This window comes from Seriola aureovittata, chromosome 18 (genome assembly GCF_021018895.1).
Source record: "Seriola aureovittata isolate HTS-2021-v1 ecotype China chromosome 18, ASM2101889v1, whole genome shotgun sequence".
Taxonomy (NCBI): Eukaryota; Metazoa; Chordata; class Actinopteri; order Carangiformes; family Carangidae; genus Seriola; species Seriola aureovittata.
In genome coordinates, this window is record NC_079381.1 from 4,673,387 (window position 1) to 4,813,487 (window position 140,101).

Genomic DNA, 140,101 nt, shown 5'->3' on the forward strand with positions numbered 1-140,101 from the left:
AATTTCCTCATCAGCTCCCAGAACTGCTCCTTAGCCATTGTTCCCTGGCAGCTGTCGTGCTCTCTTGTGCCTGCCTGCCTGCCTGCCCTGTTATGACCAGTTCCTGCCTTTCTGGATGTCTTACACTGCTTCTACTGACTGTTGCCAAACCCTATTTTCATCAGTGACACAGCACATTTTGTTTTTTCCTCACCTGCCTTGTTCGAGTCATGCATTTGAGTCATCAACCTGTTTTCTTGAGTCATTACACACTTGAACACACTTTTCCTACATGTTGCAGATTGTTGCAAGGAATGTGGAGGAAATGGAGTCAACACCACAGAGTTCTCTAAATAAATATTACGCTTTTTTTTTTTTTTTTTGATGACTGCACAGCATTTTGGATTTAAACACCCATGTCTGAACACACACACACTCCACATTTGCTCCTCATTCTCCACCAACAGTGAAGGCTCCACCCTGAGCAGGGGGCACTGCCCTGCGCCCGTCATCAGCCCCTGTGGGCACCATGAGATCGTGTGACAGCACTGTACGACCAGCGCATACATGCATGCGTGCCGGCCTCACTGCTCTGTGCGGTCTCACTCTGCCCACACAGCTGAAACACACACACACACACACACACACTCAAACATATACACACACAAATGGATATATTCATCAGGATATACACATGTAAGCATGGCTTTATGCATGAACACACAGGATATTTATGTGCTGACGTTCTGGCCAAACTGCAGCAGCATTCATGCGTAAGTGTATATGCTTCTTCGAAAGAGTCACAAATTGAGCAACACTTCCTGTGTGGCCGACCCACTAATTTAATCCACTTCCTGTGCTCTAATCGTGTAATCATGGAATCAAGGGGTTAAAGTTCACATCCAGCGAGGGACGTCTGTAAACAGATCATCATCACTGCTGCATGTCAGCACCAGAGATTGTAAATAAAGATGGAAGACGCATCTGAACTTCCTCCCACTCTATAAAAATGAAGCCAAAATATCCCAGATATGAGAGCTGCCATCTTGGTGACGTCATTTGGAGCCAGAGTCTGTATTGCCGCAGTGTCGGGGGGGAGGGCAAGAGTATCGAGGTCCTTCCCACACACCCAACCAACTCCGTTGCAAGTCAGTCACAGATGTCAATAAATCTTATAGCATCAAATACCTAATTAAAGCCAAACTTATTCATGATTATTTAGTTTGGCTCATGTCTCTATCTAATGTCTCTAATATTGAGGGGGCGGGGTTTATTATCACGCAACCAGCCAAAAGGGGACAATCAAGATGTTTTGGCTTCACCTTTAGGGAGCTGTCATGTCGTCCATTTTCATATACAGTCATCAGTCAGCACCTGTGTCTTTTCTGCCATTGTTCCGGCTGCTCAAACCTACTAATGTGAAGCAGCATCACTTGACCAATATTAGGCTCAGTAGCTGCTAAATGCTCCACTTTCTTCACTAGATAGTTGCTAACTTTGCACGTTAGCTGTTTGGTGCTGGGCAGTAGTGTCAAGTTGGTTTATCAGTTTGCTTTCTAAAACAGCTGCCGGCTCCTGCTGACCATGAGGTTGATGAGAGCACTGAGACTGAAGCAAAAAATCAAAACTCTAAGCTACAACATAATAAAATGCTCCATAGGACTGCAGATTTGGTGATAACTCTCTGTGGATTCACAACTACAAGTGACACCTGTCACATCACACAGTCACTGCTAATGCCATCTCATGCGGTTGCCGCTTTTTTTTTCCAAGTTGTTTTGCTCGTGAGGATGGCCAGAATGACAGAAGTACTTCAGCAAACATGCAAGGACAAAGAAACAACAGCAACAACAAAAAACTGTCTTTGTTTCAAGTCATTTTCACTTGCTGCAGCACTTCAGTCACAGTCTCCAGATGTTGTCCTTCATACTCTACACTGCTCCTCCCTAATGACTCACCACTGACTCAGAGAGGCTAAAAAGCTATAGTTCAACACACATCATGTCATGTTTAACAACACATTTTGAAAGAGCATACATTTGTATAATGGCCTTGTTCATAGTAGACTAAAGACTTGCCATAGTAGGAGAAGCCCAAGTGTCACTGAATAAAATTATCAATGGCTCTGTTCTATTCAGCTGCCATGACAGTGTGACGCTGAGACGGCCTGCATGCAAGTGTGCAATGATCCTTTCTCTCCAGCTCCCTTTGGATCATTCTTCACACGCTTACATCACTTTTCATGTGTACAATGACCTGACACTCCACATGGATTGTTACACCGAGGAAAGGCGTAGGCACGTTCAAAAGAAAAATACTTGGCAGTTGATTGGATGAACCATCTGCGTATAATATGATGTAGTAGGAGAGCGCCGAATAGGAAACACAAAACAACAACAACCTAGTTAGCATGTCGTTAGACGAATCTTGCCATCTTTGCAAGGAAAGGTTGCGCATAAAAGATGAATACCAAAACAGTCACTTCTCCATAGCTGCCAGTAGTTCCTTTTTCAGCCACAAGTGAATACCTTGGAGCCTGGCTGGATGGATTCTCGCTCCAGCTGCCTCACAAGATTATGTGTACAACAGAGTGCCGTGTGCGTTATTACCCACATTTGTCCAACTGATCGTATCTCAATTCTCTTCTCACTTCTCACCCTGCATCTCACTATTATCGAAACATGTGTAGACACGTTTGCCTTTAGAGTCCGTTGGACAAGACGTTGTGTGAACTGGTTTGTTTGACACATACCAACAGTTTTTGCTGGGGGCGGGGCATAAACGTGATGATGTCAGCTGTAGTCCACCTGCCCACCTGAGAATCACTTCAACCAGACTGACATGAAATTTGCTGTAGATGTTGGTGGTCCGGTTTGGTTAACCTTACTCCGTCATCACTCCTCTAGTGCCAGTTTCAGATCAAAATATCGACTTTGTACTCAATACAAGTGAATTTGGTGAGAAGATGTGACTCGTATGTACAGAGCTGAAGTCGGGAGGAAATTAGCCATGCTTACATTTCTGTTTGTGTACGGAAACAGCACTTTTATACATGAGCTGTAGAGGTGATACAGAGAGGCACATGGTATCCCCTTTGACAGATCCAGACTATTTGTTTCCCACTGTTTCCAGTCTTTATGCTAAGCTAGGCTAATCACATCAAGTCCTCCAACCTGAACGACCATATAGGTTGTCAGCAGGAGCAGATATGCCACAGATTAGCTTCATATCTTTCATAGTTGAAAGATAAATAATCAGCCCTCCTTTGGTTTGGTTAAGTTTAGGCATAGAAACAACTTAGTTAGGTTTGGGGAAACATCATGGCTTGGCTTTAAACATTTTCTTTGTTAATGTAAGAGGACGTCCATCATCATGGTTGAAATAATAAACTCATGGTCAAGGTTATAGAACGATCGTGGTCGTGGTTAAAAGAGACAGAGATGACACTTGGTTGAAAACAGGAAATGAAAAACAGTCTCCGGTTCAATGTTTATGTCGACCCAACCATCCACCCGACCTCTTCTGCATGTGGACTTCATTGCTCTTTATACAACGTAGCCTGACTTCCTCCTTTGCAACCATCATAACTATTACAGCCACTAAAGGGTTTTGTCACTTAAATGTAAAACTGATGTTTTAGGGCGTCTGCAGAAAGACTGATGCTGTCTACTATGAATATAGATATTGCTTAGTGATAAAACATATATGAGTCATAATAAGCTGCTGACAAAAAGAACTTATCGGGTTATTTCTTGTTAGAGGACAGTCTCACTAATCACCTACCCCTGCATCAATTTTCTCATTGAACTCTAGAAAAGGAAGAAATAACTGCATTTCCCAAATTATTGAACCATTACTTTTAAATTAAGAAGTGATATTTTGTAAAAATGTACTGACGATTAGTGCATCTTAAGACTTACCACTTTCTGTGTTTCTGTTTTCTTATTTTTCATCAAGTGATCTTAGTTTTAGTCTTACATTTAAATTGAGTTAAAAGGTTAAAAAAATTGTAGTTGTAGGCATTCAAAAATTAAGTTTTTTAAAAGTCTATTTAAGTTTTTGAAAAGGTAATATTTTGGAGATACACTTAAGAACAATGACTTGATTATCTTTAAACAATTGTTATTAAACTCTCTTCCATGAATTGCTCTACTACTTTTAATCCTTATCAGAAACGATTCAAACATCTGTTAAAATGACAAAAACCTTGTTGACTTACTGTGTAACATGCTCCGTCCCCTGTCTCCTGCAGTGACCCAGTGACACTGCCTTCCTGCAGCTTTCTTGTGTATCTTGAATGCCAGGAGGAAGGAGTGGGCTGAGACTGACGCCTTTCTCTCCTTTATAAATCAGGCTTTATGAGTTCACATAGTGTCGCTTGTGCATTGGGCCGGCCCCAACTCCAAAACAATTCAAAGAACAGTTTGTTGGTCTGTCCCTCAATGGCACAAAGCCGCTCATTCAGCCTGAGTCTGAGTGTAGGAAGTCATTTACCCCAATTCTCTCAATTCATTTCGATTCAACAAAGCTTTATTGGCACAATATTCACAACAACAAAAATGTTTGGAAATAGAAAATAAATACAATGAATACATAAAAAGTAGGCTACAAAGACAAATAATTACTCTTAATGAATGTAGACAGGGTGCGAACAACCACTGATTCATAAAAATATAGATGAAAAATTCTGTGTATAATAGATTTTAACTAGACAAGGTCAAAACCTGATATTTGGCTGGACCGTTTATGGCCAACGTGCAAAATAAGGACGTAGTTTAAAACTGTTGTGGAGCCGCTGTAAACAACTGACATCATTGTGTCATATTTGCATTCCGCCTAGTGTCAGCTGGTTTCAGCTCTTTATCTGTTTGCTTCTCTCCTCCCCTCTGTGCTCACATAAAAATTATTTCAATTGTGTATCAAATAATTGACATTGTGAGTGAAACGTGGCCCATTAAGTCTACATGTTAACACTTCCAAGCCATTTCCAAGCTGCTGCAAGCTGCTGGAAACTCTGGTCTGTTGTCAAGAAATGAAGTAGTACATCCAGCCATGAAACATGTAAACTATAGAGAAAAATAATAATAATAATAGGCTTGGCTTGGAAGGATGGCTGAATTTAAGAAATCTTTTACACCTTCAGAACAAGAAGGAAGCTTATTGCAGCTCCTCACACAGCCAGCAGATGTCCCTCTTGCTTCACTCTATTGTTCTATGTAACACATTTGCCTGAGGAGAAAGTGTCCAAGTGTTGACAGCAAAGTGTTGACTTCTGTAAATCTGCAGCTTTCACTTTAAATTATACAATTTATCAGAATTTTAGCAGCAGAGAATTTTATTGAACCGTTCTACAGTTAATCATTCAATAATGTTTTATGTGCACACAGTATGTGTGCAAGATTGTAGCCTATTAGTCTATTAATTAGATAAAAGCAATAAAATTGCAGTGTTTAATAGAATAGAATCACAATCCTGGTTTTGATTTTAACTTATATAGTCAGAGCTCTGGTTAACTTTTCCTTTTTTATAATTCATACGTCAGTCTGGGAACTCCCCCCTTGTCTCCGTTTGCCTCTCCTCTTTCTCCTCATCCCCCTTTCCTTCACCATTCTGAGCCCCAGACCTCAGGGAACATCTGAGCCACATCAGGACTCCAGAAGCCTGGCAGATGTGGATTCATCTCTACTTGACTCTTGAGCAATTAAGCAGCCACTGTCTGAAGAGACAGACCTGGTATGCGATCAGATCTGGTTCTTGGACTCTCAAAATTTAGGATCTAGATCTTTACACCCGAGAGTCTCTACCCGATGAAATCCTGGAGTATGAGGGTGAGCCCGGTGTTGCAGCTGTCTGTTTTGCTGATGGGATTCTGTCAGGCCCATCGTGCCCTGGCAACAGATGACGCCTCCACATCACAGGAGTCAGGTGAGGTTCCAGTGTCCCAGCTGAGGATGCTCTCACTGGGACTGGCTCACCTGCTGCAGGGGGTGGAGAAGAACACCGAGCAGCTGGAGCAGCAGGGAGAGCAGGTGGCGGCAGAGCTGGACGGGGCCACCAGGAGTCTGGAGAGCCTTCATAAGCAGAGTTTAAAGTCAGGACGGACTCGCAGGCAGGTGAGGAGGAATCGCATTTTCCAAAGGAAATACACTTTTCAGCGCCAGTCATGCAGATGAAATCTTTGCCCTGTTTTATGACTCACAGGCTCAAACGCTTTTGTTTTGAAATCAGACTGCTTTGTAGTTTGAAAGAGGGACATATATATTAAATTGTATATTGGGAATGAAAAGTGCAAGACTAATGTCAATGAGAGTCCTCTGAAGACCAAGTATACTATGAGTCAAGGTCTAAAAACCATTAAAAAAAAAGTCTAGAACCCACCAAGAGAATATTGGGTGTAATGCACATCTGTTATAATGTGTTGTCCTTCAGGTGAGGAGGGACCTGCAGATACTGAGTGCCCGGGGGGACAGGGTGTGGACGGCGGTCAAAGATCTGCAGAAGGGGCTGGAGGATCTGGAGACAGAGCAGAGAGCCATGCAGCACCGGATGAACCAGATCCTCCAAAGAGTGAAGAGCCTCACTCAGCCGAGGTCAGGAGGTCAGACTCAGCTCGGCGTTGGCTTCATGAGGGTGAGAAAAAAAAATGAAGAACTAATCCTGTAGACCACCAGGAAGTTGTTCTGGTGACACAGATACACGGGTATGGTCATATTAAAAGAGAAAAGATCCTTCCCCAAACGGTTACCACAAAGTTGGACGTAGACTGTTGAAAATGTTGCTGTCGTATTACTTCCCTTCACTGGAAATAGATCCAGGCCTGAGTTAGACAGGTGTCCACATACTTTCTGCCATGAAGTGGACTTGCTTTTTGCTCAGTTTTGTTTTTTAGTAAATAACACAATCAAACATAAAATACCAGTGAATTCTTCTGTCTATTATAACAGACAATTGTCAGTGTCAGAAATAACAGATTTGACCTTTGATTTCTTTGTTGTGTTGTAGGTTATCATGGATAAACAGGCCCAACAGCTTGCCAGTCTGAGCTCAGTGGTTTCAGCCCAGGACAGGCTGATCGACAGACGCCTGCAGCGCATTCAACATCTGGAGAAACAGGTACGTAACCCTGGGGTTGAAAACTTGTATCTTATTCTTATTAAAGTGCATAATCTATAAGGGAAACAAGGTCAAGGAAAAGAGGAAAGTCTTGCAAAGTCCCATTTTTATTACTGCTGCTATTATAAGACATTTGGATGTATTTTAGTCCTAAGTATCTTTACAGTCCATTTTAAAAACTTGTTCAAAATTACTAATAGTTGCATTTGTCATTTGAGAAATTAGAGGACCTAACTAAATTGTTAGTAATCATTTTAGTAATAGTTATGTGATAACAATATATATATAATATTATATCTATGTTATATTATTATGTTTATATAGCAAATTTCACCTGAAACAACAACGTGCGTTATGTAAAAAACATGCAAATGTGTGTGTGTGTGTGTGTGTGTGTGTGTGTGTGTGTGTGTGTGTTTTAGGTGTCTGACAGCGCCCCAGCAGCACTGAGGGCAGATTCTGACTCCAACTGTGTCTGATGAGGACAGCTGCATCAACACACACACACTTGAAACAAATTCCCTCACAAGCAGCAGTGAAAATGAGTTTGTAAAGAATGAACTGTACTACAGTGCAGGTGGAGATGAAAACTATTGGGACTACAATCAGCCTGTCCTCAACCAGATACAGCTCTGTTCACAAAGGGTTCAGAAATAAAACGCTCCTGTACTTGAGTCATCATGTTGTGCCTCTGACTTCCACAATACTGTGGTTGACGACGGTGTTGAAATGTCGTGTGAAGAGAGTTTGCTCATACACACCCGAATAAACAGACGCACACTAGAGGCAGAGAAACCTTCAAACTACAACACACAGTTTTTGTAACAATAAAAAAAAAAGTTAGAAGTCAGAATTTACAACCAACACATTTCCGGCCTTATATAAAATCTAATTGCGTTCAGAACCAAAACTGTAATTGAAGTTCTCTGCAGGATTATTAAGTATAAAAATGTAACGAAAAGCTAAATTTATGATTTAATGTGTAATGAATTCACACACAGGCCATTAGGTTCAGTCAGCAGCGGTGCAGAATGTAAGGTTTTTAGCCAAGCGTGGCTCAGTGTATGCTAATGCTGAGACTGCCCTCCTTTCATACAGCGCCAAGTCAATTAAGTCAAAATTTTATTTTGTCCAATACTTTTTGGTTATTGAGCAAAAACTAGGCTAATGAAATCCCCATCAGCTTCATCTACTTTGTGTCTAGTTAGGTAGTTAATTAGCAATATTAGCACGCTAATATGGGTCGTCACGCTAACATGTGAAACTTGGTGAACCTGATAAATATTATACCTGCTTAGCATCAGTATGTTAGCATTGTTGTTGTATTGACATTAACAACAGAGTAATGTTGTGCATCACTGAGCTTCTTGTCTGTAGAGCCTGTAGCCTGAATTTAAAGGGACAAGTCAACTCTTAAACCGTCTGGAAGTTTGTTCCACCTCTGCTGCATAAATGCTGCTTTTCCATGTTGAGCTTGGACTCTGAGAACAGTTTGCAGGCCGCTACCAGAAGACCTCAGAGGGTACATATGGTAAAAGACAGTCAGAGGTGTTTTCTGGTCCTAAAGCAGACTTACAGGCCAGCAGCAGTCATTTAAACTCTGGAAACCAGCACATCAGACCTGAGGACTGATGTAATGTGTTCAGTTTCTTTTGTCTTTGTTAGGAGTTACCAGAGGGTGTACACAATTCATTACTGGTTTTTGGCTGCAGATGTATGTTTACTATCTGCTCAGTGCACAGTCCACCAGTAACACATACTGAAAAATTAAAAAAAATATTGCATGCTCATTATTAAATGAAATGGATTGAAAATTGTTTCTGGGTGAACTTGTTTACCACTGTGTGCCTATATGTATTAAACCCTCCCTTTAGAGGTAAAGGATTCAAGATCCAGAGCTGTGGCCTTACATAAAGAGAAATGCTTACATTCCTTGATCTCTAGGGGATCTTCAGTAAGTACTTAACCTCAAACAGTCTTGGTGCCATTTTGTCACAAGAGAGAAACTGAGGTGGGGGGGGGGGGCAAACAGGAAATCTTATAGTATGAAATCCAAACCACCAGCTCTGCACCATCATAAGCCGTCTCACAGCCAAATGTGACAAAGGTTGTGTGCTGAATCTTGGAGGACTAAGCTGATATCTGATGGCCTCAAGTCACTGTCTTGACATTCGACTTGCAGGCAGTCTGTCCCCACTGGTGTTCCCAAACAAACCTCCAACAAGTTGAACTCTGGCCCACTTAGAGGACAAAAGAGCAAGAGCTGGGCAGAAAAAAAAGAGGAAGAAAGGTAGTGAGAGAGGGGGAGAAATAGAGAAATGTTCTCAAGAGTAAATAGTAATGATACAATAGCGGCTGCAAAAAAGAAAGAAAGGATCTAAAAGATCAAAGGGAGGAAAGAAAGACAAAAAAATATAAAATGTGACCATACAGAGAGGTGACAGGAACATGGTACAGGTCATTAACATACAGCAGTGTTACTGTATATGGGGGGGGGGGGGGGATACAATGATCCAGTAGGAATTCGAAGCTTTAGAAGGTGTGTCAGAGCTGCAACAGCACCCCCTAGAGGTCACACTGAAACACTGACATTTTCATCCTTAAATTCAATCTAATTTTTTATTTTATTTTATCACTATTAATTTCATTCTTTTTATATTTTTGCTTGTTTTGAATCTAATAAGACAAGACTAATATGGGCCTGTTTTTGAAAATGTACCTCAGTTTTTTCCTCTGACATCTGCGGATTTAAACTCATTATAGTAACAGAGATTATTTTATCTATTTAGCTTTTTGCATTTGAAAAATAGTAATTGTGATTATTAGGCCAAAAATGATTCAAATAAATCTCTGCTGCCACTGTTTTGGAAGAGAACAAGGGAGTTAATAAGTTGATACCTAAGATAATATATGTTTGTTGATTTGATTGTCGTGTATCTACCACCACTTTTCACAGACATGTGGCTGGAGCTGACAGTCACACTGATAGTCACATCATATTAACAGTTGTCTTATTGTAACCATGTTGTGGTTTGAGAACTACAGACTGTGGCTTTCTCAGTGTGGCTGTAGGCTGTGAAGAACCAGTAGAGATGCAACATCTCTGCACTTCAGCCGTTTTGTTTTTATGTCACACCTTTATTTTTGCTTTCACAATACATCCTGAACATTGGTGCAGCGGCCATTAACACTTGAGTCTGACACATTTATGGAATTGACCGATTATAGCGAAAGGTCACGTCGTTAGATGTGACAGAAAAGGATGTGCCATATTGAACAAGACTAGTCAGCTGGTTGCCACAAAGCTTGTGAATGGGCCAGTGATGGTGCAACAGCTTCAGTAAACGAGATAAATGACTGAGCAGCTGACCATCTTGTGTCAGTACAACAATATAAAAATACTCCAATAACAGTAAAAGTCCTGCATTCATAATCCCACTTAAATAAAGAATAAAAAAAGTACTTGGTCTCTGTGATTATATATCATTGTATAGATGACATTATTCAATAGTTTTTTGTTTTGTTTTGTTTTATTGGTGAAGTAACGGACCAAGTAGTGACATGGAAGACATGGTGACTTAGAAAACATAAAATAATATAAAACATAATGGAAAGACAGTTGACAGAACTAGGGGTGAAGATTGGATTATGTTAGGTAGGGTATGTTGTAGAAGGGTGTTTGCATGGAAAGATGTTTAGGAGTACAATAATAATAATAATAATAATAATAACATTATTAATACGGAATTTGTCATTATATGATGTACAAAATATAATATCTTGACATATTTGTGTGTATGTTTGTATATATACAGCGGACAATAAAAAATTATTATTATTCATTTTGATAATCATTACTATAATTAACATGAAACAGGGGCCCATTTGACACACTGCTTTTCTTTATGGAGTCACAATCCAGTCAGGCTGGGAACAACTGGGAACCTCTTTAATAACATGTTGGATTTTGTTGTCTTATTATATTTTTTTTCATTTAAAATCTAATCAGTAACTACAGCTGTCAGGGAGATGTCCATTCTTTGTGTTGCATAAAATGTAAAGAAAAAAATTTTATTTGAGTAAATGCACTTAGTTACATTACACCACTGGTTCAAATCCAGTTGGGTAATTTTGTTGATGTCATTTCCCATCTCTCTCTCTGTTGCCTCATTTCCTGTCATCTGTTGTCTTCTCTCCTATAAAGATATAAACTACCTTCCAAAGTAAGCAGCTATTAATTATAACATATGCTGCTCAACATCTAATAACTAATCAGTATCATCATCATCATCATCATCATCATCATCATCATCATCATCATCATCATCATCATCCCATTAAACATTTGCGTTATAGGAAATTGCTTTACATTATAGTCATCATCATCATCTTAATGATAAATCTCCACATAAAGACATGAAAATAAAACAACAAAACAAAATGAAAGTTCAATGAAAATAACTCTATAAAAAGTAAACCATAAAAACTTTGCAATACAAACAACTACAACTCAGTCTGATTCATGGGTCTGTGGAATAATACAACAGGTAGGCGGAGAGAGAGAGAGACAGAGAGAGAGAGAGAGAGAGAGAGAGAGGGAGGAAGTGGTGAGGATGCTCTACAGTCGCTGCAGCACTTCATCTCATCTCACCACATTCAGTCAGTCTGCCAGAGAGTTCATACCGCACAGCGTCTGCCTGTCATCGGTGCTTCACTGACCTCCATTCACCGCCATCTGCATACGACCATGTCTCTTCAGGTAAGAGGGCAGACAGGGTCCATGCCTGTTCAATAAACTATGTTGTTCTTCCACTCAACTTTGTTATTCAGGGAGGATGGAGCCAAGTTTTATTTGTGTTTGTGCATCAGTTGCTCTCAGCTACAGGTTTGTCGTTGTTTATCTCATGTAGTGAGGAATAATAGTGCTGTCACGAAGCCTCTAGGCCGTTTTTGTGTGTGTGTGTGTGTGTGTGTCGCTCAGGGGGAAGAAGAGCTGATGATGGTATCACAAGAGGAAATTAGCTGCACTTCCCTTCACCAGTCAGAGAAAGAAAGTAAAATGTCGGCAGTGAGCTGGATGGGGCTCTCATCGTTTACATGTATGCAAAGGAGGAGCTGGACTGTGCATGTCGTTTGGGAGTGTGCAGGTTTATTCACCTGAGCCTCAAGTACATACTGTCAGGTTGGAATACACCCAACTAATGCAGTCTAATACAACAGCCCTGCACTGAATCTTACTGAAACTCCGTGTTCACTTTGTGTTGAAAGTGTTTTAGAGAGCTGTTTAGCAGGTTTGTGTTGCTGTTGACTTGTATTGCATTATACTGACAGGTGTTTCTAATATCTATTCTAGTCTACGATCATAGACAGTGTTACTATTTTAAGTTTATATTAAAATAAAAGACTGCGGTTTCCACTTAGGGAGGACTACAGTGCAGTTTCTAAAAAGAGTCAGTTTTTTACTTGGTTTTCCACTTTGGTACAGATATTCACAGCGGTTATTTCTTTGATGATCCCCGAACCTTTCCTCTTGTACCACCAGCAAAAGCTCTAAATTTCGCACAAACACTCCCGGTCCTCAGATGTTGTGTCGTTTGTTGACCTCCTGACTTCTTATCAGGACGTCTCAACAACTATTGGATGGATCGATATGAACTTTGGTACAAATATTCATGCCCATCTTGGGATAAATTGTAAATGGTAACAACTTCACTTTTCATCTTGCATCATCAGATCAACATTTTATTTCATCTATTACTTCGGTTTACGACTAAACATCTCCAAAACTATAATGACATCCCCATCCCCCTCAGCTGTAGTGCTGATGAACGTTAGCATGCCAACACGCTAAACTATGATTGTGAACATGGAAAACATTTTACCTGCTGAACATCAACATATCAGCATGTGTCATTGTGAGCATGTTAGCATGTCAACACTAGCATTTAGCCCGAAAGCTAAAGAGCTGTGCCATAGAATATCCTGGCTGAAGGCTCTAAATAAAAGTACTGCATGTAAAAAGAAATGACTATTTTTATCTTTCGTTTTCATTTTAAACTTGTGTTTGCACTTTCATTTTAAACTAAATATAATAAAGAGCTTACTTGTGTAATACATGCACAGCTGAATATACAGCTGTCATTTGAAGAGCAGAAAACTCAGAAGTGCATTCTATGCCTGAGAGGACCTTGTAACTGTATCAAACACTTTGTAATCAATGCTTTCTATAGTGAAGTATCAAAGTATTAATCAGTGAGGCAATGATCTTTGTTTCCAAAGTGGCCACACACAGCTTCTGCTTTTCTGATGTAGACAAAGATTTGTATGATTGCTGTGAAAAATAATTGGTCATTAGATTTGAAAAGTAATGATTTAAAGTAGGATTCTGTGTGTATGAACACAGACCTTCAGTCTGTGTGTGGGCCTCAGGTTAATGGAGATAGTGACTGGACAGTCAAACCCTCCAGTCCCTCAGTGAGTCCCTCTCACTGATCAGCAGTTCAGCAGACTAAGAATTCATTTTTGTCATTGTTGTGAATGGAAAGCCGTGCATCTAATCTCTCTGAGTGTGCAGAACACAAACTGGTGTATTAGAAATACTTCATCTAACATGTTTTCACCCACGTCGTGCTGTTACGTCACTCAGTCTGTTTTCGCTAAACCGCTGCAGAGGGAACCTGAAATGAACCGTCGAAGACTGTGCAAATATAACTAACCCCATTCACCACTCAGTCCGCTAATCACTAAGTCTTGAAAAGGAATAATCTTTAGCGAGTTTTAGCAAGTTTGTTGATCTCTTGAGCCGCCTCTGATACAAATATGCCAACAAACTGCAAGGTAGATCCTTGACGAACAGTTTCATTCTCCATGAGTCAGACCACAAGACCACATCCTGAGGCAGTGCTTAAAATAAACAGGGGCTTGTCTGGTAGGATCTGTGCTTGATTTTGCAGGTTCTACTCAAGACACTAAGAGATGTTTTTATTCCCCAGATATTTTTTTCATTTACAGTCTCTAATAATTAAGAGAATCCAGGGGCACAGCTTGTGAACAGGAGAGGCAGGTGACAGCTTGAAGCCATAGGCTGCTGACAAAGTTAACTCCACAGCGATGTCAAAATGTGGCTCCCTCCACCTTAAACAACCAATGGTTAATTTGCAACAACGTCTCAGAAGCAGTGTTGCCAACTATTTTCAGTAGAGCCAGCACATATAATCACTAAATTTCCAACTTCCCTCATTAGGAAACCTCCCTTAATGATCACTGGCCTTATAATGTGGGCTATTTACAATGTGCCAATGTTGAAGTTATTTAGTTATTTATTTAGGTTTTTATGGTTCTCTATAATCTATATTTTGAAAATTATATGGTTTTTCACGTTCTTTATATCTATATTCAAAGAATTTTTTTTATCTTGTTTATATTTAAATTTTGAAGATTCTACCAATGTAAACATTTGGAATTATAAGAAATGCTTAGATTTTGTACATTTTTCGTTGCTGTCACATTATTTATTACATAATGTTGATGAACGCTGATTAGAGAGAATCTTTTGCCTAAGGCCCCAACGGACTCTAAAATCGCCACTGAACATATCCCTGATAGTTTCAACAATGCTGTTCCTTTGTGGACAACAATACAATATGTCTGATCAACATAATACATTTAGCAGTTTTATGGACCAGCAATCCACCAGCATTTTGTTCACTGCTTTGGCCTCTGTAGAGCCTTTGTATTATCAGAGTGCTGATTGCTAAACTTTTTGTAGGTGACAAATGCTGCAAATTACAACCCATCGTTGTAGCAGCTTGATTCATGGCATGTATTTAACACAATGTAAAAATACAGATGATGCTGATTGAATCACAACACAATTCCTATGAAGATTTCATTTTAAACAAATGTACCACAGTCATTTCTACATCACGCTCTGTCACCACACCACAATCAGCCAATCACCACACCTACTTCTAAGTAAGCTATTTGTTGTTTCCGTTTTGGTCATCGCTGTGTCCTTTTAGGGAGTGCAGGGCCACACATGTATGTGGGAGAGCAGTGAGTCTCCTCTGCGTACTGTTATAAAACAGGGGGATTTGGTACGTAATGGTTTTTCCAATCCCTCTTAATTGGGATCAAAGGTTTTGTTGTGCAGGATTCTGGCGTTAAAGACTCGAGCAAACACTGGTGGTCCTTCAGAACCTAGCAGCACCTCAGACAGACAGGTCTGCACATTGTACAGGTCTGTGAGTTATATCAGAGTTTTGGAAAAAGACAAACTGCTGAAGTTTTTGAGGTTTTTGAGATCGCTTTAAGTCCCGAGACACTAAAGCAACTTGAGTGATCGATCGTAGTTGTGCAGTTTTTCACCACCTCACGCGTACTTTGCATTGACATTCATGCAAATGCCACACACTGTGTAACTCCTCTTCCCTCTACTCATCTACAGGAGCAGTGTACCTGAAAAATGCAGTTTTGGTAAAAACCAATTCAAGGTAAATCACTGCGTCTGCTTGTTCATTATTGAGTGGGGGAAAAAGGAACTCACGTATGGCCGAGCTTCCCTCTAATCAAGTTCTCTCTGTCCAAAAGATGTCAACCGCAACCACCGACAGTGTAGAAGAAGGAACCAAAACCTCTAAAATGTCAAAGGATCATAAAAAGGTAAGTGGACATTTATTTTCAAACCTCAACCATCCTGTTTTTGGAAGACAGATGCAGATGACAGATGACTCCCACATGTCACATCATAATTTTTATGAATGAAACCTTTCAGCTGTAGCCTACCTTTGTTTCAGGAAAAAACACTGTTGTTTTCCAGGAACGTAAGAAACAAACAAACTAGATTTCCTTGTCTATCTGTCAGAAATGAAGGTGTTTCATGTGTCTGGACAAGTGTGTCAGCAATCACATATACTAATACCGTACATTTAACAAGCCTGCATGAAGGATCAGTTTTCAGGTACATTGTGTTGTCTGAGTTTTAACACCCAGAACCAAAAATGAGGAAGACATACTTTTATATGAAAGGCGTGTTTACTTCCTCCACCATGAAGGTCCTGTTTGCTGTTTGGTTTGTGTGTCTGGTTTGTGTTAGATGTGAGATAAGCTTGATGAAGTGTCTACAGCTGGGGTCAGCCCTATGTTCCCACATTTCTTAGAACTTTTTTTTCACAGGAATTGTTGAAAATTAGGGTTAGGGTTAATGCTGTGGGAACATAGACACGCTCCCCTACGGCTATGCTAGCAGCTCTGTGAGGCTGTTCCAAGGCACAGCAATTCTTTGAGCTAAATGCTAATGTCAGCATGCTAACTTTACTCATAGACCAAAATATCAAACAGACTGAAATTCTGACTTTCTATTGGCAATGGATGAAAAAATAAGGTCTCAGCAAATTCTCCTTTCTTTAACAAACTCCTCCTTTCTTCTTCCCGGTGTTGTTAGCCCACAGCATCCATCCTGAGAGGAGCCATCCAGCTGGGCATCGGTTACGCTGTGGGAAACCTCAGCTCCAAACCAGACAGAGATGTTCTCATGCAGGACTTCTCTGTGGTGGAGAGCGTCTTCCTGCCCAGGTACACACTCATTTAAATACACCTTTTTATTTTTGACATTTGGTTCATGCAGTTTGAGAGAGCTGAGCTTGTGATCCATTAATGTCTTACATTGACTTCACCTTGTTTCATGATGCATGTACTTGGTCTATTGTATACCCAAATGATTGAAAGACTATATATATATATATATATATATGCAGTAAGTGTGCAATTTCTCAGTCTTTTATGGAAGAGCAAACTGTACACACTTTCACAAAATGTATTACATATTTCCTAATGGCCACAACCCAAAACTACAGTTTACCTTAACAAAACCATACAACATTAGTAGAAAACTATGGCACCTGTAAAATAAAGTGTATATTCAACATAGTTTTAGTACTAAAAGATAAAGGTATGCCAGGATACATGTGCAAGAAAAATAGGGAAGTCACTTTAAGAAGTGTGCAACCTGAAAATTTCTGCTTGAGTAGAAAACCACACATTGCAGCAGTAGGCATTTTTCGCAGCAGAAATGATGACTTGTCATAGTAGGAAAAACAAAACTGATAACGGCCCTGTCGTATTCAAGCCCTGCCAGTGTGACAGTAAGCCAGCATCATCATTCATTTTGTTATTTGTGATTTTGTTGCTTTCCCTGTCAAAAAGTAACAGGCAGCTATTGTCTAACAATAACACCTTTTGTTTATCCTCTAGTGAGGGCAGCAACCTGACTCCAGCACATCACTACCCAGACTTCCGGCTGAAGACGTACGCCCCGCTGGCCTTCCGCTACTTCAGAGAGCTGTTCGGCATCAAACCAGACGACTATCTGGTGAGTGTGGGGGACTCTCAGAGACAGTCACATTCATATCATCGTCCTGATTCAGCTCAGTGTGGTGGAAGTTTCCACCGAGTTGACTGCAAAACTGAAAGTATCACATCGTTCTGAATTTCAGTACTCCATTTGCAACGAGCCTCTGATCGAGCTATCCAACCCCGGCGCCAGCAGTTCGTGGTTCTACCTCACCAGTGACGATGAGTTCATCATTAAGACGGTGCAGCATAAAGAGGCGGAGTTCCTGCAGAAGCTGCTGCCTGGTTACTACATGGTGAGCTGCTCCACTGACACAAACTCTCTCTTTTCACAAGCACACCGAAGCCCAGGTTTATCAAACTGCTAAACAAAAAGAGACATTTTTGACTTAAAGGTGCCCTGTGTGAACAAACAAAGTTATGTTTTTATCCAGTATTAAACATCTGTAACCTGAAGTTTACATCCTTGTTGTACTTGCTTGTGGTCTTCCTCCATCTGGGCCTTGGTTGACACATTACCATGTTCTTTGTGTGTTACTGTTGCCAATTGTTAATCAGCTGAACAGTATGAAAACTGGCAGTAGGAATAAGTCTCGCGTTGCTCACATGTTTGTCCTCGTGTGTCCTCGTGCGCATAACAAAACAAGATAACGGTTAACTCGGAAAACATTTCTCCACAGCAGTAGTAATATTTGAAAATAACATTTTTTTTTCAGCTTTCATTCTCATACGATGTTGATTGCTGCTTGTGATTTTTGCTCTGCTGTCAGTAGAGTCAGCATCTTGATAAACATCCAGTGAAAAACGTTTTTTTCCTCAGTTGGTTCTGAGTGTATTTCTCAGAAGTCTGATAATCATCATCATCATGTCCAACCTGCTGAGAAACATAAGGATGTGGTGATACATCCGAGAACATGTATAACATGTGCGGTGTACTCAGGGTTATCTCTTTTAGTTTCAGTCTCAAGGTTTGTCAGGCCTTGGATTTAGTCATTTTCTGGAAGTCTTTTTCATGGACCTACACACACATCTAAAAAACCATGTCAATAACACTGTTAGGTATGCAAAGAATTCAGGTTTCTCTTAACTTGATAACAAGTTTCTGAGACTCAGCTGTTTCTGTTCAACATTATACTCTAAATAATATTTGTCTTTGTTGTAGAATCTGAATCAAAACCGGAGGACGTTGCTGCCCAAGTTCTACGGTCTCTACTGCATCCAGTGCAGCGGTGCCACCATCCGCGTGGTGGTGATGAACAATGTGCTGCCGCGAGCCATGAAGATGCACTACAAGTACGACCTGAAGGGCTCCTCGTACAAACGGCGTGCCTCGCGCAAAGAGCGCGCCAAATCCTCGCCCACATTCAAAGACCTGGACTTCCAGGAGATGCACGAAGGCCTGCACTTTGACCTGGACAGATACAACGCCCTGATGAAGACTCTGCAGAGGGACTGTCGGGTGTGTTCACAGAACGATCTTGTATCTATTAACACAGCAGACCATGATGTTGGCATTCTGGGTAATATGAAGCTCAGGATGCCTGTTCTACTAAGCCAGTGGTTTCCAAACCCACTTGAAAATCTCAGAGATGTTGGCCGCCCGCATCTGACCCGATAACAATATGGAACCTAAATAATTCTGACCACTTGAACTGAAAGCAGAGGAAACATGTAGAAGGCTCCAGTCTCCACAGTGGCTCATCACAGTCATAGGAGCTTTTAAACATTTCTAATGTTTTTTAAGATCATTTCATTATAAAACATTAGAAACATTATTTATGTACAGTATATATATTTTATATATAATAATATGTTTTGCAAATGGTTTGTCAGCCCACTTGCAATAACTTCACAGTCCACCAACGGCCCACAGCCCCACAGCTTGGGAACCACTGTACTAAGCAAAAACAGTGTAGGGATTTTAACATTTAAGCAGAATTACAGATTTATGATTGCTGGAAAGAAGATTTTATCATTCTGACCTTATTTATTTCACAAGCAAAATCCTAGCAGATATATGAAAAATGTCGACACTGACAACGACTTAAACACGACCAAGTAGATAAAATAAACAACACAGCCTCATGGCTGATGATCTGGATGATTTCTTAGAGTGTTATTAGAAACTAAATATGTGGACTTTGTCCTGAGGGTAGTACTAAAGAAAAGATTCTCTTACTAAGATTGAAAGGGTTTAGAGCGCTGGAATTAAATGAAATACACTTTCTCATAATGTGAAACAATTCTTGCCAGCAGTTAAATGAGAAGATCATCACCCCTCTCAGGTCTGTACACTAAATATGAAGCTACAGCTAGCAGCTGGTTAAGATCATTTCAATGATATAAAACAGAGAAAAACTCACATTTAAGACATTGGAACCAGAGAATGTTTGGATTTTTCTTCTTTTTTTTTTTTTATCTTTTATCTAAATCGCTAATCAAAATTGTTGTTTGTCCGATTAAATATTGAACTTATCGTTTTAGCACTAAGACCACTCACAGTGGGTTTAAATCTTTCCTCGTCACAGCCTGAACTGAATTCCCTGCACAGCTCCACCCCTTGGATAACATTATGCAACCATGACAAGCCCCCTTCGTTCGGGCTTTAGCTGTTATGATGACCTCATTAGTGGCTGCCTGTTATTTCATTAATGTGAAACAATAGTGGCCACTTGATGGAGGATTAACCCCCAGCGAAGCGAAGCACCTGACTTCGTGTAATCAGGCTGAGCAGCTGGACTCTGCGGCACAAACTGGCCTGTCTGTGCGTAATGTGCTCTTATCGGGGCTCGGTATGCGACCTCCGTAAGTGTGTTATGTAACACAGTGGAAAGTAAAGGCCTCTTTGTTTACAGCAGCTACTTCAGGATATCAGAGCTTGGTCACAGGGATTGTACTGTACTTTTGGTTTGTAGATCCACGTTTAGTCCCTTTAACTGGAAGCAGTTTTGATGTCGGAGAGGTTGATTATTTTACCCTTTAAATGTCTTGTTTTATTGCATTAAGCAGATACTGATTATTAGTTTGCACAAATGCCTAGAAGATGATGATCTTACCCCCAAAATAATGACTGTTAGAAACCCCACGGGGAAAATTCTCTTTTGTCTTGCACTGTATTACATGGAGGTCAAAGGTCATGGTTGCAAAGCTGTGTCACAATTTAGGGACAGGATCCTTTAGAGGACATCTTCTGAAGGCCAGATTGTAGCACATATACACTGATTTGTCGCTCAAAATAAAAGCTGCATTTTTCCTCCGTATATGGAGGAAAGCCTCTAAACTGTAACAGTGTTGTCAGCAGTTTTACAACTTTAGCCTCCAGATGAGGATTCATCCTTGTCTTCCCGTGTAATACTTGAACATCCCTGCCTTTTTCAAATTGATCTTTCAGTTTAATTGCCTCTCATTTTGGTTGATCACATTCAGTTTCTGCCTCTGATCAGGTCTTAGAGAGCTTTAAGATCATGGACTACAGTCTTCTCCTGGGGATTCATGTTTTGGACCGGAAGCCTTTGAGCAGAGGAAGCCGATGTGACAGCAGGAAGGGACAGAAGGTCCTCTACTCCACCGCCCTCGAGTCCATCCAAGGGTCCGTGAAGGACCCCGAACCTGTGGCCGATGACGACACGTGAGGAAACCTCTTTGTGAACACTACCTATCTGTGCGGTGCTTGTACCACTTCTAATATCAACAAATACAGTTTTTTTCAGCTTGATTTCATATGAGTCAGTCAGTCATGTTTTATTCAGTGTGCAGGTGTTGCCTTTATTATATTAAAACAACTCTCACATTTCTTTACAGTTAAAGTGTGTATGAGGTCCGTCAGTGTTTCTCTTATCTGTCTACTCTGCTCTTTTCTCTTCTTTTCTTTCTTTTCTCTTCTTCTGTGTTTTCTTCTGTTTTCTTACACAAATTTCTTTCCCATATGAAATTTTGCACAAAAACTTGATCTGGTCCAAATGACAATAATCAAATATGGGAACGATTGTAGTGATGCTGTCGCTTTGGCAAGAGCTTCAAACTTTAACAAGTTTAAAAGTTTTACCAAACTGTAGGAAATCATAAAGTCGAGAACTCTTTTATTAAAAACTGTAAAAATCCATTGAAACTTTTTTTTCCTTTTCAGATTTGGTGGAATTCCTGCCAAACATAAAGATGAGAACCTGCTCATCTTTTTAGGGATCATCGACATCCTTCAGTCGTACAGGTGAGCTCGCAGTACAACCCACCCACCCCCCCTTCTTTCAGCACAAGCACAATGCATGATGGTATATGTTGCTTAGTTAATGAGCAGTGTACACTACTTCTCACAATGCATTGTGGGATACTACGTGTCCACTACATAGGGTATGATAATGTATTGTCATTATACGTTCAGACAGCGCAGAGGAGTATATAGTGAGTATGTGAGTGACTTTGAACACAGCCTTAATCTGTTTACTCACATTCATGTTTCGCCAGAGACGCAGCAGTGCGGAGGCTGTAGGTCATTTAGTGTTTGGTCTCATCTCTGAATGCTTAATTATAATCAGTTAAAAAACAGATAGACTGTATTTTAAAATTTTCATTTGAAAAAATGTGAATCTACTTTGTTTTCATTGATTTAGTATCTTTCTTCTTTCTTTGAATGATGAATGATAAATTAAAATTTCTAAAATGAATTAAAAATTTTATTTGAAAAAAGCTTTTAATTTTCACTTTTTATTATTACATTTACTCATGTGTCTGCCTGTCATATTCTATCTCACATGGTTTTTTCTCCTCCGGGTGCAGCGTTTACTATTTACCATTTCATGATCAATTAAGTTTTATTTTTTTAAATGTATTTTAACACTGAAAAAAATGTCTAGAATTATTCTGTTGGCCCACACCAGATTCTGTTGACATAATATATCAATAGAGTCTGTCCCGCACGACTCCATAGTCATACAGTATACTGTATTTATGATTACTGCCATTTTACATTGTACATTTGCAGGTTCATTAAGAAAGTGGAGCACTCTTGGAAAGCTCTAGTGCATGATGGGGTATGTAACTTCACTTCCTCTGTACGTGCACCTTTATATAGCTACATCAATACTGTATGTATCTCTTTGTGTTCGCGTGTGTGTGTGTGCGTGTGTGTGTGTGTGTGTGTGTGTATATCTAAGAGCTTTCTTTGTTTTTCAGGACACGGTGTCGGTTCACAGGCCCAGTTTTTATGCAGACAGGTTTCTGAAATTCATGGAATCGACTGTGTTTAAAAAGAGTCACCGTAAGCTCTTCCACCAACATAACTCCTGCGTCCTGTATTCTCTATACAGATCGGTTCAAGTTTTTCCTTTAATGCTCTCCTTCTCTGTCTCTCAGCTTTAAGAGGAGCATCTTCAAGGAGGAAGAGGAGTTCCCTCCACGCAGTAAAGTCAGCCTCTCAGGAGTTTCTGTCCCCACAGAAGGAGGAGAAGAAGGAGGAGAAGAAGGCCCAGAGCATGGACAACCTGGATGGAAACTGTAAGCTAAAATTACATTTTAGCAAACTTTTTTTTTTTTTTTTTTAGGAGAGGCTTTGATTCACTGATCGATGAACTGCTTGTTCCAACAGTTTATAGTTCCTCCAAACAACCAGATCTTCTTCCGAGGACTGCTGTTTCTTTTGAGTCAACCCGAAATGACGACGAGGACCTTGAAAACAGGTAGTGTATGTGTACAGCTCTCAGATCTAAGCCAAGTATCTTTAAGTGAGCTTATCTGGACTTCATAACAGTTTGATAACTTCACATGCACAGAAGCAGCCGTGCTCGCAGCTCAGTGGTGATTTCAGATAAAAGTTCAGCAATGTGTTTAACAGCATGAAACATAAAGCCTAAAGGGAAGGTTGTTGATAAAACTGGTGACCACAAGGCAAGGATACGAATGCACAAGTCAAAAACATGGTTTCAAAATACTCAAGATCTTTACTTGCAACACTTGGAAAGGCTGAAACGCTTGTCATGGAGAATGAAGACGAACTAGCTCAGAGGGAGAGGAGCGCAGAGACTGAGCCCTGAACCCTCGTAGTCGTAATGGACGTCACCTGCTAAGTGACTGAGTGTGAGAAGTGTAAGGGTTCAAAAAGGTAAAAAAAAAATAAAAATAGGAATGGGACTGCACCCATGTTGCTACGACAACACCAAAACATTGTGCGCACAATAGTGGGCTTGGGGCTTTTGATGTTACATTTTGTATTTCCTCCCTTTGTAAAAAAAAAAAAAAAATGTTGCATAAGACACAATCATAGCGGACTTGACGGTTTAACAGTGGGACAGCCCTCATGGACTTAGCAGGAAGGCACCTCAAAGTCTGTCGGTCTGTGAGGGTGGACATTGGGATTGGGCCTAAATACACTAGGAGAGGGGGAGACAATGAGACACAGGTGCAATAAATGAGGGGCGGGGCAGACAATCCCAGAGGTGGGAAACACAAAGGCAGGAAGTGGGGATCTGAAACGAGAGGAAAAGGTAAGTGACACAAAAATAAAACAGGAAATACTTCAAAACTCAAAAGAGAAAACATGAGCGGGGACACAGGGACTTGTTGTTAAGATATTACAGTCTGGACAGAAGTGGTGGACAGATTGATCAACAGAACGAAAATGCAACAAGTTTGAGGAGTCCCATTTTTCTTTTGTGCAGAATTTAGAAAAACCGGTATTTTGAAACTGAGGTTTAGCTTCGTGCTCGACATACAGTAGAGTCGAGGTGACTAATGTTGCAGCAGTTTGTGCAAACCCTTAAACATTATTACATTAACCTGTGTTTACGTTTTCCTGAGAAGTGACTTCTTTGGCTGTGTAATTGTGCGTCCCTCAGAAGCAAAGGGGGAAGTAGTGTGACTGTTACGTCATAGTGTCGTAGATCCTCTCAGAGAGGAGGTCGGGGTGGATAGTCTGACCATGAACCTGGAGACTGCTGTTAGCAACCGTCTCCAACCAACTGTTAACCTTGTTTTTATAAATTAACCACACCTTATCCATAGGCAAATAAAAAAACAATCGGCATGTGAATCCTTTTTTTGTCATACAGTAGGAAATGAGTCATTTTGGAGAAACAGGTTAAGTTTGGAGGTTGTGTTGAATTTGTGAGTAAAAGACAATTATGAATATCATCAAAATTTGAGCTACAAGCATAATGTTCAAATATACATCAGTACTATTTACTAGTATATTTTATATTCACTAGTATTTTTATGTTACAGTGAGGACCGACGAGCCTCAAGTTCAACAATCGCTCTGGACGATCCTCTGCCGTCCCTCAGCAGAAGCCAATCAGAGTCTGAACTGGACGTCTACTTGGTATGAAGTTTTTCATACCGATACAATCTGCAAAAAAATTCTGTAACAAGGTCTTAAAGGATGAGGCTGGTATTATCCTATATTCATTTCACTGTCAACAAATCCCAACCAGTCAAAGAACAATGACGAAGAAACAAAGTCCGACTTTTAATATTGTCCTTCCTACTTTGTCTGTGTCTCTCAGCTCCAAGAAAAATATAGAACATCACCAGCCTTATTCTTTACAATCCTACTGACCAGAACTCTGCTAACCATTAGTTTGTAGATAATTTTAGTATTAATATAATTGTCATCATCATTTTTGCCAAAACTGCAATGAAATCTAATTAGAGGAGCTCAATCTCCATTTGTATCGTCCTAAAACAGTGATTGTGAGGTATTTGTTGGTGAAACTTTTCACCCAAATATAACATCAGATCCTCCACATCCCTCATTTAGACGCATGAGCATGCAGACTGCCCTCACCTGTTTACTTATTCTACAGTTCTCAAATGGTTATTAATTGTAATAATATATATATATATATATATAATATAATTATTAATTATTAATTATTGGTTTTTCTCAACATATATATTAAACCTTTTCTAAAGTGTGAAGCCTATTTTGTAATATTACTTTTTGTTTTCTTGTTACATAATAATTAACTAAATTCTCGTAACTGTACACATTTTCATATTCTCAGATCAGTTTCATTGGCCCTAATACTTTGCACTGGTGTATTGGGGAACATTATTCCAGATGAACTCAGGGGTCACTGGGTGTCTCTGCATTTTCAGCATCACAGAGACTCACCCAGGCGACCCAGCTGGAGTTGATCAGTCGTTTCTGTCCAAGCATCCATAAACTGTAAGCAGCAAATGACATCCATAAACTCTTCTACTGATTTTTTATTATTTTTTTATTATTGATCTTCTTTTGTGGACAAGACACTGTTTCACTGGGCGATGTCAGCTTCACCTCTGGATTGTGTCATCAACAAATGACACACGCTTCCTTCTGATGACAGAGTTTTGCCTCATCATAACCACTGTAGAAACATGTAGACATGAACATAACAATCTGGCCTTTAACCCTGACCCTAGAGAGATTACTATCCATTAAATGATTACATCTTCCTGCTTAACGCTTGCCATTCTCCCAGCATGCAATTTCTCTCATCTTCAGGAAACTTTTCTTCTTTGGTGGTAGTGGCACTTGGTTTCCTAGAGGCCGCCCTGGCATCCTGTGACGTCCATACTGTATGACTCAGCTTACATGTGTGTCAGCCTGAGAAACCTCCATGAGTTCCCTTTTCTACAGAACTTCTCTTACATAAGCACAAAATCCTCATTCAGGCTTATACAGAGCTGTTCTTCAGCCCACATTAAGCATTTCCACTCTGTGGGAAGCCTCCAGACGTCGGAGTTAATCTAATCTCAAAGCCTCTGACAGAAAACAGTGGGATTCATAAACTACGGTGACAGTAAAAAAAAAAAAAAAAAAGTATATAGTGGATTTATCTGCCAGCCTCCACTTGTCTTCTTAACACTTATTTTTACCCATTTGCTCAGACAGATGATCCTCACTGTTTTTAACCTTTAACCACAAAAAAAAACATTAAGGCAGGACTGTAAGTACAGTGGTCTTCTTTACCCCTTGATTTCATTGTTATTTAAAGGATCATAACAGTGTCTGAATGGTTTTGCTGCTAAATTGTGCAAACACAATGTTCTGGGCCTTTAAATTACACAACGATGAAATGCAGGGCATGACTAATTTCTACACAGACTCACAAAAAAACGTGTGTGTGTGTGTGTTTGAAGCATTATTTAAACATTATAATTATGTAAAGATTGTACTGACTCATTGGAATTTCCAATATGTAAAAATAATGATGCAGAATGGATGGATTAAGAGACACTGGGCCCCTGGGTGCAGACACCACCACCATACCTTGTAACTGTTCAAGTTTTAATTATTGTTACCTAAATGGAAAAAATATATCTTTTTTTTTTGTTTTGTTTTGTCTTCTAGTGAGGTGAAGTGAGCAATGGGGTCCTCTCCAGCCACCTGTACGTCTGACCTTTGACCTCCCAGTCCCACTGCATCAAGACATCAGGACCTCACACCAGTGTAAAAGTGACACAAACTACAGGCGGCAACATGTTGATGTCAGTCTCTCCACAGTGAGCCTCACTCCGTGCCACTTTGACTTTCCTTTGCAAGTCAAACTAAATGTGCCAAATCCCGTCAGTAACAGATGTGGAAACAGTCAAAACACGTAGATAGCGTTTTTTCTGTGTGTTTAGGATCACTGAATCCCCGTGTTAATATAAAACACTATCATTCTGCCTCTTCTCCTGTTCTTGTACTATTTGCTGCTAACAAACAAACTGAGTGTCAGTGTGTCCTCTGCTCTTGGACGTCTGATTTTCTGTGTAAATGTTCACATTTCTCAACGGCTGGATCCCTGAGGAAAAAAACTGTCTTATTACTTCTTAATCTCTTACAGAAGAAAACATTTTCCTGTTATTTTCAAATCATATATTTATACAGAGATGTGTATTGAGATGTTTCTGGTTTCAGGTGTCTGCATGAAAAATTCCATACAAACCTTGCAAACCTTATGTCAAAGTGATTTTTAAAATCCCAATTTGCATAAAACAATCTATCAATCTATCAATACACAGTAATTAGTTTAATATTATTCAAATATGAAGAATCTGCTGCCACCATGACAAAAATACTGACCCAGTTTGCTATGACAAAAAGCATTTCTAGGTTTTCATGTTATAATTACATAATTTACTCATAGGTACTATAGCAATACGATGCCATACTACAGGATGTAAAATGATTCATGCTTAATTAAATGCTATAATCACATATTTTCTAAACAGTTTTCTTTTCTGTTTTTTTGTATTCTTGTGTCATTCCTCTAGAGAATGTACATTTTGTCTCCACTGGGATTTAATGAAACTGTTATAAACTCTGAATCCTGCGGGTAAATAATGACCATTACGTCAGCTGTCTTTTCTTTTTTGTCCACATGCCTTTAAAAATTGTATAAATGTGTGCTTTGATGTGATTTATAGGTCTACAACTGTATTATAGCAATACTTGTATCTGTGAAATAAACTAATATTTAATGCCCTTACGTTGATACTTGTATCCTTTCTTGAAAACTATAAATATTTTTATTATCTACACCTCAATAACACAATAAATTACAACAGGTTATACAGTATTAAATTACAGTTACAACTTAAATGATTTTCAATGGGAAAATATTCAGTATATTTATACAGTTTCCTAGTAAAATATATAACTGAAGTAAAAAAAAAAAAAAAAAGGGCCATTCTATCAGCACCTATTATTATTGGACCCATTAAGAAATTATTACCATTTTGGGAATTTGTAATAATAATAAGAATCCATTGTCATATTTTATTTAGACACAAGGGGGCGCAGCAATGATACAGACATACACACAAACAGAAGATGGTCATGGTAAGTTTTGTCTTGAGGGGCCTGACCACTACTTCATACTGTTAAAGGAAGATAAAATGAATCTTTTTCAACAGCTGAGTTTACAGAGTGATTGCACCATCTTTCTGGGGTATATCAATATGTACGTATGAATGTATTTTGTCCATCCAGTTTTATCAAATGTGGATCTGACTGCTTAATTTCACCAGATGTCATTTTTATTGTGCAGTGATGTTCTGCGTCAGTGTTCACCCACTGCTGTTTTACTGCGCGAGAGTGGAGCCAACACCGCACGTTTAGAGGATTGAGGTTAATCTGACTTGGATGTAAACATCTGCCAGAGGTGGAAATTAACTAAGTGCATTTTCCTCATTCCTCATCTGTTTTCAATGTAATTTTAAAGTATCTGCCATTTTAGTCGAGAATTTACAATTTAACGATAAGCTTTTTTTTCTTCTTTAAATGCCTATATTATACAATCAGGCTGCTTTTATTTAAATTCATCAGATGACTCAGTGGCTGTTGTAAGGATTGAATCTGTGTTTATTCATCTCTCAAGTTTCATTATAACAGCTTTGGATGGGCTTTTCTGTTTTCTAACATCAGACATGCCTCAGGGTCTGAACCTGAACAGGTTCAACCAGTCAGACAACAATTAAAATCATAGCCCCACAGTTGCATTCATTTATACCATGTACATAGGTACTACATGAATAGTATCCAACTATGGAACAAATGTCAGCAGAGGTGAAACCATGTGGTTAATTATTGTTGCTGTCCCTTTCAATGTGTAAATGCATTGGTATTCAGAGGGATTTCGAAGAAGAAATAAAAATCTAATTGACAAATGATATCAGCATGAGACGATATTTCACATGTGAAATGTAAGAAATCCCATGTAAAATACACTTCATGTGTGATAGATTCATTTTCATAAACCCCTTTTTAATTTCACCTAATTAATGGATGATACATTTGAAGCTTTTTATTGTCCATTTAAATATCAACTGATCAACTGAAACTGAAGCTGATTGATAAATCTTTTAAATGTGTGTCAATCTTTTAGTAATCCTTCTTCTTAGTGTCCAATTATGTATTAATTGATAGAATGCTTCTTTATCCATTTTTCACCTGTTGTCCTCCACATGAAACACACATTAACTGGTACTTTAAATATTATTTTGATGGAATTAAAAAAACAATATACAAAATCTGTTTATTACTGGGATCAATAACAGAATCATCAGCCCGTCAAGTCACAGTCTGTGGTGAAATAGGAAACCTATGCGGAATTTGTTAAAGTGAAACAATTCATTACCTTGTGTGGTCAGCTCGTGATTTCCGTTTATTTGTCGTTAAACTGAGTCATCATGTCACATTTAGGTTACAGTATGAGTGACTCAGGAATGACACCGCCTCCGCACCCAGAGGGAGTCACAGCGGAGCTGCAGCGGCCTGCACGCAACACACCTGCAGTTTCTAAACCACGCCCATATACCTGTGAGAACCAGGAAATCGCTTCATTTGGACCGGGCGAAATCAAAATACTTACCAAAATAATCTGTCTCGTTACAACCCGCATCGTCCTCAGCCTCCTTCTCATCCAGCTCTGCCTGTGTAATTCTGCTGTGGTCACATTCAAGCAGGAAGCAGACGGAGTTTCACCTGGTAAGTTGATCCACTGAGTTTCGCCATGAATGTCGACATGTTTTCACCGTGTCTCGTTGCACTGTCTGCCATATTAGGACATTTTACTGTCTACACTCGTCTACACTTTAAGTCATAGCATTTCTATCGTTGTCTTAAAGAGACAAAAGTCCCTTATTACCGCGTTTATTTGACAGTTTCTTGTGAGCCAAACTACAAATGTTAGTTACGGTGTGTTCAGGCCTCAGTGTTGCTGTTGCAGTTTCTGCTTTGTGCTCATTCATGCCTTGTACCAAGCCCCAGTACACACACACACACACACACACACACACACACACACAAAAGTCTTGTGTATTCCCAATGTGTGGCGTGTGTTTCTACCGGATAGGAACCAGTATTTTGAGCAACTTAACTTAGTTTACAGGTGTGTAAAACAACTTATTTTAAAGTTTAAAGTACGCTTCCTTTACTGAAGTGACTAAATACACATTTCTGATTAGACTACCTTCGCCTCCATTTTATTTCATAGGCTAATATTGTAGTTAATTACTCCACTACATGCCTGATATTAAGAGTTACTGGTTACAGGCTGTACACTCAGTTTCCACTTTATTACCCAGCTAAAATAATGCAGGCTAAAATAACAGCCCAGCAATACACAGGCCAGTAGCTTACAGTACTACTTACGTAAAGTTACAATGTTAAATTTAACTGTTCACTCAACTGTTGTTGAGTTAACTTTATGCTAATTTTATAGGGAGTTTGTGGTGCTGTGGAATTTTAATCCAAAGTTTGAATTCTACTCATTTGTGGTATGCAGTATTTTTAATGTTTCGTCTATCATACCCCTAGTATAGACTCAGTTGGCAGTTTATTAGGTACACCTAGCGAAAACTTACAGTCTAATACAATAGCCCTGAAATAAACCCAGCTTTCATGATGGTTAATGTTCAGTTGTTTAAACTGTTTTTAAAGAGGTGTTCAGTCAAAGTTATGGTCATTTTGAAGGCTGCAGTTTGTGGAACTGTTGAATTGTATTCTGTTATACTAAGTGTTTCTATTATTTTGTCCACCCTGTTTATATCAATGAGATCTGTTTAAGAGAGATTCAACTGTATGATCATTTTGTAGGATGCACTGTAGTTTGAAAAAAACAACTGAACTTTAACCTTCACGAAGGTGAAGGTTTTATTGTGGAGCTGAGAATAAACTAGCGGAGTATAATCTATAAACACCCCCCCTTTTACATTTTTCAATTTATTGCGTCTGTGTATCATGTTGGTATAAATCTGGTGTACTTATAGGTGCATTTAGCGCTGTAGCCAGACATATAGAAATATTAAGGTCATGAGTAGAAATTCTCCCCCAAGAAATTTTTGACTGGCCACCAAAACACGAACATTTTTTAAATATATTGGTTTTTCTCATTTTATGTATTCATTTAGCTGTTAAGATAATTTTCGGCAAGTATGATGGTCTAAATGATTGTGTTTCTAAGCCTTCTCTGCAACAGTCCCCTTTCACAGACATTTTGACTTTTCATAGCAGGAAATACATAGCTGTTATAATAACATTAACAATGGCTCCTTTCAGTTCAAGTGTACCAGTAAGCCATTACATTATAACAGCGAGCTAGCATGCATAATACCAGTAACCTTAAACAGAGGCAACTAAATAGAATCCAACCAATCATTTTAATCAACTGTGACGTGTCAAAATGTCTTCGATGGGGAACAAAAAGCCTTCTGGTGGGGTCTGTCGCTCAGCAGGTACCACATGTCCCCCACTAGTAGCACAGTTTGGTTGTGTGGTTTGGCTTCTCCTGACCACATGTCCAAGTGTCCTTGACCTAGTGACCAGACCAGCTCCCTGAATGGCAGCTCCACTGTCACTGGAGTGAATGTGGAAACGAGAACCAATGTAATACACTTTGTCCTGCTGACTTGTTGTCTAAATGCAGCTTCAGGTTGTTATAACCAACAAATTCCTAGAAACAATAGGTTATTATTAATAGATCAGTTTGCCTCTCCCGGTCAATTCACGTTCCCTGAATTTTAATGATTATAATAATTATAATAATGAATTATACCTGTGTAGGGCACGTGCACACACTGATTCTCCTGATTGTTTGTCAGTCTCTCTCTCGCTCTCTCTCTCTCTCTCTCTACACTCTCATCACAGATTTGTGAGTGGCATGTGTCCCCTCCATCTGGCTCGCACATGCATTGCATATGGACATTGCATAATGGTCTTGGGCCTCAGTAATGCAGCATCACAGCGCTACTCGCAACACGTGTGGGAGTGACAAGGGGCAGAGAAACAAACTGCTTATGTAAAAGCATTAAGACGACCAAACAACTCCAGCTACATTTGCTCGCCCTGCAGAAAAAGAGGGAAAAAATAGAAGGCCTTCTCAGAGTTCATTAAAAAGCGAAAACATGCAGTGACAAAGGGATTAGCTGGAAGAGGGAATCACTCTCCGACTTCTTTCATAATTAAAACTAGAGCCTTTTTAACCAGTAAATCTGCAGGTCTGAAGCAGGTCAACCAAAAAAAGATATAAATAAAAGGATTAAAACAGAGAGGAAAAAATTATATGTAATATCCACATGAGAGTATATCTAGCTGCTGTTTTATAAATTGGCTTGATTTTTGCTGTTGAAACAAAAAAGGCATGATTTCAAATAGGAAAAATGCAAAGCCAAAGGTTAAAGTGTTTCATATTGCAGTTATGAAAATGCAGCATAACTTGCCCCCCCCCCAAAAACAAAAAAAAAAAGAAAGAAAGCCAAGAAGCTTAACATGTTGTTCTTAATAAGTAAGACATCAGATCTTGGCCAGGAAATAGCTACAATCCATCATGCAACCATCTGTGCAAACTTAAACTGGAAGATATGAATGTTGATATTAGTCAGTCAGCGTTGTTTTATCATCTTTGATTTAAGAGTGCAGACTGAGGCAGATGACTGGACTTATTTGGTAGTTGTTAACATTTCTGGCTGTGTTGAAATGCCTATTAAAGACTCATATGAACCTATGATGGGGTTTACATTATGGCTGAACAATTAATCAAAATATTATCAAAATTACAATATGGCCAAATGCAGCATCCAAAGCACAGGATGTGCAACTTTTTTGATAAAGGTGAAATATGTCACAGCATGCTGTTAATGAAGCATTGTGGTGCTGTCTTGTGATGCCCTGGCCTGCAAATCATATTCTCCAGGCATAAGGGAACATGTTTGTTTGGTATAGCCCCCAACAAAAATCACATTATCATCATTTTTTTATTTATTGTTTTTGTGAAAATTAAATGTAAAAATCACCATTCCAACTGAAATGGTGACTCATATTGCAATATCTGCCAAAATGATCGTGATTAGATTTTTTTGGGATATTGTTTAACCTTAATTAACATACTAGCAAATAACGGTCTATGTCCAAGTTCATCAAACACAAAGCAGTATTACTATTAAATCTCCTTTTTTCTCCAGCAAAAAACATGGAGCTCTTCAGCTGCTAGACAGACCACTCTCCTATATTTTTGTTCTTTTGATCTATAAAAAGTCAAGCTGCACAATTAATTGAAATATAATTGAAATCGCTATATGGCCAAGTGCAATATCCAAATCGTAGGAACTGCAAAAAAAAATGTTTTTGATAAAGGTGAAATGTTGTGCATTGCTAGCACTATAAGCGTTGCGCTGCTAATGAGAGACCCCATGTTTGTGGGTACACGGCCCAACAAAAATCACATTATCATCATTTTTATATTTTTTCCAAGGAAAATTAAATGCAAAAACAACCATTTTAACTGAAATCACATAACGGAGTATATGCCAAAATATCCGTACATGATTTGTTTTGCATATCGTGCAGCCCTGATAAAAACAAAGTGATGTCACCTGCAGAACAAACGTGGATAAAGAGAACAAAAACAGGTGCGTCACAGATCTATAGTCTCTGGGTTGCTTACACTTTGGTTAATCAGACACCAGGTGTGCACAGGTGGGATTGTTCTCCTCTGTGTTGCGTTTGCGCACATTTCGGTCTGTATGCTGTGGTACCCCAGAACATACATACATATACACACACACACACACTTTGAATGCAGTTTGGGCTGGATGAGTGTGCAGTGTGAGATTAGAGTAAGGTGTTGGATTATGATAAAACCGCCTGTGAATGTCATGCTGCTGTGTGAATTTTGCACAGCTTAATGGTTTGGTGTCCTCACCGCTTTCAGCCCAGACGAGGCTCCTGATCTGGGCTCCCGCCACAAAGACGACACACAGGGTGAACTGAAAAAACCTCTCTCCTTCCTTTTCTTCTTCCTTTTGTAGTGTTCTTACCCAATGTTTTTAAAAATAGACGCTTGTTATTTTTGTGTCTCCCCCGCCATCCTCCTGGTGTTTTGCCCCCCCCCCCCTGGAGTGCTGAGGGATTTCTGCTGCTCAGTGAAATCTGCAGCAGCTCTCATGGCACGACCGTCCAGAGCCGTAATCCAGACCTCCAAGCTGCTGGAATATAAATCCTGTCCAGAGTTTGCATTGGTTGGCAGCTCATCATGAGGGTGCAGAGATTATTTATTTATTTCAGCCCTCCCAGGACATGGCAGCCTGCTGTCAGCTGGTGACTCGGGGATGACACGATACAGACATTTAATCTGTGTGGCGTGCACGCCGGGGGTTAGCATCAGTGTAAGAGTGGAGGGTGTTACTTCCTCCTTATCAGGGGGAAGCATTTTGGGGAGGGGGTGTATTATGAAAGTTTATTAATGACAAAACAAACAAGTGCAAAAAAACTGTTATCAGTCTGTGAATCCAGGTTTGAGAGTGCACGTGAGATCAGATTTGATCTGAAGGTGTCATCCTCTTAGAGCCTGTCCTCTTTATCACATTGGGCTTTTTTCCAGTGGGCTACATGAGCTTTTTTCTTAGACACTGCCCAAAAAAAATTGTGCTGTTGCTGGGCATTCAGTCTGAAACCTGCACTGAAAACGGACTGCAGATTTGCTTTGATTGTGTAGTAGAAAAGCTGAGCCAGTTCCAACTTTCTGGCAGGCCACCATGTGTGTTGGCTGGAGCCCCTTTGCATCGATGTCCCTGCTGTGTTACCTCAGTGGCCTAGTTGAAATGAAGTAGGTGGCTGTGGTTTAATTTTTTTTTTTTTTGACACCATTTTGTGATAGTAAGTACTATTTAAAAAATGCTCATCAGCTGCCAAAAGAATGCAGTGTTTCAAAGTAGCTGAATATGATAAAGAATCAATTATATATGTACATAAACGAAATTAGTGATAGAAATGTCTCAGTTTTCTTCTGACAGATAGTGGAAACTCATTAACCAACTGTTAACCTGTTAACCGTGTATATACTGGACACATACTGGAGTGACTGTAAACATAACACATATTGAATCCTCTGGCGCCGAGTATGCTGCCTCTCCTGTGTAGGAGAATATTAAATAACTTAAAATAAATAGCAAATAGCAGCCAGACTTTCTAATCTATGAGCAGATAAACAAAACAAGAACACACCTTGAATCCTCCAGCACCGAGAGCACTCAAAAACCTCCTCCTGGTCCTCCTCCGCCGCTCTCAGCTGATTAATGATCAGAAACATTCAAAAGTTTAACAAAACGACCTGCAGTCGCATTTTTCAGACCTTTAAATAAAATAAACAGACCAGGCCGACCTCAGTCCTCGGCTTGTCTTCTGGCTCGTATTCAGAAATTGCTACATGTGGACTGGCTGTGAGGTTAGTCTGGTGCACAGTTTGTAAACAGATGGTACGGATGTCCCAGGATATTATAACTGTTTAATTGATGATGTCAATCAGTCAAATATCTTATTGTCGGTTAATTATGAACAACACTAGTTTCAGTTTTTGTAACTTAAAAAATGGTCAGTTTGACGCGTGGTTCTCAAAGTGGAGTCTGGGGAACCCCAGGGGTCCTTGAGGGGGTTCCTGGGGAACAAAAAGGGTAATAATTTATTTTCACTATAACTGCACCCATAAGTCGCACAATGACAGAATGTATGACTATTTTGGTCGGGGGTTTAAAACCCTTTCTGTAATAAAACATTTAGTAGCAAAAATCAATGTGACATTAGGGGTCCTTGACGAGAAGAAGTTTGAGAACCACTGAATTGGACGAGTTTGGTTGAGGTGATACACATCCAGTTCTGTCTGAGACAAATTTTAGGAAAACAAAGTCCTGATCTGACTAACAAGTGTTGCCTGATGCATCTTATTCCATGCTTTAGATCTCCATTGATGTCCAGAAACTATTAAAGCACATCAGTGATGCACACTGTTAAAGTGGGGGACACGTTTCTTTTTAAATTCGAGTGGTCGAGCAGATTTCTAATGAAACGTCCACAAAATCAGGACATCGCTCTGAAAACGTGTCTTGTACCAATCTGTCCGGAGTGATTACAGCTTAAGATTTGTTTAGAAGTAGTTCTGTCATTAATGAACCTCCATGAGGGCTGAGGCCTGGGGCAGAGGTGTGAGAGTATGTGAGGGTGAAGTAGATGGGTCTGTCCGGGTGTAAATGGCAAGAAGACTAAGCTTGGATGGGGGATTATAGAAGGGGGCGGGGAGCATACATGATCTGTCAGGGCTTAGTACCACAATTATCCCAGCGGCTGCAGCTGCAGCAGCAGCAGCAGTAGTGGCGGTGATGGCGGTGGCAGAGGCTGCGTTTTCATTAATGTAATGTCCAGAGAAGCTCCAGAATTATGTAAGAGTGACGTGGTGTCATCCCCGCTCGGCCTGCCTACCGCCTGGCAGGAACGTGGCCGTTTGTTTTCCTCTTTTATCCTCCCTCGCTCTGAAAAGCAAAAAGGACATCTCAGAGTCGGCGGTCTGGGACAGGAATCGTAGTAGCCACACCACAGGGGCCGCGCCGCTCCGGGTGCTGAAGCTGCGGCTCGCGTGGAGACACTGATGCACTGAGGCGGCAAGATAGGACAAGTTTGTAGTGCTGATGATACAGAAGGAGAAGAGCAAACGCCGAGATGTTGAATCCGCTGCTGGTGTTGCGCACTGTTAGAAGATGAGTGATGGAAGTGTAGCAGCAGTCAGCAGCGTGGTGTGTGTGATGCTCTCTGTATTAGAGGAGAATTAGAAGATGAAGTTTAAGAAGTTCATCACGATCATGCAGGCGGCCATGGGGATCGTACCCCTCAACAAAAGGGAGCTCCTGCCACCCGGCAGGAAACTGTGGAGACCCCCGGGGTGAGTTAGACCGCTGTGCGTGTCTGTTTGTCATTAACATTGAAGGATCTGTTTCTAAATCCTGATGATGCTTCAGATATATGGTTACCTTACAGACTAGTTCAGGGAGGCAACAGATGAATTTGGGAAGAAACGTATTAAATCAAAAATGTCCCTTTTATTAAAGGGTCCACTCACTGAAACAATAAAACGGAGTAACATCTAGTGGTATCTGGTCATGTTTTCTTTTGTGAATAGAATGATTGAAATATGGCATCAACATGAATGCCTCAGACTGTTGCAAAGAAGTTGGACATAAGGTTTGAAGTGTCAGAAGAGTAATGTCTCCCTACTCCTGCAGGGAGACACTGTATGTTTGAGGTGTCATTTGTAAACTCTGCTGTGGGTCTTTTTTATGACAGGCTGTTCTTTTTGAAAGTGACTGCAATGCATGAAAAGACAAGCCTTTATATCACGTTTCATATTCATAGTAGTAGTGTGCTAGTACTATGCTTTTCATAGTACTAGCAGAGCAGTAGTGTCCTGTGATTGGACGGTGAAATGTTAAAGCACTGAAACGATAATCTTTTTCAGAGCCACAGTAGTTAAGCTACAGTTTTAAGTACATTTACAAATCTTTTCTCAAACTTGTTTTTACTTGTTTTAGACAAACCGACTTGCTACCGGATACAATTTACTTGATTTGTTTAACCCCTATTAACCCTACCTATTAACCTGCAATATATCTTTTTGTATCAGTCTGTATTTCTGCAACTAACACTTGTAAATACATATATAACCAATATCCTGTTTCAGGTAGAGAACTGGAACTGGAAGCATGTCAAGCATGTCTCTTGCTCAGGTTCTTTTTTTGCATTGATATACAGTTTATCACAATGTTGTGTGACATACAACCGTAAAACAACATACATGCAACATAAAGCTATCTTTTAACACTGAACATATTAGATACTTGCTTGTTGTTTATATCATATATAACATTGCCAGACTCATTATGCTTTTTATTGGTTCTGTCCATGCCTTGCATATCATAGCTTTATTCACTTGTACTATACATTTTGCATGTTATACACATGTGCGCTCACTAATGCAGTCTAATACAGCAGTCTGATAGTAAAGTGTCTCTTTATGAAGGTTATAATGATCAGTTGTTTAAACAGTTTCAGAGAAGTGTTGACTTGACTGTGTGGCCGTTCTGGAGGATGTAGGTTGTTGTACATTGTACAGAGAGGTGTGTTTGTTATTTAGCTTACACACATTGATATAAATGGGGTGGACAGAATAATAGAAACACCTGTCAGTATAACGCAGTACAAATTCTTGCCCCTAACAAGTTCATGCGTCCATGCCCAGCTGAGATCTGAACCCTTCTTTTATGTCTTGGATTACTTGAGTGGTTTGTGGAGATGCAAAGCCCTTCCTTCTGTTCCCTCTGAACCTACAAGTCTGTGCTTAATGTGGAAGTGGCAGCAGTTTTAGTCATGCAGAAACGATTTGCTTTCTTCACTCTGGGCACAGCATCACTGCAGTAAGTGTATTGTGTTCTGTGTTTATTCAGACCGAGCGCAGGAGAAAGCTCATTTCTGACTCATATCTGACTCGCTGCCATGAAATTGTTTCAGCTCGGCATAGATTGCCACATGTTGGGACACGTTGTTAGCTATCAGGTCAGAAATGCTGCTCTTGAACTGAGACTGCAGATTATAGTATTATAGTGAGTAGTATCTGTGTGCAGGTGAATCTGGCTTTAGTGAGCCATACACGGGTGGCTCAGTTTTAGTAAAACACGTGGCTGATTTTGTTATAGCTCAGATTTTTCCCCATCTGAGCCTTTGGTCTTTGAAATATTTGGCCTATATTTCCTCAACAGTCTAGGTTTTATGTGTCGCAAAGGGAGGTTGTTGCAATCTGTGATGTCTGTGGGAGTGCAGGGTCTTGCTCTACTTTTTAATTTGTAAAACATTAGGTAGAGAATGTCACCAAAAAGTTACAAATAAAATAATAATATCCATCACAAGATCTCAGAGTCCAAGGACATGTCTTCAAATAATGACCAACATTCCAAAGCCCAATATATAGTCAATTTAATTTATTCAATTTATATTTAAGCAGCTAATTGTAAAATTTGAGAAGCTGGAACTATAGAGAATGATGACTTAGACGATTAATCAGTTTTCTAAATCTTTGTCTGTTAATTTGAATTGTCTCTTAAACTGACTAATTGTTTGAGCATTGGAGTTTGTCTTTGAGTTTTGATCAGCAAACACTAACCAGAAAATTCTCTGCTTGAACTTGCCGCCATTTCCTGCCTCTGGCTCTGAAATCAAAGAATTTATCTGACACTTCTGGTCTCCAAAAAATATTAACAAATCCTTGAAAACATTTAGCTTTATTTTGGGTACACAGCAACTGTATACTCCACTTTTCTGTTGACCATTTTTAACGCATGTTTTAGATCCTTTCATATATTTTACTACCCTCTAGAGCTTTGTTTCTTCTTACCATACACTATGAAAATTAAGTAGCATTGTTGAAACCTGCTACAGTTGTAAGACGCATAAAGTTCATTTATTATCAGTACATGGTAATGAAGTTGTAAGGGCAGATTGATTTGGGAAGTATGCACAACTTTACAACAATATATATGCAAGTTTAACAAAAAATAATGCCTTCTTGATGTGATGTGTGATGGATTACACAATTGAAGAAGATTTTCAATGTCTCTTAATTTATTTTCATACCTTACAAAAATGAATGGAATCCAATAGAGGACAATGATGGAGAGAATATGCATTCAAACAGGTTTAGCTGTTATGTTTCAGTAAATAGACCTAAACATGCAAAATCACAGGTCCTTGTAAATGGGTTAAGAAAGGTATATTTTAGTTAGTGTTATTGCATTCCTGCATACACTGTGATGTTGCCCACTTCTACAAAGGAGTAGACAAGAGACAGACGTTTTTAAAAATCCTCAAATTTAAAGCATCAGAGGCTGAAATATTGTTTTGTATTCCCTGACAGGAGTCAAACTCCAAGAACACTGCATCCTATATTTCCCACAATGCAACTGTATACTGTCATTTTCATTATACCGACTGCCTGGTAAATGCCCAGGTCTTTTGACAACTTTCTAATTTGTAGTCTCAAAGTCCAAGATGAGAAAACGGTACAGACATCACTCTGACACCATGGTTATTTTCTCAGACTGAGTAGTATTAAATGTGATGAGTAAATTAGCTTTGTGTCTAGTTTCCCTTCAATATTTACCTGACAACTTGCAAATACTATAAGGAGCACGCTGTATAAAAAATCACCTGTTTATGAGTAAAAAAATACTCACGTCACTCATTATAACTCACACCTCTCTCCTTCAAAGATCTACAGAGTGAATGTGATATATTTTGATTGATCTTGTTGAATTATTTTCCATTGGTACGTAGTAAAGAGTTATCAGTTGACTGTGTGTTTCTCTCACTGTGCACAGGGAACAGCCTGGCTCTGACCAGACCAGCACTGACCTGCTCAAGTCCAGCCGCAAGTTCTGCTGGTCCAGAGAAGCCCAGTACTTGTATCTCCGCCGCCTCTCTTCACGCAGCTACTCGGCTATTATGATGGTAAGTTGTTTACATGATGCTTGATGTGACACAGAGTCTGGTTTGGTGCCAGCTTTGTCTCTACACTGTGCATGTGGTCCTGTTAACGCCCTACTGTGTGTTACAGTGTTTACACATGTCTACACTCATACTCCTATATATGTTCTGCTATTAAAGCATTAGCATTAGCATGTTTTATACTGTAGAGTTGCCCCTGTGCTGTCAAAAGCCATGGCCAGAGGCATTATGTTTTTAGGTTGTCAGTCCGTGTGTGTTCTGTCCCATTCTCGTGAATGCAAACGCCTTGAGGGAATTTCTTCAGATTTGGCACAAACATTCACTTGGACTCATGGATGAACAAATAGGTTGGCCAAAGGTCAAAGGTCAACCTCACAAAACACATTTTTGGCCATACACAAGAATTCATACGCTAATTATGACAGAATTTCACACAAATGTCTCGGAGGATAAAATGACGAAGTGATGACATTTCATATCCAAATGTCAAAAGTCAACTTCACTGTGAGATCAAAATGTTCCTGGATATTATTCATCGCCATGACTCAGGAACAGAAGGGGAGATTGTGACCATATTTCACATTTGGTCCGATACTGAACTGGTGATGTTAATCTTGGGTGCTCACCTTGAACCTGTGGTGATTGTATAGATCATCTGTGCTGCCAGGTTGAAAAGTCATCACTACATTTATCACATGAGTCTGGACAGGCACAGTTTGGTTGGTGGTGGCGTACAAGCTTGGTAGTTACCTCTGCCGAGGAGGTTATGGATTCAATCGTGTCTGTGTTTGTTTGTTTGTCAGCAGGATTACATAAAAAGTACTGAACTGATTTGCATCACACTTGCTGGAAGGGTGGGGCGTGGGCCAGGAAAGAACCCGTTCATTGTTGGTGCTGAGCTGGTTTAAGCGGTTGATGCAGGAATTTCTTATCACTTAACTTTGCGAGATAGAGCATTTTTGACATGATGCTTTAACTTTTGTCAATTTCTGAGGAAATAATGTAATAATAGATCTTGATGTAAGAAATCGGACGTATTAATAGTGCTGAGATCTGTGATTTTGTACGGTTTGGTGCAAGATCTTACAGACTCTCTGAGAGTGCCATTTATGTTGTTTGAATCCACATCACATGCAAGCATGAGGCAGCTACTTTCATGATTTCTCTTTGTACACATAGTGGTGAGAAATTTTCAGTAAAAAAACTAAACCTGTCATTTATTTCTGTTATACTGTGAATTCTGTATCTTGTTGGCTGTCAGTTGCTGGTGTGAAAACCCCTCAGTTTAATCTTACTGCTGATTTTCATCCTTTAACATCACATTGATGACTGGGTGTTTCTCTTTTGATGAAAATTTTATGAATTTTAATCTTATCATACTCATAATCCCATCATTGGATAAGAATAAAAAATGCATCCTTGCATCTTTTTTTAGTGTGTCTAAAAATAGTTGGTAAGCTGTAAACAAGGCTGCTTCTCCCCTGACACAATGATTATTTTTGAAAATATGAGTGACTTGGTGTCTCCCAGACTTCTTTCATGTTACCTTATTTGAATACAACCACGCTTTAGTGACTCGTCCTGCATCCAGGATGATGACTAACCAGGGAGACATGTCATGTCCCAGAAACTTCATTGTTTTAATGACTTGGTCGCACAATTTATTCAGGCCAGTGAAGCTGTTTTGCATTGGGACGGCCTATTTTAAGGTCTGTTTCTCATATTTCAGTCAATGCGAAATGTGGTCATTTGAATTAATTGACCTTAATTTTTCTTAAATTGTCACTATTTCATTCTTGCACAATTGCTTTCCTTAAACTGGATAGTGTTTTACCAGCAGAAAATGTTATATCATTTGTTAAAATGGTGGATATTGAAAGAAGCGGTTACATATAGATGGTATTAGGGATTTTGGACATTTCCAGGGTCAGCTGGTGCTCTTATCTGTGATTTGTTTTGTGCTGATAAAATACCAGATAAAGGCTGGCTTGAATGGATAGTATTACACACACACACACACACACACACACGCACAGAAATAGAGAGAGAGAAAAACAACAATAGGTTATTGTGGTACAGCTGCACATGATCGTCTAGTTTTTCCCAGACCTTTGCTTCAGCTGCTCATGTATAAGAGCCTTACATTTTTCACATAGCTCTACAGTGGCGAACCACATACCTTTGTGTACTTTTTGGTCTGGGGCTGTTTTTCATGGTTTGGAACCGTAAGTAAGGAAGGAAATCTTATTACAGCATGTAGTGATAATTTTGACAATAGTGTGCTTGAGGAAGACTTTACTGTTTCAACATGAAGATGCTGCTCTGCACAAAGCCAGAGGAATGGTTTGTACCAGTTTGGAGAGCAAGAACTTGACAGGCCTGCGTAGAACACTGACGTCCCATCCAACACCTTTGGGATGAACTGGACTGCCGACTGTGAGCCTGACCTTATTATCACCCAACATAAGTGTTGCACCCCATTAATTTTCCTCGGAGCAAATCCCTGCAGCTAGCCTCCAAATTTATGGCTTTAATGTTTTTGGTGTCCACATACTTTTGACCATGTAGTGTATCTTTCTCTTGCAAAGCAAAATAAAGCAATGTGTTTAAAAAAAAAAAAAAAAAAAAAAAAAGGTAAATAAGCTATATACCTCTTTAGAAGTATTGGTGGTTGCTCAGGAGTATAATGTATGGTTTCATCCCTTCGCTGGATGTTAGCTGTACCTCTTCATTGCTATACAAACTTTAGACCCAGAACTAACATTGTTTTGCCTTTGGAAGGCAGTTGGTCAAAGTATAGGCCATGCAAAATGTTTTATACACTCTAAAACACAATTCAAATGAATTCCCTCTGTCTACATAGATGTTATTTTTAAATAGTCTTTTGTCTTTCTCAGAATTATGAACTGCAGTATGCCGTATTAAATCTGTTTTTGTGTGTCTGTCTGGGAGCCTCACAGCAGGCTCCCTAAAAATCAATGGGAATTTTGGACTGATCCATCCCGGCGGTATTAGAGGTGTAAGCCCCCTCCATACATACACATATATATATATATAAATATTTATGATGCTTTCAGTGGTTCGTTATAACTGATAACTAAATAAATCGTTGTTTTTTTTTTTTTATCAAACGAGGTTAAGTTTACTTAATGTTGTTTCTTTTTCCTGTTATCTATCACAGTTCCTAAATTATAATCCTCCCCCCCGCTTTCATTTGGTATAATCTGAGCCGAACAAGGAGTAGTCGGCGCTAATTTTTGCCCTGAAACTCTACTCTTCATGTTTTTATCAAGAAAAGTGCGTCATTCAATGTGAAGAAGACGAGACTTTCACATTTTTTGTAGTCTGGATTTTTTAATTACTTCAGAATTGGTCTACATCCGACTGGAAACATTTAAGTAGTAGCTGTTTTGTTTAAATCTTCAGTACCAGTCCCGGACAGTTCAAAGTGCGTGATGCCAGTAAACGGAGGGGGGCTGCTCTCTCTGAGCAGATATGCCACTCAGTATTTCGCCGTAAGTACAAACATAGTTAATTTCACAATACTTATAAATACAGAAGTCGACAGATAGTAGCATTGATATGTTGCTGTTACGGTGTTTTGTGTGTGAAGTTATAGTTTTGAGGGAAAGAAGTTATCCGGAGTTTCCCATTTGAAGCCTGTTGCATCCTGCTGCACCTGCTGTTATATCTGTCAGCTATCGGTACATTAAGAAACACGTTCAAAGTTAATAAACCCTGCGTAAAATGTTGTTTTATCGCTGTTACTCCAGCTGATGTATCGACTTTTAACGACGTTTCTTGTCTGGTTTCAATAACAGTGCGCTGTTTGTCCAGTGGTCAAAACATCTTTGCATCCTTTTTAATTATCCTCTATACTTCTCTATGTTCTCCAGGTTATTTAATAACTGCGATACGGCCGTAGTGTGTTACAAACTAAAGGCTACACATGTCCAAGTCTAATATAATGGCTTTTCGTTCCTGCTGTGTTGATGTGTTGATCTTTGTTGTGCCTCACGCTGTAACTCAGCTCTGTCGCCAGGAGGGGGCAGACTTGCACAAGGTTTCAGCAGTAACTTCAGACTAGTGAATGAAGGATTGTGGGTACTTATTTTAATTTTTAAAGTAATTGTTTTATTCATTGCATGGTGGTTTAGGTGTCTTTTTTTTTTCAATTTTTGGAGTTCAGCATCTTATACAGTGCAGTAAAATTTCTACACAATTTCTCATTTCTGTGCAGTTTCAGAAAAAAAAATCCGTTTTATTTTCTTTCTCTCTATTACATGTCCAGCTCCCTTGGTGTCGGTGCTGTTAGTATCTCAGACAATACGAGCTCTTCTTGAATAATGACTTGAATAATTGATTAGTTGATGGGCTGAAAAATATTTGACAACAATTTTGGTCAGTCAGTTTTAGTGTTTAAGGAATTGCTGCCATTTTCGTTAAGTATTATTGTAAACCGAATATTTTTGGAGTTTGGACTGATTGCCCGGCATAACAACAGATGTGAAGACATCACTATGGGCATTGTTTGACATTTTATAGATGAAACAATGAATTAGAAAAAATAGTCAGTAGATTGACAGATAAAAAAGTAGTTGTTAATTGCAGCTCTATTGAACACTGATATACAAACGCGTTAGTTTGCATAGATATTATAAACATATACATACAAAAATATTGTGTCATTTGTCATGAGAAATTGTGTAGGAATGAAATGGAAAAGATTAAATATACATGAAAATACATTTGTATAGTGCACATACAGTATGTAATAATTCCTATTAAACTGTATTTCTCCACTGCTAAGAATCACTTTTGCAACCATAGAATAAGAAAACAAATGATGACTAGGATTTTGTATTATGTTTGAATATGAATGTGACCTAAAGAGGCTTTTATCTTTGTGTAGTTTACTTAGTTTTGATTAAAATCTACCCAGACATTCTATGTTTCTGGAGTCTACTCTGTCTGTAAATAATTTGTTTTGTCTAAATAAGTCACGTCCTGCGCGGATGACCCAGTATTTCAACCTCCCTCCTCATTAGTGGAAATGTGCTTGTATTTTGTTATGTAATGGCCCACACTCGGGAGAATACGACTTATCCAGCAGGCCTGCCTGCGAGCAGCTATCACAATCATATCACATTGTACAAGAAGGCAGTCTGATTAAAACTGGTTTGGCCTTGGCAGAAGCACTTTCATCAGCTGCTTCTAAGTCATTTATCTTGCTTCCATGAATTGAATGTTTCCTCTATTAACACTGTTCCCCTCTGCTGAAGTTTTTTTTGCCTGTCTGGTGCAAAGGGTTGTCAAAATAAATAAGCAGAAGCAAAAGTTGATTTGTCACTTGTTGTGAACAGAGAGTTTCTTACTCAACAATGGACAATTATTCGACGAGAAGATTTTGTCTCCACTTGGTTAATAAGAGCAATTTAAGATGAAATTCCATATGGACAATTTTTTCAAATGGCAGCTAAAACAAAAATCATCGGCTCTGTACTCTATAGGTAATTTTTGTCTGTTTTCATTCACACAGTCCTCTTGGCTCTCTGTAGTGTCTCTGCTGCTGCCACTGGTCATTTGGTTTTCCCTTGTAGGCCAGAAGATCAAAAAAGTGGGTTATGATAGGTTAGCTGCCAGCCTGAGTCGTGCCCCCATTTCACTAAGCCTGGGCCTGAGATGTCAGCGACACACAGATTTACCAGAAAAACCTAACAACTTAAAATCTCAACCATTGTCCTGTCAGTAACATAAAGTTGTACCCTGCCCACATTTGTGGACTTTTTGTCTTTGCAGATGTGTAAATCATGTCTAAAACTTTGACGGTTGTCTGTTGTATCTCATTAACTGAGCAGGAATCAAATCGTAAGATGTTTTGTGTGATTTGTTGTTGTGTTTATGGATGAACACTCAGGAGTTTAATCACCGCGTGCCTGTGCAGGAGTTGGTGTGTCTGTATGTTTACACTGCAGACGGTGGGATTTGTGCTGAATGTAGGCCAGCAGAATCCCTCTTACGTCAAAGGCAGGCAGGCGGGCAGATGCAGGGAGAGAGCTGCTGGTGGTTGTGCAGCTGTGGCCATGGAGGAGGCTGTGGCGCACATCAGTCTGCCACAGCACCGCTGGCGGTGAACAGGGAGAGAAGCAGATAGGAAACAACGGAGAGTGCCAACAATGAAGACTGTCCTCAGCCTGCACAGGAAATGGGCCCACGCGGTCAAGACCATACGCATCCTGCAGGGACTCGTAAGTGCAATTCTGCTAACATGGCTCAGATTTGGGCAAGTTGACCTGACTGGTTCTGTTATGGATGGATATGAGTGTTTTTGTTTAAGCAAAGTGACTGGTTGTATAGATGTTGTCTAGAAAAGTTGAGTTTTGTTGTGAAATTAGGGATCTGAATTTGCAGAAAGGTGACACCAACTGTTGTAAAATAAATATTTGCGATCAAAATTAATTATGATATTTTCAAAGGGTCGAAAATGTCGTAAAAAGTTTGTCAAAATCAAAACTGACCCATGGTTCATTTTATAGAGAAACTGTGGTATGGTCTGTGTTTTTGGATATTGGAAATCAGCTTTTCACTTGGTCTTAAATGATGAAATATTTGTGACAAAAATTACTTTGTACTTCATTAGGACCGATGGGTTGATTGGATTAATTGATCTGTTGCTTAACAGGAAACAGGATTGATGATCATTTGATTATGTAGAGTTCAGAAAATGAAAGGATGATACTGTTTTCAGCTTCTCCAATTCCAAGGTTTGTTTGTTTTTCTTTGGTTCAGATGATTGTATGTTTGACTGTCAGACAACACAACCAATTACAAGACAGTGGTTTGGCCCATGGCTTCTCTTGTTAGGCTTGACAATTAATCAAAAAATAATTGAGATAGATAAATTGATTAATAAATTAAAAGTAAGTTGCCGTCCTAAACCTTGCAGAGTTGTCAGTTTATTGGTTGTTAACTGACCAGAAGTTTAGCAGATGTGTCTGTTACGCTTGATTTAACCTGTTGGTGGTTTCATTGAACCGTCAAAAGAAGAAGCGCTTCCATCCTGAATTATTTTTAAGTGCTTTTTAAAGAAAGCGAGTGGATGCTCAAGTGTTCTAATCAATATTTAATCAACACGAGTCAAAAGTTTCAAACTTGTTGTAAACAGCCGTGCAGAGACCTGTCATTGTTCTTCTGGGAGCTGCCAGTTGTGTAACGATAACATAGGCTAATGAACTGGCTTTGTCGTTACATCATGTAATACATTATTAATCTGTTCAGTGAAACAAAACCCACCATGGTAATCTTTCCTTTCTCTCCACAGAACCCGGTCATGGAGGAGACTGTGTGGGAGCAGTACACTGTGACCCTGCAGAGGGTGAGTCCACCTGCACCCAAACACACCAGATTTACATTATTTACATTACAGCCATAAACCCGGGCTGTTATTCCCAGTGGTCCACAGGTAGAGCATTTAAATTAACACGTTCTAGTCAGTAAAGAGCGCCCAGACTAAACATGTAACAGGCACTCTCCTGTCATTTGACGGAGAGCCAGAGAAAACTTAGGCAATCATCAAAATGTCTGTAATAAATTAGTCTTATTCCAGGTATTGGTAAATTTGCCAAACACTTTGAAGAGCAACTTTGGCCACCTGGACCCCTCGATTTAGCCAGGGCCAAAGATACCACTGAGGACACCAATGTCATGTCGTCTGTAATATTTCTTGTATCTTGTAAGTTTATTGTATAATTACACACCTACTGTACTACACATGTATTTAAGGCTCATACTGATGTATCTGTAGGTGATATGTTTAAAAAAGAATTAACCTAGAGATCGTCTTACCATTGGATCACACCAACCGTGATGCCAGGCAACCTGTTGATGTTTAGACCCAGAAGTCGTTCTCACTACGTTATTACATGAGTACTCGGTAGTACTACGTTATTACCAGGCTTGTATTGTTTTCACCTGGCAAAATGTGGTCGTGAAAACACCTACTGTAGGAGGAACTACCACAGAGATGGTTTTGAGTAATCTGGCAGGTGTATATGTCTGTAGACAAATAATGGCACTGCGATGACATCACAACTGTGGAAGATACAGTCACAAAACGTTACAGGTGTGTAGTTGCACAATGAAGGCTCAGGTCATAAATTGGTGCGGTATGACCAATGAGTACTGAGTACTCATGTAATAATGTAGTAATAACTACTGAGTGCTCATGGGTCAAAACATCAACATGATGACGGCGTCCCTGCTGCTGGTCTCTAATTAAAACAGAGGAGATTTAGTATTCGAGAAAGCCCTAAAAAGCCACTGTGTGCTACTTACTCAGCTGCAAATGACAGAGAGACAAAGTTAGCAACTAATGGGTGAACACAGTGGAGACCAGAGTGCTCTAAATGAATGCTAATGTTTCTTTTTACTCAATGTGCAAATTAAGCCACTGTTGTACAGGGTGATAATATTTTTACAGACATTGTCCACAAGTGTCCAAAAAAATGTAGTTTTTCAAGTTTGGGTTAAATCTTAAATGTTGGCAAAGTGGGTGCCATCTTTTGGTACTTAACAGTGTCCAATACTTAGTGATACGTTTTAAGTGATAGTAGAAATAATCAGTAGTTCCAGCCATGTTACAGCTTCTTGATTCACATCTTTATTATTTTGAATATGTCACGTTTGTACCACATCTAGCCCACGGCTAATTGAACCAGATTCTGCACTGTTGTTCATGTTAAACACGTGTACGACTATGTGAGCAGAGCAAACCAGTTGAGCTTAGGTAATCATTGTGATAAGCTCATTGTTTCGTGCTGCAGTTCACTGAAGCCAGAAAAGCAGATTTAGAGCAAAAGGTCCTCTGCTGCAGGCATGTGACCCCTGACTCTCAGCCCCTCCACAGCCAGCTGTCACACTCTGCTCTGTACATCCACTTTTTATTCTCTTCTACCATTTGGCAACTGAGTACTCTCTTTAAACATGACCTCTCTGCTGCTGCAGAGTCCCGCACATTCATTGCAATGTTCATCACATATCATAACATTACATTACATTACATCTGCTCCTTGACCAGAATATACCTCATATCTTCGGGTTAATTTAAAAATAAAAACAAACAAAAAGAATACACATACACAAACATAAACCTTAAAAATCATTGCAATATATTACAAGCAAATACAACAGGCACATAACACACAAAACATGTAAAACACACCAGGCAAATATAAAACATCACATAAAGCAACATATTGTTAACAGCTGTTGATGAACAGAGAATACAGACATAACGATGAATCACTGAGGTCAGAATATGTTCTCCAATTATTAAAAATCAGTTTAACTATGTTTAAATAGTAGCACACCCAAAGTGTATGGTTGAATCAACGGTTGAACTTGTTTTGTTTGTGAATGTGTTTTGTTTTCTCTGTGTAGTCACATTATACTGAATGAAAAGCAAACACAAACATGAATCCCTCCATGTTTTCCAGTAACGCACAGGAAGAGATTTGAGTGGTGCAGTTTTTTAGATTTCATAGTTTAATTGGCAAAGCAAGACTTGATATGATGAAAATGTTTGTCTTTGGCAAAGTCAAGTAGGTATTAGGTAATATAGGCAGTATATGAACACATCTGGAGGAGAAGACGTTAAGCAATCTTCTGCTTTAACTTCCTGGCAACTGGAGACATGCCTGACAGGTCTGATCTGACTGATGAGAAAAATACAGCTAATATCAAACTTTAAAGACACACTGTTTATTTTAAACAAACACAGAAACGACCTGTTCTACAGCATTAAATCCCATCTTCTGTGCCTCAGCCCTGGTCGAAATGTAACACAGTGGTGGCAGGCTTCCTTGGCTTGACTGTTTCTGTTCTAACATTTAAATATTATTATTCTTACTACTGAAGTGATTTTCCTGTTGAGAAACTATGTGTCTGTTTTCCTACTGGGTAGAGAAGATCCTCAGGCCTCTTGGGCTCATAAGACCTTTTCAAAAATCAGATAATGTCAGACATGCTGTACTCTCGAGCTAAAATCTAGACTCAACCTCAAAAGTTGACATTTTGAGGACATCTGACAGTTACAATCTATTTCTCCATTTTTTCTGTTTGATAATTATTTGATTCTTCACTAAATATTTCAATATTTATATTATTTATATCTTTTCTCCTGTGTTCCTTCATTTTTGCCTGCGTTTGTCTCTCTGCTCACACTTTCTCCCTCCCTCTGCCTCCGTGGCCATCTGCTAGAGACAGAGGGAAGTGGTGAATATTGTGTGGTGGTTTTTTTTTTTTTTTTTAAGTACAGATGGAAGGGAGGGGATAAAAAGAGAAGGTCATCAAATCTCTGTCCTAATCTCATCTGTGCAAACTGGAGCAGTGGCAGGTAGAATCACTTGGAGTCCAAACACATTTCTAAAAGAAGGAGCCTTTAAGTTATTTGTAAATTAAAATGACACCTTGAAAAAAGTGTTTAGTACTTGTTAACATGCACAGACACGCACGCTCATGAACTCGAGAACATTAACGGATTAGCAGCGTTGTTAACCACACACTATAGATGAAGCTACAGAAGATGGAGAAACAGCCACTGAACTGTTGCAGAGTCATACATGACTCTAGTGTAATTACAATCAGTGATCAGTGCAGGCTGACACACACCACAGGGATTACAGGACCTCTCTCTCTCTCTCTCACACACACACACACACACACACACACACACACACACACACACACACACACACACACACACACAGAATAGGCTCAACATGATTTATATGTTTTCTCTCTTTGCTCTCAGGATCCAAAGATGGGCTTTGGTATCGCAGTGTCAGGGGGGCGGGACAACCCGAACGATGAAAGTGGCGAGACGTCCATCGTGGTGTCTGATGTCCTGCAGGGCGGACCTGCTGATGGCTTGTTATTGTACGTACTGTTGTTGATTTAATAATGTAGATTTTTGTGGAAAGTGAACGTATTTAACCATTTAATTCCCATCTGGAGCTCACTATTTTATGATATAATGCCATATGAAATTATATAATCCATGATGGTTACACTAACCCCTTTAGAAAGTTGTCCAAAACAAACCCATGACTCATTAAATCAGTCAGTAAGTATAGCATTTTATTCACTTATTTACTTTATTAATAAAGCCCCTGTAAATGTATAAAAAAAATACAGATTATTTTTAGTAAATTAATAAAAACTTCAAAGCTGTCCAGCATAATTTTATGGTTCATAAAATAATATAAAAATTTATAAAAAAATATGTCTTTTATTTTAGGTCTTTTAACGGTCATTCCAAATATGACTTTCTGGGTCTAGTCACATGAGTGTGTGTTTGTGTTTAGTGAGAATGACCGAGTGGTGCAGGTGAACGCCATCCCCATGGAGGGGGCCATCCACTCCTTTGCTGTCCAGACCCTCAGGAAGTGTGGCAAAGTGGCAAAAATTGTAAGTAAAGCTGTTGATTTGTTGTTTGAAAGTTAATTTTATTTTGATACTTAAAGGAATGCTTATTAAAGTTGCATACCATGTGATCTTGAAGTTGCGTTTATATTCACTTGTTTTAAGCACATTCTCCAATTGGACATTAAAATCCTGAGTGGAAACACAAGGAATTAGAAAAAAATAAAATCATCACAGAAAAAATGTTTACTCTTGGCTGAGGTGGAAGAATAAAAGTATTTTGTGTCAAAGTGAGACTTAACGAATAAATCATGAAGCGTATGACTTAAACGTCCACTAAAGAGATGAAAAATGGCAGCAGACTGAAACATCAGATCAGTGTGGGGTGATGCAGAGACTCTGTCTCACACAAACAAATGTTTTCACGTCATTATTATTTGTTTGAGGTTTGACTGGTGCCCCATAAATCACGCAATTTCATTGTGCTGTCTTCTTCTTTGGTGGTTTAACCCATTCATACCGGATGCTGCGCAGCGCAACATTGAGTCTCCTGCTGGCTGCTGCGTAGCGCAGCATTGTTGATTCCTCGTCATTTTCATGACATATTTATACATATTTAACATATTTATATGCTGCATGCGTCATGAAAATGACGAGGAATCAACAATGCTGCGCTACGCAGCAGCCAGCAGGAGACTCAATGTTGCGCTGCACAGCATCCGGTATAACTGGGTTAATGGCACCTGACTTGAGAAATAGCACAGCCTGCTACTAATCCTGATGAAGCAATTAAACACTCATTAATTTGCATTTTCTTTTGACAATGTTTTTGAAACTAGGTTGAAAGTTTTGCTACAGTTGGATGGAAAATTGTCTTTCTTCTTAGTACTACTTCCTACAAACATAACAATATGTTACAAATACAATATATACTCAAAACATATAAATAAGCTGTATGAATATGTTAGTCACAGTGACCTCTGACCTTTTTGTTTTAATGAAAATATTCTTTGTCTCTGTTTACCTGCAGACAGTGAAGAGACCCAGGAAGGTTCCGGTCAATCTGATGAACCGTCCCCCGTCACCTGATGACAGAGTCTTCAACAACGACTACAATGATGACTACAACTACGAGCAGGACCGCCGCAGTGTGTACAGTGCTCGGAGTGGCGGCGGGCGGGATCATAGTCTGGAAAGGGAGCGAGGCGGAGGCTACATGGATTCGGGCTACCAAACACGTGAGCGTGACTATGACAGGGACTACGACCGGCGGGAACGCGGCAGGAGCATGGAGAGAGACCTCAGCCCAGACCGGCAGTACAGGAGAGACGGCAGCAGAGGTCGCACTTTGGACAGAGAGCGCAGCCCGGATCGCCGCTACAAGAGCGACCACACCCTTGACCGTGACTACAGCCCGGACAGAAGGTATCGCAGTGAGCGTGCATTAGACCGGGAGCATAGCCCAGATCGCCGCTACCGCAGTGAGCGAGCCCTTGATCGCGAGTACAGCCCAGACAGACGCTACCGCAGTGAACGAATGCTGGACCGCACCAGCCCTGACCTACGCTACAGGCGTGACAGCCACAGCCCAGGACGAGGCCACGGGCGTGACAACAGCTTTGAACGAGGGCGGGAACGCATCCCCAGTGACCCGAAGAAATATGATGAGCCGGTGAAGCGGAGTGGGAGCAGGGATCGCCTGGACCGCTCACCATCACCTGCCGCCATGCCCATCCCTCTGCCCCGCCCCGTCCGGGACCTGGATCCGCTGGACAAACCAATGAATGTGCTGCTGCTGAAGAACCGGCCCAACGAAGGTGAGAAACAAACAAACCTTGTTGCTGATGTTATGGAGGTGATGGCTAAAATTTGAAATTAGACTTTTGGTACCAAAACGCATTTAACAAGTGGAGCAAACAAAGTGTTGAAGAGTATGTGAGAACATAAAGAAATCAGTCTAAAACCATCACTTCAAGTACTTTGACAACCCTATCTGGCAACGACCATTTTGAAACCAGAAAGACCACAAAAAAAGTAATTAACTCTTTTCAAGAGACAATGAGTTAAGTCTTGAACTACCAAGATTGTATATATTCAAAAGCAGCTCCCTGGTTAAACACACATACCTTGTGTCAAGGTTGAGTCCTTGCCACAGCGGCCCGGGTTCAAAATGTTTTGTAAAATACATCAAGAATGTGGAAGTAAGACTCCGTTTTAACCATAAACTCATCAGAGTAGAGTCAGGTTTAACAAATGTAGGTTGTATAGCCTGTGTGTTGATATTATGCTTTGTTTTGTTTTTTCTTTCCATCTTTCCCAGAGTACGGCCTTCGTCTGGGCAGTCAGCTCTTCATCAAGGAGATGACCAGCACAGGACTTGCCAGCAGAGATGGGAACCTGCAGGAAGGGGACATTATACTGAAGGTATTTTCAATGTGTTTCCTTTGCAGAATAGTGAAACATGCCCATAACAAGGTTCCAGGGGCCAAAAGGATGTTTCCAAGAAGCTTATGTTGTTTGACCAGTTGTCCAAAGCTCAGAGATATTCAATTTACACTGATGTAAAATAGAATAAAGCTTCCTGATAAATGACTCGTTCCATTATCAAAATAATTCTCAATGAATTCTCCCCTGCCCCTGTGGCTGGACTAAAACTACAACTAATGTTTGAATGCCTCCGGCAGCGACAGCTTTAGTTACAGGTATTCGACTATCCGTCTGTCCTTCTTGTGAACGCGATATACGCGCCCGGGAATTTCATTACGTGTCACAAACACTCAAGAAATTACCTGATTTGCACTGTCGCCTCACAGCAAGTAGGTTCTGGGCTCACATCCCGGGTCTGGGCCTTTCTGTGTGCAGTTTGCATGTTGTCTACATGGGTTCTCTCCAGGTACTCCGCCTTCCTCCTCAAAGACATGCACGTTAGCTTAATTTGCGACTCCAAAGTGCCCATAGGTGTGAATGTGAGCGTGACTGGCGACCTGTCCTGGGTTAACCCCTCCTTCAGCCAATGTCAGCTGGGATTGGCTCCAGCCCCCTGCAACATAAGGATGGATGTTGTGGTAAAGGTGTGGTGTGCAGGTCTCTGTGACCTCACAAAACACGTGTTTTGCCAATACCTCAGGAATTCATACGTCATTTATGATAAAATACCTTTTTATTAGATTCCATTAATACATATAATATATGAGTCTGGACAGACATGGGTGTAAACTCCAGCTTGGCGAAGGGATCAGAGATTTGCCTGTATATTTAGTGATTTATGGAAGTGTCATATTTAGGGTCGCGTAATCTTATCCATAGTCGGACCGTCCTATCAGGACCCTGTGAAATAACCGATAGGCAATATGATCAGGGAGAGGGAGGTTACGTTACCCTATTAGTGAGTGACCAAAAGAGAAAGAGCAAGCAAGAGAGTCTGAGTTTTGTTCATTACGCTCGTTCTTTCTCGAATACCCTCACGTCCCTGTTAGGACATGACATATGTCATGTGCTCTGTCTGTCTTTGTATCCATCTCCTCCATGTTTATCATAGCACCGCACCTACACACAACAAACGGCATATTAATGACAGTCAGCTGGTTGGAGTGTCTGTGTGTGCGTGTCAGTGTTGCAAGACTCTTATGTGGGAGGATGCTGCCATCGAACTATGAATGACCAAAGTTAATATTAATTTGATACTACAAATATTGATAATATCATATGGTTGTTAGCACAGGCATAAGCTCTCTGTGATCACTCTGATGATCGTTGATCACCGAGATCATCATCCATCAGCTCAACCCTAGTCATATACCTCTGTCATGATCCCTCTCTATAACAAAACTATTTGTACTTCTTAGGACTCGTACTGTTCCTTTGATAGTCATCTGACCGTCTCCTCTGTCTCTCTGTCAGATAAATGGTACGGTGACAGAAAATCTGTCTCTCAGTGACGCGGGGAAGCTGATTGAGAAGTCTCGCGGGAAGCTGCAGCTGGTGGTGCAGAGAGACAAACAGCAGGTGCTGATCCGAGTCCCCCCGATGGTCGACAGTGACTCGGAGCTCGATGGTGAGAGACAATCGAAAATGAAAAGCAGCAGGTCCTATCCAGTGTAAAGGCAAACCTGGCGAGTGGCCATCATCCACATATACACACCCACTGCATATGAACTTCATATGAATCAACTGTGGAAATGTTATTGATGTTGCTGTTGTTGCTGTATTTGTCCATCAAATCTGTTTTCCCTTCATAAAAATAAAGGTTTTACTCACTCATCAGTTTTTAGTTTTATTTAAACATTAATTAATTGTACAAATATTTTATACAGCAGGAAAAAGCAGAGCTAACCAGAGATTCACCGAACAATCATCTTTCCTCTCCCTCCATCGCCATGATCACTCACTCTTTTATACCTGTTTTTAATGTCACATGACTACATGGTGTGCTGCGATTGGTTGGAACCAATCTAGATAAGTGGTGTGAGTGGATTGTTCACTGACCAAATGTTTGCAGGGAGGGGGTAATAGCCGGAAGACTTGTGACCCACTTTGTCTGGTTTTTGGACTCACACTGTGTGCATGTGCATGTGTGTTTGTGTGTCTGCATGTGTGAAAGTGCCCACTCGCCTTTGGCAGGGTGATCTAATCCCCCATCATAATCCTGCTATTGGATATGACAGAATTTCATTATGTTAAGGTTTGCACCGCAGCAGCCGTCTGGTTTCTGCCGTCCAGGATCCGTCTCTGTGAAGATCTCTGGGTCTGACTGTGTGTGTGAATGACGATTTCCAGCTCTGTCAGAAATCACCTCAAGTGCTTCCACTTAATTTATCTCTGTAATGATATTGCAGTGCTTTATCACTCCTTTTGTGCACAGAAATGCAACTTTTCCTTTTTTCCCTAAATGTCACAGTTAATCATCTTGTTGAGCTTCAGTGTTCCTTGTAAATGATCAAGAATCCGGTAGTGAATATAATTACCAGCACCATCAGATATGAGTAGTGATCTGACCTTCGTGTGTTTTTCTGCTTTCATGACCTGAGGCCAATTTGAATCACGTAAAAGCCACATAAAGTCATTTAAAAATGCAGGTGCATCAAACAGAATATAGGTGTTTTACTCTTCCGGATGTTTAGTTTTTATTACCAGAACCAGAAGATGTAACAAAAACAAAAGACCCCCGCAGACACTTCAGTCTTTTGTTGGTTACAATATATTTGTTGTTGTGTTGTAGATATCTCAGAGATCGAGTCCTACCGCTCCTACTCGCCACAGGATGACAGGCGGGGCCACCACTCTGACCTGTCCTCCCACTCCTCCAATGAGAGGCTTAGAGAGAAGCCCAGGTAAGTTTCCGTTAAATTTTCCGTCCCCTTAAGAGTTAGGACATGGTTGTGTTCAGGAGCTATAGAAATGTAGAAAAGGTTAAATCAGTGTCTTTGTGAAATTTCCTTTTTGAAGTAATTTCATAAATTAAAGCTCATAGTATGTTGAATTTGTTTTGCTTAAGCCTCAACATTATCTTTAGATTGTGATGAAAGCCACAAAAGAACGGAGCCCAGCTTCAGTGAGAGATCCCCTGTGATTGTATTATCTGCTTGTTGTTAAATACAGCAGAAAAAATCAGGATAATGCAGGATTATGTTGATTTATGCTTCATGAAGCTCAGTCAATCCATCATATTAAATCAAAAGAATTCCAGTGGTGATAATTGTGCTTTTTTTCTAAACTTGGATCTAAATATGAGGAGGAATTTCTCTGCATTGATTGGGGCTGGGGTTTGTGGTCATGGGCGTTGATGCTGACATCTGTCTCCAGGATGTCCCATTAGAGACCATCTTGTAATGGGGTCACTCCAGCCATGACTACATAATTACACAGTATTATAGTAGAGTATTCAGTACTCATGAGTCAGACCACACCCATCTCTGAACTCAGCCTTCATTTTGATGTCAACTGCACACCGTTAAAGTTTCATGACTGTATCTTGGTTGTGACAAACACGCATATAAACGCATGCCACAATACTCAAAGTGCCTCTGGTAGTTCCTGCTACAGTAGGTGTCTCTAGGACCAAATTTTTCCATGATGACACACACACACACACACACACACACACACAATCTTGTCTGACTTTCGTCTGTCTAACCTGAATATTAAAACCAAGTCTTAACTTTCACAAAGCCCTTTGAAGTTGAGAGGACCGGCCAAAATGTCCTCACAACCATAGAAAGACATGTCAACACACACACACAAACACACATGCAAACAAACTTGTTTCTCTTCCCCTGTGGGGAACACTCATCACACACATAATGCATTTTCTAGCTCCTTCCCCAAACCTTAACCATCACAACTAATTGCCGTACCCCAGGCCGTTACCCTGGCACAACAAAAACCTAATTCTAACGCTAAAACCAAATTCATTTTTGTCCTCTAAGTCACTCAAGTCCCCATGGATGAGTGTGTATTCAGGTTGAAGTCCCCATTAGGGTATAAAAACAAGCCGACACACACACACACACACACACACACAGGGTGAAAACAATACCAGCCACGCTGTAACAGCTGGTAATTAGACATATTCTGATTCTTGTATTTGTGATCTTAGCAGAGAGGAGCCACCCAACAGGCTGGCAAAAATGGGTGCCATGCCAACACCATTCAGAGTTCCTGACAGAACCGTGGAAGACACACCCCCTCTGCAGACAGAGAGGGAGGATCCACGACCGGAAACACCGCCAGGTGAACATGTTTCTCCCTTTGAATGTATAAAGCTTTAATAATGCACCAGTTGATTTGAATCATTAACATGTTGGTTTCTGGTTCTGTAGTACCAGCCGTCACTGCAGCCCCAAAGGTTCATGCTCCTCCCAGAGTGCCAGTAAAGCCAAGCATAGAGGACCAGGAAGTGTATGGGTCAGTATCTCACAAGTTATTCAGGATAACTCTGTCACAACACTGATTTTCTCAGTTTGCTCTGGGCTCTTAATCCTTCAGAATTGTATATTAATGTCTTTTTTTTCCTTTCCATCTTTTTTTTGTGATTTTGCATGATGAAATTTTGCTGGCACGTTTAGCCCAAATACAGTGAAGGTGCGCTTCCAGAAAGGGGACAGCGTGGGTCTGAGGCTGGCGGGAGGAAATGATGTTGGCATCTTCATCGCCGGCGTTCAGGAGGACAGCGCGGCTGAGCAGGAGGGTCTCCGCACAGGAGACCAGATCATGAAGGTAAGGCTTCTTATATCCCACATTCAAAACCTGTAGATAAAATGTTCAGATGATTCAATAGCGTAAGATGCAGAATGGTGTTAATCAGGATCCAGATTGGGCTCTGAACAGTGTGTACTATGGTACTGATGGTTAAAGAATGAGACTGGTGATTTTCTATACTCCTTGAGCTCCTTTCCAGAAACTGTGAAAGTCGCTATCGTTATTAGTCTGTGGAGCTGCTTCTACATAAAAACAGTGCTCCTACTTTTCATGATGAAGAAAAATGTCACCCAGTGTAACAGTGTGGTTCACTGATGTTTTTAATAGGGTTGGGACAGTGATGCTCTCTGACACAGTGGAATAAGCTAAATCAGGTTGCACAATACTTGTTATTAGGATGCATTCATTGTTTATTATTTTTCAGTTGGATATTTTGACAATAATCAAAATACAGAAATTTGCCATCCTTATTCCTTAAAGATTACAATAAACGAAACATTGTGACAGAAGACGTATGATGAAGAGGAATGTATTTAAATAGTGTAAAAACAAAACAATTCAAGGCACAATCCATGTTGTAAATGTAAATCAAAGGCAGGATTAGTACCTGCTGTTTCTTCTAAAGTGATTAATTGTCATGTTTGGTTTATTAGGATTGATAGTGGATGACTGTAGTGCCTGTGACTTGGTGTCTGATGTCTTTGTGTGAAAACATCCTATTTAACCTTCTAGTCATGTGATAATATTTCATGTAATCATATAATAGTCTGTTCTCTGCTGTAGCACTGTTTCTAATGGTATTTCTTGTCTGTTTTGTCTGATTCAGGTGAACAACATGGACTTCAGAGGCATGGTGCGTGAGGATGCTGTTCTCTACCTCCTGGAGATGCCCAAGGGAGAGGATGTAACCATTCTCGCTCAGAGTAAACCTGAAGGTACTTTACTTTATAGATAATGGCTGCTAGTAAAACCAATACAAATACTTATTGCTGTTAATGACAAAATGCTTAAAAACAAACTCAAAACAAATACAGTAAAACTTCTGCTGTGCTAAAGTATTTCAGCCGCACATTAAAGGTAACAAACACCTGTGTAAAGACTTAACTTAAAAAAAAGTCAGTTATTTTTATTTAGTTTTAGTTTTTAGTTTAGCTTCATGGTCTTTAGTACAAAGATTTTTCCTTGTGGCCCAGAATGATAAAAACGTTTGTCATTTGCTTTCTCTCTCAGTGTACAAGGACATTTTAGCATCTGGCAGAGGCGACTCTTTCTTCATCAGGACTCACTTTGAGTACGAGAAGGAGGCTCCACAGAGTCTTCCTTTCTCTAGAGGAGAGATCTTCAAAGTGACGGACACGCTTTATGATGGCAAGCTGGGCAACTGGCTGGCAATCCGCACTGACAAAGACAACCAGCTGCTAGAGAAAGGAATCATCCCCAACAAGAGCAGGTGTGTGTGTGTGTGTGTGTGTTAAAATAGGAAGTTTTCTTACTAATAAATCAAATGAGAGATGGCTGAGGAAAAATGAAAAAATCTTTAACATGTGAAATCTATTCCTCAGCCCTGTAGTGTTAGTGTATTTCAGATTCTCCATGCTTCATTCACTTACCTGGTAGCAGTTTGTCGCTACAAATTATCATCTGATCAACAATACAATTAAATGCCAAGGCCCTGCATCATTAACAGTCAAACCATGCACCTTCAATTTAGACATGATTATGACATATGTGTCAATATGGCCTGAGAGTGTCTGAAGTTCCTTTTTATTTGATCTCACAGAGCAGAGCAGATGTCCAACGTCCAGAATGCTGCTCGGGCTGCGTCGGGCAACGACAGGGGAGACTTCTGGAGGCTCAGGGGTCAAAGAGCAGCGAAGAAGAAAGATCTCCGCAAGAGCAGAGAGGACCTGAGTACTGCTCCGGTCACCACACGATTCCCTGCCTACGAGAGAGTGGTCTTACGTGAAGGTACCCAAAAGAAAAGTTATCCATTGGTCACGCTGCAGTTATTGTTGCTATGTTGTGTTTTCCCGGGATGTCCGTGACTGAGTCTGTGTTCTGCTTAATGTTTTCTCCAGCTGGATTCAGGAGGCCTGTGGTGATATTTGGGCCCATTTCTGATGCAGTAAATGAAAAACTGGCCAATGACATGCCTAACGAGTTTGTCGTCGCCAGTAAGTGCTGACGTCATCATCACTTCATTGCAAATGTTTAATTTCTTTTTTTTTTTTCTACAACACAAACGTGTCAAAAAAGTTGCATAACAAGTTCCATTGTTGTGTGAAATATAACATCGGAAGTGACAGGACATGTTTATAAAGAGAAGTACAAAGACATGAACAATGTTATAGAAAGAGATGTAAGGAAAACTAAACTAAAGCCAAAACGTAGTTGGTCACCAAGTAATCATTATTTATAAAAACAAAATTCACTAGATAGAAGGGGGAAAAAAAGAAACCCACTAGAGGTACATTAAAGTGGCTGGAGACATTTGATTAAAGCTGTTACTCTGGAATAGCAGCAAACACAACCCGTCAGCATGTGCAAAAAAAGGTCCACATGCCATTTGGCAGATGAACCTTGGCAAGTAAAATCAGACAATTGGCTAACAGCAATGCTGTGATCACTGTTGGTTCAAGTTGAGTCCTGATACAATCTGAAACTGAGTGTTTAAATGGATTTTAAAAGGGTCTCTGAATTGTTGACAATAAAAACAGACTGTTGCGCGTGTACTAATTTCTTTCCTCTTTCAGAAACGGAGCCAAAGGATGCAGGAAGTGAGAAATCCTCCGGAGTGGTGAGACTTAACACCATTCGACAAATCATTGAACAGGTATGTTATGGGAGAAGAAGACGTAGCCTCATGAAAGTAATGGTCCGCCATCCGACATTTAACCACCCACCCTGTTTCCTCAGGACCGCCACGCTCTCCTGGACGTGACTCCCAAAGCTGTGGACACGTTGAACTACACCCAGTGGTATCCCATCGTCATCTTCCTGAACCCCGACAGCAAGCAAGGCGTCAAGACCATGAGGAACCGGCTCCTGCCCGGATCCAGCCGCAGCGCTCGCAAACTGTATGAGCAGTCCGTCAAGCTGAGGAAGACCTGCTCTCACCTTTTCACAGGTAGGTTTCACTCTCTGCTACTCCGCAGCTGTAACAACAATCATAATTTTATATATGTCGCATCTTTCAAAACAAAATTACTAAGGTGCTAGTAGAGGTAAATCAAGATTGTAAAATTATTAGATCCGGCCTGTAGTGACTTAAGATTCACACACTGATGAACTGGAATTCTTCTGCATGTAAACAAACATACGAGTGTATGTTGGGACACGTTTTTCTTTTATACTTTTACAGATAAGGTGTATAATGTACATTTCCACTAGGAAGTCAAGTCAATTTGAGTTATTTTCCTCAAGGGAATTTACAGTCTGTGCAGCATACAACACCCTCTGCCATTAGATCCTCAATGAGGATAAAGAAAAACAAAAAAAACCCTAAATGTGGCAGACATGCATGGACGTTGTGTGTACAGAATAGACAAACATAGTAATATTACATTGGACAATCATGATGACAACATCAAAAATAGATTGTAAATGTATATGAAGCGATGTCAGGTTTAGCAAATCATGGTCTAAAGAAAACAGAAGAAACCACTTTCTCCCTAGTGACTGTAAACAGACATTCATCCTTGAAACAAACATGACAGAATTAGGTTTTATCAGCATAAATGAACAATGACATCATGAAAGACCCACAGGATGTTGGATCAACTGATCAGCTGAAGAATAAAACATAAATCCATCTTAAATGATATATTGTTGATGAGTCAACAATGTCGACTTGACCTAACTTTTATGTTTCGTTTTGTTTTGTTTTTGCGTGTTCAGCCGCCATCGATCTGAACTCGGCCAATGATGCGTGGTACGGCAGCGTGAAAGATTCTATTCAGGAGCAGCAGGACAGAGCTGTGTGGGTGTGTGAGGGCAAGGTGAGTCTTATTATCTGTGTGACTGACACTCTACTGATCCACTGTTCTGGATTTTGGAGATTCATTTGCTGCCTAACAGGCAGTTTCTCAAATAAGTTTACCAGACTCTAAGATTAGACAGTGATTTCATGAACGTAGCTGTGAGGTCAGTCAGGTTCATTTGTGTGAGTAGATTCTTACAGTCTTCTCTCTCTGTCTGTCACTTCCCCTCCTCAGCTGGATGGTTCAGAGGAGGACCTGGATCTCCATGACGACCGCATGTCCTACCTGTCAGCAATGAGCGCTGACTACCTGAGCATGGACAGCCGTCTGACCAGCGACTACGAAGACACGGCTGATGAGGGCGGGGCTTATACTGACAATGAGCTGGACGAGCCGCTGGACGAGCCCCAACCTGTGTCGGCGATCAGTCGATCATCAGAGCCGGTGCTGCCGGACGAGGTGGGACTGTCCACTGATGCATGTTGATACAGTGTAGACACAGCAGGAGATTCTCACCATTCACTCATTGTTGGTTCCAAACTTGTGTGTGTGCATAATCTGACCCTGACAGCCTCTGTTTGTGTGTATGTTTGTATGTGTGTCTGTGTCTGTGTATATGTGTATATGTGTATATGTGTGTATGTGTGTCTGTGTGTGTCTCTGTGTGTCTGTGTGTGTAGAAGCTTCACCCTGAACCCCGGACTCGTATGAGGAGGTCAGGGAGCAGAGAGGTGCTGAACAGAGAGCCCAGCCCTCCCCCTTCTTTTGTCCCCGAACCCCCAAAGGTGAGAATCTCCCCCTCCTTCCTCTTCAAAAACTCTTCATCACATCAGTCTATCTACACTCGTCTGTGATGAATAAAACCAAAATGTGTCAAATTCAGAGAGGGAACTTTTTCTCCACAAAGTATGGAGTTGTGAAATGCAGAAATAAACTTGCAGAGAACGTCCCTTCTGTTGTTGAGTTCTTTTTTTTACTTTGCTGATACAGTACTGGAGTTTTTGTACCAAAATTATGCTTTTTTCAGTTCCTTATTTTAAGGAATATACAAAACCCCATTTTTCATTTAACAAAAATTTGTTGCAGATGGTAAACATTGTCTGAAATCAAATACAAGAACTTTGTGTCAACAACATTTTCTAAAACTGGCAAATTTGGGGTTTAAATCATGAACTCTGAGCAAGTATTTAGCACTAGTTTACTGTACTCAACAGTTTTCAAATGTGCTATAGACAAACTTTAGTTGGTACAAAAAAAAAAAAGAAAAAAAAAGTAGAACCTGAGCTGGAAAAAATGCAGTCTTTGCCACAATCTGAAAATATCCAGCAGAAGTTCTTGCTGTGGACTAGTGAGGATATTTTTACCTCCTGTTGCACTTCACTTTTCCTGTGTGGTGGTGGACGTGGCTGTAAGGTTGTCAGTTTGAATGTCTGGACTGGAGTATTAAGGTATGAACGCTGAAGCAGCAGCTGGCTGGTCTGAGGACGTGTTTTAATTTGAAAGAACATGATGCTGAGGCCAAATAAAGGTTTCAGATGGACCATAATATCCTGACTGCTCCTCTCCTCTGACAGGTGCGGACTCAGACTCGGACTGACTCATCACGGAGCTATGACTCACACTCCAGCAGCACCATCAGCAGCGACGCAGCGGGCGGAAACAAGCCGCTTCCCCCTCCTGTGGCCCTGAAGCCCAGCATCCCCCGCCTGAACCATCCCACAGAGGAGCCGAGCCCAGCGAAGGAGGAGGAGGACCCGGCCAAGAAATCCTTCCTGGGCAAAGTTAGACTCATTCTTTTCATCTTTCTCTCCCACTAAATCTCAATATTTTGACATTTTTCTGGCTCTGGCAGCATTTAGAGTCTGTGACTCAGTTATTTAATCATTTTATTTTAATTTTCTTCCCTTCTGACTTTCATTGCTTCTAATATGAAATAGAAAATGGGTGACCAGGTAACTGAACATGTCGTCTTGGATGTTCTGAGTCCTCATTTCAAATCCCATAATCACTCATCATCCATCGTAACAGTGTCCTATGATCTTCATGTCATTATCACTCTCTCGTTTCATTTGACAGTCACTTCCTGGTGAATTGTGCCATGTGGGTGTATGGTATCTCTTAAAATATCAAGGAAAATAGAACATGAGTTAACATTCATTTGTTTTCCCCCAGATTCAAGCGTTTGAGAAGATGGACCACCTGGCTCGAGCTCAGAGGATGCTGGAGCTGCAGGAGGCGGAGAACGCTCGAGTCAGTGTTGTTGTTGTTATTATTACTGTTATTATTTCAGTACAAGTTGACAGATGAAAGTGAAACCTGCTTCAGACGGCGTGTGTGCTCACAGCTAAATGTTTTCAGCCTGAAGCAGCGGACGAGGTGGAGGTTGTCACTCAGACTGACTGGTAGCTCTGTCCTGATCCTTCTTGTCGACTGGACTCAGAACAAACGTCAGATTAGTAGAGACAGTCGCAAGTCATTTAAATATCTACATTTTCATTTATGTACATTCACGCTCATCACATGAGCATTCAGGAATAATCTTTTAAGCCTTGTCCTTAAAATATTTTAAAACCACATTGACATACCCATATGGACGATTCATACATGCACAATGTACAAAAACACATTCTTACATAAGTTTCAGTTGAGCTTTCAAATATATTTTTGAACAGAATGAGGACTCCAGAGTTCGTCTCCCATCATTTGAATGAAATGACATTAGAGAAAGGTCAGTTTACGACCAGCTCAGAGAAGAGAAACAATAACAGCATCCAGTAACTGAACCCGCTGCAGAGAGAAAGCTGTGAAATCACGTGTAGCTTCTTGGAGTCTGTGTCGAGCAGTGTTTCTCAAACTTTTTCAGACCAAATACCAAGAACCACTAAAATAAAACTCTCAGACCACCTGACACCCCAAACATCCCCAAAACCAATAGAAAGTACTTCAGTAGCATTGTGGCAAGCTTGCGTGGAACAATGACAGCTGGGACAGAATTTTACACAACCCCTGCACCTCACACACTGCAGGGCAATAAGAGGTGCTATTTCTGTGGCATCAAAATTGTCACATACATATAAACACTGGCCGGACGTCATCAAACGCAGCAGGAGTCTCAGTCATGATGATTACATAACTAGTAAAACTTAGTACTTGCCTGTTGTGTCCTTTTTGTTGAAGGTTTCATTTGATTTTCTTTGAGCTGACCTGGTCTTAATAAGCTGATAGCTGATAAGATGCTGCTAACAGGGCAGGCTAACTGTTAGCAGCATCCACAGTTAGGTCAAAATTGATCGGCGTGACATTTGAAAGGAAATAGTAAAAAAAAAAAAACAGCCAGGTTAAGTCATGTTTGGATTTTCATGAGTTGATTTAATATTTAAAACAAACCATATATACTCTTTGTTAGTGGGCTTTGTGGTCACTCAGACAGTCTGAGAAACACAAAATTTAAAACATGATATTTTTTACTCTTTGAGAAAGGCTGATGTGGCGTTCGGATGTCTGGTGGTGGGTTTGTCTTTATTTTGTATCAGTTCTGATGTATCTGGGTCTTCTTCTCTTCTCTCTTCTCACACAGTTGGAAATCGCCCAGAAGCATCCAGACATCTACGCCGTCCCGATTAAGCTGCCAAAACCCAACCTGAACCGTCCTCAGCCAATAGGGTGAGAGCGTCACTCCTCTCTCTAACATGATGAAAAATATGTTTTTTTAATTATCCATTAGTCTTATGAAAGGAAAAGTTAAACTGCTGGATCACTGCTTTGTTCCTGTGTGTGATCAGTTCAAGTTCCAACCCCGAGGCCCAGACTCCCTCCAGGCCACCGTACTCAGAGACGAGAGGTCACGACAGCGAAGAGGCCGACTACCGCAGACAGCTGCTCGACCAGACCAAGAGAGGATACTACAATCCCCAGAAATACAAGGACACTGAGCTGTAGGCCGGACACCAGGACGTGACATCATCACTGCACACCGCTCCATTCCCCCACATCGTCGGTTCAAGCGGTAAGACCTTGTCGCCTTGGTAACAGCTTATGCAGCTTTACCTTGATACAAACTCTGAACTTTTCCCCACACTAATTTCTGACACTTGTCTCACTCGTGTTTTACTTCACACAAAAAGTATATCCACACCTGTCCTGGTTTTTCTGATGGACCTTTTCACACATGATGCTTCAGTGTGTGTATATATATATATATATATATATGTATGTATATTGTATATATACACATAATGTTTTTATGTGTCTGAGAATGTTTTTGTTACAAGCAAGTCTTTATTTGACCCCATTACACTGACACCCAGCCTCAGTTTGTGCCTCTCATGTGCTGCCATTATATTCAACTGACTGAGCTTAGCATCAGTAGGTTTTCTGCAGTTCTGAAAATCTATCTCCAGAACACACAGACACTTGTGACATCATCGAGGTGAAAGCACAATAAATAAATAAATAGATATAGATAAATAAATAAGTAAGTATAGATAAAAATAGATTTTTTTTTATTTGTAACTCGGGTTACCGTGGCGCTTCCCAACAGGTAGCTGGAGATGCCATATTTACTTTGGCGTTTTGCAGAAACAAGAAAAATATAAACATGATGTTGTGTTTATGGAAAATAACAACAAACTACAAATGGAGAAAGAACAAATGGCATTTCCAGCTGCCATCTTTCTTTTGCAGACAGAACATTTTTTCATCCAGATGTTTAGAAAAGTCTTTTCTCAGAATAAGTGTTTCCCTAAGTGTATCTGTGGAGAACAGATGATCTAACTGTGTTACCAGGATGTGATGGTGATACATGAGAGCAGACTAGCTGCACCCAGACCATTGGTTGTGGTACTGTAGACTGTGCAGTATCCACACTGTTTGGTTTTACGTCCTATTAGCGAGTGGTTTTGTGTGCACCGCTAATGTCATAGCACCTCTCCGGTAACTGGTGTGTTTCAGACACTTTAGGTGTAGGTGTTAGCTGTCCTCTTCATCACTCTCCTGCCAAGTGTTCTCTGATTGATCGTATGCCTCTACATTCCTACTTGTCCATACACTACACTGTGATATGTGTGCGTGGTGGAATGCAGCGTATTTTCAAGTGCCTTGCAGCTCTGATTTCAGAACAAAGACAGTTCTTCACAGACAACACAGGGTTCTTAAAACAACAAAACAACCTGACGCTCTGTCTAAAAAAAGGTGCATGGTGATTAATGCAGAAATACACTTTTGTGGCAAAAACTGACAAAATACAAGTTGTAGATTTACACAACTGGACATTTCCCTCCTACTGTTTTATTTTTCTGTTATTGGCAGTTTGGTTCAGCAGTGTATTCCCTTCACCGAGGCAAAATGATAAAGATGTTCAGCTGTAATTATGAGATACAGAAAGATCTCATTAATGCAACATCTATGTCTTGAGAGAGGATCTCATAATTACAAGACCTGCTTCACAGTCATGACGTTAAAATGACAAGATGTGGAAGGAAGGCGTGTCCTTATGTCTTTGGTGAACACAATTCGCTCCTGTAGTTGAAGGAGGTTGTGCAGGTGCTTGGAAAACATCTGTGTTTACATCAGCAGGGACAGACGGAAATGTCACAGATCTCACTGTTAAAAACATGAACAGGACGTTGGTGTGAAGACCTTTGCAGGTTTGGATCTAGAGGGAGCAGTGCAGCATAAAGCCGACCTTCCTGACAGTTTCTGTGTTTGTCTTTATTTGCTGCTCGCAAAACAGAGACAATCACATTTTTATTGCATATGTTTTTATATTGAATATTAAAGTCTTTGTACATGGGAGTGTTGGGGATGTGGTGACGACAATCATGTTGGTTGATCAGTTTGTTTCAAATGTCTGTTAGTTTGTGATTTTCTTTTTCTTTTTTTTTAGTTTGTCTCCTGAGTGTTACAGGACTCTTGGGAAATTCAATAAATAAATCTCTTTTTTTACATTGTGTCTTTTTATAAATCTCTGGTTCCACTTCATACAGGTAATGGTTATGTCTGAAATGTTTCATGCAAACTTCCATGCAGTCATTTCTTGTCGCTCTTGAACAGGAACTTCATTCACTTAATGAATTAACAGCCGAATGCATCCAGTTCAAAATCTGTTGAATAAAACAAAGCAGAACTTTCCAGCCTTTTGTTAAGAGTTTATTCAGCAGAACTGTACATGCATTCCTCGATTGCTTCAGTGTAGAAGTTGTTTATCACTTGGGTCGCCCTGACAACTTATAGGTCCAACATGATTAGAATACATTCAGATATTACAGCTATTTAACCAAAGGTAATATTTACTCTATTTGCCACCTAAATATGCACAATAAAATCCACAATTTCTCTTTGGTCAAACATAACACGTCACATTAACACTCGGCCTAGTGAGATAATCTGCCTTCTGCTGTCATACTGTAGATGTACATGTTTACATGACAGTGCACTGTACAGATTAAGGCAAGTCAAGTGATATCAAACAGGATACAGAGAGGAGAAAGGTATTAAACAACTCAAAGATGAGTGGACTATCAGTAGTAAAGACAGACTGAGTGATGTGGTGAAGAGTGAGAAGTGTGTGTTCAGATGTAGACAGGCTGTTCCTGTGCAGTCAGCAGACGGTACATGGCTGCAGGCATCGTCTTCATGTGGATCTGGAGCAGAAACAAACCAAACTGAGGTTTTTAACTTTTCCGACACAAGCAGATGAAACTTTCTGCAACATGTTCATGAATTCATTTTTTTATTGTTAATTTCAAAAAGAGATCCTTACCTCTCCCATGGCGTTAGACAGGATCTGAACAATCTTCTCGTGAGGCGTTGCCACGACACTCTGGCTGTTGATCTCGATGATGCGGTGACCGACGCGAACGCCTCCTCTCTCAGCAATGCCTCCCCTCATCAGGCTGCAGATCTGCACATGCACAGGGAGTGACGGTAATGCTGACGTTCAAAATAAGTGTGCACCTGAACATCATGAAAACAATCACAGTAATCTGTTGCTAAGTAACTGACGCTGGTTTGTAGAGCACTGTTAACAAAATTAATATAATCTTAAATATATAATCAAAGAGGACCATGATTCAGCCTCGTCCTCTGTATCTGCGTGCGATCTGTCCTGATACTCACGATGCCGTTCTGGACGCTGAAGCCCAGCTGGTATCTGAGGTCCGGCCTGCGAATGAGCACCATGGTGACGGGAGGACACCTGACGATGTTCATCTTGATCCTTGACTGAGACTTTAGACCCTGAAGGAAGAGAGTCGGGTTAGCCACAAGAGAATCTATGGCAGAGATGAGAAAGTTAAAACACACACATACAGTGGAATAACCAGTGTTTCAGGACACTGTGTGTTTGTTACAGAAACTTTACTGTAAACATACATCTGCAGGCTCTGCAAGCTTATTTCATGTATGAAACAACATGTCAACTGAGCTGGCAACAACTAACTATCAGTGAGGAGTCCTGCTTCATGTTCCTTGGTAAAATTTCTAAAGTATTTCAAAAACCTTAATATTTGTATTTTATATGCTAGAGTTAAAAACTTCACAATGACATAAAAGACTTCAGGATCTGTAAAATACAAATAAAATATTGCATTTATAATATTTCCTTGCATTTTATCTCTTACATGAAGACTTTGGTGCCCAAACATTTTAGACTTATTCTTGTAGTTGCACCTCTGCTCTGTTCTTGGGAGCTGTTTTCCTCTGTTACATTTCCTCAGCTCACATTTATAAAATAGAGAGGATACAGTTTGTAATGTTGTTACTTTTCATTGGTTATTTGCATTTAACCCTTTTCTAGGCTGATTTATTTAGAGAAAATGACACTAGTCCTGCTATTAACTATGATTTTAACCCCTCAGACACTGATTGTTTTGAGTAAAGCTGACCAGTAGAAAACCTGGACACCTCCCACGTCTGGATATATTTCATGGTTTATGTTAAAAAAAGGAAAGATTGAGATAAAAAATAATAAAAATAAACCACACACAGAAAGCAGCAACGTACCTTGATGATGCTCTGGCAGGTGCTGAGCGGTAAACCCACCAGACTCGTCCCGTTGATGGTCATGATCTGGTCTCCGATGTTGAGTCGACCGGACTTCTCTGCCGGACCAGCATGCATCATGCTGGCGATGATGACGGTGGGGAGGATGGACCCCCAGCCCGACTCCACGATCACCACACCCAGGATCTCTCCTTTCTGCTTCTCTATGTAAACCTGCAGCCAAACAAGTCAACCTTTATTTATGGAGTTACCTTTTACTGAACAGTCTATGGAAATCTAACATCCACATAGTTGAAATCTCTCCTAGTGAAGTCACACACTCATCCACACAACGTGAAACAGTAACAATGCACACAGTTTGAGCTTCTGGCGGCCAACTGCACGACTGTGAAAAATGTGAGACGACAGCAGGCGTTCAGAGCAGCCAGAGGAGGGAGGGGGGCTGAGGTCAGACCAGGTTGAGCATCTCACATTTACCTTCATACTGAGGTTATGGACCTTTTTGTTTTGGGTTTTTTTTGGGGCATTTTTCAGTACAACTGTCACACAGCTGTGACTCCAAGGCCAGATGCTCATTTGAAACCACTGGGAGGCAAACTAACAGACTGAGCAGAAAAATAATGGCACTGGCTCATTTATTAAATCAAACATTAATAACTCGACCTGAACTGAAGTGTGCTGTTGTTCTATATAGACAAAAGTTGAAAAACCTTTGAGCAGAAGTTTATTTTTTGAAGGTAAAAATTTCTCAGTCATAATAAACTAAACTCTATTAAAGCACAGGCAGTAAATGAAACCTCCTGTGACTCTGCTGCCACCTGCTGCCTGACTTACGTCTCTGCAGTTCTCCGACTTGGAGAAGTGGATGAGGTCGTCGTTGTACATGTCCTGAGTGTTGAGCAGGTCGCTGTATTCCCTCTGGCTCAGATCCTCGGGGTCGATGCCGTTGGCCCTGAGGAACTCCTGGTAGGCGACGCTGAAAGACTGACCAATGGACTGTGCTATCAGCTGAGCCTGAGAGAGAGAGAGAGAGAGAGCGAGAGAGACACAGCGAGAGAGAGAGGGAGGGAGTTCAGGACCAGAGCTTGTGAGTGATACTAACTTTTAGATTTCCTGTGGGAACAGGACTCATTAACATACTTATTTACATCCCTCTAAAAGACTCGCACACTCACATTGCACTAATATACTTGTGAGGACATGCACTAACATGATGATTAACTGTAACTATAACCCAAACACCAAGTCTTAAAGAGTCTTGTATTGCATTGCTGGTTGTATTTCTTGCACCTTCAGATTTCTTTTTAGCAATGTTTCAGGATCTCAGCACTAACCTGGTGAGTACTAAATTATTATTATTATTATTTTTAAGATTATTGTGTGGCTTTTGTGGACAGTGTAGACAGACAGGAGGCATGGCAACAGTAAGAAGAAGTATGACATGCAATAGGGCTGGGAGTGGAACCATGGTTGTTGCAGTTACAGTGTGTGGTGTGTAGCCCAACCATTAGGTTATAAATCACTGACAGGAATGATGGACAACCCTATGACAGTGAGACACAGGTTATATGCTAGCAGCTCTTTTCAGGAGTCACAAGTGAACAGAGGTAGCTCTGATGTGTTTGATTTCTTCAAAATGGTGTGCGATTTATATGTTAATACAGGGTTTCTGCAGGATTCACCTAATTAAATGCAAGAAAAGCTTTTTCATACTGCACAGAATAACATTTAATAGCCTTTTCATGATCAAGCTGCACAAAGTATGAAAGTATGATGGAAAACCAGTGAGGATGATCTGTCCTCGGATTATTTCTTACATAACAACAATTCCTAATGATAAAATTAGTTTAATTAACACAACTGGGTCCAGATCAGCAGCAGAAATGGATGATTAAAAATCATTCATTCATTTACTTTCCTTTCTGCTAAAATCAACACTTGCCTGTTATGAGACAGAGAATGTCCTAGCTGCTGTAGCTAGCAGTAGTGACAGTGTTTGCTACAGGTCTGATGAATCTGACTGAAAAAGGATTAAAGAGCTGCCTACGCAAAATCCACTGTCAAAACAATCCCATTTTCAGTTTATAGGTGTGTAATATCTCCTGACAGCCTGCAATTGGATACAAAAACATTTTATAACTAATATCACTGCCTGCAGCAGATTTTATATTAAATACAGGACTTTTTAATATCTTCTACGGCCTTAGGAAGAACAAAAATCAATGCTTTTCCAGAGCTGCGGATACTAAGTTTTAATCTATTACAAGATCAATAACTCACATCCTCAGACTCAAAGACGTGGCAGATCATCCGGTACAGCCGCCTGTCGTCATGGGTCATGGTGGTTTGCTCAGCTGTGTGGTCCAGGTTCTCCTGTGCGCTGCGGGACCTCACCATCTTCCCCCGGGCCATCAGCACCACCATGTTACCGATGTCAGCTATGTAGGAGATGGTCCTCAGTGGCAGGTCCATTAAAGACTCCTGGTGGTCCAAAAAAGACACGAGGTACTCACATGAGGTTCTCACTTAATTGGTTTTCTGTGATTCTCTGGTAATAACTTTCCACTGTGATGTAATATAGAGAAGTCTTTTAATGAGGTTTGGAGGTACAGCAGGAAGGATCTGTTGCTTGAGGACATTTTGAAGAAATGAATGTTGAAGAAATCTAACCTGTTATTTTTACTCTTTGTACAGTGACACTGCCCCTCCAGCATCAAAAGCTTTAAGTTATTTATTGATAAAGCAAGGTCAGGAATACATATTATCATTAAATACCTGAGTGTCTGCATTGAGGACTTTGATCCTCTGTGTGGACATGAACAGATCAACCTCAGCAGTGGACGGCGCCTCGCCGTCGGGGCTCTGCACAGCCGGAGGGAAACAGCAAGAGAAGAAGTGAACAGGAAGCAACAGGTTGATTAACAGCAGCGGAGAAAGAAAGCACAGCAGGTGTCAAAACTGTGAAAAGGCATCAAATCTAATGGCAACAAAGAGAGGAAACAAAACCTGTGCAAAGTGACAAAAGAACAAACAATTCTACAGGAGATAAAAATGCAGAGAAGACAGCAGAATACAAAAAAAGAGGTAAATAAACACCATAAAAAGAGATCGGCATAAAGAGACCTTTTCATATTGAGACAGAGAAATGTAAAAATCGAAGGTAATTCATGAACAATCCTCAGACATGTGGGAGTTATCTTTATCTAAATTTCTGTAGAGACAACAAACAAGCAGAACTCACCTTTTTCCTGTTCTTTGCCTGTTTCTGAGCAGCCTGCACAGATCACAGAGCAGAACACACTCACACAGAGACAAGGCAAGAAAACAGCATTTCTGGTGCATCAACAAAAACCCAATCGCCTCACTCACTGTGGACTGTCTCCATTCCAAATGCCAAATTAATGGACACAAGGACCTTAAAGGTGTATGTTGTGTGTGTGTGTGTGTGTGTGTGTGTGTGTGTGTGTGTGTGTGTGTGTGTGTGTGTGTGTGTGTGTGTGTGTGTGTGTGTGTGTGTGTGTGTGTGTGTGGGGGAGGACAGTGATGTTACTGTCTATCACATCTGACAACAGCAGACTGCTGGAGGCCTTTGCAGCAAACGTTATCAAAAGTTTTCTCTTCATCAATGTGACGCGAGCGACCCTGAAGAAAGACAAGCGACCTCGTGCGTTTCTGGAAGACGCCTCGTCACAGCTCAGGGTTTGTGTTTCCAGATGTTAGCATGTGCCACAATTTCCTCTCTAAAATATTTCTGTGTTGTTTAAAGGTTTAAAATCCAAACCTGCCTGATCACCGTCATCAGAAGAGATGTGATTAGTAATGTTATAAGTGGATTTAATCAGTTAAAACTAATAGGATCATGGCTTTGACCTAGATTCAAATTGCAGTTTATTTCATTTCAGCAGAGGCGGCCCCAATATGTTGCACACTTTGTGTACAGCTATATTTAGACTTGATATATTAAAATCACCACTTGGAACATGCAATTTTCAAACTGCAAGAGCTGCACTTCTACTTACTGGACTGTGTGAAAGGTTTTCTTCAGCAGCTGTTGATACTGCTCCTCATAATGACTCACAGATTTAGTCAGAGGCAGCTAATTAATGTTAAAGTTAAAGTTCTTTTTCACAGCAGATATCTGACTTGTCAAAGCACAGCTCTGACTGATCACATTCATGATGGCTGTATGTTTGTGTTTTGCACTGTTGGTCAGACAAAACAAGACATTTAATCTTAGGCTCTGAGAAAATGTTATCGACTAAAGACTTGATAATAATCTGCAGATTAATCAATAATGATAATAATCATTAGCTGCTGCGCTCAAGCTATGTGTTAGCAGCTAGGTTTGTAGATGTCATGTGTTCATGGTAGACAGCAGTAGTAGTAGTGATCAGTAGTTGGAATCCCTAACTGGGATTTTAATTCTTTAATACTATGTAGACCACAAATACAGGCCTGAAGATAATCACAATTCAAGTCTCATTGGTAATAACTGCAATTGGATATTTTCCATAAATCTTTCAGCCCTAACTATATTTAGACAAACTAAAACATGCAGTCACAATACACTTACATCAAGCTTTTTGGATGCCAGCCTCACTACAAGAACATTTTTTTATTTTAGGAAAAAGCGTTTAAGAGTGAGTTAAAGGTCACTCCAATCAAGAGACCCAAATTTCTTATTTCTCACACTTCTTATTTTATTTCATTAAACCTGTTTTCTTCTCAGGATTAGAGACTGTGCTGTTAAAACTGATGAACTGCAGGTTAAGAAACTGGTAATGGTGTGATTAACTGTGATTAATTCAACAGATGATGATGAGTAAGAATAAAACCCTGATGAAGTCTCTGTGCCAAAATACAATGATTGAATGAACAGCGGACTCCACCTGTGAAGCAGTTAGTGCTGCTGACTTTCTGTTTGTTCAAGTTTAGAAACTAAACAACCATGATCACAATTTTGGACATTTCCACTTTTCTTTTTGACGTTTCTGTGACTGATGTAACAGCAGCTCCTCTCCAGTCTTGAAAGTGGCTTCACGTTGCTCAGAAAACTCACTTCTATGAACAACCATCATCTGATCTCTATTAAAGTTGACACATACTGCTAACGAGTATTTATTTACTGTAGTAACCAAATGTTTGTTTGTGAACACGGATGTTGTTGTTAAGACCCTCCCAGACCCTGGAGCGAACACATCAGTCTGTTCACTGAGTCTCATTTCACCCATGATGCTCGGAGGCGAGGCAGGCTGCGCATCACATCATCATGAGCTGGAGGCTGACTCCTGACCTGTGGTGGACGTCACCGTGTGTTGTTCTGTTAACAACAGTCACATCACCTCCAGTATTTCATTTTGTAGTTGGCAGAAAACTCATGTAATAATCAGCCTCCGTCTGTCCACGCCATCCAGCACAGCCCTGGCTTTGCACCTTAGGGCGCTGAGGTCAGTGGCATGTCTCATAAAAGACATTTTTAAACACACGTCTGAAATTTGTTTTTACTTATTTCATTCTTGCTTTTCACCATTATATTGCTGTTTTGTGTGTTTGTCATCTTGGAAGTATTGGCTTCTGTCTGGACTATTCAGACATCCTGGGAAAGTGGTTTCAGACTTTTGACCCCACAGTATATGTTGGTGATTTCTTTATGAGGTTTGGTGAGTTTTTTTTAAAACTTCAGTATCCTATGAAGGATTTTTTCATTTTGCCTGCACTCTTTGTAACTCATGAATCTGAAGGATATTTTTGTAAAACGTTTTGATTATGTTGTTATCATTATACAATGCTGTTGTTATTTACTAGCACGTGGTATGATTGAAAAAAACACCATAAGCAAATACAATGTGACAAAATATAAATTCACTACATCCCTATATCCCTTTTCATAAGAGCTTCAAAGATAACTGCGTTCTACAATTTTTCTTTTAGCACTGAAAATACTGAGATTTAATGAATAATGAAAACAATACAACATAATCAGCTCCACTGGATGGGTATTGCTATAACACTTCCTGTATGTCCTTCACAATAAAATGCATTCTTATGTGAATGCAGTGGTAGGCCTTTACTGTGACACCAAAGTTAAACTTAGCTCGATGAAACTATATTAAGATATCTTCTTGAATTTTTACCCAGAAGACGTTTTAGTCGGAATACCTTTAATTACACATTGAAAGATGCATGTTGTTAACTACAAACTTAGCAACTACAATAGAAAGTAGAGCTCTGGTGTTCAACAGCTCAGCTGGTGTCTAATAACTGTTAACCACAGTAGCTCAGTGCTGTTTGTCAGGTGTGTCAGGAACTGTGTGTGTGCATGTATGAGACAATTTGTATGTGAGGGTGTGTCTGTCGTTAAGAGTTTGATGCACTGTAATAACACAAATTCATAAACCTTCATAAACAATATTATTCAAATTTACCCAGAAAGGATGCCAGTGAAGTAGTTAAGAGCTGATGTGTAGTTAGAGCCTAATGTTAATTTATATAAAGAAGAAGAACCTTAATCAGCTGCAGACTGAAGTTAACAGATTTTACATTAGGGCCAAAAGAAGAGCACTGGTGTCAGATCAGGACTCTGTATGAGCCAGAACCCTGAGTCCGATCAGTGCATCCCAACAAGTGAGATGTCAGCTCCCCCAGCCTGTTTGACAGCAAGCCTCCTCTTTCTTTTCCATTCTACAAAAATATGCATTCCCATCATTATACAGTCTCCAACCTTCTCCTTCCCTGTACATTTCTCAAACCTTAACGGAGGCGATGTCCTGGAACTGTCAGTCAACCATCCAGAAAGCAGAGTTCACCTCAGCTCCTGTCCTTTTCCTGCCTCTGACTTCCTCCGCTCGTCTCCTCAAAATGGCAATGTCTTACTGCTCGTCTCTCTCACTCATACATTTGAATACCACGCTGTCGCTGTAAGACATCTTTCTCACTAACTCCCTGACACAACCTGCCCTCAACTGACTCAAAATACATTCACACAGGCAGTGCAGTTTCTTTCTGTATACCACTATCATCTCTGGAGATTTCTTCTCCTGTCAACAGAAAAAAGCCCCACATGAAATCACTGATGATAAAAGCCAGATTTATGTGTACTGATGTACTCTGATTGCTGTGATCAAAGTTAAAAGAATCTTCGTGATGCGTGTTTGACATCATACACTGTGATTGAAGCAGAAAGTGGGGTCTACTGTCTCCAGGGCCTTGAACAGCAGTTTATATAACATCCAGTGGAGCTGAGCAGAGGAGCCTGTATGACTGTGGATCAGGAGCAGTGATCTGTGGATGATGCATTGTGCACAAACCCGGGGACTTTTTGCCCGCTGGCTGTGTCGCCTGCTGTGGATTTCTGACTTTAAAAGACCCAAATATGAAGCCGACCTCAGTTACATCACTAACGATGTGTCCAAGTGTGTTAGAAAATGTACTGTATCTCCAAACCAAGGAGCTGTGGAGCTTTGATCTTTGAGCTCCTTGATATATGTTGTTCATACCATTATTAAGAACACCCTCAATATACAGTTTAACAGGCTTTCAGGTTGCTCAAATCTTACTCCACTCTGTCTGACAGTAACACATATTTCTTCCTTTTGAGCTTGTTCCAACTGTGTGAAACACTCAAACCCATGTGTTTTCTGGCTGTACTATTCTATGAAAGTGAAATATTTTTGGACTGTTTGTTTTATATCAATTCAGTTTTATTTACACTGTTCAGTGACCGTTCAGTGTTCACATACCATCTCATTCTTCATCTCTTTCACTATGATATGAATTAAATCAAATGAGCTGTAGATTGTTCTTACCCGGACTCTGCTCATGGCCTCCTGCGCCTGCTGCATGCGGGCGCTCTTTGTGGGCGTCCTCTCTGACAGCAGGTGGGTGCAGCCTAGGTAGGTGGCTGCAAAGATGATGCCGTCAATAAGGTCTTCTGGGTCACATGGTCCCGGGACTGCATGAACCAAAAGCACTCATTAGGGACACATACACACACAAACATACATACATGGATACATGCTTACACACAAACAAATATCCAACTGATGAAAAAGTGAAGATAGTTATCTGGCAAACCTACACCCAACATCTACAACATCTGTACATTTTTTAAATATGAGCACAAATACACAAAACTAAACATATTGTCAAATGTAATATATGATCTCATCAGATGAAAACAATGGAGAGTAAAATTATGACTTTCATATGCGAGTCCACTCACCATCCACAAATGTAGGAAAGGGGGGAAGAGATCTGCGAAGCTGAGGAGGCACAAAAAAGAAAAACTACATCACCATCCTTATTATTTCTACTCACATACTCCAGGTCTCTCCTAACTCATTTAAATTCTGCAGGACTTTTACTGCTGTCAGCCATTTAGCTGCTGGCAGATAAACACCTTGGGAAAGATGCCTGCCTTTGCAGGATTTATCATCGTATTTGAGTGTCATTTTTAGATGCTCAAGCTATATGTTTTTTTTTTTGTTGTTTTTTTTTAAAGATTTACCTATAGATTTCAAATAGGTTTCACAGGATTGAGGGTCAGGAAACTATTTGTAGTCAAGAGGGAATGTAAGAAATACGCTGGATTAGTGAAAGTTTCCAGTTTGAAATGTGCCCATGAATGTACAGATGGCTATCACTGGATTAGTTTTACACTGAAGAAAACTTAAAAATATGATGAGTCTCGGGCAAGTTCTGGAGTTATAGGGAACAACTTTTTTATCCATGAAATCCAACTGAATTCATCTCACCTCCTGGACAGACGGAGGCTGTGGAGGCGACTGTGGCTGAACTTGTGTCCTCAGCTGTTGTGGTGGGAGTGGCTGAGTCTGTTGTTGATGTTGAATCTGTTGTTGATGATGACGTTGTTGATGCTGATTAGGCGGAGGCATGTGTGCATATGATTGTGGCTGTGTGTATGTCTGTGGCGGCCTCGGGGTGTCCCTCTGCTGTGACTGGTGGCCTTGGTGGTGGTGGTGGTGATGGTTGTGTTGGGGCGGTTGATGGTGATAATGTTGGGGATGAAGCGGTCTGGAGGACTCAGCTCTCCGCGGACTGACCGGGTCTCGAACTGGAACTGAGGCGTAGCAGGACGGAGACTCAGGTACAGACTGAGAGGGGGAGTGAGGAGAAGACTGAGAGAAGGAAACAGAGAGAAAAGAGAAAAAGAGGATTTAAAAAAATAAATAAATAAAAAATCACTTCTATGAAACTGCAATACAGCAACTCATGCTGACACCTTATTCCAGGGATACATGATTCAGGATTTGGGCATTAATCCAAGTAACTCAAAATGAAATGAAAGGCAAGGATGTAAATCTTGTTGTAAAACTTCCTGGAAGCAATGAAGTCAAATTTAATTATTGCAACACTGCAGACCTTGGTCAAAGTCACTCATCAGCACAGCCTTAAAGGAACAGGTCAGCATTTTGGAAAAGAAATAAAAAATAACACCATAAATATCAAGAAATGAATTCTGACATGTAACCCTAAAATTGTCACTTTTACATTTCTGATCGAGTATGTTAAGCAAGATACAACAAAATAAAAACAGCTTTTGTTCCCAATTCATTTTTCACTTTGGACAGACCAAGGCTAGCTGTTTCGCTCTGCCTCCAGTCTTCATGCCAAGCTGCACTAAATTGGTCCCGACTCACGAAGAAAGTGAATAAGCATATTTCCCAAAATGCTGAACCATTCCTTTAATTCTTGCCTGACGTGCTGTCTACAACAACAGCAATTAGCAATGCCACTGAAAAGTAAAAGAAAGTACAGTTCAGCGTTTTTGTTTGTTTGTTTGAAACCTGGAAATTCATAGGAATGTATTCTATAGATTAATAAATATCCTTAACAGCACACATATCTGCTGCTCTGCAGTTTTTTCTCCATTGTTCTGTTCGGTTTCTGTTTTTTTTAACCTTGTTCTGAGCCGAACCACCAACACAAGAGGAGGCCGTAAAACTGGTAAACATCAGTTTAAAACAATCTTTTTCTTTTAAATAATCTGGGTGTTAAAACACGACCATCTATCGTGTTCAGGTGCTGATTCAAATACTATTATTTATTATAGTTTTTTATTTGTTACTCACAGAGGAATATTGCAACATTTGCCAATTTGGGCTTACAAAAATGTAACTTTTCTTAATGTAATTAATAAGATATTTTAACAGAAGTAGTTGACAGAGCTGTGAGTCCTTTGGGAGTCATTTTCAGCAAAAAAAACCCCCAAAAAAAAGACATAATAAGAATTGATAATAAGTGGCGTCATACTAACATGACCAGCTGTAGTCTGCAGTGGGTATACATCCTCTGTGGGGCTGACCTCCTGCCTCATCACCCATATCGGCTCAACAGGCTGGTCAGGTGTGTAGGGGGAGCGTATCGTCTTAGTCTTCACCTCCTCAATCGCCTCCTTGATGTCTTTAATCGCCAAGCTGATGGCGTCTCCTGAGCCCCTTGAACCTTCCTCCCCTGGGGGACCCATCATATTCCGCTCCTCCTGAGTCTCACCTGAGCTGCTCTGCCCAGACGAGGGACTCTTGTCCTGGGTGTCTCCGTGTCTGGCTGCCTGCCTACGATTTTTTGAAACAGGGCTTTGAATGCCGCTGTCCCCCTCGCCATCAGACTGTCCGTCATAGTGGTGCAGCCGGCAGCCAACAGAGCGGTCCAGAGGAGAGTGATGTGAACTGCGGTCTCTGATCTGCCTTGGTGCATGATAGGAGCCCTTGGTGGGGGAGGTTGGAGCCATTCTTTGTACATTTGCCTCTCTGTGGCTGGTAAAGGGCTCTTGGCGGGACTCCTGCTCATTAGACTCAGTGCTCCGATTAGGTTGTCTGCAAGGTTCTCTGTGTAATTCAGGGTAGGAGGTTTTAAGGGGTTCAGGAAAAGAGTTTGGATGGGATTTCGGCTCTGAGTAGGACTCATACACAGGTTCCGGGTAAGACTTCTGGTGGGACTCTGTATAAAAGTCTGCATAGGTTTTTGGATAGGATTCAGAGCAGGAAGTGGAGTGGGACAGTGAGCACGATTCAGAGTAATCCTCATCTTCATCTTCAGGTAGGTCATTGTCAGGTACGGGGCTCATGCTGGTGTCTTCACTGAAGTGGTCCAGCTGGGGAAAAGGTGGAACATCAGGAGACGAAGGAGGAGTTGGTGACTGGAGCGGTGGCGGGCTGTGGAGAGGTCCGTCCATACTGAGTGAAGCGGCGCTCTCCGTGTCAGAGCAGAGGTCAGTGATTTCGCTTCCCTGAGCAGCAATGTCCTCTGCCACCTCTTCCATGACTTCTTCCTGATCCTCCTCCACCCTCTCTGCACATTCCTCTGCCCCATCATTGACTGTCTGCATGTCGTCACGGCTGCAGCCGGAGTGACCTGTGGGTGAGCGGCGGTCTAGATCATCCTCTGCCTGTTCTTGTTCTTCATCATTCTCCCTAACTTCCTCCAATTCCTCCTCACACTCTACTTTATGGTCCTGGAGGTCCTCTTCTGCCTCAGGGGGTGGAGTGTATTGGGGGTTAGGTTGAACATTATGAGTTGCAGGTCCAGGTGAGAGGTGGGTGGGGGTGACAACAGCAACAGGAGTCTGCTGAGGAGATCCCCTGTCCTGCGACTGGTCTGTTACACAATCATCTGCTGAGCACTGCTGCACCTGCACCTCTGCTGCACCTTCTCTGTCATCCACACCATGTGAAGTGTCTTGCATCTCTCTGCTTGGTTGCCTCTGTCTGTGACCTCTGAGCCTGGGGTTAGGGTCGCCATGACGACGGTAGCGGGCGACAGCAGGGCGGGGTTGCTGGACAGGATGAGGCTCAGTGTCCCGACTCTCACCCCCATCCGACCTTGAAGAAACCACTGCTGGGACCAGACCAGGACTCTGAGCCTGGCTTTGGCCCTGCCCTGAGGGAGGGCGCCGGCGGTGCCGAGACGGTCCGCGACCTGTGGGCGGGTGATGGTGTTGGTGAGGAGGGTGATGATGATGGTGATGATGATGGGGATTCAGTTCCCCGTCCTGGTTGAGCATCTGACATGGCCTCCAGGACCGTCGTACAGGAGGTTCCCCGCGTGTCGTCCCATTGGGCTGCCTGTTCCTCAGAGGCACCTTGTGCTCCTCGCCTGCTTCCCCCATCTCCTCTCCCTGATACTTGTAGCTCATGGCTGGAGCGTGATCCGTCTCTGATTTTCAGAACATGCTTCTCTTGTCTCCAAGGAAACCCCGCTCATAGCACAACCTGGCAGAGACAGTGACAGGAGAGAAACACAAAAAGTGAAATCACAGAAATAATAGCTCCAAGGAGAGGTTAAATGTTAAAAACAGAAGTGTTACTAGGGCTGTGTATCAAACATCAATACTCACTCAGATGTTGTCATAGCACTGTATTGGAGCGTTGCATTAAAAAGCTTAGTTAGAGTCTTTGTCTTTGTTCCTTACTGATCAGATGTTTTGATTTCAATTTTGAATGAATTTCATATGAGCAGCATTTCTGTAAATTTGCTTTATGTTAAGACAGTTAGGGATTCAACCAATTATTATAATTATTGATTAATTTGGTTAATATTTATTTGATCATTGTAAACTGATTATCTTGGGGCTTCGAGTTATTATGATTATTGCGACAGGCATTCTGCACTATTTTCTTACACTTTACAAAATATAATCCTGAGCCCTCAGTGTGCTTCAAACAGAGTCAGCTTCTGGAACCAACAGTTGGTGGAGGTGAGAAAGTGAGCAGACTTGAACTCCTCCTCACTCTATTCATTATTCATTGACACAGCTACGTCCCATGTATCTCCATTGTATGACTGGCTGTATAAATTGGGATAAAAGGTACAAAAAGACAAAGATCTACTTGAGAGTGTCCATTGAGAACAGCTTCAACTCATTCTCAGAAAATACCAGAGATCAATATCTTAATTATCCATCTGTTTGGAAGTGGATAAATATTCAGCAATGACTGTGACTGACTATTGCTTTCATCAAGTTTTGATGTCCTTCATTTAGGTGTATATGCATCTACAGCTTATTAACCATCCCACCCCAACATCTCTACACAGACAACACTAAAAGGAAATATTACAGTGATGTGGAGTATCAGGCCAGAGACTCCCTGTCTCTATACTGCTAATAGCAAAAACCTAAATCCTCCGGGATTCATCTGGGTGTTCAGTGCACTTTAATCTGCACCACATTCATCCGTCCACCAGCAGCTGGCAGATGGCACAGGACAGGAGAAGAGAAAATGAGGAGGAGGAGGAGGAGGAGGAGGAGGAGGAGGAGGAGGCGGCAGGGCAGAAGGACAAGGAGGGACATCTCTTCGGCATCTAATAAGACCTGACTGAGAGGAATGGATAGGGCAGCAACCTGAATAATAAATGCCTCCTGTGAGTGAGAAGCCCAGTTTTGATATTTATTTAATATGACGAGGCTATTGGGGCTCCATCAGCTATCTCCTATCAAAGGCACACTGTGTCCAGGGTCAACAAGTAGAGAAACCACACCAGAATACAATCCTACTAGATATTTTAGGAATAAATGAGGTGATTCCAGAAAATGTCACCAATGGAGGAAGAAAAAGGCTAAAGCTTGTTTAGGAAGGCCTATATGAAAGCTTAAAAGTGTTTCTCAGTATTGATTCTCGATAAGTTGCACTAAAGCTGCTATCATAAGTTATTTATCTGAACATATGATCATAGGAATCCATAAATGTCTGACTGCATGCATGAAAGGATCAGTTTTTACTCCTTTAGACTCCCTAACCCAACCCTTGATTGGAATCCAGACCATTGTTGCTATTTTATATAGATTATAAATTTTCTTGTCTGGCATTATAAATGTACTTGATAAGTTACAAGAAACATCTGACCTAAAGGAGATTCAAGGTGATCTTGATTGATTCAAAAATTATTATGAATCTAATAAAAGGGGACCAGACTGAACTGAGGAGCAAAATCATATGTTTTAACATGTTTTCCTGTCGTACATGTTACAATCTATTGTGTGATGGAAACCTGACTTTAAAAGGGGCTATATGTAATTTTTCTCTGCTGCCGATGGTTTCTTGCTGGGAGTGACAGGTGGTATAGTCACTTGCCAAGAGCTTCAGACATTGTTGCATTTAAAATAGTTATATAGTTAATAGAGTTTATGATACACTCTCTGGTGAACCCAACTTCTTGAGGGCAGACTGGATGCTACAGTGATATGCTATCAGAGTTTATTTCTGGCAAATAAACTCCTTGGGGAAATATCTGGCTCTTTAGTTGTTAACTGTGGGGTTTGGTCTTTAGAGCTTTTTCTCTGAAAACATCTAAAAACTATGCTCAGAGGGAACCACAACAGTAAAGTTGCAGGTCGGGCAGCTAAACAATGAGCTGAAACTCAGTATAAAGCTCTGTAGAGCTGAGGGGAGCTGCACATGCTCTTTTTCAGATTGCCATCTGATACAGTCTTATTATAATGCCAATTATCCCCTTTAAGTTAAATTAAGCTAATTTGTTGTGGAGAAATCTACAAAGAAATACTAAGAACAATAGTAAAAAAAATGTTTTAATGTACTTCATATGTAAATACTGGATCCATTTGAATTTTAATTCTTGCTTTCATCTTTATAATAAGTTCATTTCCAGTGTTTCTGATCCATTGCATCAATTAGTAAACTTTTGCATAAACAACATAAATTTGAAATTGGATTAAGAGGCAACAGAAGGTTTACTGATGTGTTTATCATCTTATATAGATAAATTCTAGACTGAAAATCAAATATGGTTGACAGAGAGAAGACACAGAGGGCAAAGGTTAATGTTGATCCTGTAATCTGAGCACAAACCACAACTGCCAAGGCAGGAGCATGAAGGGGAGCAGCAGGAGTGAGGGCGTGCTCCCAGGGTGGCTAATGTCCCTCTCTGCCAAGAGTTTAAGACTGGATGGCAGCGGCTGGGTGACTCAGAGCGGGAAGTCAGAAAGGAGGAGTTGCCGAGGTCACAGATGGCCATGGAAGCGCAGCAGAGAGCCGGACCAGGCCTGCAGAGCTGTGAGCCGAGCACTGCAGTTCCATCTGTCAGGCTGCAGTGAAAGCTGCGGGGTGGGGGATTTACTAGCCCATTAACTAACTGATCTTATACTGACAAACACACAGTGACAACAACACATGTGTGCTCTGCGTACTCACATGGACCTTCACTGATTCACCTGTACTCACTAGCCATTAACTCTCTCTACCACATGCCATAAATAAGGTTTAATGGTGGTGACAAGCTGAAATAAGTTGCAACAAAAAAAAGAATTCATTATTGATGTGCCAGTTAATTGTTTTATTATTGATAAATAATTATTCTGTCTAGTTTATTGTGAAAGAATATCATCAAAATTTCCCAGAGCTCAAGGCAATGTCAGTAATGTAGTGATGCCAATTCCTACATTATTTGTGCTTTTAGAAGGTATTTCCACAAAGAAACAGTCAATAGTGGTAATAATGAATATGATGACCAACCAGGAAGAGACAGGTACTGTTCATTTCACTCACCGTCAGCAATCAAATAAGCTCAGAAAACTGCCAGAGAGCACAATTTTAATCTTCAGTTTAGTGTGTTGCTTCTTTATTATAGACCATGTAAAATTAAAACAGCTTCCCCTGAGTTAGCTTTGCACCTGTAGTTCTTGGGCAGGATTATTTGCTGTTGTACAAATGAGAAATACCACACAGTATATAAAATGGCAATCTGACAAATATCGAGGATCAGTAGAAATCAAAAATCATCCCAGTGAATCACTGAGTTGATTTTGAAAGCAAGGTTTTTAAACGATCCTGGACATGAACCTGAGATCTTATGCCAAAATTGTTAGATGATGAGGTTAACAGACTGATAGTAGTGCAGCGTTAAGGAAAAGGCAAGATTTACAGTACATCAATGAAATTAACAACCAAATGCAGTACACAGGTGGTATCTAGTACCTAGTAGTATCTATTACCTGTATTTAATCCTGAGTTTAAATTTCAACCTAAACCCAGACCCAAATATTGCACTATCCTTAAAATATGTCCTAAAGTCCAAACAAGTGTTGAAACAATTAGTTGATTGGCTGATTAATCTACAAACATAAAATAACATGATGAAGATTTTGATAATAGGTTTAAGTATTTCAGGCAAAAATGGGAAATATTACCTCACCCCATCTTCTGGATTGTGAGTATTTTCTGCTTTTCTTTGAATTGTGTAACATTGATCTTAAACTCTTAAGGGTTTGTATTCTGTTTGCCAAATACAATTTGAGGACATCACCTTGGGCTCTGGGAAATTAAAACAGGCATTCTTCACTATTTCCTGTTATTTCATGGACAAAACAATTAATCAAGAAAATAACTGGCAAATTAATCGATCATGAAAATAATCGTTAGCTGCAACTGTCCCCACTTTGGGGGATTCTCCTCATCTATCTACCTATTAACACACACACACACACACACACACACACACACACACACACACACACACACACACACACACACACACACATACACACACGGTTTGGATGCATCAATAGTCGTATTGCTTACTTTGTGTTTACATGTTGACTACGCCATAGCTCCAGAGGGAAAAGATTAATCCATGTACAAGTGCCAAACTGGCAAGTGCTTTTATTTTGAAGGCTACTGGCTTCTTAAATCCCCTTCCATGGCCTTGAACGTTTATATCATGTTAAAAGGCATTATCAATTAGTGATCAGCCTCGCACCTGTATCACTTCTTTGAATTACGTTTACAATCCAGGGTCTAATTCTTAAATGATCATAGTGTTATTCTGGATATGATGGACGTATATCCTGGGTATTACATACTGTCTTTCACTGTCTCCCAGTGTCTAAAACGCTTGACATCTATACGAGAAAGTAAAAATGTATAGTAAACTGTCAGCAGTCTAAATGCTCCCATCGTCGCCCCCCCCCCCCCCCCCCGACCGTACAGATTAAATCTCCATAGGTGCCGGATCCGCCATCAACGGAAAACGACCTAAACATGTTCTCAGTCCGCCGTCCTGCCCCACACTAGACCCGGCCTCCCGTTACCGGCTGCCGGACATGACATTCACTCATTTACCTGCATGTCAGTGGCGGAGAGGCCCGGGTCCGGCTACTGCAGTACACATCGCCGCTGTTCCCCGTGCCTGCTCGCTTGGCTCGGCTTGGTTTGGCTCTCGCTTGTCCCTCCAGACAACTTGCACGGATTAAAGCGGAGAGCTCAGCCCCTCCTTCTGCACCGTGACATCAGAGCGGATTAGCAATGCACAAAGCGCCTTTACAAACACTGCTGATGCTGGTGGCTCAGCGTCGTCCCACCTACTCCATCAGCAGCAGCAACAGCAGCCTGCAACGAGCTGTTATGGCTCTGCCTGCCTGCTGCACCACCGTAAACGGTCATGGTCCCATGGCCTGCCGGTGGTGTCGCTGTTATCTGCCTATTCAAGATGCTCCTGGACCACTGAAACACCTGTAAGAGCTGGACAGGTAGAAAAAGTGATATCTAACCGTTGTTTGTTCCCAGTTGTCTGTCAGCTAAAAATGAATTCCTACGTGTCTGTGGGCTCACATTTAACCCAGGTTAGCGCTGTTAACCTTTAGCTAACGTTAGCTAGCATATCACGGTTAACCGTTAGCTAACGTTAGCTAACGGTTAACCGTGATATGCTAGCTAACGCTAATCTTTTTTCCCCATAACAAATGTAAACGAAACTTAAAAAAAAAAAAACGCTTAATGACACTCGCCACCGTTGTTTCCTTTCTTCAGCTGAAACAAAAAATATTTAACCTGCTTTGAAATTAAAAATCGGAAGTAGCCAGTTGCGCCCCTGTTATCAGTCCTGCTAATCAAGCGATACTCAAATGAGTGGATACTGTATAGTAGTAAAGGGTAACAGGAAAGTTCATATTTTATATACTATAGCATGTGTCTCACTTGTGAACTTACAGTACTTTTCTGTTAAGTTCTGGCACCTTTAAATAACACTACAAAGCCATTATGATCTGCGCATCAGATTGTTATGGCTGTGTACTGTTACATAATGTAACTTAATTTTGATGAGACGCTCTTGAGCTTATTAATGTCTCATCATAATAATCAAAAGTGATGTTTATGAAGTGATTAACCACAGTCATTAACACAGTTGTTACTGAATATGAACACATTAACATGTCATCACACATAGGTGGTTTAATGTTAATTTATATTTTAAAGCATTGATGGGTTAGAACAGTTTCGATGACAGATATTTAAAATTAAAATGCAAATTTATGCAGAACAGGTTTCTATTTTTATTGTTTTCAGCTTTTTTGTGTAAAAGAAAATGACACAATACCTTGTCATTCCAGGCCTGTTATTCTTGTTGATAGGCTGGCATGTGTGATATGAAATTTAGTATCTAATCATGGCTGATACACTGAGTGCGAAGCAGGGTGGGTGGTGTTTGAAGGGCCCCTGGCATAATAATCTGGTGTCACTCAAACCCTGGTTGAGTAGATTGATCACATTGTTACGTGTCCTGTAACACATTCTCACCTAAGTCATGTGTACCCTTCCGTTGGAGCAGCCGTTACCGTGACAACAATATGTGACGGAGGATGGTGATGGTGCGGAGTAGTAACCATGGCATCCAGTCTGTTATTTGCCCTCTCTGCAGCCACGCAGCTCTTATCCCACACAAACAGCCTGCACGCTTCTGTAAAGCACAGGCTGTGAACGTTTGGCCGAATGTGGAGGCGTGTATGACACATTTTAATGACCCGAGCCAATCAAAACGCTCCAAAATATAGAGTGCAACGTGCAGAATCAGGTCATCAGAGAGTATCTGAGGTAACGTTATCACTCCGCTGCTGGCGTTAACTCATGTCACACAACCTATATTTCATGCCAGTCCAGTTCTCTGCTGCTCTAGTTCCTGAGAAGGCATCAATAATTTGTGGCCCTCATTCTCTCCCTGCATGGATGAAGGTATACTGAACATGTTCTGTCTGTAGTTGTATGGCATGCAGAGTGCACAGACTGAAGCCATTACTGGAATTAACGCACATTAATGTTTCATAGTTTCCCATTACACGGTTATCTCTTATCATGCAGAAACCCAGTGGCCTCGATTAAATGCACACTGCAGGTTCCAGTTTTTTCATGAGCCAGTCAGGGTCCATGTTCACCTGCACAGAACCTGTGATCTCAGCCGGTCTGCAGGTGGCGCTCTGCTGCAGGAGGACTGGTGGCATGATGCTGTTTGCACTTTATTGTCACTATTGTCCTATAACATCCACATTTAAACATTGTGATTGTGAGCATGTTAGCATGTTGACATTAGCATTTAGCTCAAAGCCTAAGTAGAGCCTCCAGAGTTGCTAACATGACTATAAGCCTGTTTAAAAATACATAAGGAGTGGGCCTGAGTATATTATGAAATCAAAAAATAATTTATAAACTATTGCTTCGTTAACAATCTGTATATGATTTCTGACATACTGCGTTATCATCTTGTACAAATGTATCTCAAAGTATATACAGTATATTAATTGCTTTTCCTGTTATAATACAGATAAGTGAGGATAATAAATGGTCTCTAAAACATCATGATATATCTGAGACCTTTTTATGTAACTCAGAAAATTACAAATGTTGAAATAGAGGTTTTCCCCTTTTTTTATTTAACCAATTATAATTACATTTATCTACAGTTAAATTACAATTTTCTCTTCTAGTTTGCCTTGATTAACAAAGTTTGTGATGAAAATTGGTATTCTGAAAAATCATCTGGAAAAATGGAGCAAAAAAAAAAAAGCTGGAATGAAAAAAAGTAGGATGAAAAAATAATGTTTTACAAATGTATTGGATTATTTCATAAGTTTATGGTTATATAACAAATTTGTATGGTATTTATTGGACTCCATAATAAATGACATGTACAGCAAGAGATCACTATTATAAACTGTTACTCATTCTGCCAACGAACTGAACAAAAGCACAATATCTGGGACAAGTCTGCAGAAACAGATTTATGTCCATGTTTCCCTTGACAGTGAAATCTCAGTATTAAACATGAACGATAATAAAAATTTTAATTGTTTAAAGATCACTCCCACCCTGAGAACAGAGTAGATCGAGTGTTTGATGATTGAAATCAAGATTTATGTTACAACCAGACATTTCCATACAAATAATAAATAATAATGCCTATCCTAAGTTGCTTGTTCTGTCTTCGGGCTGAGCCAGTGGTCTGGAGGGTTCCCAGAGGAAGGGTGGAGGGCCAGAGGGGACCTAACCTGCTGATCCCTCTGGCCAGCAAGTTACATACTGAGGAGATACTGTCATAACTGTATCATCATGCAAACATTACTCTGCATGCACTGCACATGACACATTCTGGTATCCTTCACTTATTTCTTAAAGCTCCATATTGTTGTTTACACAGACACAGGCAACCAGGAAATTAAACAGATGACCGATGGTTTGTGAGGATGGAAATTTAAACCAGTTGAAAACTAAAATTGTCTTTGGAACTGGATGAATGCAGAAATCCCTGGACATACAGTGATCCCTTGAAAACAGGCAAGAATCTTTTCTCAATCTCCTCTCTGGTCACAACCAAACTGTTCAGACTGTTTGCATTTACGCTTGAAAATAATTATGAGTCATTTTCTCTCATACTTAGATCCTTATTTGCTGAAGAAAGAACACTGATGGCTGCAGTCTGGTCATATGGACAAAATCACGGGAGAACTCACTTCTCCATCTGGTTTGAAGGTGTTCATGGTGTCCATAGTACCTCATTAAACTGAGATAACTGAGTGAGGAAAGTAGAGGAATGGACATGTACAGTACAAGACAACTGCAGAAAGGGAGAGAAAGAGAGAGGCAGAGAAAGAAAGTCTAACAGATGGATCACAAATGTGGAATAGAGAAAAAATTACAGCAAGGTCTAATCTCCCATATCCAACATGGTACATTCTTTTCTTCTCTACCTCTCATTGTCATTCCCTTCTGCAATGTCACTAGAGTGAAGGCGTCCAGAATTCAGATTCAACTTTTTTTTTTTTCCATTAATCGCTCATCAAAAAAAAAAAAAAAAATCTTTTTTTGCATTTGGGCAGGACACAGTGTCTCTGTTGTGCCTGCTTTAAATTCCTATGTGGCTCATTAACGTTTAAGTAAAACTGGTGTTCTCTGTATGACATAGTCATGTCATTTTTGACATGCACATGTAGGTAAGGCAGAATTACTTAATGTTCATATTCAAAAATACATAATGCCTGCAAGCTTTTGAGACCAGGCACAGTTTATATCATTTGTGTATTCAGGCCTCTCCTTAAACAGTGAAGCTTCCAGACATGCATGTTTTTGTGCAGCTCTAGCATACAATACGCAAAATAGTCAATGATATATTGTACACCATTTGGCCCAAAAGTATCTACATATGTCACACATATGTGGTTGTTGAACATGTCATTCAGTTAAATAAACCAGAGTTTACTGCTTGCAGGAGACCGGCTGTAAATAATGATCTCCATTGTCAAAGTCAGACCCATCCCTGCACCCGAGCTCTTCCCTGAGATGTTTTGTGACCATAGAACAACATCCTGCTCCTTGCCTTTGTGTTTCTTGAATGAGAACAGTGATACTCTTGTGGCTAACTGTAATGAAGCTGGTCAGTGACCAACTGGTGCAGATTTTCCCTGGAAATCAGTGCTGAATTCCTGCACACAGTTAGCTTAAATGCACAGTATGTTATTTTCTACCACTAGGGGTCTCTCAATCAAAACAATAAGAAAAGACAGAGTTTGGTGACATCATGAAGTAACATGGGATCATGGCAGTAGTTGTCTTCACCACCATTTCCATTATTCCAGTCAGCTACTGTTGGTGACGATTTCTTCATTGTCATTCAGGAGGTTTTTACCGTGAGCTGAATTAACTGCGAGGTCTCCTCTTCTCCAGAACTAACAAACCTGGTGATTAAAACAGATCAAAATAAAGCAGTTTCACGTTAAAAATCTGTGTTTCTCCAACATTGTTTGGTGAACACAGGAGGTGTAGTAGCCTAGCTGACACTAATGAAACATACCATTACCATGATTTAAAGTGATGATTTGAAATATATAAATGATATATATACATAGGTCTAGTCTTTGTTTTTGGACATTTTAAAGCAGAAAAGTTACACATTATAACTTTAAAATGTATCATTGTCATTTTATACTGACTGTGTGTGAGAGTCACAGCTTTCACCCATTCTCCTTTGCTCCTCTTCATAATAATTAAGAGTCCACCATTTGTTCTCAGCCAGCCTTCAGTTATTAATGCCATAACCACAAGAGGCTGCTCTCAAAAAAATGAAAATGTAAACATAATTTGTTTTTAAGTGTTTGACCAAATGGTCATGCTTTTCTTCTCAAAGACTCTTCTTCCTTCTCCTCTCCCATTGATTAATCTTCATCTGCCTAACTTTTCTTCCTCAACCTCGCAGTCTTCTCACCAGCCATCCCTCCTCTCCTTCTTTACCCCCACCCTCCCTCCCACTAGCTCATCACTCACCTTCTTTTTCTCCTCCTCCTCTCTGTCCCAGACCTCACTCTTTCTCCTCCTCCTTGCTCTGTTATCCAGACACACACACACATCCCAGTGGAGAGTCTGCAGTGTGCTGCCAGTCTGTGAGCTGGAGAGACACTCAGGCGACACTCACATCAGAGAAGTCTTCAAAAACAAACTTTTGTTGCAACTTCTTGTATTTTCCCAACTGTGGATGCAAGACCTACTTTTGCTTTTCTTATTTCCTCCAGAAGTCAAGTTTATTTCCACAGAGAGCTGCAATGCTTCCATTCTACCTCTTGACTTTTGCTGGTGAGTACTTTTATTAATGGTTGTGCCGGTGCTGGTGCATGAGGGCATGTTTCTGTTAATGCCAGTTGCTATGATTCATAGTTACCATTCCCTCCCTGTAATGTCTCTCCTCTCTCTTTTTCTCTGTCTGTGCTCAAAGCCACCATCCAAGCCTACATCCAGCTGTTGCCAGGCTCCTGCAACTTTGAATCAAACACCTGCGGATACACGTCAGATACCGACTTTATGAGGTGGACCCTGCACAAAGATGGTACTGGAAGACTTTAATGGATGCCACACTGCATCTACAGTCCTCTTTTTTAAATTTAGTTAAGGGCCTTGTGATGAGTGTAGACTGTATCATGGCTTTTTTAGCAGCAGTTACAGGTTTAACTATGATGCTGCCGTTGTTTTGGTGCTGACTTTGGCCATACCACTGAAGCACACTGGTGAAAAGAAGCCCATCTGTTCTGCATTGATTCCAGCATCCCAGTCTGAACATCTGGAGTCAGTGAAATAACACATTCAGGCATTCTCTCTGGGTTGGTAGAGCAGCTGATACGGATGAGTACGGAGCACACCCATATCTTAGTTATGTCATTGTCTATTTATGTGACGTGATCAAAGCCAACAGATGTCTGCAAATAAGATTATTTGTACATGATTTAATCAATGCCATTACTCTGTTGCAGAAACAACACCCTCATTTGCTGTAGCTGTAATTAGATCTAATACACATGTAGACTCTTTTGTGGAGAGCTAATTCCTTGCAGGAAGTTTTTCGAAAGATCTGACTGCAGGTGTCTTGTTGCACTAGCAGCAGGATCCACTTGTGACATGAATGGGGCCTGTTTTAAGAGGTGGAGGTTATGTGGATGTTAGAAAACACTCTCAGATCTTTAGCCCAGTCTTACTCATACAAAGCCTATCCCTAAATTTAACCAACTTTCAGAATCTGATAATCCTAAATTTGGAAGGCCTGTCACACTAGACTCTTGGTGAATGATGCACCAGACTTGGTTCAAGAACTTGTCTGATTCCATACTCCCAAATCCTAGTCAAATCAGGCAGCCATATTCGGGCAAGAACCAGAATACATCTCATCCCGGAAAATATCTGAGTGAGCTGAGCCAAGACAAACTTCCTCATCTCTAAACTAAAGCCAGAATCATCATCATCATTTTTAACCTTGTATCCATGTGCGTTAACTTTGGAGATGGAGTCAGGGGTGATTAACCTAGCTTAGCATAAAGACTGAAAGTAGGGGGATACAGCTAGATTGTTCCAGTGCATAAATCCACTTAAAATCACAAAGAAGAGTTTTCATGTTTCTGTTTGTGTAAAGATTAAACAAGAAAGATAAAATATGTTAATATCAGCTGTAGAGGTGGTAGAGGGCATGTTCTTGAACTGCTAACCAGGCTAGCTGCTTATCCTCTTGCCTTCAGTCTCTTAGACTAACAGTGTCCCGATTCCAGCTGTGCATATAACCCACAGACATCTTATACCCAGTGACATAGTGGTAACCAAAGGAGTAGAAATAGCCAAGTCATTGAGAAGTAACTGCAACCAAACAACCTGATTCATTATCAGTTCATTTATTGGCTGTTTTTCCTGATAAATTAATCATTAATTTGGTTTATAAAATGTGAGAAATAATGAGAAATGTCATTCACTAGTTAACAGAGCCTGTAATGATATACTGTTTGTTTTGTATGAGCAGCTATCATAAAAAGGAACTATAACAAAAAAATATATATAACAGTATAACTTGAGAAGCTCAAACAAGCAAATGTCTGATATTTTTACTCTGACATTAGTTACATTTTACGAATGTGGATCAATCTCTTGATTGATTGACTGATTGACTTCAGCACTGTTTAAAGGTACAATCAGAGCTCACTTGGATATATCCTGCACTGTGGTTCTCATGCCTAACCAACTCTCATCCAAACCCTTTTGATTAGTGCAGACTTCCTCCAAGCATGCCACTGTCCTGCTGCTGCAGTAACTACTGTGTCTGCAGCCAGACCCTGTTGGAAAAAACTTCTTAATAGGACTTTTTTTTTTTTCCACCGTTTCTTGCTCATACTTGTCTGAAAATTGCTCTGCTGTTGCAGCCTGTCTCACTTTCTGTCTTTCCCCTGGGAAATGTCAACCACTTTCTCTTTTCCTGTTTCCATCCTTGTTGCTGTTGCTGCCGGCTTGTTAAAAAGATCAGGGTAGTTGGTGCGTTAATGGTGTGCTCAGCTCCTGCTCATTTATTCTCCTCTCTCAATCCTCTTTTCCCTTTCTGTGCTCACTGCAGCACGTCTGATGCTCTAACACAAGTGAGTACATGTCTTATATATTTCAGTTTTTCTCATCTAAATCCAAATGAGGCTCAGACACTAATTAAACCAAGGAGGCACATCCAGTTTGAGTGAGTCAATGTTATAATTAAGTGTTTTAAATTCCAATTCAGTGTCTAAATACAAACATTTGCAACCAATTGCAGTTTACTGGCAAAAAAGAAGAACAGCTTAAATTTAAGGTGAAATGAGCTCAGCCATGGTGTGTGTGTGTGTGTGTGTGTGTGTGTGTGTGTGTGTGTGTGTGTGTGTGTGTGTGTGTGTGTGTGTGTGTGTGTGTGTGTGTGTGTGTGTGTGTGTTTGAATACACATGTGTTGGTCAGGATATAGGAGCCCTGGGGCAACAGGGCATTCCACCAGGACAAATAATAAATGACAGACCAGTGAGGAAAGCTCAGAACTCCCTGGAGCAGAAAAGAAGCTAAGATTTGCTGTTATTGTGAGAGCTGAGGTGGATTTCATGTTGCACCAAGTCAGAGTATTTTCACTCTGGACAAACATCCTGATGCAAAATGTCTTCTGTGATTCTGTGAATTTGTGTAGCTTGTTTCAGAAAAATGTTTGAGTAGAAACAGTTCAGTTTTTAACATGTTTTAATTTCCTTTCCTACTTTAAAGAGAAACTGCTTTACTTTTCTGAATCCAAGGACGATGCTGCAGGGCACACCGGTTCAATTGTGTGCCAATATTATGATCAATTAAGTTGAAATTCAGTCAGTTCAATTGTTTCTAAAGTGCAGATTGCTGCTCAGATGTAAACCTTGTGTCCAGAGTGAAATATATCAACAGCCACTGGATAAATTGTCTGATCTTGATTTTTCTTCTGGCTCCATCATCAGGTCAAATTTTCAACTTATTTGTCATGACAAATACCTGCAAAATGGCATACCCATCAGCCTCTGCTGCACTTTGTGATCATTGGTAATGAGCAAATGTTAGCATGCTAACACACTAAACTGCTGTGGTGAAAATGGAAGTCATAAGCCGCTAAATAGCAGCAAGCTAGGATTCAGCTCAAAGCACCTCTGAGCCTGCAGCGTCACACAGCTGCTAGCAAGACTGTAGAGTCGTCTGGAAACAACTTTGTTGCTTGTTGCTTGTTGCTGTGATCTTGGCAGTGCTCATTAGCAAGTACCTCACTCATTAGCAGTCATTGTGTAACCTATGTAACCTGTGACTTTCTCTGAGAATTTATGGATTTTGTGTTTTGCAGTTTTTAATAATCTTCTCCAGAAACATTTATCCAGGCTGGTCCTCTTGTTCGCATCACTTCTTTGTTTTTTTATTTTGTTTTTTGGCAAATTACTACAGAGCTTAAGGTTGAATTTCAACATGATTTGTATCAAGTTTACATTTTCCAACTTATGACCCCCTCCCATAGCTGCTAAATTAAGGTGCTGACTGCCCAATCTCTTTTATAGCTGACAGATGCTGACAGATGGCATTCAACCACTGATATGAAAATTCTCCAGTGTATTATGATGCAGAAACTGAGAAAAATAGATGCAGCCATGAAGTTTACAGTAGATTAAATTTAAGAAATAGACCATATTTTCTTTGGGTATACAACTCAAAGATTTACTGCATTACTGGACTGCCTGATTCATTTAAACCTTTTTAAGGTTTCAGTTGTATACTCTGCTGTGCAGTAAACCTGGATTATTAATATGAAAGGGTGTTCTTTTTAAAAATGATTTAGATGATGCATAGATCATGTTTATGTTACTTTATAACACTAGATATGAGTGGAAACCTGAGAGATAGAAAAAAATGATAGTCAGCATCCAAAATCCTTTGGTGTACCAGTGTTTGTTTGTTTGTTTGTTTGTTTGTTTTATAGGAAAAAAGATCTCATGCTATTGTCAAATAAAGTGAAGCTGACAATATTTTTGTCCCTCAAACATTGTTTTTTTTTTTTTTTTTTAGTAGCAATCTTCACAATTTAAAAAAAATCCCTCACCTTTTTGTTTCAGGCCGTTTTATCGCAGTGGATGGAGGCTTGACTGAAGACCAGAGCTATGAGATAGGTGCAGGTGACAGACCGCAGAGAGAGATCATAGGGGTCCTGCTGAGTCCACCTCTGGACCAGGGCGAGTGGAGCTGCCTGAGGCTCGTCTACCAGATCATAGGGTCAGGAAGCCTGGAGGTCCTGCAGCGTATGGAAGGAAGGAGCTTTGACAGGCCGCTGTGGAGCAGCCAGGCGCCCTCTGACAGCTGGGTCATCTCAAGCATGGACCTGCACAACAATACCGAGCCTTACAGGGTAAAACACTTAATAGAGTCCTTTGTTTAAAAAGGAGACCAGCTTAAAATGATAACAAGGCTGAAGTCCATAGCTCCTCTAATGGTCCTTGGTGGTTTTTTATGTTTAATTTATTCCATGATATAATAATCTTGGATGAAACAAACGGCATACTGACAGTTTAACTGTTCTCACAGCCTCAACAGTGGCGCTAAAAATGTCATGTTTATGCTGATGATAGCACTGAAGAAAAGGTCATACCCTTTCCAAGATGGAAAGTGATGCAATTGGAAGTTTTAGCTTAATCGCCAGAAAAGGGCAGGAGGACACAGAAATATTAGATAGCATGAATCATCTGGGGAAATTAATATAAATAGCAAATATGCTGTAAGTCTGGCTGTTAGTTTCTCAGACATCATAGATGAAAGTGGATGAAAACTCACTAACCTGGTTGGGAATCATTCAAAAAAAAAAAAACACAGAACAAAAACATAGTAGCAGTTAACAGTCATGCACAACTATAAATCCAGTTTTAAATATGATGGAGTGTAACGGCCGCAGTTAGAAAACAAAAACAAAGAGATTTTGAGGCCATGATGTTATGACAATAAAAGTGTAAATAAAAAAATAAAAAAAGAATATTAGTCTTTATACCTCCAGAATATTCATAGTTTCAATAAAAAGTAACATTTCAATTTGTTTACCAGAAAACTCTGTCACAGACTGCTTTATGAGGCAAACTGAAATTAGGCCACAAGCAGCATGACTGTACGATCCTCTGATCCTGGTAGATTTACTAAATTAGCACCGCATTCATTTACTAATTATTTACTATTTATTGAATGCCATCAAAGATTGCAAGTGCACTGCGTCACAGCAATGCATATTTATTGCTGCTGACTTTCCAACCCTCTTTGTTAAAAAAGCAGAAAACATTTCATGCTGTTGTTGTTAGGATGACAGATATAGGTTGACATTACACATGCAGGCCCACATTGAGGCCAATATGAAGTGTGTGGAGAAGCGCACACACCTACACCGACACACATTATCTAAACACTGGGTGGGAACAGTACAGCATATGTTTATATTATATGCAGAGGCAGAGCTGACTCCGACAGGGTCATGACCTACATGATGGTAAGCCAGGTCTGTGCTATGTGAGGGCCCCTCAGCGCATAAACATATTTCAGTCCAGACTGAGGTGAAAAAAATCAATATGTCAGAGGTTCAAACTTCCCACTGAGAAAATGTTCTGACAGTTACTTCACTCAGACCCTCCAACACATTCTCACAGCACTAACTGTGATGAGAATGACTCACTAACTAAAGTTTCAAATGACTGTCACAGAAATGACCATGGTTACACTCTTGTTTTGGCAAAATATTATTTGTCCATTGAAGGAAGAGGTTAGGAATTTGGGAAGCTAGGCTAGCTGTTCCCCCTGTTTTCAGCTTTTAACTATGATAACCACGATCTTATTTTAACACAAAGACATGAGAGTGATATCAATCTTCTAATCTAGGTCTTAGAAAGAAATTTAATTAATATATTTCCCAAAATTATATTACATAAAAATGAAAGGCTGGATGGAAGGTAGCTATAGCTACATCTGGTACAAAGCATCTCATCAATGCTTGATGCATGGCTTTGAGCGTGAAATATGGCAAGATCATAGTGCTACGGAGCTTTTTAGCCTCTTTTAGCTTATCATTTTGGTTTTATGACATGTGCTGGATATTTCAGTCTCAGTTCCCCTTGATTTCTGATAACACCACTCTACTTCACCTGCCCAACAACAGGTAGCGACTAGCATTAGCTGCTGAGGAAAATGGAGCATCTAATAGCTAAAGAGCGAGATATTTTTCTCAGGAGTTGGTGGAGACCAAAGTGGAGCTAAAAGAAAGTGAATGTATGTCGGACAGTGTTTTCTCTTGTCCACAATTTTTAACACACGTATTAATGAAAACATGTATTCATCTAAATAAGTGCAAATTAAATCTGAGACTCAAATGTACTTTGCCCTGACCTTGTGTTATAACAAGCATGTTTCTGCTCTGTGTCATCTCTTCTTTTATTGCTGCTCACAAGAGCTTTGAAAGTAAATTACATATCATTACATTTCATGCATGCACTCTCTCTGACCTTACAAACCGTAGCTCACTGTCTATGATGTAATTTACGTGCAACTCTGAATCCCTGGATTCAGGTGGTTACTGACCATGTGTTTTTGATTAGGTTGTCATCGAAGGTAAACCTGGACAGAGTGATGGAAGCAGCGTGGCTATCTTTGAGATCCACATCAGCCCTGGATACTGCCTGGGTCAGTGACCTCACACATCCACTGATCAGCCAGAACACTGAAATCAGTCAGTTGAATGCTGCGGCTGATTAGTGTACATCACTCACTTTCTTAAAACAAAAAGGAAAAAAAAACATGTATGAATGGCTGGATGAAGATCATCTGTGCTCTGTTCCTTAAACTTACACGCAGACACACATGAACATATCTGGTACATTATAACGTTACAACAGCATGAGAGCCTTCTGCACCCGCACCCATAACAGCAGCTGATTTCTCCTTTTTTCTGCATCCAGACTGTGATTTTGAGGAGTCTCATCTGTGTGGATACAGTAACCAGTGGAACGCCAATGTAAACTGGTATGTGGGAGGAGGTGGGGCCCAGCTCCTTCAAAACAGCATGCCAAATGACCACACATACAACAACAGGACGGGTGAGTGAGATTTACATTATATTCATACAAAGATGTTTCCTGCAGGTTTTTATTTTGGATGAAATGAGTCTGATGTACTCGGGATAGGCAACAACTTCTCAGTCTCAAGTCCTACCCCATTTGTTCCTACCAAAGGGTGACTGCAGGATTTTTAACCTGTGCCTTGTTTTCCTGTGTTTTGGCTGTAAATGATTCATAGGGGCAAAAACCTTATCAATCAGTCCACTATTCAGCAAGGACGGTATACACAGCTGCTGCAGTTTAATCAAATGGTCAATTTGTCAACTAAAAGTCCATGTTTTTGCCACTGTTCTGGTTCAGGGTGTTGTTATAAATATCTAGCAACATTATGGATAGGATTCCTAAAGATATACAACGTTAAGTTAAAGAGTATGATCCTTTTTGTTAACAAGAAACAGCCTTTATATCACTCTGTGTAAAGCCACCACACTCCATTGATAAAAACAGTCATTTTACCCCATGCAACATGGGAGTTGCTGGTCCACTGCTTCCTCGATCGTTAGTTTGTTTGTGTTATTGTGTGACTTTCAGTCGTGGAGAGCTACTCAGATCCTTTACTTAAGTATAAATATTACACAATTACACAAACAAAACTGATTCCACAGGTGAACAGACGTCCTGTAAAGTCTCAGACATGTCATGATAAGACTGACCACACCAAGATTTTATTATCTACATTTAAACATGCAACAAGGAGCTTCTTCAGATTGAAATATAGTCATTTTAATGCTGTTGAAAGAATGGTTATATGTAACCCAGACTTTCAGTATTGATTTTGATGTCTAGACATCTGTTGACCTGAAATTCATTAAATCAGTTTTTAATATAATCTACAACCAGATTTTTATTTAAACTCTCCCTCAGGTCAAATCATGTACGTGGACTCCATCTACGCCAAGACCTTCAAAGAAGTGGCCAAACTGGTGTCTCCTATGACTACGGTGCCGATGTCCGGCTGCCTGAATTTTCAGTACCAGCGGAGCGAGGAGGGAGGGAACCTGTTCTCTGTTTTCACCCGGGACCGACTGGGCCAGTACCAGGAGCTGTGGAGGGCGGGGTCAGAAAACCAGAGTGAATGGAGTGAGATGCTTGGAGAGTGGATACCTGTGCAGGTGGACCTGAAGGCACCATACTCTGTGCAGGTGAGCATGTGAACATGTTACAGTATATCACACTTATGTACATATTATTTTAAAGTTCTACATCATGACGTTTACATAAACAGATTCTGAGGTGAGACGATACATAACAGAGTATTCCTCTTACAAATGAAACATGGAATGAAGTAGAATGAACTCACAGTTGCAGGAGACTGAGGGGTTTTGCTGCTACAGCCTCACTTGGTCTGGTATGACCAGTAGCTTGTGACGGCTAATGTCAGCTAATATAAAGAAATTTAAGAAAGATGTTTAATTTCACTGACTTAATGACTCTTCTCTACCATTGCTACTGTTACACTACATGTAAGCTCAGTCAAATCACCTAATGATGACATCTTTAAAGCAACTAATTGAAGATAACTATGGGAAATGTAGCTAAACTCATTGTGGCATTTCCCTGTCCCCTAATTGTCACTTGTGGCCTCAGTGGCTGCTGTTTGGCAAAAGATAGATAGTCTTGCTTTAACTCATGATTTTCTACCAGTATAGTATTAGACTCTTAGAGGATTTAACAAAACATTTATCCCAACTGAAGACGCTTTATAGTCTGATCTATGATGTGCTGATACAAAGTTGTTGCACAGGAATAGATAAACAGATAAAAAAACAATGATGTTGCAATTCGGTGTGTTTCTCAACCCACCATGATCATTATCTGTTTCTTGACGAATATCATCAAAAGTGCAACAAACTTCAGCTGTGAGTTTTGACCTTCAGGTTGTTGGCACTGTGGTAAGATGTTACACAGAGCTGAAGACAAAGCTTCAAACAGTCAGCAGTAATTGTGTTCATGAGGCCATACTAGATTCATTTTTGCTTTTTCATCCACTTAGTTTTACATCATGAATCAAATACATAGATAAAATAAGAAAAGTGCTAATACCACAAAATTGTACATACTTACATTCCCATGTGTGTATGCATCTGCGTGCACTTGATTGCATGCAGCTTTGTTTATTAGCGACTGTCTCCATGTGTCTGTCTGCCCCTTTAGGTGGTCTTTGAAGTAGCATTTAACAGTCCAAGAGGCGGACGAGTTGCACTTGATGATATTTCCTTTTCTCCAGAGTTTTGCAGCACAGACACTGGTGAGCTGCAGACACAGTCAGTCATTGTTAATTCTGAACAGGCATGTTTAAATGCTACCATTCAAATAGCCACATTTATGATAGAATACTTTCTGAGTGAAAATATTAAACCTCATTTTCAGATTGAGGAGGATTAATAAATACAGAGGGCAGAAAGTCAGGAGGTGGAAGATAGTGACTGAGGGAAAGAAAAGGAAAGAAGGGGGGAGCTAGGACAGAAGGGAGAGAGTGAGTTAGGAAGGAAAAAAGAAAGGAAGGAGGGAGGGATCAAACAAATTAATTCATGAAAGAGTGAAGAAGAAATGGAAGGAAGAACAAAGGAATAAATGAACAAATATGTGAATAAATGAATGCAGAAATGCAGGGGAGGGAGGGATAAAGCAAAGAAGGAAGGACAAAAACATGCACAGAATATATGATCAGCTTAAAAATCTTTATCAAACCCTGGAGGTTTAAATGATGTGTGGATAAAAGTGGTGATATGGACATCATGGGCACCAAGGGGTTAAACAAAAGGTTTCATCCCTAAAGATGAATATGCAACTTAAATTTCATGGCTATGTATAGTATGCAGCTGCTAGTGGAGAGGTCAGGGGGGTCACTAAATATCCATATCAAATGTGAAGCTTGCTTGTATTTGTGGAAATAGATAAAAACACAATATGATACCAAAGTCATTAAAACATGAAAATCGCTGTAGAGCTCACAGAAGTGCTGATTCAGTACGTTTCTCCACAGAGCCGACCTTCGACCCCTCCATCGCCAACTGTGATTTTGAGTCAGGTTTGTGCCAGTACACCCAGGACCAGGTGATGGGGTCTTCGTGGAGGAGAGTGTCTGTGAAGCCCAACATATTCAGGAATGGAGACCACACCACAGGAGCAGGTGGGAAAACAACAACTGATAATGGATATTATAACATTAAAACCTGCATTAAAGGAGCTATTTGTTAGTTTGGCTATTGCTACATAGCCAGCGTTAGCGTAAACAGCTGTTTACTTACCAGTCTAGAAGAAATGTAGTGAGTTCAGCTGTCTCAAAAGGTGGAAAGCAACAGAAATGTGAACTCTTCTCTCCATCACATCTTTTCTTCTACTGATGTTAGCATGCTAACCAGCTAGCCCCGGCCTCTCTCATCGTTTTCTGATAGCAATTCACTGTAGCCTCCAATCTGCCCTGAAGATGCCGTGCTGCTAGGAAGGCGTATTCTAGCCTTTTATATTATAAACACAACGATGGCCAAGGCTCTTGTCAAGCAACAATCACCACCACCTGCTTTCGGCACCTGCATGTTCGGCGGCAGAGAAAACGAACAAATATCCCCTTTATGCAGCTATAATCAATATTTTTTCTATAACTTAAGCCAGTGACAATGTGAAAACAATGTGACAAGGTGGAAGGGCTTGTGCCCTGATAATTTTGTCAGGAGTTGATAGACACTAAAAGACAAAAATATTGGAATATATTTATGAGGTGGACACAAAAACAACTCCAATGAGATGATAATGTTGTGTCTGCTGCACTTGTATGGAGGCAATTTTTGCTAACATGCTAGGCAAAACAACTTTGTATGGTGTTGGTTCGTTTTGATTTTTTTTCTGCCCCCTTGTGTTCAAAAAATCCATGCATGCAGCTCTAGGACGCATCTGGGGTGAAGAAAACAGGATTCAAAGCTGGAAAACATTTGAAAACTGTTAAAGTTAAGATCAGTGCCCAACGTGAGTGGTGATGGGAACATTAATGGCAAGCAGATTCCAAGGAAGTGAGAGTTTCTCAAGAAAATAAAAGCTGTCTTCTCCTTCCAGGGTCTTTCCTGTTGGCTCACTCATGGCTGAGCCCGCGCAGCGGCTACATGAGCCGCCTGATCAGTCCAACTCTCCCTGGGAACATGAAGTACTGCCTGAGATTTTACTTTTCTCTGAGGGGTGAGCGGCACCCCACAACTCTCCAGATTGAAGGATATTTACTAAGATTTGTTTAGTTTTTTCCTATGTGGTGGTGTTTGAATCTATGTGTGAATTCTTTGCTGTGATTTATTTTACTGACTCACCAACCACAAATAACTCTGGCAACTGCAGGTTACAACCAGACGGACCAGGCTCTGGCTGTGTATCTGCAGCAAAGCAGCAGCCAGGAGAAGATCTGGACTCAGGGGGAGAGGTCCAGAGGAATCTGGATCGCAACGGACATCACCTTCCAAACATCGCAGCCTGCCAAGGTCAGAGGACAGGAAGTGTAACACTGAAGTAACACTGAAGAGGATGTGTGAAAAAATAAACAAGGGCATAAACAAACAGAGGGAAGAAAGAAAGAAGAAAGGAGAGAAGAGAGTGACAGAAAGGAAAGGAGTGAAGGAGGGAAGGAAAGAGCAAATAAGAGAATGAATGAATGATGGAAAAAATAAAAACATGTACAGAAGACAAAAACAAAAATGGACAAAAAAGTAAAGGAAGAGAAAGAAAAAATTTGAAAAATTCAATGAATAAAGAAAAAGATGAAGGAAGAAAGAAGGAAATGTAATAAAGGGACCGTTACAGTAAAAGGGAAAGGAAGTATTTCAAAGAAAACTGAATCTATTTCAGTCAACTCAAATAAAAAGGTGATAAATCAATAAAATGATGAGGAAAGGAAAGCAATTAAAAGAATGCAGGGCAGAAAGGACAAACAGTCTAAGCAAGAAATAACAAATAAAAAAACCAAATCACTAGTCGTCTCTTTAAAAACGTTGCTGTGTGCCCTGATGTTTGAGTCTCTTCCATCATTTACTAACCAGCTGCTGTTAGAGGACACAGTATCACCATCATGTGTTCTGCGTGATGAGAATTAATTTATGCTGATGCCACAGCGCTCAAAGGCTTTCCCCACAATAACTTCATGTTTTTTTTCTAAAACACTCAGCAAGACCTCCTTCCTTCCTCATGTGGGATTTCAGAGTCTCACACAAATATCTGAGCAGAAAGAAACAACCACAACAAAGTGTCTCAGGCTTTGGTTCTGTTCTGTTTGAGGCTGCTCTGTGAACCATTAATGGTCATAAAACTGCTGAATTCCTCTGGTACGGTGCAGCTGATGAGGACGCCGCTGCTTCTTGTTTTGCTCTTCAGGTGGTTTTCATCAGCACCTGCAGGAGCTTTTGGGACTGCGGCTCCGTGGCTCTGGATGACATCAGCGTGAGCCTCGGGGACTGTGAGCTGACAGCAGGTAACAACTGCTGAATTAGTTCACTTCATCGTCAGACAGTCATCCATATATTTGTACCGCACTGTAAACAATACAATTCTTTCTGGTTAGATGTTAGCTGCATGTCATTGGCTTTGTACCCGTACTGTGCACAATGATAATAAGGTCAAATCTAATGTCTAAATTGCTATTTTTATAATAGAATCAGTTTTTATGTGTATTTTGCATCAACAGTCATGCAGATTAGCTGATAGCAGTCATGAGTTCTGGAGAAAACCTAAATCTTTTCCTGGGAATCGAGGCTGGATTATTAACTTGGCAACACAAGAAACAAACACAATGATGAAGGCCAAAAGTTAGAGCACGATACCTGTCAGCTTTTTAGGGAATGTGCAAGTGTGATATCAACTACAAACTACTTGTACCGTGATATGTTTGGGTACAATTATTGTACTGTGCAAAGAACATCCAACGTGCACGGGGGGGGGGGGCTGCACGACCTCTGTGGTCAAATACAGGTCATCCAGATGTTGTGGTTTGAGCAACACTCCCAATCACTACCGACGAGGTGAGGACAAACTGATCAGAAATGAACCCAATCTGATGTTTCCAGTTAATCGAGGGATTCAAACTGTCAGTATTAAGGTTATCAGCCTGGATCACTGCCACTGCGTCACTGTTAGTTTCCAAAGTTACAGTGTTGATTCAAAGTCTTATCTAATGTGACTAAAACATCTGAGTTTCAGGAGTAAACATAGATATTAAATGTCCACAGATTTTCAAGTTAAAAATGGGATCAGATTAATATTAAATTCTGAGTGAGTTGAGAGAGAAGAAGACAAAGGATAAAGATCAACTTCACAATAAAAACCTCCCGAACATAAAGGACCTTCTTTTTCCCGTTACAGGTTTGCTGTCGTCTCCTCTGCCTGGACACTGTGACTTTGAAACAGGACTGTGTGGTTACACTCAGGACAAGGACACTGATGCTGGTGACTGGGAGTGGAGGAGAGGACCCACCCCCACCTCCTATACAGGTCCCAGAGGGGACCACACCACGGGACTCGGTGAGGGTCTCCTCCACCTCAACCCTTTTATTCTGTAACACAAAAATACACAAAAACTCTTTGAGGTGCTGTTGAGACAGGACGACTGTAATCAGACAAACCTGCTGACTTTTGATTGACAGGATACTACCTGCACATGGAGGCGTCATCCATGCTGCCCGGTCAGAGTGTCCGGCTGCTGTCCCGCCCTCTGAGGGGCTCGAGGGGGCCTCAGTGCCTGCGCTTCTACTACCATATGTACGGCTCCAGCACGGGCCAGCTAAGCGTTCACCTCGACAAGGACGGAGAGGACGTGTTGCTGTGGCAACGCAGTGGCGAGCAGAGCATTGCCTGGCTGAGGGCCAGAGTAGAGTATCAGTGTGACAGCCAGCATCAGGCAAGACTGGGACCAAATCTCTCCAAGCTGTTTTTTTTATTATAGATAATTTTATATTTTAAGTCTGTGGGCTGGACATGGGCCACTTTGACTAGAGCTGTGGTTCTCACCCCGTTTGGCTTAAACTGAAACATAGTCACAACTCACAGGCTGCTACAGGCTACTAAGTGGTAAACACTACAACTAAAGTGCGTAGCCTGGACCAATGCCACAGGAAATTTACAGTTCAGGCTATAAATGTGTCGTAAAAATTAGTTATTGACTTTTCTCAGAGCGTCTTTATCTTTAGAGGAACCACAGCTTTAGACATTCAAAATCTAAGAACTTGAATTGCGTTCATCACTAAGCCTGACTGACATATTGGATGCTTTCCATTTGGCTTAAATGGATCCTTCACAGGATCTATAGAAACAGCACAAACGCACAAACTCTCTGTGAACGACTGCAGGTACAGTAAGTGAGTGTGATATTGTTTTGGTTCAGGCTGGATATTATAGGACTATTAGCAATTGTGACTTGGTTGCTATTTGAAGTATTAAGTATTTGGACCAACTTTTTCCTGGATGAGCCAAGATACACATGGAGCCAAAGATTAAAAAAAAAAGAGAGAGATAGGGTTAGTGGAGTTAGGTGAAGTTGTAAAAGTGTTTAAGATTTATTGATGCTGAGGATTACATACACATTTAAGAATTTTTATCTTATGAATCAATGTCATGAATAACCATAGAGCCGCTGTTGGTGCTGTTATTCAATGTCAAGTTTGTAGTTTCCACAGAAATCTGGCCTTTTACTATCTGAAAAGCTTCTATGTTGCAGTCTGGAAAAGAAAACATCTGCTGAGGATACACCTGTGATAGCTCTCTCTAAGCTCCTCCAGGAGCCTCCTCTCCTCGGTGCTGGTACAGGGTTTTTGTCAGTTTTGGCAGATCCTTGATCCATTTCTGAGTCACTTGCTGGAGGATGGAGGAGCAAGGATGGGAGGAAGAATGAGCAGAATGGAAAGCACCGTCTTACTCTGTTTTGGGGGCTTAAATAAGATGCTGCCGCAACAAAGGCTGCTTCAATTGTTAGTGGGCAAGCTAACAATTGTGAGAGCTTTTCAATTCAAAAGTGAGGCCAGCTTTTCAATTTTCCCATAAAGATGTCTCCTGAACTCTCAGTGGTAAACATTCAGTATTTGCTCTGCACATTTGTCGTTACTTCTTCCTTTTACTTATTTTAATCTGTCACCTTGACAGGGCTCCGCTTCTTGACTCACACGTAAAACTGTCCAAATCACATGCTTCAGTCTCTGATTCTGTTGCCTTCTCTCAGCTGATTTATTTATACTTCAAGACACATCTCTAGTCTAACGTGAGGTCAAAGACTCTCTCACACATTTCAAACATGTTTGCTAAGACAAGACCAAAACTCAGCCCCACCCCTTCCCTCTATCACAGCTGATCATCACCTGATTAATCACAATAAATCATAGATCCAATGACAAATCCAAAATGATTACTTAGAATTCAAATTCAAATCATAAGTTAGAAGGATTTACATCAATTAATTAACAGATTTGCGAAAATATAATTAGTATTAAATACAAAAAATGGCTCTAACAGCATCCATGCAGCCAACAGGAAGAATGATCTTTTTTCTCGGGTCACTATCAGACCTTTGTAGAGGTTTGCTCTCCACTGCTTTCTTGTTGGATCAATATGAGACATTAACAATATGTGTGTTTCTGTCCCATAAAATATCTGGCAACTTCTAAAAGAATCTGAATTATAATTGTTTCTCTTTGTCTCTTTGAACCAGATTGTGTTTGAAGCAACCAGAGGTTCATCAGTGAGGAGTGACATCGCCATTGATGACATTGTCTTGGAAGGTGGACCTTGCCCAGGTAAACTGAGGCTGAGGATTAAACATCCGACAAAGATATTAAAACAGTCGGGAAGTCATTTAAGATCTGTAGCGGCCTCCTGATTTCTTTCTTCCTCCTGCAGAAAACGAGATTCGGGCCACCGTGGGAACTTCCAATGAGATTGAGTAGAGGGGAAGAGGAGAGCCGCTGTGTAGGATGCATGAACATTGTTATTTTTGCACATTACAAACCAAAGCATTGTCCACTCCTGACTCCTACATGTCAATCTGAACTTGTAGGAATGAATTATGGGTAAAACTTTTCATGTAGTTCTACTTTCATGGAGCAACACATATCAGTTGTGTCATAGTCAGCATTTCTCTCTGCACTGTAGCAACAGAGAGTGTTAAACTGTGTTTGTCTTCACATTTATATGCATTAGATTAATGCTCATCGCTCAAATAAAGTGAGACAGTTATCCAACATGTCTTTCTGTTTTTCTTTTCATCATTAACTGCTGAGTTCAGATTCACTCACCAGGTGGGAAAACAGCTTAGCCTGATCTTCAAATGAGAAAGTGCAGTGTCTTCTCATTCCTATGGAAATATACGTTAGATGAAGTAATCTGCAAACACTGCCGTGCACTCTGAGGAAGACGGTTAAAGGAATAGTTCAACCTCTTTTTGTTTTGGTACTCAACCAAAATGCGTCTTTAGTACATACTGTAGTATTGAAAACTCATTCTCTTATTTCTTATCCGCTGATCAGACAGTTTCTGACATTTTAATTTTGCCGATTTAAACAAAGTTATTTTATGGTTGCTTGTGTTTAGAAAACATTCATCATTTTGTGTAATGAAAAAAAAGGTTGTTTTGCATCATCACTGAAACTCAGACGTCATGACACGAATATTGAAAAATTTGGACCAACTTACACTTACAATGACACAGAGCATATGTTAACATACAAAGATAATTATTATTATTATAGATGAGACAAAAAACTGAATTTTTAGTCAGAACTCACAGCTGCAGTCACTGTATCCAAGTATTCGTAGGCATACAGAGCAGGAGACCTACAGATGACAACTGCAAGTTGAGGCTCTGCTTGAGAAAGTACAAATTAATTTCATCTGAAGCATTAAACAAGCAACGTGAATAAAACACGACATTTGACATATCAAATATATATAAAAAAACATTTGATGATGACAATGCTACACTAGTGATATTTTACAGTTGTACAAAGAACTTGTCAGTCCTCTCTGGCAGACAAACTATATAGAAATACTTTATTTCTGGCATTTCTGTAATTCAGTTTCTTCTTTGTTACTGATCGACAGTAACTACTGGTCTATCACAAAGCATCTGACACATTTCTCCAAAACAAAATAACTACTGTGTTCTCACATCGTCACGTGCACAGGCTCTCTAAAATTTTCCTTAGAAATAAGATAAAAAGATGTCATATTCCTATTCCTAAGGCTTCGTCTACCTGAAGCCTTACGGACCAGCCTGATTGATAACTCCAGCCTTAACAGGACCCTTAAATGTGGTTTCCTGAACATTAGTAAAGCGTTATTAATAAATGAATTGATTCTTGAGCATAAGCTGGATATGATTGGTCTCTGTGAACCATGGCTTAAACCAAATGTTATCCCTCCTCTTAATGAGGCTTCCACACCTGATTATACTAATGCACATGCCGCTCCAGCCACAAAGCAAGGTGGGGGTGTGGCTTTAATCTATAAATCAGATTTCAGGCTAACAACTAAACGGGAAGTGACCTTTAACTCTTTTGAGGCTCTTACACTGAAATCTTCTTCATCAGCTAAGATTAGCCCTCTCCAGGATGACAGACTACAACCATTTCATCTTATGGTACTTTACAGAGCACACGGCCCTTATTCAGTATTTACAAGAATTTGGTGAATTTATCTCAGGTCTTGTCACTGACACTGATGTCATTCTAATGATTGGTGACTTTATATTCACTTGAATAAGACATGCGATCCTCTAAGTAAAGACTTTCTAACAATTATTGACACTTGGTTTCACCCAGTTTGTGGCTGAACCAACTCACTGCAATGGCAACACTCTAGACTTGATCCTATCCCATGGAATAGAAGTATCTAGTCTGACTGTCTCTCCCGTCACTTCTGCAATCTCTGATCACAACACCAGCCTGTCCTCACATTACTAGCTCAAATGTATTTACCACACGACACATTGGTCCAGCAACTGTAGCTGCTCTTGCTGAGAAACTACCGGAGGCCCTCACTCCCTTCACTTTAGCAACTGACTCTGTCGAAATTTTTACTAGTAAATTAAACACAGCTCTGTCTAGCTTCTTGGACTCAGCTGCTCCTCTCACCAATAAAACCAGACGGTTAAAGAGGTCTGCACCGTGGTTTACTGAGGAAACACGGGCCCAGAAGCAGGCCTGCAGGAGATTGGAGCGTAATTGGCGAAAATCAAAATCTGAAGCACTCTACTTTCAGCAGCGTACTTCTCTTATTTAATCAGTAACAATAAACACAATCATATATAGAACTAGAAAATTCCAGGGAAATTTTGAGTGCCACGGGGGCTACTGCCAGGATGAGTACATGATTTATTTCCAGTGTTCAAAAGTCACCCTGATCATATTCTGGTTTTGAGAAATGTCTTGATATAAAAGACTCTGATATAAAACAATGTCACATCCCTCCATCATGTATTATGTGGGAAATATCTCACATTCTGTGTTGTTTTTTTTAATAAAACAAGAGGTAACATGTCTTCAAACGGGCATTTAAAGGGTTAAAATCCTGAAAACTAATAATCATTTGGTAGGTTTGAGCAGAACTGGTTTAAGAGATGTATGCAAAAAAAAGCTGAAAAAAATATTGATATATGATGATTTTATAGCATTTTCTTTGTGTGTCCTTTTTTGGACGCGAGGAACCCCAGAGGCTACAAAATGTGTTACCAGTGTATAATAGACCTGTAACAGTAACTGACATTAGATTTTAAAAATATGTCAAAATAGACACTTTCTTGCAGAAATCCATACCTTCAGCTGTAACACAGCCAAAATGATCAGCAAATCAAAAAAGAAAAGTGAAGAAAATGTCCAAAAAAGGACAGAGGGACCCCTGAGGGTTAATAAATCCCATGAACCGCTATTTAAATTACCACTATTATGTTTTTTTCGGTGCTAAATTTAACATTACTGGGGAGGAGAGCAACGCGACTAGAAGTGACAGCGAGAGAGGGCTAGTAGCTTCACCTCTCCTCTGTCTCAGCGGAGACCGTCACAACTTCATTCACTCTTTTAACAAAACAAAAACAAAAGCTACGAAGGAAGCAGTAAATGGACTTACATATTTAAGACCTAACTAAATGTAATTTAAGACCTAACATGCGGCTAATGTAAAGCTAGCGGAGCTTGGAGAGTTGGTTATCTGGTTGCTAGGCGCACGCACGCACGCACGCACACAGGTCAGGAGCTGCCGTTGCCATGGCAATGTCAAAATCTGCCAGGAATTTGGCTTCTACATGGCTTCAAACAACTGCAAATTATGAGAAAACCGTTACTTCTTTTCAAAAACTGAAAAGACCGTGCCAGACACTGAAGCCAGAAGTTTCTACAGTCTCTATTTTATTCAGATATTCCTTAAAATGAGTGAGTAAGCTCAGTGCGAAGACATAGAGAGATTCTTTTGAAAAAAAAAGACAATTACATTAGGTGTCAATGAGAGTGAGACAGGTATTGCTGCCGGACTCGGCACCCCCGTTTAAATTTTGTGCAGACCCTGCCTGTCAAAGTTACATTTTATGAATCCCAACAACTATGTCTACATTTTCAGAAAGAATTATTGGTCTCCTTTTTACGGTTTGGCCGCGAGCTCGAGTTAAAAATAAAAATAAAGGTTATTTTTTACTGCTTCACACACTCTAGCCAACTGACGCTTTCACTCTAACTTTGAAGAAAAAGTGATTTGCACTCCTCCTTTGAGTGCTCACAGTTTGAAAAGTTTACATGTTATGTAAAAACAGTTCCTGTCTTTTTGAGAGAGCAGAAGTTTTGCTCCATTTTATAGTTTGAATCACATTTCTACGTGCAGGTATGAGAGAGCTGGGTGACTCAGAAAAAAGGTGCAATTTTGTAGAAAAAAGGTGGGTTTCTAAAGAAAATTCCAATGCATTTCTAATGCATTATTTATTCCCAGTTTTTTGGGAATAACTTTGGGAAAAATTGGAATTTTAACACCAAAAGTCATAGCACCCCTTTCGGGATCAAGACGCACGTTTTGATGTATATATTACCGGGGTTTTCTCAAAGCTGCGGGACAAGTTACGCGCCGAAATTTGGCGGAAGAATAATAAACCCGAGGAGTGCCTCGGAGCTGAGCACCCGTGGCACTAATAATGCAGGGTTGGAGCACCACGACTATATGCACTTATGTAGCCATGGTGACCAAACAATAATCGACATGGTACACTAATGCAAAGCTAATCAATAGGCTGCCTCATGCAAACTGTTTTCCAGATCACAGGTCTAATCTGCCTCCTCAGATGTGCAAGATAAGGGCAGTTGTTTTACAGACAGACAATCTAGAAAAAGGAGTATTCTGCTGATTATAATTTCTGACAAATGAATGATGATGATTTATTTTTAATGTTTATTTTTTGTTTGTATGAAATCTTGATTTGACTCAAAAACTGCAACATATCTTTGATTTATTGTTATTTTGATTCCAGGCACCTCTTTCCATCGTTTAAAAAAAAAAGAAACTGGCAAAAGCTTAAAAAACAACAACCAAGGGGGCGTCGTGTGGCGTAGTGGTCTAAGCAGGCGCCCCATGTGAAGAGGCTACAGTCCTCGCTGCAGTTGGCCCCGGTTCGAGTCCCGCATCGGACGGCCTTTACTGCATGTCATTCCCCCTCTCTCTGCCTCCCCATTTCCTGTCTCTCTCCACTATCCTGTCCAATAAAGGCACAAAAGCCCAAAAAAATATACTTTAAAAAAAAAAAAACAACAACCAAGCGACATTCTCTAAAAGAAAGAACTTGTTACAGTTCCAAAGTTATTTAAAATAATTAAGCAAGAAATGGCCCAAAGGGTTATGTTTTGTTGTGGTTTGTGTTTCTAAGTGTTTAAGTCTCCATTATGTACTGGTATAGAATGAAAATGCAGCAAGAACAAGCTCATTGAGGCAGCAGCAGCACATAGGTACAGTATAGATGGTGAAGTGAAACAGCCTTGGTTCCAGATGAATGTCCTCTGCAATCAGGATCAACATAAATGCACAGAGTAGATAAAAAGTTTTCTCTATTCCATCTTTCCATCCACATTGTTTAGAGCTGTTTAGCTACAAGTTTCTTCATGTTTATCTGGCAATGAGAGAATCCTACACATCACTTGCTCTGATCCAAGGGTGGCTGGAAAATGCGCTTACAGTGTTGACAAATGACGCTATTGAAAAACTGACATGAAGTCACCAGTTGACATCGTATATGAATCTGAATTTACACATCAGATCCTTCTCTCCAGTGTCTGCTCTCAGTGGAGGCACAGCTACACAGTGTATGGAGCACTGTGATCGTCAGAAGCCCCAGATTAGACATGAAACAGAACAAATCTGCATTAGCTGTACGGTTTTGTCTCCAAATGCACATTCATCAAAACATAAAGTGGTGGTGGTGATGGTTTAAAAAAAAAGTCTTCAATTTGTCAATTTGGAGTAATAAAGATGCCAGGATCTCAGCAGTTACCAAATCTAGTTACAAATTTGCTAATATCCCATGAGAATTGGAGGCATCCAGAAGAAGTCATCAATTACAAATCAGCTAGAATTAAAGAAAAAAAAGGGAGAAATTTGGCAATACTGCGTTTTGACCATACATAACTGGTCAAATAAACTGGACAACAAAGAGAAGTATGTAGATTTTACAGCTTTCAGCATGTGTTGTGTTTGTTAATTTAATTTAGTCAATACAGCAAAAAAATCTTCTTTGAGTGATCTTTTCTTTTTTTTCCCATTGCTTAATTTACCAATTATGACAGTACATGAGGAGTCAAACTTATTGAGAATTCAAGCAGGGGCTAATTATTTTCTGTAAAAATAAGTGGTATTGTACCTCTTAAAATTAGTAAAATTTGAAGGATGGAGGCACAAATGGCTCAACAAAAATGAACTTATTTGCCAACAGGTTGAAGCACATAGCAAGCAAGGAACCAATCAAGAAACAGGAAGCAGGAGAAGAAAAGAACAGACTACTGTCAGACACATACACAGAAATACCCAGAACACTATTTTGTTGCCATGTCAATGTTTGAACAGGAAGGATTTCCCTGTAGTTCCAAAGGCCAAACGCATGGTGCCGGTGGATGGATGGGTAGTTGGACAATCACATGAGTGACATTACAGTAATTTCTACCTGATTCAATTAAATTAAAAAAATTAAGAAAATTCAAATAACACATGGATCTTCTCGCCACATTGCCAGATTATGTTTCTTCACAATAGAGAAAATATTGTGTTGAAGCCTGAATTTTAGAACTGGTGTTTTTGGCAATGTGCTCACCTGTACATGAATGGCGCTCTGCGTTCTAAGTAGTTTGGCACATATTCAGCACCAAGGGTGTAGCTTTGCATATGGATGCACATGTCGCATATGGATGCACATGTTGCATATGGATGCACATGTCGCAATTTGGAGTGAAGTCATATTTGATCTTTCCAAATGTGTCCTCCAAGAGGCTACTACTCAATGACAACTTATTTAGGCATGCTAGCATTTGATTTACTGAAAGGGCGGGGGCTATCTTAAGGCTCACATCATGTGGGAATATCACAGTGGTACCTAACTTCACCAGAAAGATGTCAACTGATGTTATTTAACCAAGTTAGCTAACGTAAACTAGCAGGATGGCCTTGGCTTTTGTCTTCTATGGGCTAGCAGTCAAGTCAATTGTCAAAAGTAAACATAAAATGGTGGATATGTCAAACTATGAGTTGAATTTCTGTAGAGAAAAGCCATGAAAATGTCAACTTGAATTCTATGACTGTTTTTATGTCTTACTATACTATGACTTTTTATACCTTACTGTAATATAATGTTTTTATGCTTTATTATACTATGTCATTTTGATGCCATACTATGATATGATGTTTTTTGACGTTTTATGCCTTACTTTACTATGACGTTTTTTTATATTTTTTTCCATGATTCCATTATTACGTTTTTGGCGTTTTTATGCCTTACTATACTATGACAATTTTTGAAATTTTTATGCCTTGCTATACCATGACGTTTTGTGCCTTACTATATACTATGATGTTTTCATGCTTTGCTATAGTAGGAGCTTGTGATGGGGCAGCATGGTGATACAATGGTTAGGACTGCTCCCCAAAACTGGGAAGGTCTTCGGTTCAAACCCTGTTTTGGGGCTTTACTATCCTATTTCGTTTTTTGATATTTTTATGCCATACTTTATTGTGCAATTTTTTTGCATTTTTATGCCTTACTATACTATGATGTTTTCATGACATTTTATCATAAAAGGATGGTTCATAATATTTCACTGATAAATATACTATGATATATTTTATGCCTTGCTATACCATGAGTTTGTGATACGGCAGCATGCTCGTACAACGCTTAATACTATTGCCTCACGCTGAGAAGGTCAACGGTTCAAACCCTGGTTTTGGGCTTTACTATCCCGTGACATTTCTATGCCATACTATACTATGACGTTTTTTTGGCATTTTCATACTTACTATAATATGATGTTTTATGCCTTACCATACGTTTTTATGAACTTCTATGCCTTTATATACTATGATGTTTTTATGAGATTTTATGCCATACTGTAGTATGACATTTTTTGACATTTTTATGCTCTACTATAATATGACTTTTTTTTTAATTAAATGCCACTCTTCTCGCCATACTATATGTTGATGTTTTTTGGTATTTTTATGCCTTAGTATACTATGATGTTTTGTGCCTTACAATATTATGAGGTCTTTTGACATTTTTATGCCTTGCTATACTGTGACGTTTTTTGAAATTTTCACTCCATACTATAAGATGGAGATTTTTGGCATTTTTGTGCCTGACTATACCATGACGTTTTAACCCTTACTATACTATAATGTTTTTTGACATTTTTGTACCTTAGTATACTATGAATATTTTTAGCATTTTTATGCCTTATTATAGTATGACGTTTTTTGAAATTTTATGCCATACTATACTGTGATGTTTTTTTGACATTTTCACACCATACAGTATGATGATGTTTTTTTTTAAATTTCATGCCATAGTATACTATGACCTTTTTTGAAATTTTATGCCATACTATACTATGATTTTTTTTTACATTTTAACGCCATATTATACAATGAAGTTTTTTGGCATTTTAATGCCTTAATATACTATGACATTTTATTTCTTAATATACCATAATTCTTCTGATATTTTTTTGCCTTGCTATGCTATGGCGTTTTATACCTGACCATACTATGATGTTATTTGACATTTTTATATCTTAGTATGATATGACGTTTCTTTACATTTTCATGCCAGACTATATGATGAGGTTTTTATGAAATATTATGCCATCCTATACTATGAGGTTTCTGAAATTTTCCCGCGATATTATATGATGAAGTTTTTTGGCATGTTTATGCTCTACTATAATATGACTTTTTTTGGCATTTTTTTGCCTTACTATACTGTGACGTTTTGTGCCATTTTTATGCCTTATACTTATACTTGCCTATACTATGATGTTCTATGATATTTCAAGGAGTAGTATACTGATATTTTATATATCTTGCTATACAATGACTTTGCAATGCAGCAGCATCGTGGTGCGATGGTTAGGACTATTCCCTCACACTGAGAAGGTCAAGGGTTCAAGCCCTGGTTTCAGACTTTATAATCCTGTGATGTTTTTTGATAGTTTCACGCTACAGTACGCGATTAAGTTTTTTGGCATTTTTATATGCCTTACTATACTTTGACTTTTTATGCCTTACAATACCATGACGTTTTATGATATTTCACGGAGTAGTATACTGATATTTTATATACCTTGCTATACACGTGATCCAGCAGCATGGTGGTACGATGGTTAGGACTATAGCCTCACACTGAGAAGGGCAAGGGTTCAAACCCTGTTTTTAGGCTTTTATATGCTGTGACATTTTTGCGCCATCCTATACTATGATGATTTTTGATATTTATATGTCTTACTATACAATTATGTTTTCATGACATTTTATGCCTAATGGACAATCTTTTGTGATATATCATGGATTAGTATGCTAAAATATCCTTAATATGATGCTATACCATGAGCTTGTGATGCAGAAGTATTGTTGTACAATGGTCAGGACTGCTGCCTCACACTGGCAAGGTCAGGGGTTCAATCCCTGGTTTGGGGCTTTACTGTCCTATGGTCCTTTTTGATATATTTTTTGCCTTACTATACTATGATATTTTTTGCCATTTTTATACCTTATGATACTGTGATGTTTTTTAGCGTTTAATGCCTTACCATACTGTGACGTTTTTATGACCTTTCATGCCTTTATATACTATTATGTTTTTGTGACATTTTATACCATACAATACTATGACGTTTTTTGAAATTTTATGCCATACTATACTATGACGTTTTTTGGCATTTTTATGCTCTACTAGAATATGACTTTTTTTGGCATTTTTATGCCTTACTATACTGTGACGTTTTGTGCCTGACTATACTATGACTTTTTTTGCCATTTTAATGCCTCATTATACTATGACATTTTTTTAAATTTTATGCCATACTATACTATGACGTTTTTTGCCATTTTTATGCTCTACTATAATATGTATTTTTTTGGCATTTTTATGCCTTACTATACTGTGACGTTTTGTGCCTGACTATACTATGACGTTTTTTGCCATTTTAATGCCTTATTGTACTATGACATTTTTTGAAATTTTATGCCATACTATACTATGACGTTTTTTGCCATTTTTATGCCTCATTATACTATGACATTTTTTTAAATTTTATGCCATACTATACTATGACGTTTTTTGCCATTTTTATGCTCTACTATAATATGTATTTTTTTGGCATTTTTATGCCTTACTATACTGTGACGTTTTGTGCCTGACTATACTATGACGTTTTTTGCCATTTTTATGCCTTATTGTACTATGACATTTTTTGAAATTTTATGCCTTACTATACTATGACGTTTTTTGCCATTTTTATGCCTCATTATACTATGACATTTTTTTAAATTTTATGCCATACTATACTATGACGTTTTTTGCCATTTTTATGCTCTACTATAATATGACTTTTTTTGGCATTTTTATGCCTTACTATACTGTGACGTTTTGTGCCTGACTATACTATGACGTTTTTTGCCATTTTTATGCTCTACTATAATATGTATTTTTTTGGCATTTTTATGCCTTACTATACTGTGACGTTTTTTGAAATTTTTTGCCTTACTATACTATGACGTTTTTTGCCATTTTTATGCTCTACTATAATATAACTTTTTTTGGCATTTTTATGCCTTAGTATACTATGACATTTTTTGAATTTTTATGCCTTACTATACTATGACGTTTTTTTGTCATTTTTATGCCTTAGTATACTATGACATTTTTTGAAATTTTTTGCCTTACTATACTATGATGTTTTTTGCCATTTTTATGCCTACTATAATATGTATTTTTTTGGCATTTTTATGCCTTACCATACTGTGACGTTTTTATGACCTTTCATGCCTTTATATACTATTATGTTTTTGTGACATTTTATGCCATACAATACTATGACGTTTTTTGCCATTTTTATGCCATACTATACTATGACTTTTTTTGGCATTTTTATGCTCTACTAGAATATGACTTTTTTTGGCATTTTTATGCCTTACTATACTGTGACGTTTTGTGCCTGACTATACTATGACTTTTTTTGCCATTTTTATGCTCTACTATACTATGACATTTTTTTAAATTTTATGCCTTACTATACTATGATGTTTTTTGCCATTTTTATACCTTATGATACTGTGATGTTTTTTAGCGTTTAATGCCTTACCATACTGTGACGTTTTTATGACCTTTCATGCCTTTATATACTATTATGTTTTTGTGACATTTTATGCCATACAATACTATGACGTTTTTTGAAATTTTATGCCTTACTATACTATGACGTTTTTTGCCATTTTTATGCTCTACTATAATATGTATTTTTTTGGCATTTTTATGCCTTACTATACTGTGACCTTTTGTGCCTGACTATACTATGACGTTTTTTGCCATTTTTATGCCTCATTATACTATGACATTTTTTGAAATTTTATGCCATACTATACTATGACTTTTTTTGGCATTTTTATGCTCTACTAGAATATGACTTTTTTTGGCATTTTTATGCCTTACTATACTGTGACGTTTTGTGCCTGACTATACTATGACTTTTTTTGCCATTTTAATGCCTCATTATACTATGACATTTTTTTAAATTTTATGCCATACTATACTATGACGTTTTTTGCCATTTTTATGCTCTACTATAATATGTATTTTTTTGGCATTTTTATGCCTTACTATACTGTGACGTTTTGTGCCTGACTATACTATGACGTTTTTTGCCATTTTAATGCCTTATTATACTATGACATTTTTTGAAATTTTATGCCATACTATACTATGACGTTTTTTGCCATTTTTATGCCTCATTATACTATGACATTTTTTTAAATTTTATGCCATACTATACTATGACGTTTTTTGCCATTTTTATGCTCTACTATAATATGTATTTTTTTGGCATTTTTATGCCTTACTATACTGTGACGTTTTGTGCCTGACTATACTATGACGTTCTTTGGCATTTTTATGCCTTATTATACTATGACATTTTTTGAAATTTTATGCCATACTATACTATGACGTTTTTTGCCATTTTTATGCCTCATTATACTATGACATTTTTTTAAATTTTATGCCATACTATACTATGACGTTTTTTGCCATTTTTATGCTCTACTATAATATGTATTTTTTTGGCATTTTTATGCCTTACTATACTGTGACGTTTTGTGCCTGACTATACTATGACGTTTTTTGCCATTTTTATGCTCTACTATAATATGTATTTTTTTGGCATTTTTATGCCTTACTATACTGTGACGTTTTGTGCCTGACTATACTATGACGTTTTTGCCATTTTTATGCTCTACTATAATATAACTTTTTTTGGCATTTTTATGCCTTAGTATACTATGACATTTTTTGAATTTTTATGCCTTACTATACTATGACGTTTTTTTGTCATTTTTATGCCTTAGTATACTATGACATTTTTTGAAATTTTTTGCCTTACTATACTATGATGTTTTTTGCCATTTTTATACCTTATGATACTGTGATGTTTTTTAGCGTTTAATGCCTTACCATACTGTGACGTTTTTATGACCTTTCATGCCTTTATATACTATTATGTTTTTGTGACATTTTATGCCATACAATACTATGACGTTTTTTGAAATTTTATGCCATACTATACTATGACGTTTTTTGCCATTTTTATGCTCTACTATAATATGTATTTTTTTGGCATTTATATGCCTTACTATACTGTGACCTTTTGTGCCTGACTATACTATGACGTTTTTTGCCATTTTTATGCCTTATTATACTATGACGTTTTTTGCCATTTTTATGCTCTACTAGAATATGACTTTTTTTGGCATTTTTATGCTCTACTAGAATATGACTTTTTTTGGCATTTTTATGCCTTACTATACTGTGACGTTTTGTGCCTGACTATACTATGACTTTTTTTGCCATTTTAATGCCTCATTATACTATGACATTTTTTTAAATTTTATGCCATACTATACTATGACGTTTTTTGCCATTTTTATGCTCTACTATAATATGTATTTTTTTGGCATTTTTATGCCTTACTATACTGTGACGTTTTGTGTCTGACTATACTATGACGTTTTTTGCCATTTTAATGCCTTATTATACTATGACATTTTTTGAAATTTTATGCCATACTATACTATGACGTTTTTTGCCATTTTTATGCCTCATTATACTATGACATTTTTTTAAATTTTATGCCATACTATACTATGACGTTTTTTGCCATTTTTATGCTCTACTATAATATGTATTTTTTTGGCATTTTTATGCCTTACTATACTGTGACGTTTTGTGTCTGACTATACTATGACGTTTTTTGCCATTTTAATGCCTTATTATACTATGACATTTTTTGAAATTTTATGCCATACTATACTATGACGTTTTTTGCCATTTTTATGCCTCATTATACTATGACATTTTTTTAAATTTTATGCCATACTATACTATGACGTTTTTTGCCATTTTTATGCTCTACTATAATATGTATTTTTTTGGCATTTTTATGCCTTACTATACTGTGACGTTTTGTGCCTGACTATACTATGACGTTTTTGCCATTTTTATGCTCTACTATAATATAACTTTTTTTGGCATTTTTATGCCTTAGTATACTATGACATTTTTTGAATTTTTATGCCTTACTATACTATGACGTTTTTTTGTCATTTTTATGCCTTAGTATACTATGACATTTTTTGAAATTTTTTGCCTTACTATACTATGATGTTTTTTGCCATTTTTATACCTTATGATACTGTGATGTTTTTTAGCGTTTAATGCCTTACCATACTGTGACGTTTTTATGACCTTTCATGCCTTTATATACTATTATGTTTTTGTGACATTTTATGCCATACAATACTATGACGTTTTTTGAAATTTTATGCCATACTATACTATGACGTTTTTTGCCATTTTTATGCTCTACTATAATATGTATTTTTTTGGCATTTATATGCCTTACTATACTGTGACCTTTTGTGCCTGACTATACTATGACGTTTTTTGCCATTTTTATGCCTTATTATACTATGACGTTTTTTGCCATTTTTATGCTCTACTAGAATATGACTTTTTTTGGCATTTTTATGCTCTACTAGAATATGACTTTTTTTGGCATTTTTATGCCTTACTATACTGTGACGTTTTGTGCCTGACTATACTATGACTTTTTTTGCCATTTTAATGCCTCATTATACTATGACATTTTTTTAAATTTTATGCCATACTATACTATGACGTTTTTTGCCATTTTTATGCTCTACTATAATATGTATTTTTTTGGCATTTTTATGCCTTACTATACTGTGACGTTTTGTGTCTGACTATACTATGACGTTTTTTGCCATTTTAATGCCTTATTATACTATGACATTTTTTGAAATTTTATGCCATACTATACTATGACGTTTTTTGCCATTTTAATGCCTCATTATACTATGACATTTTTTTAAATTTTATGCCATACTATACTATGACGTTTTTTGCCATTTTTATGCTCTACTATAATATGTATTTTTTTGGCATTTTTATGCCTTACTATACTGTGACGTTTTGTGTCTGACTATACTATGACGTTTTTTGCCATTTTAATGCCTTATTATACTATGACATTTTTTGAAATTTTATGCCATACTATACTATGACGTTTTTTGCCATTTTTATGCCTCATTATACTATGACATTTTTTTAAATTTTATGCCATACTATACTATGATGTTTTTTGCCATTTTTATGCTCTACTATAATATGTATTTTTTTGGCATTTTTATGCCTTACTATACTGTGACGTTTTGTGCCTGACTATACTATGACGTTTTTTGCCATTTTAATGCCTTATTATACTATGACATTTTTTGAAATTTTATGCCATACTATACTATGACGTTTTTTGCCATTTTTATGCCTCATTATACTATGACATTTTTTTAAATTTTATGCCATACTATACTATGACGTTTTTTGCCATTTTTATGCTCTACTATAATATGTATTTTTTTGGCATTTTTATGCCTTACTATACTGTGACGTTTTGTGCCTGACTATACTATGACGTTTTTTGCCATTTTTATGCTCTACTATAATATGTATTTTTTTGGCATTTTTATGCCTTACTATACTGTGACGTTTTGTGCCTGACTATACTATGACGTTTTTTGCCATTTTAATGCCTCATTATACTATGACATTTTTTTAAATTTTATGCCATTCTATACTATGACGTTTTTTGCCATTTTTATGCCTTAGTATACTATGACATTTTTTGAAATTTTTTGCCTTACTATACTATGACGTTTTTTTGTCATTTTTATGCCTTAGTATACTATGACATTTTTTGAAATTTTTTGCCTTACTATACTATGATGTTTTTTGCCATTTTTATACCTTATGATACTGTGATGTTTTTTGGCGTTTAATGCCTTACCATACTGTGACGTTTTTATGACCTTTCATGCCTTTATATACTATTATGTTTTTGTGACATTTTATGCCATACTATACTATGACGTTTTTTGGCATTTTTATGCTCTACTAGAATATGACTTTTTTTGGCATTTTTATGCCTTACTATATTGTGACGTTTTGTGCCTGACTATACTATGACTTTTTTTGCCATTTTAATGCCTCATTATACTATGACATTTTTTTAAATTTTATGCCATACTATACTATGACGTTTTTTGCCATTTTTATGCTCTACTATAATATGTATTTTTTTGGCATTTTTATGCCTTACTATACTGTGACCTTTTGTGCCTGACTATACTATGACGTTTTTTGCCATTTTTATGCCTTATTATACTATGACGTTTTTTGAAATTTTATGCCATACTATACTATGACGTTTTTTGGCATTTTTATGCTCTACTAGAATATGACTTTTTTTGGCATTTTTATGCCTTACTATACTGTGACGTTTTGTGCCTGACTATACTATGACGTTTTTTTGCCATTTTTATGCTCTACTATAATATGACTTTTTTTTTGCATTTTTTTGCCTTACTATACTGTGACGTTTTGTGCCTGACTATACTATGACTTTTTTTGCCATTTTAATGCCTCATTATACTATGACATTTTTTTAAATTTTATGCCATACTATACTATGACGTTTTTTGCCATTTTTATGCTCTACTATAATATGTATTTTTTTGGCATTTTTATGCCTTACTATACTGTGACGTTTTGTGTCTGACTATACTATGACGTTTTTTGCCATTTTAATGCCTTATTATACTATGACATTTTTTGAAATTTTATGCCATACTATACTATGACGTTTTTTGCCATTTTTATGCCTCATTATACTATGACATTTTTTTAAATTTTATGCCATACTATACTATGACGTTTTTTGCCATTTTTATGCTCTACTATAATATGTATTTTTTTGGCATTTTTATGCCTTAGTATACTATGACATTTTTTGAATTTTTATGCCTTACTATACTATGACGTTTTTTTGTCATTTTTATGCCTTAGTATACTATGACATTTTTTGAAATTTTTTGCCTTACTATACTATGATGTTTTTTGCCATTTTTATACCTTATGATACTGTGATGTTTTTTGGCGTTTAATGCCTTACCATACTGTGACGTTTTTATGACCTTTCATGCCTTTATATACTATTATGTTTTTGTGACATTTTATGCCATACAATACTATGACGTTTTTTGAAATTTTATGCCATACTATACTATGACGTTTTTTGCCATTTTTATGCTCTACTATAATATGTATTTTTTTGGCATTTTTATGCCTTACTATACTGTGACCTTTTGTGCCTGACTATACTATGACGTTTTTTGCCATTTTTATGCCTTATTATACTATGACGTTTTTTGAAATTTTATGCCATACTATACTATGACGTTTTTTGCCATTTTTATGCTCTACTATAATATGTATTTTTTTGGCATTTTTATGCCTTACTATACTGTGACGTTTTGTGTCTGACTATACTATGACGTTTTTTGCCATTTTAATGCCTTATTATACTATGACATTTTTTGAAATTTTATGCCATACTATACTATGACGTTTTTTGCCATTTTTATGCCTCATTATACTATGACATTTTTTTAAATTTTATGCCATACTATACTATGACGTTTTTTGCCATTTTTATGCTCTACTATAATATGTATTTTTTTGGCATTTTTATGCCTTACTATACTGTGACGTTTTGTGCCTGACTATACTATGACGTTTTTTGCCATTTTAATGCCTTATTATACTATGACATTTTTTGAAATTTTATGCCATACTATACTATGACGTTTTTTGCCATTTTTATGCCTCATTATACTATGACATTTTTTTTAATTTTATGCCATACTATACTATGACGTTTTTTGCCATTTTTATGCTCTACTATAATATGTATTTTTTTGGCATTTTTATGCCTTACTATACTGTGACGTTTTGTGCCTGACTATACTATGACGTTTTTTGCCATTTTTATGCTCTACTATAATATGTATTTTTTTGGCATTTTTATGCCTTACTATACTGTGACGTTTTGTGCCTGACTATACTATGACGTTTTTGCCATTTTTATGCTCTACTATAATATAACTTTTTTTGGCATTTTTATGCCTTAGTATACTATGACATTTTTTGAATTTTTATGCCTACTATACTATGACGTTTTTTTGTCATTTTTATGCCTTAGTATACTATGACATTTTTTGAAATTTTTTGCCTTACTATACTATGATGTTTTTTGCCATTTTTATACCTTATGATACTGTGATGTTTTTTAGCGTTTAATGCCTTACCATACTGTGACGTTTTTATGACCTTCCATGCCTTTATATACTATTATGTTTTTGTGACATTTTATGCCATACAATACTATGACGTTTTTTGAAATTTTATGCCATACTATACTATGACGTTTTTTGCCATTTTTATGCTCTACTATAATATGTATTTTTTTGGCATTTTTATGCCTTACTATACTGTGACCTTTTGTGCCTGACTATACTATGACGTTTTTTGCCATTTTTATGCCTTATTATACTATGACGTTTTTTGAAATTTTATGCCATACTATACTATGACGTTTTTTGGCATTTTTATGCTCTACTAGAATATGACTTTTTTTGGCATTTTTATGCCTTACTATACTGTGACGTTTTGTGCCTGACTATACTATGACTTTTTTTGCCATTTTAATGCCTCATTATACTATGACATTTTTTTAAATTTTATGCCATACTATACTATGACGTTTTTTGCCATTTTTATGCTCTACTAGAATATGTATTTTTTTGGCATTTTTTTACCTTACTATACTGTGACGTTTTGTGCCTGACTATACTATGACGTTTTTTGCCATTTTTATGCCTTACTATACTATGATGTTCTATGATATTTCAAGGAGTAGTATACTGATATTTCATATATCTTGCTATACAATGACTTTGCAATGCAGCAGCATCGTGGTGCGATGGTTAGGACTATTTCCTCACACTGAGAAGGTCAAGGGTTCAAGCCCTGGTTTCAGACTTTATAATCCTGTGATGTTTTTTGATAGTTTCACACTACAGTACGCGATTAAGTTTTTTGGCATTTTTATATGCCTTACTATACTTTGACTTTTTATGCCTTACAATACTATGACGTTTTTATGATATTTCACGGAGTAGTATACTGATATTTTATATACCTTGCTATACAAGTGATCTAGCAGCATGGTGGTACGATGGTTAGGACTATAGCCTCACACTGAGAAGGGCAAGGTTCAAACCCTGTTTTTAGGCTTTTATATGCTGTGACATTTTTGCGCCATCCTAAACTACGATGTTTTTTGGCATTTTTATGCCTTACTATACAATGATGTTTTCATGACATTCTATGCCTAATGGACAATAACCTTTTATGATATATCATGGATTAGTATGCTAAGATATTCTTAATATCTTGCTATACCATTAAATTGTGATGCAGCAGCATCGTGGTACAATGGTTAGGATTGTTGCTTCACAATGAGAAGGTCATGGGTTCAAACCCTAGTTTGGGGCTTTACTCTCTTATGATGCTTTTTGATATTTTCACACCACAGTATACGATGAATTGTTTTTCCATTTTTATGCCTTACTATACTATAATATTTTATGCCTCACAATATTATGATTTTTTATGATATGTCACGGAGTAGTATACTGATATTTTATATACCTTTCTATACAAGGCGTTCATAACGCAGCAGCATGGTGGTAGAATGGTTAGGACTATTCCCTCACACTGAGAAGGGCAAGGGTTCAAACCCTGTTTTTAGGCTTTTATATGCTGTGACATTTTTGCGCCATCCTAAACTACGATGTTTTTTGGCATTTTTATGCCTTACTATACAATGATGTTTTCATGACATTCTATGCCTAATGGACAATAACCTTTTATGATATATCATGGATTAGTATGCTAAGATATTCTTAATATCTTGCTATACCATTAAATTGTGATGCAGCAGCATCGTGGTACAATGGTTAGGATTGTTGCTTCACAATGAGAAGGTCATGGGTTCAAACCCTAGTTTGGGGCTTTACTCTCTTATGATGCTTTTTGATATTTTCACACCACAGTATACGATGAATTGTTTTTCCATTTTTATGCCTTACTATACTATAATATTTTATGCCTCACAATATTATGATTTTTTATGATATGTCACGGAGTAGTATACTGATATTTTATATACCTTTCTATACAAGGCGTTCATAACGCAGCAGCATGGTGGTAGAATGGTTAGGACTATTCCCTCACACTGAGAAGGGCAAGGGTTCAAACCCTGGTTTCAGGCTTTTATATACTGTGACATTTTTGCGCCATCCTATACTATGATGTTTTTTGCCATTTTTATGCCTTACTATACAATTATGTTTTCATGACATTTTATGCCTAATGGACAATCTTTTGTGATATATCATGGATTAGTATGCTAAAATATCCTTAATATGATGCTATACCATGAGCTTGTGATGCAGAAGTATTGTTGTACAATGGTCAGGACTGCTGCCTCACACTAGCAAGGTCAGGGGTTCAATCCCTGGTTTGGGGCTTTACTGTCCTACGGTCCTTTTTGATATATTTTTTGCCTTACTATACTATGATATTTTTTGCCATTTTTATACCTTATGATACTGTGATGTTTTTTAGCGTTTAATGCCTTACCATACTGTGACGTTTTTATGACCTTTCATGCCTTTATATACTATTATGTTTTTGTGACATTTTATGCCATACAATACTATGACGTTTTTTGAAATTTTATGCTCTACTATAATATGTATTTTTTTGGCATTTTTGTGCCTTAATATACTGTGACCTTTTGTGCCTGACTATACTATGACGTTTTTTGCCATTTTTATGCATTATTATACTATGACGTTTTTTGAAATTTTATGCCATACTATACTATGACGTTTTTTGCATTTTTATGCTCTACTAGAATATGACTTTTTTTGGCATTTTTATGCCTTACTATACTGTGACGTTTTGTGCCTGACTATACTATGACATTTTTTTAAATTTTATGCCATACTATACTATGACGTTTTTTGCCATTTTTATGCTCTACTATAATATGTATTTTTTTGGCATTTTTATGCCTTACTATACTGTGACGTTTTGTGCCTGACTATACTATGACTTTTTTTGCCATTTTAATGCCTTATTATACTATGACATTTTTTGAAATTTTATGCCATACTATACTATGACGTTTTTTGCCATTTTTATGCCTCATTATACTATGACATTTTTTTAAATTTTATGCCATACTATACTATGACGTTTTTTGCCATTTTTATGCTCTACTATAATATGTATTTTTTTGGCATTTTTATGCCTTACTATACTGTGACGTTTTGTGCCTGACTATACTATGACGTTTTTTGCCATTTTTATGCTCTACTATAATATGTATTTTTTTGGCATTTTTATGCCTTACTATACTGTGACGTTTTGTGCCTGACTATACTATGACGTTTTTTGCCATTTTAATGCCTCATTATACTATGACATTTTTTGAAATTTTATGCCATACTATACTATGACGTTTTTTGCCATTTTTATGCTCTACTATAATATGTATTTTTTTGGCATTTTTTTACCTTACTATACTGTGACGTTTTGTGCCTGACTATACTATGACGTTTTTTGCCATTTTAATGCCTTATTATACTATGACATTTTTTGAAATTTTATGCCATACTATACTATGACGTTTTTTGCCATTTTTATGCCTCATTATACTATGACATTTTTTTAAATTTTATGCCATACTGTACTATGACGTTTTTTGCCATTTTTATGCTCTACTATAATATGTATTTTTTTGGCATTTTTATGCCTTACTATACTGTGACGTTTTGTGCCTGACTATACTATGACGTTTTTTGCCATTTTTATGCTCTACTATAATATGTATTTTTTTGGCATTTTTATGCCTTACTATACTGTGACGTTTTGTGCCTGACTATACTATGACGTTTTTTGCCATTTTAATGCCTCATTATACTATGACATTTTTTTAAATTTTATGCCATACTATACTATGACGTTTTTTGCCATTTTTATGCTCTACTAGAATATGTATTTTTTTGGCATTTTTTTACCTTACTATACTGTGACGTTTTGTGCCTGACTATACTATGACGTTTTTTGCCATTTTTATGCCTTACTATACTATGATGTTCTATGATATTTCAAGGAGTAGTATACTGATATTTCATATATCTTGCTATACAATGACTTTGCAATGCAGCAGCATCGTGGTGCGATGGTTAGGACTATTTCCTCACACTGAGAAGGTCAAGGGTTCAAGCCCTGGTTTCAGACTTTATAATCCTGTGATGTTTTTTGATAGTTTCACACTACAGTACGCGATTAAGTTTTTTGGCATTTTTATATGCCTTACTATACTTTGACTTTTTATGCCTTACAATACTATGACGTTTTTATGATATTTCACGGAGTAGTATACTGATATTTTATATACCTTGCTATACAAGTGATCCAGCAGCATGGTGGTACGATGGTTAGGACTATAGCCTCACACTGAGAAGGGCAAGGGTTCAAACCCTGTTTTTAGGCTTTTATATGCTGTGACATTTTTGCGCCATCCTAAACTACGATGTTTTTTGGCATTTTTATGCCTTACTATACAATGATGTTTTCATGACATTCTATGCCTAATGGACAATAACCTTTTATGATATATCATGGATTAGTATGCTAAGATATTCTTAATATCTTGCTATACCATTAAATTGTGATGCAGCAGCATCGTGGTACAATGGTTAGGATTGTTGCTTCACAATGAGAAGGTCATGGGTTCAAACCCTAGTTTGGGGCTTTACTCTCTTATGATGCTTTTTGATATTTTCACACCACAGTATACGATGAATTGTTTTTCCATTTTTATGCCTTACTATACTATAATATTTTATGCCTCACAATATTATGATTTTTTATGATATGTCACGGAGTAGTATACTGATATTTTATATACCTTTCTATACAAGGCGTTCATAACGCAGCAGCATGGTGGTAGAATGGTTAGGACTATTCCCTCACACTGAGAAGGGCAAGGGTTCAAACCCTGGTTTCAGGCTTTTATATACTGTGACATTTTTGCGCCATCCTATACTATGATGTTTTTGATATTTATATGTCTTACTATACAATTATGTTTTCATGACATTTTATGCCTAATGGACAATCTTTTGTGATATATCATGGATTAGTATGCTAAAATATCCTTAATATGATGCTATACCATGAGCTTGTGATGCAGAAGTATTGTTGTACAATGGTCAGGACTGCTGCCTCACACTAGCAAGGTCAGGGGTTCAATCCCTGGTTTGGGGCTTTACTGTCCTATGGTCCTTTTTGATATATTTTTTGCCTTACTATACTATGATATTTTTTGCCATTTTTATACCTTATGATACTGTGATGTTTTTTAGCGTTTAATGCCTTACCATACTGTGACATTTTTATGACCTTTCATGCCTTTATATACTATTATGTTTTTGTGACATTTTATGCCATACAATACTATGACGTTTTTTGAAATTTTATGCTCTACTATAATATGTATTTTTTTGGCATTTTTGTGCCTTAATATACTGTGACCTTTTGTGCCTGACTATACTATGACGTTTTTTGCCATTTTTATGCCTTATTATACTATGACGTTTTTTGAAATTTTATGCCATACTATACTATGACGTTTTTTGGCATTTTTATGCTCTACTAGAATATGACTTTTTTTGGCATTTTTATGCCTTACTATACTGTGACGTTTTGTGCCTGACTATACTATGACATTTTTTTAAATTTTATGCCATACTATACTATGACGTTTTTTGCCATTTTTATGCTCTACTATAATATGTATTTTTTTGGCATTTTTATGCCTTACTATACTGTGACGTTTTGTGCCTGACTATACTATGACGTTTTTTGCCATTTTAATGCCTTATTATACTATGACATTTTTTGAAATTTTATGCCATACTATACTATGACGTTTTTTGCCATTTTTATGCCTCATTATACTATGACATTTTTTTAAATTTTATGCCATACTATACTATGACGTTTTTTGCCATTTTTATGCTCTACTATAATATGTATTTTTTTGGCATTTTTATGCCTTACTATACTGTGACGTTTTGTGCCTGACTATACTATGACGTTTTTTGCCATTTTTATGCTCTACTATAATATGTATTTTTTTGGCATTTTTATGCCTTACTATACTGTGACGTTTTTGCCATTTTTATGCTCTACTATAATATAACTTTTTTTGGCATTTTTATGCCTTAGTATACTATGACATTTTTTGAATTTTTATGCCTTACTATACTATGACGTTTTTTTGTCATTTTTATGCCTTAGTATACTATGACATTTTTTGAAATTTTTTGCCTTACTATACTATGATGTTTTTTGCCATTTTTATACCTTATGATACTGTGATGTTTTTTGGCGTTTAATGCCTTACCATACTGTGACGTTTTTATGACCTTTCATGCCTTTATATACTATTATGTTTTTGTGACATTTTATGCCATACTATACTATGACGTTTTTTGCCATTTTTATGCTCTACTATAATATGTATTTTTTTGGCATTTTTATGCCTTAATATACTGTGACCTTTTGTGCCTGACTATACTATGACGTTTTTTGCCATTTTTATGCCTTATTATACTATGACATTTTTTGAAATTTTATGCCATACTATACTATGACGTTTTTTGCCATTTTTATGCTCTACTAGAATATGTATTTTTTTGGCATTTTTATGCCTTACTATACTGTGACGTTTTGTGCCTGACTATACTATGACGTTTTTTGCCATTTTAATGCCTTATTATACTATGACATTTTTTTAAATTTTATGCCATACTATACTATGACGTTTTTTGCCATTTTTATGCCTCATTATACTATGACATTTTTTTAAATTTTATGCCATACTATGCTATGACGTTTTTTGCCATTTTTATGCTCTACTATAATATGTATTTTTTTGGCATTTTTATGCCTTACTATACTGTGACGTTTTGTGCCTGACTATACTATGACGTTTTTTGCCATTTTTATGCTCTACTATAATATGTATTTTTTTGGCATTTTTATGCCTTACTATACTGTGACGTTTTGTGCCTGACTATACTATGACGTTTTTTGCCATTTTAATGCCTTATTATACTATGACATTTTTTGAAATTTTATGCCATACTATACTATGACGTTTTTTGCCATTTTTATGCCTCATTATACTATGACATTTTTTTAAATTTTATGCCATACTATACTATGACTTTTGTTGCCATTTTTATGCTCTACTATAATATGTATTTTTTTGGCATTTTTATGCCTTACTATACTGTGACGTTTTGTGCCTGACTATACTATGACGTTTTTTGCCATTTTTATGCTCTACTATAATATGTATTTTTTTGGCATTTTTATGCCTTACTATACTGTGACGTTTTGTGCCTGACTATACTATGACGTTTTTTGCCATTTTAATGCCTCATTATACTATGACATTTTTTTAAATTTTATGCCATACTATACTATGACGTTTTTTGCCATTTTTATGCTCTACTATAATATAACTTTTTTTGGCATTTTTATGCCTTACTATACTATGACGTTTTTTTGTCATTTTTATGCCTTAGTATACTATGACATTTTTTGAAATTTTTTGCCTTACTATACTATGATGTTTTTTGCCATTTTTATACCTTATGATACTGTGATGTTTTTTTGCGTTTAATGCCTTACCATACTGTGACGTTTTTATGACCTTTCATGCCTTTATATACTATTATGTTTTTGTGACATTTTATGCCATACTATACTATGACGTTTTTTGCCATTTTTATGCTCTACTATAATATGTATTTTTTTGGCATTTTTATGCCTTAATATACTGTGACGTTTTGTGCCTGACTATACTATGACGTTTTTTGCCATTTTTATGCCTTATTATACTATGACGTTTTTTGCCATTTTTATGCCTTATTATACTATGACGTTTTTTGAAATTTTATGCCATAGTATACTATGACGTTTTTTGCCATTTTTATGCTCTACTAGAATATGACTTTTTTTGGCATTTTTATGCCTTACTGTACTGTGACGTTTTGTGCCTGACTATACTATGACGTTTTTTGCCATTTTTATGCCTTATTATACTATGACGTTTTTTGAAATTTTATGCCATACTATACTATGACGTTTTTTGCCATTTTTATGCTCTACTAGAATATGTATTTTTTTGGCATTTTTTTACCTTACTATACTGTGACGTTTTGTGCCTGACTATACTATGACGTTTTTTGCCATTTTTATGCCTTACTATACTATGATGTTCTATGATATTTCAAGGAGTAGTATACTGATATTTCATATATCTTGCTATACAATGACTTTGCAATGCAGCAGCATCGTGGTGCGATGGTTAGGACTATTTCCTCACACTGAGAAGGTCAAGGGTTCAAGCCCTGGTTTCAGACTTTATAATCCTGTGATGTTTTTTGATAGTTTCACACTACAGTACGCGATTAAGTTTTTTGGCATTTTTATATGCCTTACTATACTTTGACTTTTTATGCCTTACAATACTATGACGTTTTATGATATTTCACGGAGTAGTATACTGATATTTTATATACCTTGCTATACAAGTGATCCAGCAGCATGGTGGTACGATGGTTAGGACTATAGCCTCACACTGAGAAGGGCAAGGGTTCAAACCCTGTTTTTAGGCTTTTATATGCTGTGACATTTTTGCGCCATCCTAAACTACGATGTTTTTTGGCATTTTTATGCCTTACTATACAATGATGTTTTCATGACATTTTATGCCTAATGGACAATAACCTTTTATGATATATCATGGATTAGTATGCTAAGATATTCTTAATATCTTGCTATACCATTAAATTGTGATGCAGCAGCATCGTGGTACAATGGTTAGGATTGTTGCTTCACAATGAGAAGGTCGTGGGCTCAAACCCTAGTTTGGGGCTTTACGCTCTTATGATGCTTTTTGATATTTTCACACCACAGTATACGATGAATTGTTTTTCCATTTTTATGCCTTACTATACTATAATATTTTATGCCTCACAATATTATGATTTTTTATGATATGTCACGGAGTAGTATACTGATATTTTATATACCTTTCTATACAAGGCGTTTATAAAGCAGCAGCATGGTGGTAGAATGGTTAGGACTATTCCCTCACACTGAGAAGGGCAAGGGTTCAAACCCTGGTTTCAGGCTTTTATATACTGTGACATTTTTGCGCCATCCTATACTATGATGTTTTTGATATTTATATGTCTTACTATACAATTATGTTTTCATGACATTTTATGCCTAATGGACAATCTTTTGTGATATATCATGGATTAGTATGCTAAAATATCCTTAATATGATGCTATACCATGAGCTTGTGATGCAGAAGTATTGTTGTACAATGGTCAGGACTGCTGCCTCACACTAGCAAGGTCAGGGGTTCAATCCCTGGTTTGGGGCTTTACTGTCCTATGGTCCTTTTTGATATATTTTTTGCCTTTGATATTTTTTGCCATTTTTATACCTTATGATACTGTGATGTTTTTTAGCGTTTAATGCCTTACCATACTGTGACGTTTTTATGACCTTTCATGCCTTTATATACTATTATGTTTTTGTGACATTTTATGCCATACAATACTATGACGTTTTTTGACATTTTTATGCTCTACTATAATATGACTTTTTTTGGCATTTTTTTGCCTTACTATACTGTGACGTTTTGTGCCTGACTATACTATGACGTTTTTTGCCATTTTTATGCCTTATTATACTATGACGTTTTTTGAAATTTTATGCCATACTATACTATGACGTTTTTTGCCATTTTTATGCTCTACTATAATATGTATTTTTTTGGCATTTTTATGCCATACTATACTGTGACGTTTTGTGCCTGACTATACTATGACGTTTTTGCCATTTTTATGCTCTACTATAATATAACTTTTTTTGGCATTTTTATGCCTTACTATACTATGACGTTTTTTTGTCATTTTTATGCCTTACTATACTATGATGTTTTTTGAAATTTTATGCCTTACTATACTATGATGTTTTTTGCCATTTTTATACCTTATGATACTGTGATGTTTTTTGGCGTTTAATGCCTTACCATACTGTGACGTTTTTATGACCTTTCATGCCTTTATATACTATTATGTTTTTGTGACATTTTATGCCATACAATACTATGACGTTTTTTGCCATTTTTATGCTCTACTATAATATGTATTTTTTTGGCATTTTTATGCCTTACTATACTGTGACGTTTTGTGCCTGACTATACTATGACGTTTTTTGCCATTTTTATGCCTTATTATACTATGACGTTTTTTGAAATTTTATGCCATACTATACTATGACGTTTTTTGCCATTTTTATGCCTTATTATACTATGACGTTTTTTGCCATTTTTATGCTCTACTATAATATGACTTTTTTTTGGCATTTTTATGCTCTACTAGAATATGACTTTTTTTTGCCATTTTTATGCCTTATTATACTATGACGTTTTTTTGAAATTTTATGCCATACTATACTATGACGTTTTTTGCCATTTTTATGCTCTACTATAATATGTATTTTTTTGGCATTTTTATGCCTTACTATACTGTGACGTTTTGTGCCTGACTATACTATGACGTTTTTTGCCATTTTTATGCTCTACTATAATATGACTTATTTTGGCATTTTTTTGCCTTACTATACAATGACGTTTTTTGAAATTTTTATGCTCTACTATAATATGACTTTTTTTGGCATTTTTATGCCTTACTATACTGTGACGTTTTGTGCCTGACTATACTATGACGTTTTTTGCCATTTTTATGCCTTATTATACTATGATGTTTTTTGAAATTTTATGCCATACTATACTATGACGTTTTTTGCCATTTTTATGCTCTACTATAATATGTATTTTTTTGGCATTTTTATGCCTTACTATACTGTGACGTTTTGTGCCTGACTATACTATGACGTTTTTTGCCATTTTTATGCTCTACTATAATATGACTTTTTTTGGCATTTTTTTGCCTTACTATACTGTGACGTTTTGTGCCTGACTATTAGTCAGGCACAAAAATGCCAAAAAAAGTCATATTATAGTAGAGCATAAAAATGGCAAAAAACGTCATAGTATTGTATGGCATAAAATTTCAAAAAAACATCATAGTATAATAAGGCATAAAAATGGCAAAAAACGTCATAGTATAGTATGGCATAAAATTTCAAAAAATGTCATAGTATACTAAGGCATAAAAATGACAAAAAAACGTCATAGTATAATAAGGCACAAAACGTCACAGTATAGTAAGGCATAAAAATGCCAAAAAAAGTCATATTCTAGTAGAGCATAAAAATGGCAAAAAACGTCATAGTATAGTCAGTGACTATACCCTGGTTTCAGACTTTATAATCCTGTGATGTTTTTTGATAGTTTCACACTACAGTACGCGATTACGTTTTTTGGCATTTTTATATGCCTTACTATACTTTGACGTTTTATGCCTTACAATACTATGACGTTTTATGATATTTCACGGAGTAGTATACTGATATTTTATATACCTTGCTATACAAGTGATCCAGCAGCATGGTGGTACGATGGTTAGGACTATAGCCTCACACTGAGAAGGGCAAGGGTTCAAACCCTGTTTTTAGGCTTTTATATTCTGTGACATTTTTGCGCCATCCTTACCATACTGTGACGTTTTTATGACCTTTCATGCCTTTATATACTATTATGTTTTTGTGACATTTTATGCCATACAATACTATGACGTTTTTTGCCATTTTTATGCTCTACTATAATATGTATTTTTTTGGCATTTTTATGCCTTACTATACTGTGACGTTTTGTGCCTGACTATACTATTACTTTTTTTGCCATTTTTATGCCTTATTATACTATGACGTTTTTTGAAATTTTATACTATACTATGACGTTTTTCCATCCATACCTTCAGCTGTAACACAGCCAAAATGATCAGCAAATCAAAAAAGAAAAGTAAAGAAAATGTCCAAAAAAGGACAGAGGGACCCCTGAGGGTTAATAAATCCCATGAACCGCTATTTAAATTACCACTATTATGTTTTTTTCTGTGCTAAATTTAACATTACTGGGGAGGAAAGCAACGCGACTAGAAGTGACAGCGAGAGAGGGCTAGTAGCTTCTCCTCTTCTCTGTCACAACTTCATTCACTCTTTTAACAAAACAAAACAAAAAGCAACGAAGGAAGCAGTAAATGGACTTACATATTTAAGACCTAACTAAATGTAATTTAA

The 140,101-nt window shown here is 38.7% G+C and overlaps 5 protein-coding genes across 15 annotated transcripts; 4 read left to right on the plus strand and 1 right to left on the minus strand.

Annotated features, from left to right (window-relative positions):
* Positions 1-5,590: 5,590 nt before the first annotated feature.
* On the plus strand, positions 5,591-7,766 carry LOC130186570 (uncharacterized). The gene is made up of 4 exons (XM_056403770.1): positions 5,591-6,092; positions 6,409-6,609; positions 6,982-7,092; positions 7,515-7,766. Exons 1-4 carry the CDS (start codon positions 5,787-5,789, stop codon positions 7,569-7,571), a joined length of 675 nt encoding a protein of 224 aa, XP_056259745.1. The 5' UTR covers positions 5,591-5,786; the 3' UTR covers positions 7,572-7,766.
* A 3,943-nt stretch (positions 7,767-11,709) lies between these two features.
* pip5k1ba (phosphatidylinositol-4-phosphate 5-kinase, type I, beta a) lies at positions 11,710-27,890 on the plus strand. 4 transcript variants are annotated; one of them, XM_056404383.1, is made up of 16 exons: positions 11,710-11,851; positions 15,539-15,584; positions 15,682-15,753; positions 16,535-16,665; positions 17,344-17,461; positions 17,586-17,738; positions 18,605-18,901; positions 20,886-21,070; positions 21,569-21,649; positions 22,421-22,469; positions 22,612-22,696; positions 22,792-22,932; positions 23,024-23,114; positions 24,655-24,751; positions 25,531-25,600; positions 26,768-27,890. In XM_056404383.1, the coding sequence occupies exons 3-15, from the start codon at positions 15,682-15,684 to the stop codon at positions 25,567-25,569; spliced, it is 1,539 nt and encodes a 512-aa protein (XP_056260358.1). In that variant the 5' UTR covers positions 11,710-11,851; positions 15,539-15,584; the 3' UTR covers positions 25,570-25,600; positions 26,768-27,890. The 4 variants fall into 4 exon arrangements, with proteins under 4 accessions (XP_056260358.1, XP_056260356.1, XP_056260357.1 ...); XM_056404381.1 differs by lacking the exons at positions 11,710-11,851; positions 15,539-15,584 and having other exon boundaries at positions 15,591-15,753; XM_056404382.1 differs by lacking the exons at positions 11,710-11,851; positions 15,539-15,584; positions 25,531-25,600 and having other exon boundaries at positions 15,591-15,753.
* Positions 27,891-29,711: 1,821 nt separating this feature from the next.
* On the plus strand, positions 29,712-69,261 carry tjp2a (tight junction protein 2a (zona occludens 2)). 6 transcript variants are annotated; one of them, XM_056402686.1, is made up of 25 exons: positions 29,712-29,890; positions 40,594-40,723; positions 48,042-48,095; positions 51,531-51,655; positions 52,084-52,186; positions 53,172-53,958; positions 54,462-54,565; positions 56,042-56,195; positions 57,360-57,471; positions 58,737-58,870; positions 58,960-59,044; positions 59,206-59,356; positions 60,165-60,273; positions 60,569-60,788; positions 61,119-61,306; positions 61,417-61,512; positions 62,092-62,171; positions 62,255-62,465; positions 63,236-63,336; positions 63,553-63,777; positions 63,999-64,103; positions 64,893-65,099; positions 65,491-65,568; positions 66,896-66,981; positions 67,101-69,261. In XM_056402686.1, the coding sequence occupies exons 2-25, from the start codon at positions 40,718-40,720 to the stop codon at positions 67,255-67,257; spliced, it is 3,678 nt and encodes a 1,225-aa protein (XP_056258661.1). In that variant the 5' UTR covers positions 29,712-29,890; positions 40,594-40,717; the 3' UTR covers positions 67,258-69,261. The 6 variants fall into 6 exon arrangements, with proteins under 6 accessions (XP_056258661.1, XP_056258662.1, XP_056258659.1 ...); XM_056402687.1 differs by lacking the exon at positions 29,712-29,890 and having other exon boundaries at positions 58,740-58,870; XM_056402684.1 differs by lacking the exons at positions 29,712-29,890; positions 40,594-40,723 and adding an exon at positions 43,944-44,235.
* A 189-nt stretch (positions 69,262-69,450) lies between these two features.
* LOC130186006 (amyloid-beta A4 precursor protein-binding family A member 1-like) lies at positions 69,451-88,660 on the minus strand. The gene is made up of 13 exons (XM_056402689.1): positions 88,413-88,660; positions 81,596-83,549; positions 80,073-80,456; positions 79,541-79,580; positions 79,125-79,270; positions 74,561-74,593; positions 74,095-74,181; positions 73,600-73,800; positions 72,154-72,333; positions 71,320-71,532; positions 70,435-70,554; positions 70,079-70,219; positions 69,451-69,959 (listed from the first exon to the last, which is right to left on the minus strand). Exons 2-13 carry the CDS (start codon positions 83,471-83,473, stop codon positions 69,888-69,890), a joined length of 3,495 nt encoding a protein of 1,164 aa, XP_056258664.1. The 5' UTR covers positions 83,474-83,549; positions 88,413-88,660; the 3' UTR covers positions 69,451-69,887.
* Positions 88,661-88,668: 8 nt separating this feature from the next.
* LOC130186007 (MAM domain-containing protein 2-like) lies at positions 88,669-110,713 on the plus strand. 3 transcript variants are annotated; one of them, XM_056402692.1, is made up of 18 exons: positions 88,669-88,804; positions 91,759-91,895; positions 91,999-92,090; positions 94,124-94,184; positions 94,324-94,434; positions 98,487-98,776; positions 100,995-101,079; positions 101,355-101,492; positions 102,378-102,655; positions 103,668-103,761; positions 104,500-104,646; positions 105,567-105,686; positions 105,840-105,979; positions 106,866-106,962; positions 107,850-108,008; positions 108,131-108,384; positions 110,185-110,269; positions 110,373-110,713. In XM_056402692.1, exons 3-18 carry the CDS (start codon positions 92,046-92,048, stop codon positions 110,417-110,419), a joined length of 2,151 nt encoding a protein of 716 aa, XP_056258667.1. In that variant the 5' UTR covers positions 88,669-88,804; positions 91,759-91,895; positions 91,999-92,045; the 3' UTR covers positions 110,420-110,713. The 3 variants fall into 3 exon arrangements, with proteins under 3 accessions (XP_056258667.1, XP_056258666.1, XP_056258665.1); XM_056402691.1 differs by having other exon boundaries at positions 88,680-88,819; XM_056402690.1 differs by lacking the exons at positions 88,669-88,804; positions 91,759-91,895 and having other exon boundaries at positions 92,008-92,090; positions 93,867-94,184.
* Positions 110,714-140,101: the final 29,388 nt, after the last annotated feature.

Bases quoted from the DNA above. Each gene is read 5' to 3' on its own strand.
- tjp2a (XM_056402682.1), top strand. From the start codon at position 46,897: ATGAAGACTGTCCTCAGCCTGCACAGGAAATGGGCCCACGCGGTCAAG. The intron at 56,196-57,359 runs GTGAGAGACAAT...GTTGTGTTGTAG, and splicing joins CAGTGACTCGGAGCTCGATG to ATATCTCAGAGATCGAGTCC. The intron at 65,569-66,895 runs GTCAGTGTTGTT...CTTCTCACACAG, and splicing joins AGGAGGCGGAGAACGCTCGA to TTGGAAATCGCCCAGAAGCA.
- pip5k1ba (XM_056404381.1), top strand. From the start codon at position 15,640: ATGGCCGAGCTTCCCTCTAATCAAGTTCTCTCTGTCCAAAAGATGTCA. The intron at 22,470-22,611 runs GTATGTAACTTC...TTTGTTTTTCAG, and splicing joins AAGCTCTAGTGCATGATGGG to GACACGGTGTCGGTTCACAG. The intron at 23,115-24,654 runs GTAGTGTATGTG...TTTATGTTACAG, and splicing joins GACGAGGACCTTGAAAACAG to TGAGGACCGACGAGCCTCAA.
- LOC130186006 (XM_056402689.1), bottom strand. From the start codon at position 83,473: ATGAGCTACAAGTATCAGGGAGAGGAGATGGGGGAAGCAGGCGAGGAG. The intron at 79,581-80,072 runs GTGAGATGAATT...GTGCCTCCTCAG, and splicing joins AGCCTCCGTCTGTCCAGGAG to CTTCGCAGATCTCTTCCCCC. The intron at 70,220-70,434 runs GTGAGTATCAGG...GTGCATGTGCAG, and splicing joins TCAGCGTCCAGAACGGCATC to ATCTGCAGCCTGATGAGGGG.
- LOC130186007 (XM_056402690.1), top strand. From the start codon at position 92,027: ATGGCTGCAGTCTGGTCATATGGACAAAATCACGGGAGAACTCACTTC. The intron at 94,435-98,486 runs GTACTGGAAGAC...TTTTTGTTTCAG, and splicing joins GTGGACCCTGCACAAAGATG to GCCGTTTTATCGCAGTGGAT. The intron at 108,385-110,184 runs GCAAGACTGGGA...TCTTTGAACCAG, and splicing joins AGTGTGACAGCCAGCATCAG to ATTGTGTTTGAAGCAACCAG.
- LOC130186570 (XM_056403770.1), top strand. From the start codon at position 5,787: ATGAAATCCTGGAGTATGAGGGTGAGCCCGGTGTTGCAGCTGTCTGTT. The intron at 6,610-6,981 runs GTGAGAAAAAAA...GTTGTGTTGTAG, and splicing joins TCGGCGTTGGCTTCATGAGG to GTTATCATGGATAAACAGGC. The intron at 7,093-7,514 runs GTACGTAACCCT...TGTGTGTTTTAG, and splicing joins TTCAACATCTGGAGAAACAG to GTGTCTGACAGCGCCCCAGC.